This window comes from Equus quagga, unplaced genomic scaffold, assembly GCF_021613505.1.
Source record: "Equus quagga isolate Etosha38 unplaced genomic scaffold, UCLA_HA_Equagga_1.0 153_RagTag, whole genome shotgun sequence".
NCBI classification, from domain to species: domain Eukaryota; kingdom Metazoa; phylum Chordata; class Mammalia; order Perissodactyla; family Equidae; genus Equus; species Equus quagga.
In genome coordinates this window covers 5,648,084-5,792,262 of record NW_025796915.1, presented here as the reverse complement: position 1 = coordinate 5,792,262, position 144,179 = coordinate 5,648,084, and the positions used below count along the sequence as shown (strand labels likewise).

The 144,179-nt window shown below is 39.5% G+C and overlaps 1 protein-coding gene across 2 annotated transcripts; it reads right to left on the bottom strand.

The window, feature by feature from the left end:
* Positions 1-53,207: 53,207 nt before the first annotated feature.
* LOC124233085 (uveal autoantigen with coiled-coil domains and ankyrin repeats-like) lies at positions 53,208-136,593 on the bottom strand. 2 transcript variants are annotated; one of them, XM_046650182.1, is made up of 19 exons: positions 136,330-136,593; positions 92,886-93,019; positions 88,499-88,587; positions 85,302-85,366; positions 84,453-84,510; positions 78,377-78,447; positions 78,167-78,273; positions 77,305-77,486; positions 75,841-75,878; positions 72,718-72,786; positions 71,565-71,672; positions 70,988-71,020; positions 70,372-70,470; positions 66,475-66,511; positions 65,534-65,586; positions 61,645-64,383; positions 59,485-59,637; positions 57,321-57,386; positions 53,208-54,908 (listed from the first exon to the last, which is right to left on the bottom strand). In XM_046650182.1, exons 1-19 carry the CDS (start codon positions 136,405-136,407, stop codon positions 54,837-54,839), a joined length of 4,251 nt encoding a protein of 1,416 aa, XP_046506138.1. In that variant the 5' UTR covers positions 136,408-136,593; the 3' UTR covers positions 53,208-54,836. The 2 variants fall into 2 exon arrangements, with proteins under 2 accessions (XP_046506138.1, XP_046506140.1); XM_046650184.1 differs by lacking the exon at positions 136,330-136,593 and adding an exon at positions 95,163-95,592.
* Between the last annotated feature and the right edge of the window lie 7,586 nt (positions 136,594-144,179).

The following is a 144,179-nucleotide window of genomic DNA, read 5'->3' as shown; positions in this document are numbered from 1 at the left end:
TTCCAGGCCAGCCTGGACTACTTGAACCTGGGTCACCTGTAAGCGCCACTCTGTCCACAGATGGAGGACCCCCAACATCCCTAGCTGCTGTGAGGACCACATGCAATTGAGGTAACGTCTTTGGCAGTACCTCCCCATCTCCCCGCATCTCTCCACTCTTCCTCTGATGCCTAGATGGCCCCTCCCCTTCCCCTCCGGAGCCTCCTCTGCCCGCCTCCCAGCACCCTCCCCCGAACCGGGACCTTTGCAACCAAGTTTAATTGCTAAGCCTCCAAGCCTCTCTGAATGCATCTCCTCAGGACAAGGACCCTTCTTCCTAAGGTGACAGTCGGCCAACACGACACACAGAAAGGTACAATGAGCTGTATGATCACAGATCTGGGAGTCAGGAGAGTGGACTCCAGTCCGCTTAGCCAACAGTCTTGTGACTTTAGACAATTCCCTTGCCCGCTCAGGGAAATTTCCTCAAGTTTAAAAAAGAAGATCTGCTTAGATCTGACACTCCTTGATTAAAGTTCTCTTTCCAAAAGCAGTACATCCTGTGAGGAGCTCATCTCGATTCCCCCACCCCCAGGGATGGCTCCTCCTCCCTGCCCCTCCTCCTGAGTTGAATTAGTAAAGAGCACCACCACAAACTCATCATCCAGACTACAGACTTCGGGAAGAGGCAGCACAGACTCTGCCCCATACATCTGAGAGTCTTCAGAGACCGCCTCTTCTTCTCCATCCCTCCCCCACTGCAGCCTTCGCCTCCTCTGCATCCTCCCGCCCTGTCTCCTGCTTGAGCAAAGCCACTCCCCACGTGGCTGCCAGGATGGCCATCCAAAACACAGTTCTGATCAGCTCACACCCCTGCTTAACACTCTCCAGTGGCTCCCCAGAGCCTTTAAGATGAGGGCCAAGATCCATCCCCTAGGAGAGAGAGCCCTTGGCAATCTGTTCCTGCTGATGTCTCCAACATCACAGCCTGTCCCTTCCCACCTTTGACCTGAGTGTCCCCATATATGAACCTGCTGGTGCCACCACACCGATTCGCATCCCTGCACGTCACTTACAGGGTCCCCTTTGCCAAGGAGGCCCCCACCTCACCACACCCTCAGACACATGGGACTCACTTCTACTCTGGTGTCCCTTCCCCTCTCCAGCCAGGCTGTCTTCCCTCTGTGCTTCAGAGCCCCGTGCTTACTTCTCTTGCCCCCCCAACCACATTATATTAAAACATAATTCAGTGTTCTTCTTGTTCCAATTAGGTGTCTGTCTTCTCTAAATTGTGAACTCCTCGAGGGCTGTCTTATTCATCTCCACATAACTCAGATGGCTCCTGGGATCTCCCAGCCTACTTAGCTCTAGCTTAGATGAGCTTTGTAGCAGACACGGCTAATTGCCTACCCAATCACCATTCTCTGAGTCCTCCTTAATGATAGAACTGAGATTTTGTTCAGGGAGGCAATATGCTCAGCTAAAATTGTCTTCTTCCCTGACTCTCTTGCAGCTAAGTGTAACCATGTGATCCACACCTGGTAGAAGTCACTGGATGGAGCTTCTGGGAAAGCTTTTCAAAAGAGGACGGATTCATGCAGCTGGCCTTTTTTCTCCCCATTTTCCTTTCCTGGAACATGGGCAAGATGTCTGCAGGAGCAGCAGCTATCATGCAACCATGAGGACAGAAGCCACACACTGAGAGCAGCAAGATAGAAGGAAGCTGGGTCCCCATGACAGCCTTGAGACACGGCACTAGCTCCTAGCTTATTTATCCCCCTCTGGGGTTTGCTCTTCCTGGCAGCTGAATGCAATCCTAACTGATACAAACACAATTTCCTCACCTCAATAAGGAGAAGTTCAGGGTCCTCCCCTACAAGATAGTCTGCCAATTCCCAGTGGGCTCACGTTCCCACAGTCACCACGGACATTAAGTTCCTTTCCATTTTTCTTTCTTCCTGGAGCCAGAAGTCACAGACCACTGACCTTCCATTTTCTCAATTTCACAGTGGGAAGTGGTTAACTGAAAATATTTTACAGTGAAGACATGGACATGCTACATTGCAGCATCTCACATTTAGTCAGACTAAAGAGTAGTAAGCCTCATTCTTAGAAGTCCTTCAGCCACTCAACCAGCCAGGAGAATATATTCTGACCACATCAATCCATGTGGTCCTGGCCTCACACCCTCTTGCCTCCTCTCTCCTCTTACCCTCTCCTCTGATCTTCCCTCCCCAGCCCTTGAAGGAGAAAAAAACAAATTCTTTTCATGTTCTAACTCATTGCAACTTAACCATCACTTGTGGCTTGGACTCCCATGAGCACCCTCACCGTCTGTCCCAGTGGCTTACCAAGCTATTATTCCAAAGCTATGATTCCTCTCTAACAGGAATTCTGTAATTAGAGGTTAAGATCATTAATTTTTCACTCTCACTGCATTCATCTTTCCACCATGTCCACACAACATACAGGCTCCGTGAAGGTGGGTTGAATTTACTGGGCTAAAAGGGAACCCTGAGATACACACATCCTCAGTACTCACCCACCTATTTTAAGAGGTACCATGGCCTCTGATTCAAAGGAAGAATTCTCTTGCAAGAAGTGTCAGGCCAAGTGAAAGGAAAGATTGGTGCTAAGGTCAGATGAGTGCAAGATAGGTGGCAGATAGGCCCTCAACTCTCTGTCTCTGTGCAAGCCACATTCACTCTCCAGTCTCAGGTTTCCCATGAGGAACTCAGACTGAAGTTAGAAGGAATTTTAACTCTCATCTTAAAAAGCTAAGAATGACATGAGATCTCTTTGTAAATGGAAGATATTTTTGTATTTCTTACACTGTGCCTTTTTTTCTTCTCAAGCTGGCAAATGTTTATTTTATTAATCTTTTTAAAACACTGACTTTTGGGTGTTTTTATTACCTCTACTGTATGTTTCTTTTCTCTTTCTTCACTTATCTCTATTATCACTTTCCTTCATTTCTGCATTTATTCTAACTTCCTAAGTTTGATGCTTGGCTCATTAATTTTTAAGCTTTCTTCAAATATAAGTATTTAAGACTATACACTTGCCTATATATACTGCTTTGGCTGCATCATAATGTTTTGATGTATAATATTTTCATTAGGATTCAATTCTAAATATTTTCTAATTTCTGTTCTCATTTCTTTAACACAAGAGTTGTTGAGAAGTAGTTGTTTTTTAAATTTCCACAATAACTGGGGGTTTGTAGTTTCTTGCTGGTATGGTTGTTGATTTCTAACTTAAGTGCATTGAGATTACATCATGTAGTCTATGTGACAATAATGCTTTTGAAAATTTTGAGGCTTACTTCACAGCCTTTCTCATGATCAATTTTCATAAATGTTCTCTGTGTGCTTGAAAAGAATATGTGTTCTATTTGAGTGCAAAAGTCAGTAAATTTCCATTAGGTCAAACTTTGTGTTGTTCAAATATTCTATATCTTTGTTAATTTTTTATCTCTTAGAAAAATCAGTTGAAAGATGAAGGTTAAAAATCTACTTTGGGGGCTGGCCCTGTGGCCAAGTGGTTAAGTTCATGTGCTCTGCTGTGGTGGCCAGGTTTTTGCTGGTTTGGATCCTGGGTGCGGACATGGCACCACTCATCAGGCCACGCTGAGGTGGTGTCCCACATAGCACAACCAGAAGGACGTACAACTAGAATATACAGCTATGTACTGGGGGCATTTTGAGAGAAAAAGCAGAAAGCAAAAAAAAAGAAGAAGATTGGCAGCAGTTGTTAGCTCAGATGCCAATCTTTAAAAAAAGAAAATCTACTTTGATTGTGAATTTTTTGATTTCTCCTCATAGTTCTGTCAATTTTTGCTTTATATATTTTAAGGCTTTTTCTTTTCAGGGTCATGTCACTTAGAATTGTTACATCTTTCTGGTAAAGAATGTTCTATCATGTAGATACTCTGCCTCAGTAGTTATGCTTTTTTCCTTAAATACTATTTTGTCTAATATTAATATCACCACACCATTTCTTTTCTTCGGCTTAGTATTTGCCTGGCATATATTTTTCCATGGTTTTACATTCAGCTTTTGTGTCGTGTTTTAGGTATGTCTCTAGTAAACAGTGTATAAACTGAATTTTGCTTATTTAAAAAATAATCAACTCTGAAAATCTTAGTCTTTTACTGAGAGAGTTTAGCCACTTTATATTTATTATGATTATTGGCATATTTTGCCTTATTTTTTCTATCTTATTTTGTACCATACATTCATCCCACTTCTTTTCTTTCTCTTATTTAGTTTTTCTTTACTTGTCATTTTTAGGAGAGGGTTGATTTTTTTCTCATTCAGCTTTTTACCTTTATTATTTTAGTAGTTACTCCAGAAAGTTTAATGTACATATTTAACAATCTCTAAAGCTAATCAATATCCTTACTCTTCCTCTGAATAATCTGTGGACTTTAAAATATTTAACTTGATTACTCCTCATACTTGCAAATTATTGGGGTCTATTTTTTATCCTATTTTTCCTTTAATCAAAAAATAGGCATTATTCTTCTTTTATACAGTCAATATTTATTTATATATACACACATATTCACCACTTTCTTGGCTCCTAATTCCTTTTTGTGTGTCTTATCTGGAATCTGGGATCACAACTGAGATCACACTGCTTCTGTGGCAAGTATAGGATTTTAGAATTTCCCTTGATGAAGATTTGTTGGTTTCAACTCCCTCATTTTTTGTTTGTCTAAAAATGACTTTAATTTTCACTTTAATTTAAAAGATACTTTTGTTGTGTGTATAATTTTAGGCTAATGATATTTTCTCTCAGCACATTTTTCTGTCTTCTGGCTTCTATTCTGCTCATAAATGTAATTACTTTGTAGGTAATCTACTTTCTGGCTGCTTTTGTAATCTTTTCTTTGTCTTTGGTGTTTTGTATTTTCACCATGATATGTCTAGGAGTGAATTTCTTATACTGCTTGAAATTCAGAGCATCTTAGTTCTAAGGTTTGTATGTTTCAACAATTCTGGAATATTCTCAGGCACAATATCTCTGTCTTCTCATCCTGAACTCTGAATAGAGACCACTGTCTCCTCCATGTTGCTTAACTTTTCTTTCATACTTTCCATTGCTTTTTCTCTCTGGTGTACATTCTAGTTAATTCCCTCACACCTATCTTCTAGTTCATGATTCTCTCTTCAACTGCTTCTAATCTGCTGAATCCCCCTCTGCTGAGATTTTAAGTTTCCATTGCTATCTTTCTTGTTCCTAGTTGTTTTGTTTGGTTCTTTTATCATTCCTCTTGGTCTTTTTGTTTAAATCCTCTCCTTTTCCTTGCTATTTTCAAGTCTCTCTTTAATTTCTATAAATGTATTAAACATACATTAATATTCTGTATTCATTAATTCTAGTATTAAAGTCTTTTCAGGTCTGATTCTACTCTCTGTTGTTTTCTGCTGGTTCTTGTTCACCACATTTTTTCATGTCTATTTTGTGACTTCTAACTATGAGCACAAATAAAATTTTATCCATGGGAATTTTTTTAGTCTAAGGATGAAATTGTGCTTCTCCAAATAATTTATGTTTGTTTCTGTCATTGTCTGAGGTACTATAAACCTAAGACTACTTTAAACTAAATTCTCTATTTAAAAATTTTAGACTATATAAGCAGAATGATTTTGGGCTGGAGACCTACATTAGGGCAAGCCAGTAATTATGATTTCTCAAAGAATATTTTTTCTCTCCACTCAGTGACAAGTCTTGTCAGGCAAGGTCAAGTTTACTTATTGTCCCCTCCTGCCTGGTGGGTTTATTTCTCACTCACCTTTTCACTAGAGTCCCAGCTCTATATAAGAGTCTCTATTACACTTACCAGGCTAGGTGGGCACGAGATTTTATCTCCCACACCACATCTAGCTTTCAAAAACTGAAGCTCAAGACTGTCAGTTCTTGGCAAATACTTTTAGGGTGAACTGGCATCTGTGGTAGCTTAACTACCTGGCTTCCCTGTTATTGTTATCATCGTTGTTATTCCTCCTTTTTCTTTTTTCTTTCTTTTTTTTTTTTTTTTTTGGTTTCTTGATATTCCTTATTTTCTTTTCAGCTCAGGTCTTCATTTAAAAACTTTTTTTTTCAAAATTATTTATCCAGGTTTTTTTTTCATTGTTTTCTTCTAGAACCAAATTCAGGGTGTCCAGCCCACCAGACTCCCTGAAACAAAGTCTAAAAACATTTTTGGATTGTGATGGTTACCCCTAAATGAATCTGTGGTTCGTATTATCTTCACCATCTGGATCCCACGAATACTGCAGTGATTTCATTGTCTTGCATTCATGCGCCCTTCACCTTTACCAACACAAGACCTTGTGGATGACAACAAATGACTTTTGTTTTGTCTATGTGGATCCAAGAACAGGACTAAGCTTACAGAAATAAAGGATGTTCTTCAGGTCTTCTTCTAATAGTAAGAACAATGACAGCTAACTTCTACTGGGCACGTAGAACGTGCAGGCCATTATGCTAAATGCTTTTTGTGCATTCTCCCATTTAACCCCCACAACAGCCCTATGAAGTAACACAGTCATTATCATACCCATTTAAAACATAAAGAAGTCCAAGTGGTTAGGTGCATTACCCAAAGCTACCAGACAGGCGAGGCTGAAGTTTGACCCCAGATTGTATCTGACTCAGGACCAGAGCTCTTCACCACTGTGCTGCACTATACAAGTAATGGCTCTTTGGCCGTGATGACCAACAGCCACAGAGAGCATGACAATGGTACAGGCAGGGAGGGGTGGCTGAAGGGGCCCAAAGCCTGTCCATCACAGAGCACTTTCAGTCTTCAGAAGCCCTTAAAACTAGAGATTCATGCCTGTAGGTGAAGGCATTGTATCTTTAACCCTTTACTTCTAGGAATGGCTGTGCATAATGGCTGATAATGGAAGAAGGAAAGAAAACAGTCGTGTGTTTAGCATTTACTATGTGCCAAACACTAGCCAGGTACTTCCACATCAACCCTGTGAAATGGATATTCTCACCTCATTTGCAGATGGAGTAACTGAAGATCTAAGAGGTTAAGTGACTTACCCTGAGTGGGCCTGGGGTTCAGACCCAGAACTGTCTGATTTCAAGCTCATGATCTGTCTTCTACGTAGTACTGAAGATGGTCAGGCAGTGGAGTGAGGCATTAGCCCTGAAGTTGTGTGGCAGAAGAGAGAATCAGAGAGCAGGCAACTCAGTCAGAGAAGGCCAGCCGATGCCCCCAGTGCACAGATTAATGGGGAAAAGAAAGGTACTTTTGCAAAGACTGGCCTCACCTGGTCCAGTCTGCTCAACCCTGCTGTCCCTGGTGCTAAGACAGTTGGCACTCAGACCCCAGAATGGGGTTTTAGAGCTGGATCCCTTGCCAGTCCTACAGCAATAGGGACTCAGTGCTAGTGGTAAGCGGTGTGTCGATAACCCCTGGGAAGCAGCTATTTCACAGTTTCTAAGGCTTTCACTGAAGTGCACAGTAAAGTGCTGGGTTATGTAGTAGCTCTGGCGCTTGAACAGTATGGGAACAGTGGTAATTATAAAGATTGTGTTAGTTGCATGGCTTTTGTTAATTGCTTTGGAAGCTTTAAAGACAATGATCTACAAAACTCTAGTTAAAGATATCAAAGAACTAAATAAATGGAGAGATATTCCATATTCATGGATAGGAAGATTCAATATTCTCAAGATGTCAGTTCTTCCCAATTTGATCTATAGATTCAATGCATTCCTAACCAAAATCCCAGCAACTTATTTTGTGCATGTCAACAAACTGATTCCAAAGTTTATATGGAGAGGCAAAGACCCATAATAGCCAATTCAATATCAAAGGATAAAAACAAAATCAGAGGACTGACATTATCTGACTTTAAAACATAATATAAAGCTGCAATAATCAATAATGGATAAATAAACCAATGGAACAGAAAAGAGAGCCCAGAAATAGACCCACATGAAGATAGTCAAATGATCCTTGACAATGGAGCCAAGATAGTCTTTTCAACAAATGGTGCCGGAACAACTTGACATCCACATGTAAAAAACCGAATCTAGATACAGACCTTACACCTTTAACAAAAATTAATTCAAAATGAATCATAAGCCTAAATGTAAAATGTAAGACTCTCAAACTCCTAGAAGACAACATAGGAGAAAACCTAGATGACCTTGAGTACAGTGATGACCTTTTAGAAACAACACCAAAGATACAATCCTTGAAAGAATTGATAAGCTGCACTTCATTAAAATTAATTTCTATTCTGCAAAAGACACTGTCAAGAAAATGAGGAGACAAGCCATAGACTGGGAGAAAATATTTCCAAAAGACATATCTGATAAAAGACTGTTTTCCAAAATATGCAAACAACTTTTAAAACTCCACAATAAGAAAATGAACAACTCAATTAAAATATAGAACAAAGACCTTAACAGACACCTCACCAGAGAAGATATACAGATGGCAAATAAGCACATGAAAAGATGCTCCACATCAAATGCCATCAGGGAAATGCACCTTGAAACAATGAGGTCCGACTACACACCTAGTAGAATGGCCGAAATCCGGAACACTGACAACACAAAATGCTGGTGAGAATGTGGAGCGACAGGAGGTCTCATTCACTGCTGGTGGGGATGCAAAACGGGACAGCCACTGTGGAAGGCAGTTTGGTGGTTTCTTATAAAACTAAACATACTTTTACCATATGATCTATTAATCATACTTCTTGGTATTTACCCAAAGAAGTTGAAAACTTATGCCCACACAAAAACCTGCCCATGGATGTTTATAGCAGCTTTATTCATAATTGCCAAACTTGGACGCAGCCAAGATGTCCTTCGGTAGGTGAATGGATAAATAAACTGCGGTACATCCAGACAATGGGATATTATTCAGCACTAAAAAGAAATGAGCTACCAAGCCGTGAAAAGGCATGGAGGAACCTTAAATATATATTACTCAGGGGAAGAAGCCAACCTGAAAAGGCTATGTATTGTATGACTCCAACTAATATGACATTCTTGAAAGGGCAAAACTATGGAGACAGTAAAAAAGATTGTTGATTGCCAGGGGTTAGAGAAGAGGGAGGGTTGAACAGGCGGAGCACAGATGATTTGGGGGCAGGAAAACTACTCTGTATGATGTTAAAATGGTAGACACTTGGCATTATGCATTTGTCAAAACCCACAGAATGGACAACACTAAGAGTGAACACTAATGTAAACTGTGGACTTTGGGTGACAACAATGTGTCAACGTGGATTCATTGATTATACCAAATGTACCTCTCTGGTGCTGTATGTCGATGGTGACGGACACTGTGGGAGGGGCGGGGGAGATGTAGAGTGTCTCTGGGAACTCTCCATACTTTCTGCTCAATTTTGTTGTAACTCTAAAACTGCTCTAAAAATTTAAAGTCTATTTGAAAAAAAGGAAAGGAAAGGAAATGACAGGCCTAGATGAGGTAGTGATAACTCAAGGTTCACTGTGAAAGCCAGAAGGCCTCTGTGGAGACTCTCATCTCTTGTACCCACAGGCACTCCTGGGGTAAAACTCAGGCCCCAGACCTAATTGTAAAGGTGGCAATGCTAATAAGAGGACAAGTCTCCCATGTCAAAGTCAAAGTCTTCACAGGAAGAGTGGGGCCCTGAGATATGGAACAGGGACATTGAGTGAAAAAACCTGAGAATTTTGAATCCCTGGATGCCCTGAGTTCTCAGAGCTAGAAGAAGCTCCCTCCTCTTTGCTAGAGAAGAGTGGCCTCCCCAGCCCTGGAGATCATGCATAAACTTCACCTATGACAAGCACATCCCAAAATGATTCTTGACCTTCTCGAGATCTTCCCCCACCATTGCTTGTTGTCTTGGGCCAATAATCAGGGCCAGGATTCAACACCACCCAAGCAGAGAAACTTAGTTCCTCCTTGGGGGGGAAGCAGCTTACACATCAAAGGCACGGCAGCACTTGGCTGGTGAACACCTGCAAGAACCATGGGAACATGTATGGGAGTGGATCTTGAGAGTTTGGGCTCACTATAGTTCGTTAAAGATAAAGTTGAATATCTTTTATATTTATTGACATGGGAGCATGTCATAACTCAGGCTCCAGTGTCTCGTCAAGGACCTTTGGAACCAGCCCTGAGACACTGCTGATGCCTTCTTCAAGGCTGGACTCAGTGATGGCTTATGGCCCAGGAGGTGGAGATACTGGAATATTTGTCATGATATTGAGGAAGCGGTAGAATGTTCAAGAAGGTGGGAATGTTAGAATGGATGGATTATATGAAAGCACAGAACTCGCTGTTTCCTCAAAGCAACCAGAACCTACACATTATAAGGCAATAAGGATGGCACTGGAAAGGGGGCCGCGAGCATCTTTTCGAAGCTCAGTGGCGGCGGTAGCTGTTCTCTGCAGGACAGGGTTGAAAGTAGTAGACGCTGCCATGGAACTGGGGTCCCCAGAATCCTAGTGAGGATGGTGAGCTTCCAGAGAGCCTGATGCCAAGGAGAGCATTTAATCAGCAGCAGCAAGGTGGACATAATTCCTGTAAGAGGCAGCAAGACTGGAGTGGCAGTCAGGCTGCCCTGACCTGCAGGGACCTTGGTGATTGCTAACTGATCGTGCTGTTCTGAGCGGCTTGATAGATAGCTGACTAGAGTGTCATTCAACTTGTATAACAGAAAGAAAAAGCAAAGCCATTGAGAGCTACCAAGCAGAGGCTGCCATCAGCTGCCACACTAGAATGCGATGGTTCTGCATGCAGTTTCCAGATCCAAGTCCATTCACAGACCTGGGGCCCATGATTGAAGAGGAGGCCAGATCTCCTTGAGAAAGGACCTGTAAGGCCATCACAAGTACACATGATTAACCATTTCCTGGTCCCTTCCCAAAGAGTCATGCTGCCAGTTACTATGGCAACTGTGTGCTGGGAAAGGAGAATGCAGACTTTTCAGGCGATTCTGGACACGGGTATGAGCTGACACTGATACCAAGCGAGCTGAAATGCCACTGTGTCATCCAGGTAGAGTTGGGGCTTATGGAGGGCAGGAATGGGCGGAAGTAGGAGTGGACCCTCTCAGATCTCGCCCTTGGTCTCCTGCAAAGTGACGATCGTGATGGCACCAGCCTCAGGATTGTGAGAACTAAATGCCTGAGCATGAGAAAAGACCACATAACCACCTTGGCCAGCTTTATAAAATTTTATAAATTTATATAACTTATAAATTTATAAATGTATAATTTTATAAAAAGCTTTATAAAATTAAGCTTTATTTTATAGCTTAATAATAATAAAAGTGATCCCTAAACCAGTAATTGAAAAGCTAGAAAAATAAAACTAAAATATTTTATAAAAAATCTAGTCATCTCACCTGACTAGTCTTGGGCAACCACCCCCACATGCCAAGTTCCCCTGGGACCTTCTCCTCAGCCTTTCCCAGCATCTCCCTGCTTCTTCCCAGCCAGCTACGTGGCCTTGGGCAAGTTCTTCACCCTGTCCAGGTTCCTAGTGTAAAATAAGCAGGTGGATTGGATGCCCAGCATCATCTCCAGGACCCAGAGACTTACCAAGACCAAACCCCAGTGATTATATCTTTGGGGCCTCAGCAGTTCGGAGAAACTAAACCTAGTTAGAATTGTCTCCTCACAGAGACCTTCAGAGTGACTGTATCTAACACAAATGGTCAACTTGTTTCCGCTGGTAGGTACCCTTCCAGGTTCCCAGGTACACACAGCGCAGAGCTAAGGGCCCTACATGACTTCGCCTTGGGACTATCCATGGACAATCATTTTCCCCCAGGCAGACTACCTTTCTCGGTGGTGTCCCCAAACGTGCCCTCAGTGCCCTGTTTGTGATGTGGGCCGTCAGGAGGAGAGATGGGAGGGAAGCAGGAAGCAGGTGGAGGCTCCTCAAGTTAGGCTTTCAGTCCAGGCGGGGGCTCCATTTACTCAGACCAGGACCCCGTTAGCCCAAGAACACACGCCTTAGGTGGACGGCTGCTGCCTGGAAACTTCTGCAGCAGCCACTTCCTCCCCTCAGACTTTTGGCAGAGCCTTCACCATTTCTTCATATTAATAATGAAAAGAGAAAAACCCTCAATGAATGTGCAGTGAAATGAATCCGCAATTAATTTTAAATAAGCTTAAAATCCCATCGAAAGGCCCTCCCTTGGTATTTTTATGGGAAATGGTTTTCACTAGATATGCACACCATAAAGATCCTGAAACCTACCATAGAAGAAATCCTCTTAGGCATGCTAAAGGATAATTTGGTTTTTCTCAAAGCTACATTAAAAAAAATAATAAGGGATAGAAATAAGCCAGCTTTTAAGGAAATATTAACTGCTAACCTATAAACTATCCCAAAAAGCAATCTCCCTGCTCAGGAAATTCAGCATATGGTTCTCCGAGCTTAACCCTTTTGCTTTTTCACATCTGCATGCATCTCTCACTCAAGCCAAATCACTTAACATCCCTTATCACAAGGGGCCTAGGAAGGCCTCTTCTCATGGGTCTAAAATCAGCAACGACCCCAAGGCCAGAGGCTCCATCCTTCACCATAGGCCTGGCTGCATGTCAGCCCCGCGCCAGCCAGGAGGGGCAGCCATTCCAAGGCTCCGGGAAGCCTTTCTCTTCCCCGGCCTCTGGGACGGTTTCCAGCTCCAGTTCCCAGTCACTCCCCCTCCACCTCCTCCCCCCTCACAGCCCCCGCCTCCCCGACTGATCCCAGGCCAAACCTTGGCTCCAATAATAACAAAGAGGCCCAGAAGATGAAAAGCTGATGTCCTTTCCCTTCCAGCTGAAACCAGGTGTGATGTCAGCTGGGGAGAGGCTCCAAGCTCCAGCGAGCCAGATGAAGGCCCAAAAGCAATAACCCTCAGACGAGCCCCACGCGGGGCCAGATGCCCAGACCTTTCGCTTATTTTGCTATAAATGAATTTCCTGGGGCAAAATAATTTCTTCCTTCAAAGAAAATCACAAAGGCCAGAGAAGAGAAGGATGGGGAGAGGGAGGAAGAGCAAGGGGAGGGGAGAGAGGTACCGAGGAAGGGTCTCTTGGTGGATATTCCAGGGCTTCCCAGAGAGTTCAGCCTGGCCCAGAAGGAACTCGCTGCTTATAAACTGCCACTTTGATGTTCATGATGGGGAGCAGCCCCAGAGGCTTTGCCCAGCCTTTGGGCTGATGCTACATTCCTCAGCAGGGAGACAAGCCATTGGGGTGGTTTGCTGGCCTCCCAGAAGGCTGGACCTTCTGGTGCGCTGGCGACTGCAGACTCCCAAGGGAGGTGTCCAATCCCAGAGTAAGGCCTGGGGGGCCGGTGCAGGCTGCAGGCTGAATTAGAAGGGTGCTCCTACTTCCTTCTGCCTTAGTGGGCACACAGATGCAGGAGTGTAAGCAGGCAGCCTTCAGCCCTGCCTACCAGGAAACCCTTAATCCCATATATTCGGAGCTTCTGGACTCAACCTCAAAATGAAAGCCAGACATGCTGCCAAGCTGCTTCTGCCTGGTCATTTAGAGTGGACGGCGCTACAGATCAAGCCAGAGCTGGTGGCCTTCAGCCCGGAAAAGGGTGTTTTCTGCAGTAACCAGAAATGGAGAAACGGAAGATGGCAAAGGATTTTTCTTCCTTGCCTTTGGTAACAGCTCATTCAGGTAGGGAAAGGTGGTCTGGCTGGTGCCTGCCACGCTTCCCAAGGCCTCAGCAGTCTCCCGGATCTTGAGTCACCGTCGGGAACCCAGCACGTGCAGCACCAGGCCAACCACCCTGTCTCTCTGGTCAGTGTTTCCTTTAACTGCAACTTGGAGAAGCCTGAATTCTCAATCCATCACATCCACTATACCAAGATGAAGGTGGGGTTGAGGGATTCATTTGCTCAACCGGTATTTATTAGGCACCTACTGTGTGCCTAGAACTGTTGCAAGTACTGGGGAGACAGCCGAGAAAGAAGAGGTTCTTTTCTCCAAGGAGCTGCTGCTTGGAGTCCCAGGGTGTAAATCTGCAGATCTGCAGAAATCAGCCAACCTGACAGCCCCCTTGACCACGGGCCCCAGAGAGCGGCGGTGTCGGCTGAGAGCTGCCCGAGGCGTGAACTGGTCCCCGGCCCTCTGGACCAGTGTTCTTTCTGCCACGCCACCCTCTCACTCATCAGTCTCACGAGACTTTCTTGATCGTCTGCTGTGTACCCAACCTGGAGCACCCAGAAGATCCAAAGATAAGGCAGGAGACGGGCTTCAGAGCTCGAATCTCAGACCTGCCATTTAATGTGTGACCCTGGGTCAATCATTTCACTTCCTGAGCCACCTCTGTCAAGTGGGGTCTGAAATAAACTAGCAGGTACTAATGAAATTACTTTGAGAATTTTTGTAGGGAGAATGCTGTCTAGTTCCTGTTGCTCAACAGCAGGTCTGTAAACGCTGGCTGCTGTCCCTAAATTGCGGCAACTGCCCTCTGCTCAAGGAGTAGACTCTGGCTGAAAAGATTAGACGTGGGCAAAGTGGTTCGAATTCTGACACCCAAACATGTGGCATGTGTGAAATGATTGGTGCAGAGGAGGGAAAGAGCGTCCTGTCCTTGACTTCTGAAGGTGGTGGGGCCTTGGCCTGAGCACTGATAAACAGGTAGGATTTGGATAATTCTGAGCAGGCTGAGAATTTCAGACTGGAAGGGGCCTTAGTGACCATGTAGTCAATCATTTATTCTTTCATTTGTTCCTTCAACAAATACTTTTTGAGTATCAATTGTGTGCCAGGCCCTGCCCTAAGCTTTGGAGAGACAATGGGGAACAAGATAGATGATGTCCCTGCCTCCATGAAGTTTATATTCTAGAAAGGGAGACAGTCAACAAATTAGTGAACATAAGTTAACAAGAGAACTTAAGAAGCAGGTTGATATGACAGAGAAAAATGCGTAGGGACGGAACCTTCCTTAGATAGTGAGGCCAGGGGAAGTCTCTCTGATGCAGTGATTTTTTTGAAGGATGGAATGACAGCACTTGCTCAGGATCAGCCACAGAGAGGAACAGAAAACAAGGAATCAGGACGTCTCCTGGATTTTTGATTGAAGCAGTCGGACGATGATACTGCCTTTTACTGAGGTGGCGAAGATTTGTGGTGAAATGGTGGGTTCTGTTTGGGGCATGCTGCACGCTTCATAGACATTCAGATAAGCAGTTGAGCTTGCAGTCTAGAGCCCAAGAGAGAAACAGGGCTGGAGACACAAAATGGGACTCATCAAAATGGAGATTAAAAGCCCAGGGACTGGGAGAGAGCACTAGGGAGAGGAGAGAGAAGGAGCAGAGGACCCAGCATCAAGCTCTGGGCCCTTTGACATTCAGAGGTCAGTTGAGCAGAGAGACTGAGAAGAACTGGACTCTGAGGAAGGACAAAGATCAGAAGGTGGTATCAGAGAAGCTGTGGCTCACTCAGTTCCGTTCCCACCTCCCTGCAGTGAGCCGTGCTGCCCACTAGAGACTGGGAAACTGAAGAATATCTTACCCATGCTCCCCTCCAGCTGGGGTCTGCATGTGACCTAGCTTTCCCCAAGCAGGTGCGCTAACTCAGGATTTGGAAGATGGGGCATAGCATCATCTGGGGCACCTCCTGGCAAGCACAGCCATGGAGGCATTTGGTTGGGGGCAGCAGTTGTAACAGAGGGTCCCAGGACTTCCTAGCTTTGTGAGTGTTGAGAAGCAGGCATGGAACATTCCTTCAGTCAGTGTGGACTGCAGCAAGGGCAGCGCAAACAGGTGCAGCATCCCAGCCATGGCAGAGGCAGCCACTCCTGTGGCAGGCCAGTTCTTCTGTGTTGTCCTAGGAGGTGTTTCTGCTGGATCAGATGTGGGGGGTGACAGCCTCCCGCTGCCACTCTGACCTTTCCAATGCTTTTATAAGCACTGGACTCCCTCTGTTAAATCTCTTTCTGTCTAAGCTAGCTAGCGTGGATTCTGTCATTTGCAATTGATCCTCAGATGAATCAGAAATGAAGAGAAGAATTTAATAAGGAAGGGAGTAGTCCACTATGTCAAACACTGCAGAGAGTTTAAAATGAGAATAGGAAAGCATCTGGATTTGGCAGCATGAAAGTTACAGGTGACCTTGATGCGAGCAATTCCAGTAGGAGGCAGGAGAATGAATGGGAAGTGAGCGGGATGAGACAGCTATGGGAGAAAACTCTTTTGAGAAGTTTGGCTGATATGAGGAATAGAGACATGATGCAATGTCTGGAGGGAAATGCAGGCTCAAGGAGACGTCTTTTAAGTTGGGAGACTTTAGAGCATTTCATCTGCTGAAAGGATGCTGTAGAAAGAGAGGGAGAGTAATCATACAGAGAAAGAAGACGTTAAGTGAGGGAGAAAAGTCCTTGAATATAAGGAAATAGGATCCAGAGTGGGTGGAGGGCTGGCCTTCGAAAGGGTGAAAGAGACCTCCTCCATTATAACAATGTCCTTGCATTCAAAAGATAGAGGGCAGACCACTCGGGCCCCAGGGGAGCTGTGAGGGATAAAATAAGAGGAAGGCAAACTATGAAGAGCCTCGAATGCCAACCCAAAGAATTTAAACCTCCTCCTGCAGGCTCTGGTTTTTGGGGCCAAATGCCTCCAGCCAGAGGATTACACAAGAGTAAATATCTGAGAGAGACCCAAATTGGGTCCTCAGGAAGGAAAACCATTACCAGGATAACTAACCCCATGTGTCGCCAGTTGTTGGGCTGGTGTCAGGACTGTGGCGGAGTTTTGGACTAAGGAAAGAGCAGTATGATAGAGAGAGCACCAGCTCCGGATTCAGATGGATCTGGGTTAGAATCTTACAGCTTAATGGCTGTGAGTCTCGAGGGGATTATTCAACTTTTTTGAGCCTCCTCTGCAAAGTGGGAAGAATAATCGTCCCCTTGGAATGGATGGTGCAGAGATTAAATGATTTCCTAGTATACAGTAAATTCTTCATGAATAGTAGCTACTGATTCAGAATTCCTGGAAGAGGAGCCTGGGATCCACGTTTTCAATAAGTCCTGGGAGGTGATTCAAGGCTTGGTTCCTAAGTCCTGCAAAAAGGCTTGTCCTGGGCTTTTCCCATGAGCTGGCAGAGAGTAGGTGTTCAATAACTATTTGTTGAATGATAGATTGGCAGATAGATAGATAGATAGATAAAGTAGGAGGCAGAGGAGTGAGGGGAAAAAGGAAAAGAAGAAGATAGTGTCTGACAAATAAAAACGGCAAGCAGTAGGATATATTGGAGTATGAGGAAGCCATTTGGTATAAACCTAATTCCGCCTGACTTTGTTTTTCCAAAAGGGCCCGACTGTGGCCATTGAGCATGCATTGTATATCTGCTTAGACATTTTGAGATAAAGGTGCAACTTCCCTCCCCCTCCCAATGCTGGCATCTCCTTAAAGATTAAGCATCTTTCTTTAGGCTGGGAACTGATTGCAGTGCCTCATCTGTGACCGCCCAGCTCAAGGCAATGGACCTGCCACCCTGCAGGGTTCACTGAGACAGCAGGCCTATCTGCTGTTTCCATCAGTTGCTGTGCTGACAGAGCAGCCTCGTGACTATTGTAAAAGGGATATTTCAATCATATATGAAACATACTCTTTGAGGGTATATAACCATCCTGTATACCCCCACTTCTTTGGAGTGCTCTGTTCCTTTGTGGAAAGACTCTCCCGGGTTATAATCCTCAGATTTAAGCTCAGAATAAACTCACCCAAATTTTCATTTATGGATTGGTTATGGATTATTTTCATCGACATGTCCTAGTCGGCTTGGGCCACCATATCAAAATACCACAGACTGAGTAGCTTATAAACAACAGAAATTTAGTTCTCACAGTTCTGGAGGCTAGGAAGTCCAAGATCAAGGTGCCAGCGTGGTCAGGTGAGGGACCTCTTGGTTCAGAGCCCTTACCTTTCACTGTGTCCTCCCATGGTGAAAGGGGCTAGGGAGCTCTCTGGAGCCTCCTTTATAAGGCACTGATTCCTTTCATGAGAGCTCCACTCTCATGAGTTGAGCACCCCCCCAAAAGCCCCCCCTCCTAATACCTTTGGGGGCTCAGGATTTCAACAGAGGAATTTGGTGGGACACAAACATTTAGACCATGATAGATAGACAGACAGACAGACAGATAGATAGATAGATACACAGACAGATAGATAGATAGATAGATAAACAGAACTGGCTATAAAAATTTACAGTCAATTTGGAACATTAAAATTTAGAACTTCTTTATGAGCCCTCGCCACCCTCCTGTAAATAACAAGGCTGTAGCACATGAGTCATTTCCCTCTCTGGAGAAAAAACCCCGGGAAGGGCCCCTTAATCACACAGATTCTACCACCAGGCAAAGCCAAATGAGCCACAGTTTAACTGCATACAGACTTGTTATTTCCTAATAGAACAGTCGGGGTTTTCAGCAATGTCCTTGCAAAGCTGATCTGTCTGAAACAAACATTTCATCTGGAAGCAGAACAATTCTTTTGGCCCTAATTACCTTGAATTCACGTCAGGATCAAATTTCGCCTCCCTGACCTAAGATATGCCAGAACTCAGAGCACATCCCCCAAGAGATTTTCTACCCCCATCCCAAACCCCACCGAAGGCAGTGCATGCTGACGCAGACAGAAGAATCACTTTAAAATTGGCCCCTAGCAGGTTTTCACCAGTGCCTTATCATCCACTAATTTATTAGTGTCTGAAAACCAAGGCTGTGGAACTGTCCTAATTTCACTTCTTCCTGCCTGGTTGGCAACTCTTCTGAAGTTTAAATAAGCCAAAATTTAAGTGTGTGTGGGTGGATGGGGAGATGATGAGGGAAGAAAGTCCAAGAAAAAAAAAATAGCCTGCCTGACATTTTCTTTCAGGAGAATCGTTTGTTATGCTATTAAAGGTCCCTCCCTCCTCATTCTTGGTGAATGTCAGTTTGAATATTCAACTTTTCATCAACTGTGATCTCCAGTTGACGCCTCTTCCTCCCTGCAGAGCAGGAATTTTGAAAGGTTAGAAACAAACAGCCTTAAAATCCCAGCCTCTTAAGGGCTCGGCAGCCAGACTGCCTCTCATCTCGCTTCACCCCCTCTCTGGGTAGTCGGTAAGCGTCTGTCCCCTGGCAGCTGAGCCCGCTCGCTGAGGGCCCCAATGCCTACAGGGGACTTTTTTTTCCCCATTTTTCAGTGAACATGACATTTTGAACCCAAAGCTGGAGTATTAATAAAGTCTGCATATGGAATGGAGATCTTGAATGACCTGGAATCTACAGACTCAATTTGCAGCAGTAATTGTTCCTGTTGCTATTTTCTGCTGACATCAGGGTGCAAGGCATCTTAAGAAGGCTGGGGGCCGCCTTGAAGATGAGTTCAGACAGACTAGCTTGAGCCCTATGGAGGCCTGGTCTAAAGCTGCAAAATATTTTTCAGTTTTTGTTTGAGTGAGGCAGCCCCGTGTGGCAGCGATTCCACCTGGGGCTTCAGTCCCAGCATGCCCACGAACTAGCTGTGTGACCTTGAGCCAGCTGCCTTAACCCCTCAGGACCTCAGTGTTCTCGTCTGTGAGCTGGGTGGAGGATGCCTGCTTCATGAAGGGCAGCGCAGGAAATACAAACCAGACCATTTCGGCTGCCTAGCCCGGCCCCCTACACGCGGTAGCCCCTCCGTCCAGGTTCCTGCCTCCCGCTCTTCTAGGAGCCTAGAGGGGTCAGAACAGGTTCTTCTCAGAAGCCACTCACTGCTCACAATTCTCTTCCCAAGGTTTTGTCCCTGCATGAATTCTTCAAGCAGAGACGGCTCTGATGCTCAACAGAGAGAACTCTGCATCCCCACCTTTGGTTATAGCAAGTTCAATATCAGCCCCTTGCTTTCCATCAAGAGAGACAAAGGCTTTGGAATTTAAGTTCCTTTGAGAAATAAACGATAACAATCTACACCTGCAAAAAGAAGAACTGATACATTAATCTTTAAAAAACTTGAGGGATTATTTTCTATACAGTAAATGAACACAGATTTATTTTTTCTTCCCTGAAAAGACTTCCACATACACTGCTCAGACCTTGCTTGCATCTATCTAAACAGTGGGAATTTATTTTTAGGGCACGGTTAAACTTTTCTCTTAAGAAAAAGAAGTTCCAGGATTTCTGAAAATCTTTTTCAGGCCATGCATAAAATCTCATATATGCCACACCATGGCCTTCCCACCTGCCACCCTTCGCTAAAATTCCTTCATTATGGATCCAATCCTTTGGGCTAAGCATTATCTTTCATTTGCCTCCTGGGGAGTTAGGAAGCCTAACAGCTGCTAATGACAATACAGCAGGAGTAAATCTCTACTCATAAATTCAAACACACAATACATATAATTGGATTTATTTTCTTCAACTCAAACTAATTTCAGATCCCCGAGTCCTCAATCTGGAGGTTCTCCCCGCTCTGTGGGGCCTTGCAGGAGCCCTGGCTTCTTATTCTCATAAGGCTTTCGTAGGAGGTTGACCACACCTGGGAGGGCTCTACCTCATTTGCCTGATTCAATCCACTGGCAACAGGCCCAAGGTGGCCTCACGTCCTCCCTGAGACGACCATTTCAGTACGTGCCCCAGGGAGGCTTTCTGGCATTTAACTGTGGATGGCCAGGTCCTAGAGTACAAGTCTGTCCACTTTCACCCTGCCCAGCCAGATGGCTTCCTAAGACCTATGGACTAGCATAATCATGGGTCCCGGGTCCCCACGGACTCCCTAACACTTGGCATTATCCGGCTTTCCCATTCTTGTCAACCTGATGGGTGGAATATGTATCTCATTTGCCTTTAGTTTTTCCTTTCTACGATTCCCAGTGACGTGGAGCATTTCTTCATGGACTTATTACAATCAGGTTCCGCCTTCTGTGAATTGCCTGTTCCTGTCCTTTGCCCATTTTTCTAAATTGCTCTTGATCTCTTTGTTGTTAATTTTCAAGAGTTCCTTGTAAATTCTGAATGTTACTTTAGTGCTATTTTCTCCAACTTTTTGTTTTGAAAAATTTCAAACTGACAAGTTCCCTGAATATCATAATAGATTGACCAATTGTTAATATTATTCCACATCTGTTTTATTTATCTCTCTCTTCCTATCATATACGTATAGATATAAATACGTAATTATATTTTGATGAAACATTTGAAAGTAAGTTGCTGAAATTCAGACACTTCAACACTAAATATTTCAGTGTAGATCCCTTAAGAACAAGGACATTCTCCTACATAAACCATAATATAATTCCCCCACTCAATAAACTTAACATTTATACAACACTAATGTCTAATTTAGGGCTCATGTTCAATATTCCCCATTTGTCCCAATAATTTTTGATGTTATGAAAAACACCTCCCAATCTGTCATCTATTTATTAGCATCATCTGTGAAGATCATTTAACAAAATCTTTAATTTTGATATCACCAAATGCACTAATTTTTCTCCCTAAGGAAAGAGGTCATGAGGGTCCCATTTAAGAAGATTTTGGCTATCCCCAAATAGTAAATATATCTCCCAACAATTTATCTTGTTACCTTTATAGTTCCACCTTTCAAATTTAGGTCTTAAATCTAAGTGGGGTTCACCTTTGTACAGGGTAAAAAGTAGGGATTCACCATTTTTTCCTGGAGTGAGCGAGTTTCTCCAGTGCCGCCTAATGAACCATCTGCTCTTTCCCCAGCTGTTTGCAGCTCTGTTACAGCCCAGGTCCCCAGGCACAGGGGTCTGTTTGCAGCTCTGTTACAGCCCAGGTCCCCAGGCACAGGGGGCTGTTTGCAGGCTCCCTCCTCTTCCCGTGCACCGATTCGCCCATTCCTGCACAGGAACCACTAGTGGCTTTGCCACATGTTTCCATATCTTTTTGTCTGATAAATCAAGTTCTCTCTTTTTGCTCTTATTTTTAAAACTTGATAGCTATTTGGGGACTTTTATTCTTCTATATCAATTTTAGATTATATTTTTTAAGTTCCTCAAACATTGCGTCCGTAGCTAGCCACTGGCACAACAAGAGACTTTAATATAGGGAATTGGCTGGACAGGTGTCAAAGGACTGAAAAGGCAGAAAAGGACCCCAGATGCCATGTTAACATGTAACTGCAGGACCCAGCTCCCACTCCCAGGACAAGAGGGACAAGGGGAAGAAGCTGGGATCATCAGAACCCAGGACCTGGAGGAGGGGTCTCAAAGCGCAGGAATGCACATCTCTGAGGAGGGGCGTGGCTAAGTGCTCTGGTACCGCAGCAGCTGACGGGGAAGTTCTCTCTGTTACCTCTGACGGCGTGATGGGCCGATTGTGGGAATGCAGAGAAATGCCAGAAACTGGAGCCAAGGCTGCTGCCAGGGTGGTGCTGACAGCAACAGCAAGCACACAGGAGTGAGGATGACCCTTCTCCATCCTCCTGTCTACCGGTCTCCTTTCAGCACCCCCTGCTGGCAGGACCTAATGGGCAACCACTGGCAAAGAGGACGTTGAGTTGCAAAGTTACAGCCTCACCGTGGTGGAGCGGAGTAGGCAAGAGTTGTTAGGAGCTGAGAGATGATAGCCTTATAACACCACATCTCCCAGCTCTCTCTGCTTAAACCCAGCCCAGGGGGAACAATCCTTATCTGGAGGTTGGGAGACAGGGATGGCAGTAGTCTTGCTCTTACCCATGATGCTTTCTTCCAAATCATTTGTCTCTGTTGCAAGTACTTTTGTAATGTGTTCTCTGCCTGGTCCTAGGGTCTGTTAGCGTGATTCCCAGAGACCCCGGGCGTGGAGATGGGGCTGTTGTGGTGTAGGGAGGCACAGGATGGCTAAAGAGGATTTGTTTGTGCCTGAGTGGACTGAATTGTGCTGTATGCCCTTTGGTCCTCATTACATATAGTGCAAGCTTGAGACTGATGAGGGCCTCTGGCTCAGACGACATGGCCCCTGTCGCATCATCACACTCACATGCAGAACTGCCCAGTTTTAAACCTGGAAGTACCTTCCTCCATTAAGTAGATAAAGACAACAGCACCAGTCTCAGTAGACAGAACTGCGTTCATCTTCAGTACATAAAGCTGGCACAAATGGGGGCAGTCAAGCTTTAAAGGTCTGGTGTGACCCTCGCTCAGACATTATCACTCAGAAGTGTGAGCCAATTGCGTGGGCCCCTCTACTTGGCCCAGATAATGTTGCTCATCTCTCCGCCCTGTGTCCTGACAGCATGGCCTCCATCTGTTTAATTTAGATAAGTAAACAGTGTTTGATTTACCCAGGTAATGTCTGTGCCTGGGTTTTCCTTTAATCCGAGTCCACTATTGACATTTGTTTATACACTATAATGGTCGTACAATTTTCCATTACCTGAGGGCTTAAGTTTTGAAATGCAGAAAGCCGGGGGGGGAGATCCTTATTTTCTTTTCATTTTTGCTATCATCTCCTCCCCAGAAAGAATCAGCACAGAATGGCCTAGTGGCTTCAACATAGAAGGTGGAGTGGGGAAGAGAAAAGTCACAGTTGCCTGTTTTAAAAAACATTTTGATTTGTAATATTACATACATTCAGTTCACAAAGCAAAGATGTGCAGCTGCAAAGTGAGCATCCACGTAGCCACGACCCAGGGCAAGAATCAGAATGTCGCCAGCCCCCCAGAATCCCTGTGTGCCCCCTCGATGTCACTAATGTCACCCTGCTCTGCAGATGTCACTGCTCTGCTGACTGTGGGGTTTGGACTCTGCCAACTTGGCTAAGCGGGAATTAGCCTTCCCAGGATCCTCGAGTTAGCTATATGTAGAGTAACTGAGAGTTGTCCCTTCCAAATTTCTTTTTCTTGTGCAAGATTTGGAAGGTAGAAGCGAAGGAGCAGCCACTACTTTCTGAAGGTCGTCATGGTTAGATGTGGTGGCAGACAGATGCAGAGGTCCCTCTGGATCCCAGCTTGTCCTCATTTTCCCCTGCCTGCTGATCCACCAGCGACCCCAGCTCACAACCAGACCATCAGCTGCAGACTCTCAGATATGGCGGCTATGCAGAGGCACCAGGCTTCTAGAGACTTCTTCCCTCCACCAGTTCAAGTCCAGCAGCTGCTCGTGATGGGTTTCTGGATCCCCTGGAAAGCTCTGAGTGTCCACCCTGTGCCAAACAGTGCTTCAGGGGGTTGGTTAGTAGCTTTTCTCTTTCCTTCAACTCCGCTGTCCGAGCCTCTACTCTGCCAGCTTCTCCCACAACTTAGACTACATAGGATCTAGTTCCTCTAGTCGATCCTGCGTTCCCCAATATTCATAGAGTTCCACTTCCCTCACGGAGTTCTGACTGACACGCAGACTTCCGTGGTAATCACTTCCTTGCTTTTCTTTACTGTGTTAGTACCACTGAGCTGCATCCCTGAACACTGCTAATATATGAGTGGGATCATTCAGTGTTTTATTTTGTGTCCAGCTTTATTTACTCAGCATTATGTCTGCAAGACCCATCCACATTGTTGTGTCAAGCTGTACCTTATTCGTTTTCTTTAATGTGAGAATTTCTTTGTATGGATAGTTCACAATTTATTTGTTCTGTTTTTGATGAACATTCGGGTTGTCCGTTTGGACTATTATGAATAATGCTGCTGTAAACATTCTTACATATGTCTCGTGGTGCACATGTGTATGCGTTTTTGTTGTGTACATATCTAAGAGCAGAATTGCTGAATCATTGAGTATGTGTGTCTTCAAGTTTAGTAAATAAAATAAAATTATTTTTCAAAGTGGTTTACCAGTTTACATTCCCACGAACATCACACTTGGTATTATCAATCTTTTCATTTTAGCCATTCTAGTGGAAGTGTAAGGGAAGCTCATTTGGGTTTTAAACCTCATTTCCCTGATAATAAGGTTGAGCACATCTGCATATATTTTTTAGCCATTTTTTAAGTGTCTGTTCTAGTCTCCTGCTCATTTTTCCATTAGGTGCTATTTTTTTGTTTATTTTTTCTCATTGCTTTGTAAGAATTTTTTGACTATAAGAGCTCACTTTAAGTATATTGTTTGGTGAATGTATACAGCAGTTGTTGAAAAGACTACCCTTCCTCTATTCAATGATCTTCGTAGCTTTGTCGAAAAGCAATTACTCATAATGTGTGGGTCCATTTCTAGAGTCTCTTGTGTCCCTCTGATCTGCGTCTATAGACCACACTGTCTCATTTCTTGTAGCTTTATAGGAAGTCTTGAAGTCAGATAGTTTAAGTCCTCCAACTTTTTTCTTCTTTTTGAAAATTGTATTAGCTATTCACGGTTCTTTGCAATTTCAAATTTAAAAATCACTTTGTCAATTCCTGGTTTTAAAAAGTCTGCTTGGATTTAGATTGACCTATAGATGCAATATCCCAATTTGGAGCGAACTGACATCTTAACAATGTTGAGTCTTATTATCCACGAACATGGTATATATGTCTATTTATTCTATGTTAAATTTCTCTCAGCAATGTTCTTTAATTTTCATGTACAAGTTTTTTATTATATTTATTTCTAAGTGTTTCATGTCTTTGACATGGTATTAAATGGATCTTTGTATTTCATTTTCCAATTGCTTGCTGCTAGTATATAAAATTACAATCAATTGTTGTGTGTTATACTTGTATCCTGCAGCTTTGCTAAATTCACTTTTTAGTTCTAGTAGCTCATTTGTGTATTCCTTGGAATTTTCTATATAAACAATCAGGTTACCTGCAAATAGAAACAGCTTACTTCTTACTTTTCAAATTGCATACCTTTTATTTCTCTTCCTTACCTTATTGCAATGGCTAGGACCTCCAGTACAACGTTGAATAGTAGCAGTGGGAGTTGCATCCTTACCTTGTTCTCAGTCTTAGGGGTAAAGCATTCACTATTTCATCATTAAGGATGATGTTAGCTGTAGGTTTTTCATAGATGCCCTATAGCCGTTTGAGGTTCTTTTCTTTCCTAGTTGCTAAGAGATTTTACTATAAATGGATAGTAAAGTTTTTCAAATGCATTTTCTGCATCTGTTGAAATTATATTTTTTTTTCTCCTTTATTCTGTTTATGTGATGGATTACATTGATTCTCATATGTTAAACCAGCCTCGCATTTCTTGGTAAATCCTATGTGGTCGTAGTGTATTATCTTTTTAATACACTGTTGGATTCAATTTGCTAAAATTTTGTTAAGAACTCTTGTGTCTATGTTTATGAGGCATATTGATCTGTAATTTTATTTTATTTTGTTTTCGGAATATCTTGCACAGATTTTGGTATTAGTGTTATGCTGACTTCAGAAAATTAGCTTAATAGTGGTGCCACCTTTATTTTCTAACAGATTTTATATATAAGATTGGTATTATTTTATTTCATCCTTAAATTTTTTGTGGAATTTACAAATAAAGCTGTTAGAGCTTGGAGTTTTCTATGTGGGAAGTTTTGTGTATATGTTTGTGTTTTTCAAAGAACAAGGTAAATTTATGTAATAGATATCAGGCTGTTCTGAGTTTCTGTTCCATTTTGTGACAGTTTTTATAAATTATATTTTTTATGTGTCCATTTCATCTTTGGTGTTGAATTTGTTGGTATTAGGTTATTTATAATACTCTCTTACTAAACTTTTAATGTCTGTAGTATCTGTAGTAATAATCCTTCATTTATTCTTTTTTTTTCCTGCTTTTTTCTCCCCAAATCCCCGCAGTATATAGTTGCATGTTTTAGTTGTGGGTCCTTCTAGTTGTGGCATGTGGGACGCCGCCTCAGCATGGCCTGATGAGCAGTGCCATGTCCGCGCCCAGGATTTCAACCAGCGAAACCCTGGGCCGCAGAAGCAGAGCGTGTGAACTTAACCACTCGGCCATGGGGCCGGCCCTCATTTATTCTTGATATTGGTCATTTGTCTTCTCTCTGTATTTTCATGATCAGTCTAGCTGGGGATTGACCAATTTTGTTCATCTTTTTAAGGAAGCGATTTTTGACCTTGCTATTTTTTTGTATTATTTTATCTTTCTATATTGATTTGTGCTTTTTCTTTATTATTTTTTTCATTCTACTTACTTTGGGTTTACTTTGCTTTCTCTCTTTTTGTTTTCCTCTAGCTTTTTTTCTTTTCTCTTTAGTTCCCCTAGCTTTTTGAAGGTTAACCTTGGGCATTTATTTTGGATTTTTCATCTTTTCTAATATAAGCATTTAAAGCTATACATTCCCCTAGAAACACTGGTTTGGCTAAATCCACAAATTTAGATATTGTATTCTCATTATCATGCAGTCTGAAACATTTTCTAATTTCTTTTGGATTTCTTCTTTGACCCATGGATTATATAGAACTGTACTGTTTAATTTTGAATATATAGGTTTTATCTCAATGTCCTATTTTTGATTTCTCATTTAATTCAATTTTGGTCAGAGAACATACTCAGAAAGCCCCAAATTCTGAATTTACCTCTCTGGGTTTCTGTTCTTCTCCAATGCTCTTCACTATTATATCACCTGACTAGAATCTTCAAACAGATTTTTTAAAATAATATTTTATCTGTTTTTTCTTACAAGTGGGAGAGTAGCTCCAAACTACTTAGTCCTTCATTATCAGAAGTCACTATATTTGCTTTTATAAACCTGTAATATTCAGAGAAAATCAATCATTTAACATAAAAGCTATGCCATAAATGCTTTTGCTGGAATTTTTCTGTATGGAATGCACTGGCTCACTTCTTGAAACATGAGTCAAATGAAGTTTGGGCCAAAGGTGTTTTCTCCCTCTCCTAATACAACCTTCAGAATCAAGCCTAGGCATTCTTTTTACAAGGGCTTCCAAGAGGTGCTCAAAATTGGGATCCTCTGTCTCAACCATTTCTCATTGCCTATTCAGTTTGCAAGGATATCTTTGACGTTTATTAAATGGTAATTTCTGAGGAAGGAGAAATTTCATTTCTTCCTCTTCTCCTATTCCTTGATCTTTGATTTATCAACCTGAAAGACTCATTTTGGACTGTCTTCCTCTTCAACAATTAAATATAATATTTTCTAGAAAATTCTACAATGCTTTAGCTAGCTTACAGTTTTCCTCAAACCCCAACATCATTTTTCGGAGAGAAAGCTTATTCCCTACTCTTGTCTTACTCTATGTGGAGGGGCACATTCTTTGTAACACTTTGGCCTCACTCAGATTGGTGAGTTAGAAAAGAGAAACTGGGCATGTGCAGTCCAGCCTCTTCTGCACTTTCTCTTGTGAACAGGTTGTCCTGCAGCAGCACACCTTCTGTTATGCTCCTCCAAGAGCAAAAATTCCCATCAATTCTTCGGGGTGGGTACATCTATCAAAATCTGAAGTTCATGATAGAAAGCCCAAATATCAAGTTCACCATTAAGAAAGGAGATATTTTGGTGTTTATCTGTCTTATTCTTTTGTCTTATTTCTCAGTACGTTCAGAAACTAGGATAGGCTAGGAGGGTGCTACTTGCTAGGTTCCCCTGAATCCAGCAGATATGCCAACCAATTCTCTTCCTGAAGTGATCAATCCATTTGATACTGGCCCTGATATCAGTTTCCTTACATTAAACCCAGCATATATATGGAGTTAAAACCAAAACACTCATTCCCTGCTTACTCCCTGGCTTCCTGGCTCCAGAATCCACTATCCTCCATGGAGACAGACACGCCAAGGACAAGCACCTGGATTCATTGTCTCCTCCCAGCAAGGAGATACAGGCTGGTGGGAGAGCTGCTGACCAGCAAGGTCATGGGCTCTCTCCTCTCTGCAAGCAGTCTCAAGACCAAAGACAGGCTGGTGGGAAAGCTCCGACCAGCAAGGCCATATGCTCCCCCTCTCCTATCTAAAACCCCAAATAAAAAACCTTCCTTTTAGCTTTTTGGGAGTTTGAGATTTCAGTGTTAGCTGCCCTCTCTCCTTGTTCAGTACTGCGTAATAATAAAATTCCTACTTCCACTGTGCCTGGTGTCAGAGATTGGCTTGCTGTGTGATGGGTGAGCAAACTCACTTCAGGTTCAATATCTCATTCTTTGTTTAAAAAGAAAAATTCTCATGTTCTCAGACATTCCCTAGAAAGACTGTGTCTCTGCTGAAGTGATTCCTTAGTGTAGAGGCACATGGATATAATGCATTCATCAGAAAGTTTTTCCACCTCATTAATCAACTCATATTTTTTTTTGTCACCATTGATTGCTTGGACCATCAACAAGTTCATACGATACTTGACTCCATAAATGAATTTTAACTAAAGAAGTCTTAATTGTGATAGGAAAGGTCAAAAATGAGGAGAGGCAGTGAAAATGTGGGTAAGTTGAAGGCACCCATAATGAAAGATAAGCAGAGGTCTGGAGTCCGCCATGTGGTGTAATAGGACAGAACTGAGCTCACATCCAGCTCTGTGACTTTAAGCAGAGAGGCCATGTGTCTTGTGAAAACAGAAACAATTGACGTCCATCTTCAAGGGTTGTTCAATGAAGTAACATATTGGAAAGCCTGAAATGTAGTCAGGACTCAATAATGGTCATTTCTTTTTCCTTCCAAGAAAACTAACTGGCCCAAATTTTCTTGATTATCTTAGGAAGTCTTGGGAAAGACTCTCAATAGTGTTGAAAATCAGAGAAATAGGAAGATTGGCAAAAATGAATCAAAACAAAAATAACAGAGATTAGAGAAGGAATGAATTGGTGAAGCATCTCACATTTGTACAACTTAATGCTTTGCCAAAGGGTTCTCCAACTATTATTTGATTTGAGCCTCACAATAGCTCTATGAAATTGATGGGGCAAATACTACGGGGTCCATTTGAAACACAAGGAAACAGAAGTTAAGAAATCGTATGTGATTACCCATGGCACTTCAGTGTCCACTTTAGTCCCTCTCTCCCATGACACCCTCTACATGTTACGGTTACTCTGAAATAATGACCATGATGATGCCACCCACCTGCATATATGTCACTTTTCGGTGTGCAAATCTCATATCCATTTTCTCATTTAGTTCTCCCAACAAGGATTTCTGGACATTTCACAGAAGAGGAGCCCAAAGCTTCAGAGAGGCAAGCAGCCAGCCAGATATCACCCAGCTAATGCGGAGACTGAACTCAGGCCTTCTGACATGTCCAGGGCTCCTGTGCTCATGGATTTTATTTTATTTTATTTTTTAAGGTAGGCTTTTATTGCTAAGGAAGATTGGCCCTGAGCTAACATCTGTTGCCAATCTTCCTCTTTTTTTTTCCTCCCCAATCTCCAGTACATAGTTACCCATCCTAGTTGCAAGTCATTCTAGTTCTTCTATGTGGGATGCTGCCACAGCATGGCTTGATAAGCAGTGCATAGGTTCACGCCCAAGGTCTGAACCAGCGAACCCCGGGCCGCTGAAGTGGAACACAGGAACTTAACCACTCAGCTACGGGGCCGGCCCCCAGATCATGGATTTTAATCACACTAGGGATATCCAGGGCTATGGGGAGGTGGATCCATGTCTAAGGTGAGAGCAGGGCATGCATTCTTCAGCCCTGGAGGAGTGCAGTACATGAGTGGCCCTGGCCCTCGTGGTCACTGTGACTGGCACAGCCAGCACTCTGCCCAGGTCATTTAGTATACTCTGCAGCAACTCTGTGATTTATAGATGGCTTTTATTCCCCACTGGGATGGCATGAAAATAATCAGATGAATAATGAGCTTGTGGAGCTGGATGCACTCTGAGCCAGCTACCGCAGAAGGGAATTATACGCTGGGCTTCTGCCTGGAGCAGCCCAGGACGATGGATGTTTCTGCAGAAAGCTGGGCCTCATTTGCTCCTTTGGCAGCGAGTTGCTTCTCTCTACAGACACAGAGAAGCTTAAGAGGCAATAGTGCTGGCATCTCCCTGTTCCAGGAGCAGAGATGAGATGAGTACTGATGGGCTCAGGGATGACGGAACAGAACCTCATCCTGGGGGACAAGAGCTGCATTTAACCCTGGGATAACTGGCAGGAAGGCCACCCTTCCAAGCTTTCCCAAGCATGAGTAGCCACCCTCCTTGCTCACAAGCCATGACACTTTCCTGGTGGTGCAGCCACGCTGTTTTACGTATTTATTGCTGAATCACAAACTAACCTCAAACTTAGGGGCTTCAAACAAAAATTATTTTATTAGCCACAATTCTATGAGTCAGAATTTTGGTGGCTCAGTAGGGAAACTGTTTCTCTGCTCCACATTGTGTTGGCTGGGGTAGCCCAACTGAGGTTGGAAGATCTAAGGTGGCCTCCCTCATACGTCTGGTGTCATTGTGCTGGCTGTTGGCTGGGGGCCTCGTTTCTCCTCCACACAACCTTCCTCCAGCAGGACAGCTGGACTTGTTTACGTGGCAGCTGAGTTCCAAGAGCAAAAGTGACACTACAAGTCCACTGGGGCCTGGACTCAGAAGTGCCAGGAAGTTGTTCTACACATTCTCTTGGTGAAAGCAAGACAAGATGTGAGGCCAGCTCAGACTCAAGGGGTGGAGAAATAGACTGCACCTCTTTATGTCACTGCAAAGGCGTATGGACACAAGGGGTGTGTTTCATTGGGGACCTTTGGGGAACAAACTCTGAGATGGAGTTTAGTGAGCAGGACATTTATTAAGGAGGATCCAAACCAGTGGAAGGGAGGGGGAGGAAGCACGAGGGGGCAGAGGGAGATGTCAAGCTGTTATCAGGTCCAAAGGGAGCCTCAGCCCATGCCACAGGAGCACTAACGCCTGAATGGTCCTTTAGACTGTCCTGAGGCGGGCCAAGATGGCCGGGACCTCACACACCTGAATCAGGGGATGTGGGCACCACAGAAAGGGGCATGACCTTGGGCGAGGCAGTCCCTGAAGGGGCTCAACCCTGAAGGCTGCCTGCCCACAGCATTCCCTGCAGCTGGAAACAGGCCGTGCACTGAAGGGTGGCCCTCACGGTGGCCACTAACCTTCTATCACCTTTGCCTTCCCTGAGAATCTAGTTTCTCCAGAACTCCCCATCACCAAGAAGAAACAGCTAGATACCTCAGATTCCCTGGCCACCTCCCTCTCCGGGTCTACCTCCTCCACATTCCCTCCACACCTGTCCAGCCTCTCCCTCCCTGCCCCACCCTGGTGCAGCTCCTACCTGGATGACCAAGACAGCCCCCTTCCGTCCTTTCCCCTTCAAAACCAATCTTTCTGCAACAGCCCCAGCTGTCTTTCTAAAACAGAGATCCGGCCGGGCAGTGCCCTTCCTTGGCCCCCACCATCTAAAGACCAAACCCCAGCTTCTTGACATGGGTTCCCAGGCCAGGCACAGCTTTGTCCTAGCACATGGCCCAGCCACTTATTCCTTCACTTTCCTCCCTGAGCCTCGGGAGCTTTGTGCACTTTCTTGCCTCTGGGCTGCCACACAGTTGTTCCCTCTGCCTGCACACTCTGGCCTGTGTATTTCTCTTTCCTGCCTCTCTCACTCCCCTCTACTTACTCTTCAGCTAACCCAGGAATCTTCCAGAGCCCCCGAGCCCACTCCCAGTGGACAAATGTCCTCCCTCACGTTTCCCTGGCACCTCCGCTCCCCGTCCCAGCGCTCTGCACACTGTCCCATGACAGGGCCTCTGCAGAGGTGCCCACAAGGTCAGTCTGTCTCCCACTAAACAAGGCCCTCACTCGCTGCACCCCGGTGAGGCAGGCACAGCATCACACAGAGCCACTTGCTCAGCACATCACAGCGGCTCAGTGACATGTTCTCTGAGCTATGTCGCTGAACTGACAGCTGGAGGGGTGACAAGAGGAAGGAAAAAGAGGGCTGCAGCCTGAGGTCCTGAATGAGATAAGCCTCAGGAAATGAATGTTCTCAACAGGGAGCAACAGCTGCTCTGGAAAGTGGGCCTGGCCCACAGACTGTGCCCGGCCACAGCACAGCGTGGTGAGTGCCCCACTTCAGATGTGAGGTTGATCAAGGCAATGGGAGCCTGAAGGACACCCAGCAGGAGCGCTTGGGCTGTAGTGGGCACCCCTTCCCTTTGAGACAACATCCAGATCTCTACTCCTTACTGGGTTTTTCCACATTGGCAAAGTCCTCAAGATTTCCCGCCATGGGATAAAATGCACAGTCTGTCTTCCTCTCACCCCAGAAAAACACTGCCAACCCACAGCGCAAGAGAATTGCCCATCATTTCGTGAGCTCTTACTATGAGCCAAGCCCTGTCCAACACACTTTGCAAGGATTATTACCTTAATTTCTCAGGTCAGACGACATCACTTGGGCCCAGAGAACTTAAGTGGTTTGCCCAAGGTCCCTGCAATTACCAAACGGCAAATCTGGGATTTGAAACCAAGTCCTGTCTCCTGCGAACACCCGAGACTTGGCAAGGGGCCCAGGCAGGGCAACCTGGGAGAGCCAGTGCTAACGGCTCCAGAAACAGCCCACACCAAAGGAGGATGGGGGCTTGGCAAGCAGATCACCAAGTTCGTATTTCTAACCTCTGCGCTTCACACAGCCTTCTACAAAACCCAGGGCTGAAAAGGCACTGGGAGACTACCCTTCTGATCACCTCCGTTTATATGCAATTTTATTTTGTGGGCCCTGAGGGCTCTGGATTTAAGATGCATCCACGTCCTAAGTGAACATCTGGCATGTTGTTTTGAAATGCTTCTAATGCTGCATGGGCCCCAGTTTACTGCCCACTGCTGCAGGGCTGGGCATCCACTCCACAGACTACACTGAGGTCACCCACAGTCACGGCTCTGTTTTTAAAGGGGAGAAAACAAGGGCCAGGAGTGGGGAGAGGCTGGCGGCCACACTTGTCCATCATAGGCATCTCCAGTTAGCTCTTAACAACCCAGGGGAAAGACATTTCTCTCTCTCCTACCTTCTGCAAGTCCATTCAGAAAGCACTCTGAGAGGCCTTGCTTGGGTGTTCACAGCCATGACCAATCCCGGGGCTCGGCCATTCTGATAGGCTGGGCGTGGTCATGTGACCACCCCTGGTTTGGGGTGGGTGGAGCTCTTCTTTACCTCCATTCGGGGGACAGATGGAATGAGTAAGGGACACTGAGTTCTTCAAAGAAGAGTCTTGACAGAGAGAAACAGCAGGTGTCCACATAGGGCCTCGTAGTCACTCCCAGGCTTGGCCACCAGTGCTGGTCACAGGGCAGGGCCCTTCCTTGGGGTGCAGCAGCAGAACTCCTTTCGAGAAGCAAAGGAGTGAGCACATGTGGCCAAGGCCACCTGTCTGGAGGCCTGCGTTCCGGTGGTGCACTGCCACGCAGGACAGAGGAGCCTGGTCTGCCTCTCCAGTCCCTCTGAAGTGCTCAGCAGGGAGCAGCGGGACCTGCTTGTGCGCCACGCACCCCTCCCCCCACCTCAGCCCAGGCCTGAGGGCAGAGACGGTGAGAGTGCCGACGAACATCACCACGTTTGCACAGAAGCAGGCACAGGCCAAGGAGAAGGTCCAGACACGTAAGGGAGCTCCATTCTCTATTCTGCTAAGAGCAGAGTCCAATCCTTTGACAATTTAATCTCTCAGAAAATGGAGGAATGAGAACAACTGCTTCCATGGACTTAATGCTGGTCAACAAAGAACTGGCTGTTGAAATGGATGAGAAAGGAAACTGAGACCATAACGATGAACTCAGAATGTGGATGAAGACCAGGTATGTGCCCATACCTGCCGCACTCGCCTCCTGTCTCCTGTGAACACCTGAGACTTCACACAGGCCCAGGCAAGGCAACCTGGAGAGGCAGATCCAGTGCCTCCAGAAGCGGCCCACAACCACCGAGGGCAGGATTTGGGGAGTTAACACCCCCGCTTCCTTGCCCTTCTGAGCTGTGCTCTCCAGGTCTCCAGGGCTCTCCACTGGGTTAAGCTTTCGTTGCCCACAGTGGCAACCAGAATAACACACACTTGATGAGCTTCATTCCCTCTTGCCTCACTTCTCTGCTCTCTCACCCATGTTTACTGGGGTCACTTTCCAAAAACACGACTTAGACCTATATCCTTCTCTCAGGGTCTATGTCTGGAGGGACTCAAACTAAGACAATGCAATAACCAAGAAGGTAAATCTGGAAACCTGGAGACATGGTAGCAGAGTGGATGGATCCTGTGGGCTTTGCAGTCAGCCAGTCTGTGTTTGAATTTGCCTCTACTAGCATGTAAATATTTTATACGAAAATGAGTGTTTTTCATAGACTTTAGGAAGTAGATTTTCAGGGCAAGCAGAGCTGGAACCTCTAGAAACAGGAAGATGGCTCAAGAAGGAAGGGCGGCTTCTACAAATTCTGAGAATACACAAATAATTCCTTCCTCAGAGGCGACTACAGAAGCTGTGGTTTCAGGATGCTCTCCAGTGGGCGGTCAGGTGTTGAAAAGGACAGGGCCGAAGGAACAGCTGTGGCAAGGCGGAGAACAAAGGCTCCCACCCCCAGCCTCTAAGACAGCGCTGGCCTCTGCGGCGTGCAACTATCCCAAGGACAATAGAAAGGGCTTTGTTAAAGTATGTTCCAGAGGAATGAATGGAGAAGGAGGAAAGGACAAGCTGGTGCTTGTGCAGAGTGGGCTATTCATGGGTGACAGGGAGAAAGCAGAACTGCTAAACCCCTTTACTCCTGTCTTTCCCATCAAGGTGAAGGTTTTAAACCATAAAAGGCGAAGACAAACATAGTGAAGAGAAATCAACACTCAGTGAAACGGTGGCAGGTTTGGGGACACTGAGGTGGTAGACGCCAGTGAGCCAGAGAGGCTGGCCACCCAGCAGGCTCAGTCATGACGGCAGCTGGGCAAGTAGCAACTGGGAGTGGGCTGCAGGGCTCTGTCCTTAGTCCCAGCAAGTTTTCCAAGAAACATGAGGAAGACCCTAAGCACAGTACGTGTCACAGAGAAGGCTCCAAACAAGTGGGTCTCTCCCCAGGACATTTGGCAATGTCGGGAGACCACATTAGCTTATCACAACTGGCAGTGGGGAGGGAGGGTGCTATTGACATCTAGTGGGCAGAGGCCAGGGATGCTGCTTCACTTCCTACAGTGCACAGGACAGACTCCCAAGACAACGAATTATCTGTTTCAACATGTCAATAGTGCCGAGGTTGAGAAACCTGGCTCTAAATGGATGACTATTGAATGAATGAAGGAGTGAGCTACTGAGCACCCACCATGTGCCCTGAGAATGCACAGATTAATAAGACACAGTCTCTCCCTTTAAGAGTTCATACTCTAGTACGAGAGACCAAGGAAGTGGCTGTATTACAGTATGAAACGTGCTGTAATGGAGGGGATATGAGAACAGAGAGGAAAGAAACACAAATCCCACTAAGAAAAGATGCCATGTGAGCTGGGCTTTGAAAGGTGAATGGAAGTTTGGCCAGGACACTAGGTGGAGATAAAGGGTAGATGGAGGCATTAAACCTGCCTGTGTGCTGGGGACACTCCAAGCAATCCACTGAGACTGGAGTGTATGGTGGGAGGGCAGAATGCATGGTAAGGCCCCTTGACTCTGATATATTATCAAGGGATCAAGAACATTGTTAAGCAGATGGTAATATGGTCAGATTGATCTCTTTAAAATAAGAACATATTTATTATCTCTTTGGTTAAAAAATTCTTCCTTCATGTAAAGAATTAGTATAACATTAATCTCATTCATAGATCCACCATGATGACCTCACATTAACATACAGTGGAATATACTGGAATCTTCTACAGCAAACCAACATTGTGCCCCATCCAGCCTCATCAACCTCTCCCTTTGCCCTGTATATGTGGCAATTTTTTTAGGTGTACAATTCAATAATTTTTAGCAAATTTACAGAATTGCATAATCATGACAATAATCTGGCTTTAGAACATTTCTATCACTTCAAAGAATCCCATGCATGCATTTGTAGTTAATCCCCATTCCTACCTCCAGCCCCAGGCAACCACTAACCTGCTTTATGTCTCTATATATTCACCATTTCTAGACATTTCATATAAATGGAATCACACAATATGTGGTCTTTTGTCTCCAGCTTCTTTCACTCAGCGCCATGTTTTGAGGTTCATCATGTGGAAGCATGACTCAGTGGTCTGTTCCTTTTTATTGCTGAATGACATTCCAGTCGGGTGTCTATTTATAAACAGATGATGCTGGTCCTAGAATGAAAGATGGGTAGAAAGAGGAAGAAACTAGAAGCCAGGGGACCAGCCAGGAGACAATGGTGGTTGTTCAGGCAGAAGGAAAAGAAGGCCTGACCTGGTAGAGTGACAGTGGGCATGGAGAGAGCGAAGGGATCCGAAGGTTGCAGGGCCTGGAGGCAATTAGCTTACATGGTAAAATCAGCTAGGGGCTCTCTGGGAAGGTGAGAAGTCTGGAGGAGATCTGGGTTCCCACAAGGCTAAGGAAAGGCAAGGTGAGCTTTGCGGGCAGACTCACCCCTGGCTGATGGGGTGGAATGTTCTCAGATCCAGTCAGCCCTGAGGACCCTCCTGGTGGCCTGCTGAGAGGCTGCCTCCTTGGGCTGTTGGGGTGAAGACACCGAGAGCATGTCTGTTAATTGTGCGGTTGACACAAAGCTGTGAGGGACAATAAATTTGGAATGACAAAATTCAAAACAATCTTGGCAAGTTCAAATGCTGAGCCATGGCAGAATCCGGGCAGCTCTGTGGTGGTGAGACCGAAAAATGCAAGTGGACTGGTTTTTTGGATACTTATCTGTCTTCCTAGGATGCTGGGGGCTTTATGAGAACAAGGACAGTGTATACAGGGATGCAAGGAAATGTCAAATGACCCCAGCAGCTTGCTCTGGGTTGTTGGGGCCTCATCTTCTCAGATTCCTATGGGGCCAGAAGCTCCTTTGCTCCAGCAAGAGGGTCTGTGACTGTGTGAAACTCCCACAGTGCTCCAAGGACCCCACGTGTAAGGTGACCGCTTTCCTGGACCACTCCTCTAAAGAGTGTCCCTCTAGGGGACAATGAGCCCAGCATGCCTCTCCATAGGATGTTGAAGAGGCGGGGACCTCATGTCTCTTCTTGCTGACCTTTACTCTGTGGGTTTCTAGTCTGTTCCTTAACCCTTACTCTGTGATATGCAGGAATTTACCCCAAGCCCTGGTATACAACAGGTAGCCATCATAGTAGCAACTAACAGCACAATAGTGATTTCTTCCCTTTTGTATCCATCAGCGCCATCAGGGTGCCAGTCCACGCTGAGTGTCTGATAAACAGCTGGTGATACATGAGCGTACAGACTGCTTGGATGATGGATACCTGCCTTAAGAGGAGTCCGTTCAGATTTCCAAGAACTTAGCAGGGTTTCTATGACTGCACTCTGCTCACTGCACCCTAACTCCTGGAAACTGGGCATTCTGATAACATTTACTGTAATTTCTAATTATAGAATTAGCATATGCTCTCTGAGGCAGATTTGGAAACTAAGCAGTGTTAACTGTTTGATTAATTTCTCTCTCTCTCATACAGAATGTATGCTCAGAATATTCACTCATTCATTTATATATACATACACCACAGATTTTGCTACATAATTGGGATCAACAGCATGAATTTCAGTTTCAACTGAAAAACATTTTTCTCTCATTAAAACTCTTCATAAATGCCCTTTGTAACGAGGGCAGAATATTCCGTCACACATAGGTCACGTGATTTTCTTGCCCATCCCCTCTCGCTGCCCTTTTAGGTTGTTTCTGGGTCTGGGGACTGCCTTTGGTGATCCCTGGATCTGTATTTCCCACGTGGGAAATTCCCCAGCTACCTGATTCTGCTTCCCCCTTAGCCCACCTCCACTCAGTACCTGCAAACTCTCCTCTTCTGGTCACCTCCCTCTCGGCTTCTCACCCCAAGGGCCTGTTCTGCCCCAGTTCCGTTTTCTCCCCACCAGCTCATTTCTAGGACTCCACATTTCCACAGCCCTGCTGAGGCCACCAAGGTACTTCCTGGTTCTCTCCTGCCATCTCCTGCCCACTTGCAACATGTCTAGCACCCTGGCCTAACCCTTATAACGCTGGGACAAATTGGGAAAGGAGCACAGGCCTAAACCAACGTGACATTTAATAGGTTTAATTGTAAAGTCTCATCTTGCTTTGTTGAGTTATCAGAATATTAATACTATGAGAGGTCTGATTTAATTGTATCTGAAAATAGACCTAAAGGCTTTAATTGGTAGTAAGTTCCTTAAGAATCAGTAATGGAAGGTGGCTGTCAAAAAAAAGCTAATGCCATTTCCAGCCACTTTTATGTACTGTTTTCAGGCTCAGGACCAAAAGGGGAAAGTCACAGGAAGGCAGATTTCAGGTCAAAATAAAGACAAAGCTTTGCCACAGGAGCTGTCCTCCAATGAAATGGACTGGCACCACTGCCCACCACAGGCGATGTTCAAGGAAGATGGGATCCCTTACGTCTCCAAGTTTTATGCTACCCACACAAATTTGTTACCCACACTTCCTAAGAAGTGACTAGAGGGAGAATGCACAAACCGTCTATGGGAACATGAGCTCTGGGCTTACAAGTGAACCTCCGTTATGCAGCCTGCTCCTTAGAGTCACTCAGGCCCAGATGCCTTCGAAGGCCAAGTGAGGTCCTGAACAGGCCCCCCAGGCAGGCTTTTCATTAGCTGCTGGGTCTTGGCAAAGTGAGGCAGCATTCGGTCTCAGGAACTAGGACAATGTGGCACAGTGTCCTCTGCTATCCCTGACCCTGGCAGGCAGAGCCCACAGGCCCAACCCCTCCTCCCCATTAGCCCCATGATGCTTTGCTGCTGTCACTGCACTGAAATAAGCCACAGCAACTCCAGCAGACGCTTGCCTGTTATTCATGCGACACACATTTCCTCCCTCTAGGCCTGTTGTATAGAACGGTCTGCAAGGGTGGTACAGGAGTGCCTGAGACGAAGTTTCCACTTCCCTTGCAGAGACGATCAGAGGACAAAGTCTTAATGAGTAAAAGCCCAGGAGGCTGGGGGTGCGGGGCGGTGATGGCAGGGACAGGGGCTTGGGGAAGAAAGCGTTCAGTGTGGTGAGTAGCTTAGTCTACTTCTGAGGTGCTGCAAAAAAGGATGTGTGAGGTGTGAAGGTGGAGACACAGACGGGGCTCCGAATGAGAACAGCCACATTAAGGAACTTGGATTTCAGTCTGAAGGCCATGAGGAGCTGCTGTCAGAGAGTAGTATGAAAAGCCTGATGAATTCACGGACTATGGGGTGGGTGGTTCCTTTTAAGGGCGATGACCAGCTGAAAGAAAGAATGGCAAGTTCTGATCACTAAATTCTTGACCTCATAGGCTCAACTTGCCAGCCGTTACCAACCCGAGGCTTCACGCAGCACTGCATGGGTGGGTGGCGCTCTGTTCTCACTGAAGCACATTTGGGTTTGCTTTCCATGCCCATCACGCTTCTGTCAGCATAGCCAGCTGTGGACTCACCTTCCACACAGACTTGATATCAGAGACAACCTTGCTTCCAAGGATCCCATTTTTCTGCAGAATTAGAAAACTGATTGATGGTCTTTTTCTTTCATTTTACCATGTACCAAATCACCCAGAGGCAATTGGCCTTACAGAAGGGTGTAATCGTCTCTTGAAGGCTCAAGATACAGCACCAAAGGAAAGACAATACCTTTGAGGTCAGGGTGATCTACAGCATGCAATACATGCCTTGAACCAGCAACCTGTACATGGAGCCAGGAACCAAGGGGCGGACATGGAAGTGCTGCTTATCACTATCATATGTAACAACCCACTCACAAAGTTTTTGCTTCCCATCCCTATAACTCAGGGCTTTTTTGGTTTAAAGATTTTAGTCTTGAGAGAAGAATGCTTCTATCAGGAGATGCAATGGTTTCAAATACTTGGTCATTTTCGCTCCTTGTGCGATGTGGTGGTATAACATAGCTCTTATGTGATGCAGGAAGAGAAGAGCACAGGTGGACCTAGAAGAATCCCTGAGACTTCTCTTGACCCCACCATGGTCAGTGGTGAAAATGAATGGCAACTATAGCCAGTGGTACTGAATTGTAGTGTTAGTCAATTTCCTTAGAGTAGAAACTCCTACCATGGCCAATTTCGAGTGATCAATATGACATCACAGCATTGGGGATAAGATGAACAGAAGCACACCATTATATGGTATTTCTGCCATACATACAAAAAATACAAATAATCTCAAAAGGATAGATAACAGTAAAATAATCAGGCAGTGATGAGTTTAGGGTAGTTCTTAAATTGTTTTTAATATAATTATTTAATTATGAGTTTATATAATTTAATTTTTTAATAATGGCTGTTTTAATAAATGGCCCAAAACATTGCTGAAAATTTACTAATTTACTCTCACAAGCCAGGACAAGATAGATCCAGCACACCACTGATCAGAAATTCCATAGAAAAAGGGTTGTCAAGGGCTCAAATCCCTCAGAAATGAAGGTTTGGGTCACCTTCTCTTGTTAAATGATCCAGGTGAGGCTCTGGCTGAAGGCAAAGGGAATCTCAAATATTGTGGAGGAGAAAAGTCACAAACACCCAGTTCTGGCCTTGGTCCAGCTGAAAAACTAAGTCTAAAGCAGCTACTCATACTTTCTTCCATTCCATGTATATATGTGTGGGTTTTAACTAATTGTCCCTGTCTTTCCTGTCATTATCCCCCACTCGTGGGGTCATTAACTTTACAATTTAGTCTCTAGGTCAGATCACAGAACCCTGAGAAAGAACGTGACAAAACTAGAAGAGGAAGACATCCCCAGAGACCCTGGACGTGCACTTGGAACTGGTTACAGTTCTTACGAGACTTTGGGTTGTCTCTTCTTGAGAAACGGATGAGTGCATTTTTATTGCATGAGGGTTAAGATGGAAGCAGTTTTGTTTTGTCGTATTTTATTTTTGAAGCAAAAATGTGGAAAGAAGAAACACTGATACGGGAAACTCTCACAATAATGTACCACCTCATAATGCAAACCTGGATATAGTACAATCAGTAATTGCCTCTGTCCTCTGCCCTACCTGTGTTCTCAAAGGAGGGCGGGCTTAATATGTTATCTTCTGCTTCGGCAGCACGACTGAGGAATATAGAAGGAGTATAATGCCGAGCAGGGAAACAGCAGGCAACCCGCATGGTAAAGTAGAGGGATGGAAGGTATCTTCCTACATCACTGGTATTCATTCTCCCCAGATCAGGAAATGAAATGGGAACCAACCAAGTAGGAGAATTTTAGAACCACTGCAGCTGCTCTGAAATCCCTTCTTGCTGCAGAATCCAGAGTCATTCTCCTGATATTTAGGCTGGAGCTGACAGCTGCCCCCAAATGGCACCATACAGCAATGGGGACCTGGACTCAATTGAATCATGCAGTGGGACTCTCAGATCTGCCATCCAGCTAGCTGTGCTGTCTCACCCAGTTATTTACTTTGTTTCACAATAATACATTCCACATTTTACAAGACTTCAATTTTTTGGAACTTACTTATAGCATTAAAACAGGATTTTATGGCATTGGACACCAAAGGGAAGTTAGTGGATATTTGTATTTTGGTTTTTTTTTTTATTTTTGGCTTCCCAGAATTTGAGCCCATTTCTTTAATTCAGAAATTCTCACCCTGTAAGTCTTAGTATGAGGTAGTGCTGCTGATGCCCAATACTTACCTTCCCAGCCTTCCTAACGACTGGCACAATTAGGTGCAGCCAGGATGCAAAGCTGCCAGGGATCTGGCACTGGTGATAATAATGGTGGCATCTTCACTGAACCAATTCTGCAACATGGTTTGACTGCATAGTCTTCAAACTTTCTCTTTCTGTCTTTCCAGTGATTCCATGAGCTGCCCAATATTTTTTTCAATAAATTACTTTTCTTCTTAAATCAGACAACTATTCTTGTAATTCAAATCCTTGGTTGATACTATGTAAAAAATTTCTAAGGGGAAGTAGTGAAATCTCACTCTAACTTTTGGACTAGTAACCCAGGAAGTCGGGCCACCACCAACAGAGTTCTGGGCACACAGTGGTTTGAAGTGAACTGATGAACCACATTGAGCAACTATGGAGTCCTTTTTTAATGAGTCTGCTTCCAGCATCAATTTGCTACTTCCTTGGTGAGCTCTTTGAACTCTCTGCCTTTAATCTCTCCTTCTTTCATATGGCTCATCTTCCAGACACTACAGTAGAGGCAGGAGACGAGTGCTTATATCCATTAGTGGCTTGATTCTCCCCTGTATTTTCCCCTCTCTTTGTAAATGCACATAAGCAAGGTTTGACTGCATAACAATGGTGAAGGGTTTATCGGCACACATGCAAGCACACGTACATCTCAACCAAACTTAGTTTCAGAAAAAGCAACAGTGAAATTCATAATTCAGAGAAAAAGTAAGAACATGATTGGCCCAAATGCTAAGACAAACCAACAAGCACGCCACGAAGAGACGCTCACAAAACTTTTGTGCTAAGAAGTAATGTTGTAAGAATCAAGGCATCTCTTTCCATTCAGGTCTAGATACTGGAGTTAAGCTATTTATCCAAGGGCACACCAGTAATCAGGAGCATACCCAGGAGCCAGAACCAAATCTTGCTTACATCCATACATTTCACAAAACTTTATAAATTCTCATCCTTAAATATGTCCTGGGAGGGTCCATAGATATCATGTAATATGATTACACATATACATACACACACACACAAATACACAGCGTCCAGTAAGACAAAGAGACTTGCCACAGAAAGGCAAGTCCAGACTTCCACCTGAGCCCACTAATCTCTAGAAGACAGCCCTCAGCTGACTTAAAGTTAATTTCTCCCCCCATGACATTAACATCTTCTTCTCCACAGGGCCTTTTTAGAAGGATCTCAGCAAGCTTTGCACTTTGGAAATTCCACTGTGCTAGTTTTCCCATCATGGACCCTTGGCTTTTCCTGCTGACCATCATAGCCAAGGCAAGAATTGGGCAGACCAAGCTCTCAAATACACCCGGATACAAATGCAGAAAAGAGAGGACTGATATGGGCCGCTGCTCAACGTTTCCACTGTAATAATACAGAATAACAGAAAAAGGTCCTTGATTCACTCAGGTCCTAAAGGTGCTGTCCTCTGTCTTAGAGGAGTAGCACAGGCGGGGAACAGGAAACCCTATCAGACTTGAGCCTTTCTTGGGCCTTCAGGAAGCTCAGAGCTGACTTTGCAGTCCAAGTTTAGTTAGGGTATGGGGACTTCATCCCTATCTTTATCTTAACCCTCAACTGCCTAATGTAATTACTTTTACCTTGTCATAGATATTTCTGTAAGTCATTGCTTATTTTTCTGAAGAACGAGGTGAATTTATTTTTACCATCTTTAAATTTTGAAATAGAGTCACTGAAAGTTTTAAAGATATTACAGAGAGGTCCTACATACCATTTACCTAGTTTCCTCCAATGGTTACACTTTAGATAAATATAGTAAAGTATCAAACCAGGAACCTGATATTGTACAATGTGTGTGTATAGTTTAGGTCACATTATCACTTGCGTAGATTCATGTAACTATGTAACCTCCACTGCAATCAAGATACAGATGACAGATTGCAAGATCAAGATCTCCTTCCTGCTATCCTTTTACAGTCACATCCACTCCCCTCCCCCTACTATGCCTAACCCCAGGTAGCCACTAATCTGTTCTCCATCGCTATAATTTTGCCGTTTTGAGAATGTTATATAAAGGAGTTCACATTGTATGTGAAGGTGAATATATTTTTGAAGTACATTTATTCGTTCGCTCGTCTCTTTTTCTCTAGATGATTTTCATTTGCTATTTTCCTCATACATTCACTTACTCAGGTGGAAGACTCCGGGCTGGCAGCCACTGCTGGAGAGATTCAAAATTTTCTAGGCACCTCTGTTGCCCAGTAGTTTATAATTTGCTTTAGGAGACAAACACCAGCAAAACTGATTTTGGACTTCTGGCTTCCACACTGTGAGACGGTAAATCTGCTGTTTTCAGCCAACAAGTTTGTGATGGTTTGTTACAGCAGCCATAGGAATCTAGTATCAACTGGGACACTGCCTTTCTGATACATGGCAAGTACTCAAGAAATGTTTTATGAACTTCTTTGAGTTCAGAATAAGAGGAAAACTCTTCCAAAAGGGAATTCCTGGACGGCTTCAGGGAAGTCAGATTTTAGTTCTTCCTTCAAGAACTATGTGAAGTATAATAGGAAAAAATGGATGAGAGATCATTTCAAGTGATGGGCATAAGGTGGGCAAAGCAAGGCGGCAGGAAAGCCTAGGACTACGAATGCAATGACGTTGGCCCGGTTTGGCTGGGATAGCAGAGGGTCCTCCTCAGGGCAGTGGGGAAGCGCTGCAGACAAATGCCCCAGCTCCCTTATTTTTCAGTCCATGCATGAGTTTTCATTGGTTTTCCTCCAAAACAACCAATCCTACCAATGTGGGAAACTTTTACGGATTCTTCTTCTAAGACCTGAGCATAAGCAGTGGTCTTGTGTGGTGTGCTGTAGAAATCCAAGTGAGTCCTCTTGGCCCCCCTGGAAGAAAGCTATGTGGAGCCCAGTAGGATAGAAAGAACCTTTTCCTTCCTCTGGGGAATGGCTCCATGAACTACTGACTAGCTGTTTATCAGTCTTAGTTACCATTCTGTAATAGTTCTAACTCACAAAGTCCATTCATCAGCTTAGTGAGCATGTGGTGACTCACATAGCAAACTGGTGGACTTACCATCTGTCTCCAAGGACCTCACTTCACTCCCAGCATCCAAAAAGAAAACATAGTCATCCAGTATTCTGCGCAGGCCCTGTTACTGAGCACATCAGCACATCTACAGCATAATGACAGTTTGTGTTTGTGATCTTGCTGCTGATCCTGAGATACTGTAAGGTCTTGACAGGACTTGTGAATTCTCAAAATTAATTTCTTCAAAATTGAAGTAAATTACTTCAATGTGGTTTCTTATTATACCAGAAACCGGTGTTAACAAGAACATTCCATTCCTAGCCCACATGAAAGAAGAATTTTCCATAATGGTAAACCCTAACTGACAGGTTCCCCAAAATCCCTGCCTATTTATCCAAGATTGTCTTTTATTTTTTCAAGAGCAATTGTGGAAAGATTTGGAACTTGAAAGCATATATAGATTTTGAAGTGGAGGTAAGAGATAGACCAAGAGAACAGAATGCAGAGTCAAAAAGTAGCCCCAGATACATACAGAGATTTAATATGTTCTCAAGGTGGCATTACAAATCAATGGAGAAAATAAAGATTACTGAATGGAAGATAAAAGATAATGGAATTAATCAGACAGACTGGACGGCAATATGGACAAAAATTAAACAGAATCTGTACCTCACGTGATACCATAAAACAAATTCCAAATGGATTTGTTTAATATAAATAATAATACCATAAAATTACTAGATAAAATATAGATACATATGTTGGGAAAGGACGTTTAAGATATGACACCAATGCCAGAAACCATAAAAGATGGTCAAATTTGACTGTATACAAATTTTAAACTTCTAAATAAGAGAAAAAACAGTTAAAAGACAAATACAAAGTCAGAGGAAAAGATTGCAACCTATATGGCAAAGAGTTAACACCCTTTTACAGGGGATTCTTAAACTAGCTACAGGAGTTAGAAGTAATTCTTGCCCAATTCGGTTAAGCACTCTTAACCCCAGGCTCTTAAAACAAGGGTAGGTAGCCTGTTGACTGGGTACCCTGGACGGAGAAGGAAGTGGCTCAAAATCCTGTACCATTATTCTTCCACAGGATCGTCTTCCTTGGAATGGATGCATACAACAGTATTGGAAAAGATACCCCAAAGCATTAACAATGGTTATCTATAGGTTTGGGGTGAATTATTTTTTCCTTTTTCCTGTCTATATTTTCCAAAATTTTCTAGATTGAACATACTTTGCTTTGGGAATAAGGGCAAAAAATTTATATCAGCCTAGGTTCTTAATTGGAAGCAATAGAAACCAATTCTGGCTGTTTTAAGCAAATAGGGGATTTATTAAGAATGTATTGGGTAGCTCACTGAATTACAGAGAAGGCAGAAAACCAGGCTTGGGCCCAAGCAGACAGAAAAAGCTTCCAAAGTCTGTCCAGGCAGAATAACAGCAGTCGTCTCATCAAGTATTAGATGCTAATCTTTGGGCCACCTACATCTCTGCACCAGCTCCTTGATCTTGCAGCAAACCCAACTGTCCCTGCTATCAGAAAGAGAGACCAGAACCACCTCTCTCTCTCACTGTCACTTAGTCCCCTAATCAAAGTCAAAGTCAAGGGCACAACTGGCAAAATGACCTGCCCTGGGTCATATGCCTGCATCCCAGGATGTCAGGGAAAAGCAAACATTTGGCATTTTCAGCCTCTATAGTGGGCAGATGTCTTAATCTCATTAAGACTCACAAGGCAGAGAATTCTCTATACACAGAAAGGTGGTTCAGACGCTGGTGGTCAAGAGAACAGTAAATGTCCTCCACATAAAACACTTTAAAAAAGGGATTTTCATCAAAAATACAGAGGGAAGAGGAATCTGAAAAGCAGCAATAGTTTCGAGGGAACTGTGAAGATGGGTGAGCATAATTCGGGCAGGGATGATGCCTCTGCTTGTGGCAAATTATCTTCCTCTCCCCTTAAAATATGATTTTTCCCCTTAGTTTTATTATTCTCCCTAAGGTTCTCTGCTAATTAATACATTACCAGGGGTTAAATATGCTTTTTAAAAATAAAAATTCATTTATAATAGTTAACATTATCTATAATTTACAACCGGTGTGAATTAATTTGGTCACACTGCTTTTTACCTCCTGCCTCAGCCAGCTGCACCGTTTCCTATCTCAGAATGGAGGTGAGGGGGATGAAGAACAGGAGCACATGGCAGGCCTGGATAAGCGGGTGCAAAATGGAGGATTTCGGCTATGGCGAGAGCATAGGAGGCCTGAAGGGAAAAGGTAATGAACACAAAAAGATAGCCGAAAGCAAGGCTAATATACCACAGACAGACATCTGTGGATCAAGAAAAAGATGAGAGAGAAAAATTATAAACTTTTCCTCATGGACCCAAATGGATCCAAAATGTGGACTATTATTACTCTGATTCAACCATCTCATAGGCTACAAATTATTCCAAAATAAAAAGGTTATTAAAAAATAGCTTTTGGGGCAGGCCTAGTGGCGTAGTGGTTGAGTTCACATGCTCCACTTCAGTGGCCTGGGGTTCGCACGTTCGGATCTCCGGTGTGGACCTACACACCTCTCATCAAGCCATGCTGCGGTGGCATTGCACATATAAAACAAAGGAAGTTGGCCCAGATGTTAGCTCAGGAACAATCTTCCTCACACACACAAAAAGCCTAAGTTTCTTACCATGAAGTCAGATAGAAGCACTTAGGAAGATGGACCCTGTTTAAACCACAGCATGTGCCCTGGAAGGACTGCATACTCTTTTGTGAAGTATACCAATTGATGTATTTGACCCACGGGGGAAACCCTGGCAGGCTTCAGAACCCAGAATAGCTGTGTTCTTCCTAAAGGATGCTGTGCCTCACGTACATGATATTCTCTTCCTTGCTTTGGCTGCTAGGAAGTTGAGTCAAATTGAGGTCAGCTGCAGAAAAGCGGGCTATTATGGTGTTTATGGCATGTTTTCTGGATCTCAAGCTGCTGCTTGTTTTTCCTATCCTTTTAATATTTACCATCCCCCTTCTCCTCTCCCATATTAAGGAAAAATTTGTAAGCCGTCTTAAAATCCTTTTGGTAATGAGGTAGGGCAAAAATAATAAATATGCGTATTGACATTTGCTTGGAAACCTAGAATGTAAATTCAAGGCACTAGCTCTTTATTCTGGTTAGACTTCAGATCACAATTAAATCATCCTCATATTCTTGTTGTCCTGGTAACTGCTCTCTACTTAGAGAACGTGGAGGGCGAGATTGCCCAAAAGGGTCTGGAAGGAGAGCAAGAGCTTATTAAGGAATTCTTTCTGATGTTCAAAAGCACACAAGCTGTGCCAGAATGGTAGCACGGAGTTGGAGAAAAGCCCTCCTTCAGGTTATCCCAATGGCTGCGATGTATTCGAGCTCTGCTGCCGTTAAGTGGCTGTGTACATTCTAAGAAGATTGGCTATGGCACACCAAAAATATTGACAATGAATAGTATTTCGGATATTCACAGATTGCAAATCCTCTTAAACGCATTCAATTCTAACAGATAAATTTAGACTTAGATGAACAGTAGCTAGAGGAATTTCTTAAAGTGTCAATTGGTGTGAATGAATAAAGATGGTTTTAAAGGAGCTATATTGCTTAGGGATTAAGGCCAACTGGAACAATTCGCTCAAAAAAAAGCAAGCCTGCAAGCTCAAGAGAGCAGCTCCCCTTTATTTGATTGAGGCACATACACTTCAATCCTTAGGACTCGTGTTGGCAGTCCTGATAGTTCGTCTCTCTCCATTTGTACAAAGAAGGTTTTTTAATTGTGCATAAATGGGAACTTGCAATTCCTGTAAGTGAGACAATGTTTGTAGCAATAACAAAGAGGAAAAAAATTTAAGTAGCAGTCATTTTTATTTTGGCTTAACAGATTTTAGCAGGAAGACTCTGAATATGAATAGGCTTCATTTTTAAATCCTAAAGAGAATTTCTGCAGCAGCCCATAAGGTGCCACTTTAGTCAGAGGCAATTAAAAAGAGCCTAGAATAGCAAGAAAGAAAATCACAAAATTTGTTTGGACATTGTAGGAAAAAAAGTTACATTCCCACATCCTCCATGAGTCCATTTGCTTTTATACTCCTACATAAACCTCTTCCCAGTTCTCGGAGGTGAGAATGGGACAGGAGGTATGGTGTAAACAGGAAGAAAAGTCTATATTAAGATATTGCTTGTCATGTTTTAATTGGGACAATGTAAAGTGTGTTACAAGCACTTAACAGAAAGGATGGTGCCGACTTTCTTCCCTTAGGTGATTCTTCTCAAGAGTCGAATTCCAGTCCTTCCCTGATAATTTGGGCATCACTAGAAAAAAGTAGACACTTATTAGAAGTAACTTCTCGTTTTCTTTTTTTTTTATAGTCCTTAAGGATCACTGGAGAAGGCATTTTCAAACTTAAATTCTTTACAATACAGAGCGACCTGGAAACTACTAGAAATATGGTTTCTTTTTTTGGAGGAAGATTAGCCCTCAGCTAACTACTGCCAGTCCTCCTCTTTTTGCTGAGGAAGCCTGGCTCTGAGCTAACATCCGTGCCCATCTTCCTCTAGTTTATACGTGGGACGCCTACCACAGCATGGCTGCCAAGCAGTGCCATGTCCGCACCCGGGATCTGAACCAGCGAACCCTGGGCCGCCGAGAAGCGGAACGTGCGAACTTAACCGCTGCGCCACCAGGCCAGCCCCTAGAAATATGGTTTCTTGAAGAGAGATATCAACAACAGAGGGTACTCAGCTACTTGGATTTCCTGCAGGTACCACTTTTAAAGTGGCCTTCACCATGTTCTTCTAGCCTGTAACAAAGCTACTTAATGATGCATAAAACTAATTATTATAAAATAAGACTGAATCTGTATGGTAGCTGTTCACAATGTGGAAAATCACACTTTTTTATGGCCTATTTTCATTGAAAATGTATGCCCTTTCCCCATCCTTAAAGCGTTCTGTATATGTAAAATAAATACTCTTCGCAGCAGGACACAGGATCGGAGGCCTTAAAACCCAATAAAAGATTCCTGTAGTTTAATGGTCCTTAAATGCTCGACATCTTTTTCACTTAATGTAAAATCCATCTGATCTAATAGCCGTGACTGAATTATAGATACATAATTTTTTTCTATTAAATGTTAATCTTCTGACTTGGCAGAGCAATAGAAGCTCTAAATTATTAAGAAGGCAATAACCTCTCTAAACTCTTTCCTGAATTCAGAATATTCCCAGGACCACTATCTTGAAAAAAAAATTGCAAACCTGTTTAAAATGTAAAATAAAAATCAGGCCCATTAAGTACAATTTGATGCCAAATATCAATTATAAGGAGCATTATTTTTATTGATATCTCCTGTATTATTTCACTGAATAGAATGTATATGTATGTATGTGTATACACACACACATATAAAACTGGGGAAGCAACCCTCACAAGTCTTGGCTCTTTTTCATTTACATATGACATTTTTGTAACCTTCCCTTTTTGGTTGAATTCATTCATCATCAATGTTTGTTCATGCAGGCATAAATAATGAAAATGGCCTCTAATGCATAAATGATGCCACATGCCCAATTATGCTAAACACAAGCACTCTCACTGCCCAGGGAGTCTTAACAGATTACCATCTCTGCTGCAGCTTTATCTTTTTTTTTTCTAAATCTCTGCATTCATGACTCTTGTGAGCCAAAGGCCCATATACACAGTAAGAAACAGAAGCCAGGCTAAGAAGCAGGTTAATATTTACCTGGAGAGGCTGGTCTAGACAATCTTGTTTCAAACAGCCAAGGCCAAAACATGGGAAAGAACTTCCAACAACAAAGTCTCAGACCCAGTTTAGTGGGGATCATCACCGAATGCAACAAGGGCTGGAATGCCTATTTTCCATTTTGCATTTTGTGCATGATGTATTTTATGGTGCCATTTTTTTCTTTCTGAAAATTATTCATAATAATTGTTTTTTCCTCTCTCTGAAAATTATTCACAACATTTAGCAGCCTGGAGTAAGGTCCAGGTTCTTTTTCCCCTGCCAGTTGTATGCAGCCATATTTTTTGCACGCTCATCACAGACAATCCTCTTTCGATCCTTATTTTGGTGCCAGAGGTACTGCCATTACTTTGATGCATAGGACTTGCAAGAAGGAAGCAGCTCACCAAGAGGCTGCAGAATCCAGTGACGAGGAAAACAGAGAGGCGGTGAGAAGCAGTTTTCTTCCATCACGGTGGAGCAGATATCAAGAGAAGCTTGTAACCACTGTTACCTAATGGTTGGCATTAGTGTAAGCAGACACTAATATATCTAGTCATCATGGACACCAAAAACTAATTTAAAACTCTCTCCTTTTCTACTTTGAAACAAGTGAACTAAGAACATGAACCATTAGGCAGGTAAGAAGCATGTGTATGAAAACTGTTTTTAGGTCCTTGTTAGAAGAAAGGTGGTAACACTGGAGGAAAAGAAGTACTCATGTTCTAAAGTGCACGACTCTTAAAGATTTTAGTTTTTCCTTTTTCTCCCCAAATACATAGTTGTGTGTTTTTAGTTGTGGGGCCTTCTAGTTGTGGCATGTGGGATGCTGCCTCGACATGGCCTGATGAGCGGTGCCATGTCTGTGCCCAGGTTTCCAACCTGTGAAACCCTGGGCCATTGGAGTGGAGTGCATGAACTTAACCACATGGCCACGGGGCCAGACCCCCAAAGTGCAAGACTTTTAAAGCAGCAATGATCCAATGCATTTAGAAAAACAGAAAAATTTAAACAGTATAACATTTGGTTAGGGTCAAGAGAAAAGGTTTAAATAAAAAACAAGCCATAAGAGGGGCCAGCCCGGTGGCGTAGTGATCAAGCTGGCACAATCTGCTTTGGTGGCCCAGAGTTTGCAGGTTCTGATCTCAGGTGTGGACCTGCACACCGCTCATCAAGCCATGCTGTGGTAGCATCCCACACACAAAACAGAGGAAGACTGGCACAGATGTTAGCTCAGGGCCAGTCCTCCTTGCAAAAAAAAAAAAAAAAAAATCCATAAGAAAGTTTAAGCTAAATTCATCTGGAATTTTATAACAGCACAGGTATAGCTAGTGATTAGAATCACTGTAATATTAAAATTTCAGATGTTCACTGCATGAATATTTGATTTTATTTTAATAGTTCTCTATAATACTGACCCTCTGTCAAAAGGAATGAGCTTTTCTGATGAAGCAGGAGTGATAAGAAAAAAACTAAACAATAGAATAGTAATAAAGCTTTCAGCAAAGGACTGTACTCCAAGAGGAATTCAGTGATTCTTTCAGAGAGCATTCAAATCTTAGACAACAACTGATCTTCCTTTCTCTTAGCCGTAAGTTCAGCCCTCCTATCTTTCTGAATATAGAACAGCAGAGAGACCAGCATCGCCCGTTATATGTGTTCCACTTGCTTACCATCTAAAAAGCTTTAGCCTTCACTGTTGTAAATGCAATCTTGCCTTTGACATCAAAAGGTGAGTGAAGGAGACAATGGGATTAACACAAGGAAGTTACTTGGTATTTCCCTCTACACAGCAAACTGAAAATGGCTATCATCATCTGTACTTTGGACCCCATCGATCTCTCTACCAAACTCTCCAAAGACAGCACATGGACTAGTTTACCTTGTAAATTTTTTACAAGGATGTTCAAAACAGTATTCCACTGAAAACATTTTATTGATGGTTGAAGACAAAATAAAATACACATAAGGTTCCCTTCCCACCCCTAATAAGGAAAATACCACACTGAGATGTGAGTATTCAGTTAAGAACTTTCTCTACTCTAGAGCTTCTACAGGTGACCTAATACTCATGAAACAGAACTCATGCTGAAGAAAAACATTAAATATAAAAATTAAAGAATCCAAATACTGCTTATGTAAACTGTGTCTATCTACCTAAAGAATTAAAAATAAATCCGATTCTGACTTTTCCCTGTTACACTGAAGAAATACAATGGCGTATTCTTTGCTGGGAAAAGCTACTTTGATGGTTCTCTGTCCTTGTTATCATACCAAAATGGGATCAAAAATTTGGTTCAGGATGCTCAAAGATTATCGTTAAGGCACATTTCGGAATTTAAAAAAACTTGGCTCAAATGACTCATTTGTTCAGTTTATTTTGCTAACAGTCAAATTAGTAATTTTAATCTGAATGGTAACACAAAATGTTAATAAAAATAAAAAAACATATAAACCTTCCTTAATGAGATATAATTAATAAAAATAGTTGGTTACGATAGAGTATTTACTATAAACATGTCCAATTTTATTATTTTCTTGCTAACTATATTCTTACAGTTTACTATATTATTGCACGTTCGTCTAAAACCTTATAGAGGTTTTCTAAAATCAATTCTCTAATGCTAATTTTGCAAGAAAACTGCTTTTCACATTATTAATCTCATTAGTGCAATTTTCCTATAAATAAGTACAAAACATTTGGAGGACGCAAGTCTAACGAGTGCTTGGTTACTATAGTAGCAAATGTCAACATAATTGCTTTAAAAAGTCTAAAATTTTTGAGACTTTGAAAAACTTAGTATACCATTTATCACAGTTCTCTAAATACTGTGGCAACAAAAGTCACCACAAGTGAAAATTAAGATACTGTTGTGGAGATTATGAAGCAATTTTATTATAAACTCCTGGTATATACCACCCTTACCTTTCCTTAATTTAAGTTAGCACTGCAAACCCTTTATGAAAAGAAATATATTTAAATAGGCATAAAAGTTACTAGTGTAAGAAGAAAAAAGTCTGTACCTCCAAAAGAAGTCAAAGGCACTCATTAATTTACTTCAATAAAAATGCACCTTGGCCAGCCAAGTCACAATGCACTCCTTGAACTGCAGCAGGTCTCACGGCTCAGCTGAAGATCTGAAAGATCTTTTGATCCACTTAAAAGTGGCTGCCAACCAAATTAATTTCTCTAAAAGAAATGTTTAAACAATTATTTCAGCTTAACCCCTCTTCATATGGACCCACGCAGATGGCTCATGTTTAATCAAGGACTCAATGGTTTAAAAATATGCAGCCAATCCAAGGCAAAGTGTTTGGTAGGCCTCACTGTAAAATTAACTAACATATGTATATAGAATACAAGATTTGAATTGATACTGAAAAACTCAGTAACAGGCTCATCTAATTAAAAAAACCTACTGATGGAACAAAATATATTTTATTTTAATTATACTAGCACAGTAAGACCCAGAAAGGCCATGGAGGTGCACACAGAATGCTCAGCCCCAGTAGGGAAAGCAGACGCTGGCTGGTCAGCGCTGACCGCTAGCACACAAGCCCCTGCCGCATCTGTATGATCTGGAGTAAGGCCGCCTGCACGTCTTCATCCATGTGACCCTAGAGAGAAAGAAGAAAAGAGGAGAAATATTTTATGTAGTCTTCATCTACACGAGAATCCAAAAGACAAAGGCTTTTTAACAGGGCCTAACTGGTTGTGACTCACCAAATGCCAAATCCTCACCACCCTGGCCATATTCTAAAGGATTTACTAGAAAAGGGAGTTGAGCTCTCTCATGGAAATAAAGAAGATCAATTTAAAAGGAGTGCACACTAGTTGCTCCTAACATCTACTATCAGAAAACAGATGAACAAACTTCTCTCTTTTTAAATAACGGCTCAGAAGACAGGGGCAGCATAAGTTACAGATAACAAAGTAAACTACAAGGAAAATTTGTTTTGGCTCCTGCTTTTTTTTTTAATTAGAAAAGTTATTAATGGAAAAAAATCCCCATATTTATTAACTAGGATCATATATATTATTTTGCAACTTGCCTTTTCACCTGTCATAAAAATTTTTTCCAAATTATTTCCTTAATTATTTAAAATTACTGTATAATATTCCACTGTACAGATGTATCATAATTTCTTTACTCATCACCCCAGTGATGGGCATTTAAGGTGTTTCAGTCTTTCTGGGCAGATTCCTAGGGCTAAGTCAAAAAGCAGGCTCGATTTTTCATCTTGCTAAGGACTACGAAATTTCCCTCTACAGAGATTATAACAATTTCACTCCCACCAACAGGGTATAAATGCCCATTTCCCACAACACCCTGGTCAGTGCTGTAGGCTAGCATCTTGTTTAATATCTACCAATCCCAGAAGTCAGAATGGTGCCTCCTTGTTTACTTGCATGTCCCCCTTTACTGGTGAGGTTGAGATCTTGTTACACGAATGTTAGCCATTTATATTCAGAAAGAAACACTTTGAACTTAAAAAGATGGCAAGAGGTTGATTAAATGCAAGTCAATATGAGGGGCTTACAACACCCTCTTCCCTTTTGTCTTTGCTTGAGCACTTCCCCTCTGTCTTTGCATGAGCATAACACTTCCTATTAATACAAGAAGTTTTGCTTCCAAAATCTGTTTCTATAACAGCAGGATGTTTAAATTCCAAACATTAGCCATAAGTGACTAAACTGAATTTCTTAGTCAACTTCATGATGCCAGAAGGCAAGACCATTTCACATGTCAATTGCTTTTGTTATGTTTCATTGGAGTCAGCAGAAAATAATTTCAAATTTTGGAAGCATACCTTATACGAAGTTGACAGCCTTGTTAGTCTGCAGCATCTTTCAGCAGGGGTACGCTCTTCCTCCCACGGCCAATATCAGACCCCAGTGAATCCCCCACCCTCTCTAACGCAGGTCTGCACTTTTCTACTATTTCTCCACCTAAACCTCCTGTCCTGCTGTCCATCAATAAGCTTCTCTAACAATTGCAATATACTTTCAATCCCAACTTATCTTCTATCTACTCAAAAGAAAGTATCCTTGGCTACTTTCTTTTATCACACCATTCATTCTTTTCCATTGGTTTCCCCTTCACCTCCTATAGAAAAGGCAGGCTTTTCAATTTTAAGAATTCAAGGTCATAAAGTTCCTTCCTTTTTATTATTTTACCTAGTTTTTTTTTTTTTTTAAATGATCTTCTCTCCTTCTCTGAAGCTTTCTCTTAACACCTGTCTTTTTTTTTTTTTTTTTTTTTTTACAGTGTGGTCTGACACTTCAAATCCTAAATAATTCTCATTATATCTCACCTGCCATTCTAACATTTCTCTTTTAGTATGTCTTCCTGAAAAATCTATTCTGAGAATTTTGGAGATGCTGATCATAGGGTTTCTACAGAGCATTAAGTATAGCATCCTTCGTATGTTAAACATTTCCTTAATATGATTTATTTTTTTAAAGCTTTCTCATTACAACCCCACAGATGGAAATTCTTAATCTTATGCTTCATTGAGTTTAAGGTTCAATAAATAAATATTACTGATAATCCAAGAGAACCATTTTTTTTCTTAAAGTATTACAATTCTGTGCACACCTTACTTGTCATTTTTGCACTTTTATAGTATTCTCTACATTTCAAAGAAATACTCCTGAGCTACCAAGAAACAATGAAGTCCTTTGCACTCTCCTCTTTTAGCTGACAGCCACATGTGGGTGTCAAGGCATTATCTCCAGCTAATGATACCATTAATGTGTGCTGCCATCATATGTCGCCAAACTGTCTATAAAATGAGTGACAAGCAGATGGAGATAACACTAAATTTAAGATACTGTGTTGTCATATAGCTTTGTAAATTTCTCTGGGAGATATGCAAGCCATGATGAAAAGAAACATAATCATTTTTAAATAAGCATATGGGGTATAACTACTTGAAACATCAATTACTTTCATATATATTTACTTAAAAATGAAGAATTATTTTCTCTGAAACAATATCCTTTCCAAAGGAGAAACAGTTCTTTACCTGTGCAGCACTAAGAAGGTGTGTCCGATAAATTGCAATTACTTCTTGGTGCTGTCTGTCGGCATCCTAGAAACGTGGAAAGATGGACAGATGAGGATATCAGCACTCACATTTTCAAACACCCAGAGGCTTGTGACAATGTTGCTTGATACTACAAAACAGGAGTATAATTAAACTGCTCCTGCTACTCCTTGGACTCACCAGATCCAAAATTCTATAGCATAACAATAGTATAAACTTTTCTAATAAATGTGTGGGAACATTCACAGTGAGAGCAATGCCACTTAATCCTAGGTAACATGAAATCATCGCCTTAGTTCACATCTAATGCCACAAAATTATCCAGACACATATCAACTTGTGCTTTGGATTATTGCAAACTTCCCATCTTGTCTCCCTGTCTCTAGACTTTATTTCCTCCCATGCTTCCGAGATTAAGGTAGCTCTTTCCTCATATCACCTTGACTCAATAACCTCGGGTGACACGTTGTTACATATAAGAGAGAATCTAAATTCATCCGCTTCATTCCCAACAGCCTTCACAATTTGGCCTCAAATATAGCTCCCAGACTAGCCAGGCTGACTGGCCTTTTACGGCCCCTGGGGCATGCCACTTGCAGTCCACCTCCAAGCCTTCCTCACACGATTTCCGTTGCCTGAGAGTCTCTGTTTTCCTTCCACCTACCAAAACACCATCTATCCAAAAAGTTCACGCTAGGTGCTCCCTTCTTCCTTGAAACTAGCTACCACCACACCAGTAATCTTTCCTCACATCACTATGAATTCATATCATATTCAACTTTGACTCTGGGACTATATTCTCAATTCTGTATTTGATATTTTTTGTCTTGTTATTTTACTTTTCATGGATCTATATGTTTTCCCTGTCTAACTACTCAGAACTCCTCGGGGACAGGAACTGTATACTCTCTATAACCCTGACAGTGCTTAGCATAGCATCACAAACATGACAAACAATAAAGAAATATTTCCAATTTTTGAAGAGACTACCATATCCTTTTGATAAGATCCAGATCAGCAATTTGTCATCATTAATCTGTAGGTCAACAGTGTTACAAGATCAACACTTTAAAAAATAACTTTCCAGGGCTGGCCTGGTGACATAGTGGTTAAGTTCATACACTCTGCTTTGGCAGGTCCAGGGTTCACAGGTTCAGATCTAGGGCCTGGACTTAGCATCGCTCACCAAGCCACGCTGTGGAGGCATCCCACATAAAAAATAGAGGAAGACTGGCAGAGATGTTAGCTCAGGGCCAATCCTCCTCATAACAAAACAAAAATAACTTTCTTCTATTCAAAAACAATTCATAACCAATTCCTACAGAATAGGAAAATTTTAGCAACAATTTACATTTGATTGGGCTATGTTTTACTTAGCATTTCCATGTATATTACCTCATTCAATTACAAAAGCAAACAAACAAACAAGAAATCAATTCTTATCCTCTTTTGTGGATGAGGAAGCTAAAAGTTAAGGGGAATGTTCCATGTCACTGGCTTTTAAGTGGCGGGGCTTAGAATTGAGCTCTCATCTCAGCTTCCAAATCCAGATGCTTTCTTTTAATATATAAAGGAGACATATATCCATATAGGTAACTATGGATATGGATATGGGGTAACTATACAGATATATACATCCAAATGTTTTCTTTTAATATATAAGGATATAAGGTATAAAACCACAGAAATGCCTATCTTTATTCATAAGGATAAGAGATTATTAAAAACCTCCTTTAGTTTAGTGGACCAATATTTTAGAGAGTGTGCTGCAGTTGAAAAGACACCAGATGCGGAGTCAGCCAATCCCAGGATTAAATCCTAACTGTACAACCCCAGGCATCAAGTATTTTCATCTTTGTTTCCTTAAGAATTAAATGGGGGGGGGGGGGATTAAAATCTTGTAGGATTGTGATGAAGATAAAATTTAAAGATGAAGTATGTAAAATGTTCACAGTAGTGCCTGCCATATAATAAGCACCAAATAAATGATATTATATGACTAGTATAAGTAACTTTTAGCAAAAATGATTACATTCTTGGATCTGCACAGTCACAAATCAACTTGGCTTCTAAATAAGCCTCTACAACAGCCAAACTCGAGCCCGCGCTTATCGGCATGGAGCCCTACAGGCCTGGTACTCACAGCCAGCTGCTGCTGCAGGGTCTGCACCTGGTGCTGCAGAGCATCAATGAGCTGGCTCTGTCTCTTGCTGGGACTCCCACTCGTGTAGGTGAGTTGTGAAAGGCCATTGAGAGCCTGTTTTAGTCTTTCCACATCATTAAGCAGTTCGGTTATCTTATAAAAAAAGAAAACAGTTGTGGGAGAAAAATATATATTATTCACTTATAATAAACATCTTTACACAGAAATCATTCCTTGAGACATAAAATTTATATTTATATACCAGGAAATTGAGGAATGAATATTGTCAAGATTGTTATCAATAGTATGTACATTACAGTCATGTGCTACATAGTGACATTTGGGTGGACAACAGACCACGTATATGATGGTGCTCCCATAAGACTAGTACTATAGAGCCTAGCTGTGTAGTAGGCTTTACCATCTAGGTTTGTGTAAGTGCACTCTATGATGTTCACACAACGACGAAATCACCTAATGATGCATTTCTCAGAATGTATCCACGTCATTAAGCAACACATGACTATATAATTTAACTAAATTTCTCTCCGTAAATTCCTTACAAAAGCATTACCAAATTAATAATAAATACGATATATATCCTAAAATATGAGTGTGACTTCATTCTTCTTATTTTTAGATAATATATAAGTACGTATGAAGGTATATAGACTACCTTCCAGGAAGTTTGAAACATAGGAAGGTAGAAGGGATTCCTTCCAACAAAGTTTGAAAAGTAAAAAAGCATGGCTCATGTAAGCCTAGAATTAACTTACGTGCCTTGTTCTTTTCAAGAATGTATAACTATAGACTATTTTGTAATAAAGAGAAAAATATACGGAGGCTGGTTAGAGTAGTGGAAAAAGCACAGGCTTTAAAGCCAGACAGGTTTGATTCTTATTAGCTGTGTAAGCTTGGCTAATTTCCTTTATTTTTCTGAGCCTTAGTTTCCTTATCAGTGAAAGGGGAAATTCTTTCATAGTGAAGAAAATCAAATGCACTCATAAATATATGCTTGGAATGTAGTAGATGCTCAATAAATGGCAACAATTATAAGTAGATATTAATAAATTGCTACTATAAGTATATATTATTATATTCATAATCACTTTCCAAACAAGGTGAGAGCATTTAAATTCTGGGTCATATGAGTAGACGTGTCAGAAGGTTAGTTTTGCACCTTTCCACTGAGGAGGGCTGGGGCTGTGTCTGCTTTTATTCACCTCTATATCCTCAGCCCTAAGCATAGCACCTGGCACGTAGAAGGTATTTTATATTTGTTGAGTGGATAAAACCGCACTCAATCTCCCTGACGGGTCATCTTCATAGTATGCACTTTATGCAACCACTAGTTTCAAAAATATTGTTGAGCACCTATTGTGTAAATTGTACCATGAGAATGAATAAGAAGGAAAGATAAGTTATGAGCCCGCTCTTAAAGACTGGTTGGGAAGATTAACCACATAATTCTGGCACGGTGATATACATATTTAAACGGATGGCAAAGCCAAAACAAAACATGCATTTTAGAAGAGGGACAGTTTACTGTAGGCTAGACTGGACAATGAAGGCTCTAGGAAGGAGGATAAGTGATGAAGTGGGCATTATGGACCGTATAGGACTTTACTCAGTAGAGACCAGGGGCAGGACATTCTGGGTGAGAGGACCAGTCTGTAGGAAGATATGGGGACAGAACGTACTGTGAATTGGAGGGCTCAGTTTACTGGTATGGGTGAGTGCCATGACCAAGTATGGGGTGCTCGCCCGTGCCCTTAGTTTTTTGTAGCCCAAACACTTGGCTTTTTTCCTCCTCTCCCTCACCATTCTTTAGGTACCCTAAATCCCACTGCATTTTGACCATTCATTTATGAGGCAAATGAACCTTGAGTCTCCCATCTTTCCTCAATTCTTGGCTGGATCAGCTAAGGAAAGAAAAGGAAAAATCCTTTTGATTTTTGCTTGTGTGACTTTACTTTTTTTAAAACTCCGAAATTATTTTACACACCAGTAGCCCACCTGGAAAGGTGGCATTTAAGGGTCACTTTGTTAATGCCTTGTGAACCTGTCTTGAAGGATGCTATGGTAAGGAGCCCTAGTCTACTCCAGCAGCTGTGCTCTGGGGTTTCTAGAGCACAGTCAGACAGACTCCTCGGCGCTCACCTTATTATCTTTATCTTCAATTTGTCTAGCAGATTCCTGTATCCTTCTCTGTAACTCTGTGATTGTTGTTAGGGACTTATCACATCGTTCCTGCTGATCCTTGATTTCTTGCTCAATGCTAAAATGTAGTAATTCCTTCTCATCTTTTGCAGATAGTTCCTTCTTTTTGGCATGCAAAACCTCCTCACATACTTCTTCGTACTTTCTATTCAGATTGGCCAGTTTTTCGTTTAAGTTGGAAATCTGGGTCTCCAAGTCACTTTTTGTTGCTTTATATTTAGACAAATCAACTACCTCCCTAGTCTCTAATTTTCTTAATGCCTGCTTAGTATTTTGGACCTCAGACTGCAGTTTGGAGACTTCTTCAGTTTTGTTTTGGCTTTCTTCCTCCTTTTCTCGCAAGCTAGCTTTTATGACTCCAACTTCTTTCTCAAATGCTTCCTTAATCTGCAAATGCTCTGACAGCGGCACAGAAGAGTTCTTCTGATTCTCCAACATCTGCTGCAGTTTGGTCACAGTCTGCTGCTCCTTCTCATAACACCTTTGCTTATTCTTCAGTTCTTCCTTTAGAGTCTCAATTGTGCCATTAAGAGATTTTTCCAGGGCCTCAACCTGTTCCAGTGGAACATGCTGTTTTTGCAAAAGAGTTTGTGCTGCAAGGATCTCAGAAGTCTGTTTGGCATTTTCTTCTACTAGCTTCTCTCTCTCGTTCTTTACCTCTGTGTATTTCCGTAACAGGTCTTTTAACTGTTTGTTTAGCTCTTCTGTTTTTCTGCTTAATGCTCTTTCCATTTCATGAGAATTCTCAATGAGAGCACTCTTATCCTTTAAATCCTTCTGAAGAGTGGAAATCTCCTTCTTTAACTTGTCATTCTCCTGCTTGCACTTCCTGGCCTCTTCTTCCCTGACATTACACTTCTGTGTCTGCTCTGATAATTGCTCTTTTAGTTCTTTCTCTGTTGCTTTAAATTTTCTCTCACATTCTTCAAAGCTGACAATTGGAGCATATTTTAGCTTAATGCATTCGTGTATTGTGTCAAGCTCCTTTTTCTGGGCTTCGATTTCAGCATGCAGCGTCACAATCTCTTCCTGGCCTTTTTGGTAGTTAGCCAACATTTCAGCACTATTCGCCTGCACTTTTTTCAGGCTCTCACCCACAGTGCTCATCTTTTCCTCATGCTCTTTTAGGCTGATGTACTCAGCTTTTATTTGGTTCTGAGTGTTTTCCAGGTTTCTTTTTAATATTTCATTCTCATCTTTTATTTTTACAAATTCTCGATTTATATCTTCAAATTTTTTTTTCACATCTAATAATTCTCTGTTAGTTTTATCTAATGTGCTACTCAATGTAGTTTTCATCTCTTCATGAGTCTTAACTGGCACATGCTGATGACTCATAGTCTTTTTCAAGTTGGTGTTCTCAGACATGAGCGAATCTATCTTCTCCTGGTCTTCCCCACATTTTTTATTAAGTTCAGAGAGCTGTTTTTTAAGTTCAACGATATTGGATTTCAGAGCCATTATCTCTTTTTCATGCTTCTCAGGAGGTACGAACACAGTTTCCAGGTGGCTCACATTCTTACTTAAGCTGTCATTTTCCACTAGCAATTTCTCCATTCCCAACTTCTTTTCTGTATATTTTTGTGTGACATCTAAAAGCTTTTTGTTCAAATCATCAACAATTGCATCATGTGACTTTTTCATTTCTTCACTGACTTTTAAAGGAACATAATGATTTTTCATTTCCATTGTTAAGTTATGTACTTGCTGGGTAAGGAGCTTATTATCCAGATACACCTTTTCAATTTCCTTTTGTAACTCCTGATTTTTTGATGTTAAGTCAGTGATCTTCTTCCCAAGTTCTCCAGATTTTTGCTCTAATCTACTCTTGGGTTGTTCGTGTTCTTCTGGTTTGACATGCTGAGCAAACTTGGCCTTAGAATTCTCAAGTTCTCTCTTTAACTGTCTAATTTCACCATGTGATTTTTCATATTCTCTTTCCATCTCTACTAATTTTTTTGCCTTCTCATTCACTTCATTCGATAATAAGCTCTTCATGTTTTCAAATTTTTCTGTCGGAATGGAAAGGGCCAACTTTGCTAACAATTCTTTTAACTGGCCTTCCATTTCTGCGACCTTTCTTCCTTTCTTCTCTCGCTCCATTTCACACATACTAAATTCCTTCTGCAATCGCTTATTTTCCTCTATCAGCTTGCCTTCATCCCTCTTAAACTCTTCTACCAGCATCTCGTTTTGTTTGATCTGGTTTCTTAATTTTCCTACTTCCGCTGAAGCACCTTCATACTTCGCTTTCATGTCTTTCAGCTGATCCTTCAGTTCCTCCGTTAACCTGTGGCTCCCTGTTGCTGCTTCACTTGTGAGATGCTCTTTAAGGGCAAGAAAATGCGTCTGCATTTGCTTCACTTTACCTTCTGACTCGTACATTCTCTTCTGCACATCTTTTAATGCATCTTCTAATTGCTTTATCTGTTCATCTGAATCCTCCTTGACCCTTTCACATTCTAAGGCTAAAGCTTTGCACTCTGCCACCTTGTGAGCCAGTTCATTTTGGAGCTTGAGTCGGTCTTGTTTTGCTGAATCGCAGAAAGTTCTCATTGCTTCTAACTCTTTCTTTAAAATTTCATTTTCGGAATATGAGGTTTGATTGGGGAAGGACAGCTCCAGCGGTCTTAACATGGATCTGCTTTGCATATGGGCTGGCATACCAGGGGAAGTACACTGAAAAGCAAAAAAATATATAAACAAATCAATCACAAGAGCCTCAAGAAAACACTTACTTACCTGCCAAATTTACAGAAAGTTTCTATATCATCAGTAGTCGAACAGTTTTCAGACTAGTTATGCTGGAAACATATAGTCCTGATTTTTGAAGTAAGAAAACCAGTTCTGAGTATGATTTCCTTAATATGCCCTTAAGCACTGCCATTTTGAAAGTCTGTTCATTTAAGTGTATTTCTGGCAGAACAAAGAAGGAAAATAGTTGTGGCCCCTGGGTACTATTTTCTCTTTCTTTCCCCATTCATAATACCTACGTGCACATGAATATCAACTTTATCAAAACACATCTACTATTTCTATTTGATGGCACATAATGTGCTCAGAACATCAAATTCTAAAGAAAGCCTTAAATAAAAGAAAGCCAGAACCCTTAAATAAAAACAAGGATTGCAATTTTAAATCTGTAAATAATTTCATAGAAACTATTATTAATATTTCATAGAAATTATTTTTGCAAGTATTAATTCATTGATAAAAGCTATATGCTACGAGTACATCCCACTATCTTAATAGGCAGGTTTTACTGTTGTAAAAAGAAAAGAAAACCCAAATATTTATCGGGTCTGCAGTTGCGAGGAGGTGCTAGAAATGCAAACGTTGTACCTACTGGAAAACAAAGTGAGGAGCAGATAAACAAGTAACCAAATTAGACAACACTCCCTCTCGGAAGCTTTCTTTATTTTGAGGTGAATTTCCAAAACATAGAATATATATTTCAATGCAAGGAAAAATACATTTCAAAGCCCAAACAAATGACCCTTGACTTGAATTACTCACACCTGTCTTCCTCTTTATAAGGGCAAATATGAAGAGTTGATGTTGTTAATGAATAGAGGCTTACTATCAAACACAATGAAATTTTATTTCAAATCTCTTATTTAAGCCACTGTGATCAAAAACACTCTGGAGGGCACTAGAAACAGCAGTATCACTGCTTTTATTAAACTCAACAACGCAACACCAACTTTTGTTTGATAATGAAAACCTTATTCAATGTAAATACACTTGATATACAATGCTATTTTCCTCTTTTTATAAAGGCACAAATATTTTTTCTAAATATTTTTTAAAATTAAAAAAACAGTATTACCTGTGTGTCTGTCACATACATTTGACCTTGTTTAAGAAGCATATCTTCTTTTCCTAAGTAAATCCAAATAAATGATAACTTAAATATCCATATCAAAGTAGGCTACATATTAATCTGGTGTTATTCTCTTTCCTTTATTATTCAAACAAAAGAGAAGCATGAGTTACAACATAAAATTATCCTTGTTCTAAAATATTCATGTTTTTCCTTAGTATTTCTACATACATAAGGAAAGTATTCTTCTGAATACAGACTAAGTTGGTTTTAAAAAATACACAAGATTGTTAGACTAAATAAGTTACAAGATTATTATAAAATACATATCTTACTATCAGTTAAAACAAAAATGGTATTCTTTTGCAACTTGTAGGATAAATATTACTATTGTGATGAGCTAGAGGGTAATTTAATATTCACTGGGAAGCAAAAAATAGGTTTTTCTAGAGAAACTGTTTAAAATTAGTGAACAATAAACAGAAGTGAAGCTTAATTACGTACAGTCTTAAAATAACTAATAAATATGCATTTATGGAACTTCGAACTAACTTTAAAATGCCTACTTGCATTGAGACTATATCCAAAGATTTCTTCAAATCAGAAAACTGTATTTAAGTTTCTTTCTATAAAAACCAAGCCCCAAATATCACAAGATAAATGTCCACTAATCGACAAGGCAAATTTGGTAATTCATACAATATACAATTTAAAAATATAAGTGGCTAAGGAAAATCGGAGCCTCGGTGATTACCAGATTTTGTTTGAGGCTACAGTAGTCATCTTAACCTCTTCCTGGTTCCACAAGGTGAGTAGAACACACAAGTAGTTGGATGAAGTTTAGCAGCAGGAGTATCATATACAGTTAGACAAAATAAATACACATAAATATTCTTCTTTGCTTGAACTGGATAAACTGTAATGATAATCTATACTTTTATACTTACGGTTACTGAAATGACTTCCTGATCCTAAATGATCACTCTGAAATTAGAAGTATAATTAAAACATTTTAGGTGAATACTGCTTCATTTGGTTAAATTCTGTATCTATTTTAGCTCTAAATAATCCAGTCATTAAAACCACATTTTCAACATTCCTTGTTTCTCCCGAGTATTATTCTACTGGAACCTGCAAAAAGACATAGCACTAGCAACAATTAGAGAGGTGAGTTGCGAATAAACTACTTCACGAAGCATTTTAATAAAACCATCCAAGTGTATCAAGGAAAAACTTTATTGCTCAAAAGAAAAAAAGTGAGCTCCAAATGAACTGAAACAACTTTCAATCCATACTCTTTTCTGCTTCTTTACCTCAAAAGGAAGGAAAAGCCACATTCCCATCAAGTACTCATTTTACTTTGCCACTGTTGGGAAACCCTACTTCATTAACTGTGAAATAGCCACGTGATGCCTTCTTTCAGAATTTATAGAATACTGACTACTTCTTTTTTTTTTTCGGTTTTTGGCCCTGAGCTAATATCTGTTGCCTATCCTCCTCTTTTTTGCTTGAGGAAGATAGTCCCTGAGCTAACATCGTGGCAATTGTCCTCTATTTTATATGTGGGATGCCACAACAGCATGGCTTGATGAGTGGTATGTAGGTCCATGTCTGGGATCCAAACCCATGAACCCCAGGCCACAGAAGCGGAGCACGTGAACTTAACCACTACACCACTGGGCCATCCCTGAATACCGATTACTTTTGAAGGCAAAAGGAGACAGAGAGGAGGAAACGAAACCGAGACAAAGACCTACACACAGCAATAAATAAATCGATGCATCAGTTACGAAAAAGAGAATACTGAAGAAAATCTAGATACTCTGAATCGAAATATACTTGGATTGCTCATTTTTCCAAGTTAGTCAAATACAAAGAATCTAACATATCAACTAAAATATTATAACTTCAAGAGTAAAGATATGCAGATGTAGCTCATGTCTGTGTATCTGTGTGTACTGGTACTAACAGCCATGTGTCAAACTCTGATATAGATGACCACGGTGAAAATAGTCCACAGTCCTATAAATAAATTGTTGCCTCCTACACTAATTCTTAGTGCCCCAAGGATGTCGGTAAACATAGTTAAGCTCTTTGTTCTGTGTAATATTTAATACTAGAGTTTACCATAGCTACTCAATGGACTTATACATGTATGGTTGGCGTGGCCTACGCACATAAGGAGTTCAAAAAACTTAGTTTGGGTTTATTACCTTTCCTTGATTACTCACATGAAAATAAATGCATAAGTTACAACATAAAATTAGCCTCGTTCTAAAATATCCACATTTTCCCATATTTTTTCTATTATCAGAAGGGAAATGCCTACATATTAAGTATTACACACACCAACAAACCTGTTGGCAGTTTATGAAGATTTTTAGGCATGTGAGATGATACAGTGGATATGCAATATTTTTAAATGACGAATTCTTAGTTTTGTTTTTTTGCTTGTTTTCTGCATTTTTCTCCCCAAATCCCCCTGCATAGTTGTATATATTTTTTCAGTTGTGGGTCCTTCCAGTTGTGGCATGTGGGACGCTGCCCCAGCATGGCCTGATGAACGGTGCCATGTCCGTGCCCAGGATCCGAACCAGCAAAACCCTGGGCCACCAAAGCGGAGCACGCAAACTTAACCACTCAGACACAAGGCCAGCCCCTGAATGCTTAGTTTTTAATGGCTGCTTTCATAAATACTGGGTCACATATAAAATGGGCCCTGTAATTTCTTTTTGAAAGTAAAAAACCATTTCTAGTAGAAAAATTTATCACAATGAATATGCACTCACTGGGGAAAATGTCACTATGTTGAGCGAAAGAAGTTACAAAATAGGATGTACCCATTCCCATCTGTAGAACACGTACGTAACAAGTTACGCACAAAGAAAGGTCGGGAAGACGTGAGTCAGGTGCTAGGAGAGCTGGGAATATAGTTGTACTTATTTTCTGCTTTTAGTTTAATTATATTCTCTAATCTTTCTGAAATAAATATATATTACTTTAAATAAAAAGAATTATGTAGAATAACAATAAAGTTACTTTCCTATAGTTTATTATAACCTCATTGAAAGTTACAGACTTGACTCTAACTCTGTCTAAAGCTACTGAAAAATATCTTATTCTTGACATGAGAGTCTACTCTTAGACTCTTAATACCCAATTATAGGTGTCAAACTTTGATGAGTGCTTCAAAGGGCCCACATACGCCTCTAGATTTTCTCATTCAAGTCATTCTGAGTGTAAAACTAGTATTGTAGTACAGAGCACAAAGGAGCCAGACAGCCTGGGTTCAAGTTCCGGCTCTTTCACTTAATATTTATAAAAACCCTCACAGGTAAAAATGCTCTGTGCCTCAGTCTCTTCACTTATAAATGCAGATAATAATAAAACCTGCCATATGGAGTTGATATGTTTATTAAATGCACGTAAAGTGTACAGAGCAGTTTCTGGTACATGGCTGGTACTATGAAAATGTTAGCTATTACTAGTTTCATTATCAACCTTAAAAAAGAGTCAAATGTGAAAAAGATAGAAGGCACTATACCAGATTATTCTTTAGCTTATAAAGCTGTTTCTGAATAATCTTCAGAATTCAGTCACACAAATTCAAACACACTTTTTTCTTTTTTAAAAATGTATCAAGGCATAACTCACCTGCAATAAAGCACCTTGTTAAGTGTACAGTACAATGAATTTTTGCAGACGTACACCTTGTATTATCACAACCAAGATCAAGATATAGAACATTTCCAGCACCCTCAGAAGCTTCTTCATGCCCCATCCTAGTCAGTAATCCCTCCCCAAAGGTGGCCTCTATTCTCTCCTCTATCACCATAGATTAGTTTTGTCTGACTCTAAACTTTATAAAAATGGAATCATGCATTAGCTACTCTTTGTGTCTGATTTCTTTCACACAACATTGTCTGTGAGATTCATCCATGTCTTGACATTCTTTTTCATAGCTGACTACAAATTTTTTTATTTATAAAAGAAAAAAATTACTTTCATTAGGTACTTTGGAGTTATATTCCCTAATAAAGATAAAAGATTCATATTGAAACAGCACCCTCTTCAGTGACCCCTCAGTGATGAACAACATTTATAAATATGTATTATGGCCTTTCAAACAAATCTACACAGTTAGAAGTCAGGAAAATGGTCACCCTTGATGCAGGGAGTGTGGGTAGTGACAGGAAGCAAACATGAGGAGGCTTCCGGGTACTAGTAATGTTCTGATTCTTGATCTGGGTGTGTTCGATTTGTGAAAATTCTTCAACTTATATGCTTTAACGTGTACTTTTTAACATATATTGTATTTCAATAAAAAGTTAAAAAAATCCACTGTCTTGGAAAGACTAAGAGCTAACTGACCCAACCAAAGAAGAGCATATGATCTGGGCCTTATTGACACACTACTCTCACTAAACGAAGTGTTCTAACTAATCCAGATAGGCACAAAATCCTTTCTGAGATAATCCTGGAAATACCACTATTCATTTCTATATCACCATCATAATCATTGAAAATTTACAGATAAAAGCATCAAGTTTTGAAAAGGTAAAGATGAACAAAGATGAAAGCTGGGGAAGAGAAAGCAGAATTGAACTAAATGTCAATCATATGCTAGTCAATTTCAATTATCTCGTTTAACCTTTACAACAACTCCGTGGAGAAAGGGACAACCACCCCAATTCTGTCAAAGCAGCAACACACTCAGAGACTTTAAATAAACTGCCCGAGGTCACACTATAAAGAAGAGAGTGATAATTCAAATTCAACTCTGCGTCCAAGCCCCTAACTATTGCCTATTATGAGTTACAGGAGATAATTTAAGCTTTGTATACCTCAAAATATTTAAATCTATTTTTCAGAGCCTCAATAGTTCTTAGGCTTTCTTCATGTTGCTTTTCTTTAGCTGCCAAAAGGGACTTCAGCTTTTCTTTCTGAAATGGAAAGAAAGAAAGAAAGAGCAAAGTCACTCCGTGCTTGAAATTGGGTTAGAAATGTGTTTTAGAAAATGTGATTAGAATTACTTTGAGGACTGCAGTTAATGAATTATCTAAGCTGGTGGATTTTTATCTATTAGTAGAGTTGAAAATTCTACAAATACACTAATAAAATATACAATATATACAAAAAAATTACAAAAAATTCAAATTTTTATTGTTTGTTTTAAATCATCTTCAGATATTTACTTTATAATGTTTTGAATTTTACATCTTTTTATGAAAAGTTTCACAGAAAATGAGACATTCAGAGGCAATAACAAAATGCCTACAATAACCCATGCCACTATACTCAAAACATACTTTTACATTCACATGTAGGTTTTGTTTTTCCCTTTGAGCAATAACCAGAAATAGAATCCTGGTCTCCATCTCAATTCAGGACTTACACACCTTCTGCAATATCATTTTCAATTTACATTTTACAGCTTTAAAGAAAAATTTATCATCCTACCTCACTTTCCAGATCATCAGCAACCATTACTTCCTAAATTTAAAAAGAAGAAATGTATTTTCAGTCTTGAAAGTTTGTTTTAAAAGGCAGGAGCTTGGCAAATATCTTTTGAAAAGACAGGCACATGTCTTTAAGAATGGGGACAAGGATAGGAGAAGAAAATGTCTATGTACTCCCAGTTCTCTTGTCTGAATTGTCATCCCTTCTTCTCACCAACCAGGTTCAGAAGCACTTTTGATTCTTCTGAGAAGCCCTCAGTTGTCAACTCCTACTTGCTCTTCCTCCTCACATCTTCTGTCTCCTCCTTCCTCTCCAATCCCATAGCACCAGCTCCAGTTCAGTTCTTTGTTGTTACCACACATCTACAGTATTCTCTGTTCTTGGATTCGACATTAAAGATTTCATGTAAAGGTCCTAGTAAGATACAACTTTCCCCAAGGGCCATGACCTGATTTTACCTCTGTTAGCACCCAGCACCATGACTTCACGTGATAGGCGAGCATTAACAATTTGTTATCGATGATGATGACTGGGAGTAAAACAGTTTGGATTTTTTTGTATTATGTAGATTATTTACCTCATTCAGCTGCAGTTGTAAACCATTGACTTTATCCAATAATATTCTCTGTTCTTGCTGAATTTTTCTCAACCTCTCTTTCAAATCTTCATTTTCAATCTCCAGATCCTTAAATAGTAAAGATAACAGGGACTACACCAACCTTAAAAGAGCAATTCTTACAGAAGAGATTTTTAAAAGCAGTTCGCTCTCATCTACAGATATATACCTATATAAAACAGCTTTAAGTACAAAGATGCAATAATTTCAATGACATTCAAATGATTTAAAAATCTATAGACCAGAAATAATATAGAAAATTATGGTCCTGTGGTATCTAATGAATACAAATATATACAAGACAGCAAACCATCATGATTCTAATAAAAAATAAAACCATCATCTGGAAATAGAAAATAGAAGAAGAATATGCCATTTTAACTTTTGCTTAACACCTCTCAAGTTTATGAGTCTATTCGCACGCTTTTCTTAAACTAATAATCATTTCAGTGCTCTGATAAAGTACTTAAGGCTCCGATCTAAGGCTAGCATCACTTTCTTAACAGTACATAGTAAACTATGAAGACCCAAAGAAAATGCTCCTGTTTTATCACATGGAAAACATATTCAATTTATATTCTAATGGTATTTGAGTCATAAAATAAACCATTTAATTACGGGATCTTCCTCCAACATAATCCATATAATAATTATTTTTCGAACATTTTGACAAACATAAAAGGTAAAAAGTGCTGTGTGGTTAACAAAATTATTTTTCTTAATCAAAATAAAAAATAATTTAAGAAAAAGTTGGGCTTTTATTTTATTTACATTAATAATCATTTTTATCACTATAATAATTTTCCAACATGAATAGAGATTTATGACCCAAAACACATATATTTAAATCAACAAAAAGTTACATAAAGTTGTTAAATTATTTGCTTCCTAATATATAGTAAAACAATACTTTCTGTAAGATAATACTGACCCAAACATTCATATCAAGAGTCACTTCTTTTGGAAAGGATTGGGCAAGAAAATTGAATTACAAAACAGAACCAGCTGCCCCACCTTCCCCCACATTTTCGCTCCCTGTCTTCTCCCCTACCCCACTACAAACAACACTGGAATTCTCTGCAAAGGAAGATACCAAATTTTGTTTTCTTTTTACCTGAATGTTTTGATGCTCCCTCTGATTTGGCTTCATATTTACTTCATCTAGCATGTGTGTCAAATTTCGCTTTGGTAAAACATAAGAAAACACAGGTTAGCAAGAATGAGAATATAGACCACATTTTCCTCAATAAGCAATATATCCAAGTGGTGATTTTCAGCTTACCCAACATTAAATTTTGCTGTCATAACACAAGGTGGCAGTGTTTCCACTGAGAACTCCAAATGGAAAGCATCTTTAAGGATATAGGTTTCAAATAAATCAAGTATAATTTATTTTAAAATACTAAAAAATAAAATTTAAAATCCTTATTGTTAAGGATTTATTTTAGCTAGAGTCACAAAATTTTAAAAAGGAGAATTTGTACTAGACACAAAACTAAACTTGTGCCATAAGCATTATCAACCATTCCCAAAGGAAGAATTTAGTCTTTAAAAAAAGGAGGAGGGCAAGTTACATTAATGTTGAAAGAAAATATGAAAATTATTTATTTCTTTGAGTACTGATGAAATAAAATATCAAGGGGTGTGGTAAGACAGAGACAGAAAATCCTCTGACCAGAGCTTTATAAAAGATCTCTAAATGACCTAGTTGGGTACATCTTGTTTTTGTACACTCACTGCTTTGAACCCTTATTCAAGCTTAGAGATTTGCTTTAATAAAAACACAAAACAATTATTAAACAAGAGAGAAAATAACCTTTTTTTGCCCAAGTTGACCTTTAAATCTACAAAATAATTTAGAAAGCTATTTCTTTCCTCCTTTCTAAGAACTTAAGAAAAAAAAAAAGCTAATGCTTTAATTCTCCAAGATAATTTTTTTATGTTCTGTATTATTTGTGGAGTTTGTTTAATCAAGTGTTTAAACTATCATTCTAGTGAGTTTGGATTTAGAATTAGGGGGAGAAAGTCCCATTAAGAAGATATCCTGTACCCACAATTTGCCCAAACTACATTTCTAGCCTCATTCTTTCTACCAAAGGACTGTTCACGTGGAATCTGACCAGCCTCATTGTACCAATTTTTTTTTTTGAGGACGATTAGCCCTGAGCTAACATCTGATGCCAATCCTCTTCTTTTTTTTTGCTGAGGAAGACTGGTCCTGAGCTAATATCCGTGCCCATCTTCTTCTGCTGTATATGTGGGATGCCTACCACAGCATGGCTTCCCAAGCAGTGCTATGTCCACACCTGGGATCCGAACCAGAGAACCTCCGGCTGCCAAAGCAGAACGTGCGCACTTAACCGCTGCACCACGGGGCCAGCCCCTTATTGTACCACTTTTATCTCCTGGCTTCCCTTCAGAGGGTCCTTCATAATCTGGCACCTAGTTACCTTGCTCATCTCTTCCCTTCAGCTAGGTCATGTGCATGTCACTCCTGCCACTCTGGCCTTCTACTACCCCATAGATGTGCTGAACATGCTCCCTCGTCAGGGACTTGGTACTTGCCCGACCCTCCGCCCGTGGGGCTTCTCCCACAGAGCCACACAGCTCCCTCCTCACTTCCTTCAGACCTCTGCTCAAATGTCACTTCCTGAGAGAGCCCCTTCCTGACCACACAATCTAAAACAGCTTCCTGTGCTCTCCTTCTTCATCCGCTAATCCTGTTCCACTTTTCTTCGAAGTATCTGCTATGATACTACTTTGCTTACTGCTCATCTCTCTCACTAGGCTGGAGCTCCCTGAGGACAGGGACTTTGAATACCGTGATATCCCAGCACTAAGAACAGTAACTGGCAGACAGTACGTGCTCTACAGACATCTGTTAAGCAAACAACTCAGTCTTATTTTTTCATCTATACAGTAATCTTCTTGATAACAGGGATTATATGTTCCTTAGTACAAGAACAAATCCTATTTACAGCACAGTTTTAAATGTATTCAATAATTAATGGAAACAAATGAGTTTTGCTGTTCCTAGCAGAATATTAACTCCCCAAATTCATTTAGATAACTCCTAGAGCACTAAGCAGAATACCATTCCCATATCAATATTCAGTAATTCCTTATTCTCAATATCTGTATATTCCAGGAATCATTTTCTCGGATTCTGGGTGAGACAGCTGGTACAGTCATAACAGTGCACATTTCACTATACCCCTACTTAGGTTACCTGAGGAATGGGAGAGAGGGTTGAAACAGTTGCTCCAGATGGAAAAGAAAAGTGACAGTAGACAAGACCCATGCATGAACCTACTACTTAATTGTGATGGATTAAAAACGAAAACATGCTTTAATAAAGCTTTCAGATTCAGGTGAGAGGTAGAGGAATGATGCAGAATGATGATCAGAATTGCTCCAAGGTACCTGATTACTTTCTCTTCAGGGTTTGGAAGTGCCCAGGTTCCTCTCATTAGAGAAAAGCTGAAAGCCTGGAAGGGAACTGCCAGCAGAAGAGGAGAGCTGCCCATACTAGCTTTTGAGCAGACAGTGAGAGTGCAGTAAACCAACCCCTCTTACTTCACTCGAAGAGATTAGGGGAAATGACAAGACATTTACTGAGACAGGGACACAAAACCAGGGTTAAACAGTGATTTGATAATAAAATTAGTGCAAGGTAGGAATTATTTCATGTATTGCAGGTTTTTTTTAAGTGAAGTCTTCATTAATTAAATACACAGCAAAAAAAGATGAAAAGAAATCAAAATGTTAACAGTGGTATTGAAATGACAATATATAATCAGTTTTGAATTCTGTTTTCTTCATTTCTTATTGCACTGTAATTTTCCAATAACAGTAAATATTTGGCTCTGTTATTAAGGGAGGACAGGTGAAAACTATCTACAATCTGCCAGGCTGAAACTCATCTTCTAAGAGTCTCAGCGAGGTGTGCTATCTCATACTTCGCAGGGCTGGATGTTTAAGGCCAGCAATCAGCAGGCTATTTATTTCCCATTGGATACATTCATTGTAATAAGATCCACTGTCTCAAGCTGAGAGACAGCACCCAGAGCAAGCCTCAGGATCTCAATACCCAGCTTCTCCAAGGGCATGATGAACTGAGGCGAGAGAACAGCATGCATTTAAACCCAAAACAGTTATGTACAATCATTAACCAGTCTGAGTAAGCACTTATATTGCACAATACATATAATTTTTTAAAATTAAAATTAAGATCTACCTGTTGTAAAGATGGTCCTTTCTTCCAAAGTTCTTTCCCTGAATATTGAAAGAGAGAAAGAGAGGAGAAAGAAGGACAGTGAAACAGCAGGTTAACTTGGGTAGATACGCATTCCCTAACTATACAACCGAGTTAATATTAAAGAAATACATTTTAAAGTTTCCTTTAAAGGAACTTCACAGTTAAAACAAAAGTGAAATATCATTTTTGCCTATCAAGTTGGCAAGGTGTTTTTTTGCTATAACAACATCCAGGTAGGTAATAGTCAATACTAGGGAAGAGAGACAGGTAAAAAATGTAAAATTTGAAACACTCCTAAATTGGAAGGCAATATGTCAATATAGATCATGAGCTTAAAGAAGTGTACATATCCTGGAACCCCATGATTCAATGTCTAGGAAATAATCCTAAGGTTATAATAAAAACATGCTAAAATATTTATGCATAAGGACAGTCACTAAATTGTTATTAATATTAGTAAAAACTGTAAACAACTTCAATGACACCTATAGAAAATTGCTTAAATTAAATAGATGCAATTTTATGCATCAATAAAAATCATACTGTAGAAAAACATATTTACTTATGAGGGAAAAGACTTCAAAATATATTACACAAAAAGTAACCTACAGCTCACTAAAGTGACCTCAATTTTACACAAATGGAAAAGACTGGAAGGATAGTCCTCAAAATGTGAACAGAAGTTCCTCAAGTGGTAGGATGAGTGACTAATTTTATTTGTTGTGCTTTTCTGTATTTCCCAATTTTTCTTTAACAGAGAAAAATACTTGGCACAGGTAGTCAATAAATATTGGTTGAATATTTTATATACACATTTAAATAATGACTCTTTAAAACTTTGTAAGTATAAAAGAGCTTAAGACCTTTACACCTCCTCACAAAAAAAAAATATATATATATATATTAGTAAAACACTTGATTTGACTCTTTCTCCTCAGTTCTTTTTTTTTTTTTTGAGGAAGATTAGACCTGAGCTAACTACTACGAATCCTCCTCTTTTTGCTGAGGAAGACTGGCCCTGAGCTAACATCCATGCCCATCTTCCTCTACTTTATACGTGGGACACCTACCACAGCATGGTGTGCCAAGCGGTGCCATGTCCGCACCAGGGATCCGAATCAGCAAACCCCGGGCCACCAAGAAGCCAAACGTGCAAATTTAACTGCTGCACCACCAGGCTGGCCCCTCTCCTCAGTTCTTAAATGACTCCACAGTATAGCAGAGTTTACTGGATAAACTAGACAATATATGCAACAGACACTGCCTCAAAACAAGTGACTTACAATGTGAATACGCAAAGCCATGGTATAGAGGGAGGCAAACCAATACTGTTAATTAGTAAGAAATGTTTTGATTCTTGTAAATTTTAGCTCTACCACCTAACTCTTTAAAAGCTGCTCTTTGTTAACCTGGACTTTTCTAGTTACAGAAAAATGCTGGTACCTTTGTTGGTATTTTCCGATGCAGTCTTCAACAAGGTAAGAATGTCCAGATTGTCACCAATTCTTGCATAGTAAGAACTATCATGACCAAGGGCATCCAGCAAGCTTACATCAGCACCATTTTTAATTAAGATTTCTACTGCATCTTTGCAACCATACTCGCAGCCTAGCATGAGAGCAGTTCTAAAAGAAAAGATGGAAGAATAAGAGACCTTGAGAAACACCCAAGAAAATATTTCAGAAATCTTCTTTCAGAGACCCCCTTCTTAGAATAGATCTCGAGAAGGGGAAAGGGAGAATTACAGATAGAAATCATTGGTGTATTCCAAGTAAAATAACATCAAATACAGAAGTAAAATAAACTAAGGGAATCTTGGGGTACAGAGATGTCCTCAGTTTCTCAGAAGGAAGTGGTGGTGTGCCCAGGCGCAGTATGAGAGAAAACACCTTCAGAACATCTCTGCTGAAACATGCCAACCTCCAGGACACCAAGAAGCGCCTTCTTCTAAAAGAATCACTAATGAGGAAGCAGACTGCAGATGTCATTTTTTATTCTTCTCTCTTACATCTTATTTGAGCCCACTTCACTAAAGACTTTTTTAAAGCTTAAAATAACTGGGATATAATTCCTCTTTCTTCAGGTTTTTGACCCAAACACAGGCCTTAATCACTGCTTGTATTCCACTTACCCTGTCATCTTCCCCCTCCTTCCTTCTGCAGTAGACTCCGAAGGAAAATAAGAAGTGGGTATAATTCCAAGGAAGAGGAGGACCAAAGGGGTTGGAAAGGCCAAGTCACAAAGGCAGAGTTTCAGAATCACTGTGCATCCAGCTGGGTCTGGGGAGCCGTGATAAAAGAATTACCTGTTTTGTTTGTCTCTGGAGTTAATATCCGCCCCTCTATCTATCAGCAGTTGACAGATTGTTGGCCTACACATCTGAGTAGCCAGAACAAGTGGTGTCCGCCCATCCTAAGCGACAAGAAAAATGAAACAGCATTAAGACAACAAATGTCCCAAAATATCAAAGTTAGAATACATGAATTGAAATGAGAATAAACATAAACTGACTTACTACATCTTTGGCATTCACCAAGGCCCCATGGTCACAAAGCAGCTGTATGCTAGAAGGACAGTCTGCCATAGCTTAAGGAACAAAGGAAAGTGATAAATGGTGAACATCTGTCGGTAAGACACGTGGTGTTTTGCTAGGTCCATATAAGGCATGCATTCTTCAATTTCTAAACTACCAAGCATCACATCCTTTACTCTCAGTTTAGCATTATAAGCATCAATTTTCTATCTGAAAATGGATTAGACAAGATCATTTTATAAGTTTTGTACAATTAGGACCAAGGAATATTGTCATCCTTACAGAAGAATATACTGCTATTCTAAAGGTAAACACAGATAATAAAATCATGAATCTTCTATTTGCAGTATATTTCTAAACATGGCTATAAGTGACTTGATCCTTGAAGCGTTTTTTTTTTTTTTTCAAGAATCAGACCCTTGGGGCTGGCCCCGTGGCGGAGTGGTTAAGTTTGCGTGCTCTACTTCAGCAGCCTAGGGTTTCGCTGGTTCGGATCCTGGGCACAGACATGGCACCACTCGTCAGGCCACACTGAGGTGGCATCCCACATGCCACAACTAGAAGGACCCACAACTAAAATATACAACTATGTACTGGGGGGATTTGGGGAGAAAAAGTAGAAAAAAAAAGAAGATTCACAACAGGTGTTAGCTCAGGTGCCAATCTTTAAAAAAAAAAAAAAGAATCAGAGTCTCTTTTTTTTTTTGGTGAGGAAGATTGGCCCTGAGCTAACAACTGTTGCCAATCTTACTCTTTTTGCTTGAGGAAGATTGTCACTGAGCGAACATCTGTGTCAATCTTCCTCTATTTTATATGTGGGACGCCACCACAGCATGACTTGACAAGTGGTGTGTAGGTCTGTGCCCGGGATACAAACCTGTGAACCCCGGGCAACCAAAAGGGAGTGTGCAAACTTACCCACTAGGCTGCCGGGCCGGCCCCAATAATCATTTTTTAATAGAAGAGCCACAGTAAATAAAATATGACTCATACAATTCATATTTCCTTTTAAAAGCAGAGATTTTAATGTCTGCCTTTAATGATCCAAAGCAGGGTCATTTTGCTAAAAATTATATTATAAACTCACACAATTCTTCTTCTCTAACACTAGAGTTCATATTTGTATTAGGAAAAAAATTATTGTGAAATTCATAAAATAGGATTGTGTTTACACCCCCCATGAGTTTTTTTTAAAGCCCTATGAGTTGACACTAGTTTACTAGCACAAAAAGTACTGACAAAGTCAGCTTTTTTCTTTTTTGTTAAAATTCTTTTGTTAAAATTCAATAGAATAAAACCAAACATACATAAGAAAATTAATTTTCATTTCTTACGTCTTTAATTCAGCCAATCCTTTATATAAAATACATAATCAATCCTAAAAAGATGATAAACAAACTGAATACATTAATTCAGGAATTGCAAAATTAACAACCATTGAGTCCCGATAAAAATAAGAATGAAAAAATGTAAAGCATAATAAATTCCAGAGTTGTAATATATTGAAAAGTAACGTAAGTATTAAAGGTGCTATGATGGAGAGTACTAGCTGCTCACCCAACTCCGATCGCCCTTTCTTCCATGGTAATAAAGTTGTGCTGGGCACATGGTGGCTCACCTAGAGACCACAGTTCCCAGTCTCCCTTGCATGTAGGCATGACCCATGCGGGTTAGATCATGCCAATGGAACCTGACAGGAGTGATGCGCACTACCTTCTGAGTCTAGGGCTTAATAGAGTGGTTATACACTCCTCCATAATCTTCCCCTTCCTATTAGCAGAAAAACAGGTGTCTGCTATCAGCTTCAGCCTTAAAGACGAAGACAGCACCCTAGGCGCTGGTAGAACTGCAAAATGGAAGAAATCTGGATCCCTGAACGACCATATGGAGCAGAGACACAAGCCAATCTGAACATTAGGACTGTGATATGAAAGAAATAAATTCTGTGGGTTTTTTAAAGCCAACATTATTTTATAGTGTTTGTCACGGCAGCCTAGCCTATCCCTAAGACAAAAATTGCTATCAGGAGTCAGGTACTGCTATAACAAATACCTACATTATATGGTACTGGTTTAGTGGTTGGGTTCTAAGTGGTGAATAAACATATTTCAGGCTAGAAACTTTATGATTTTTCTAATGCGGTGGCAAACCATTGGATAGAGCTATCACCTGTGATGATTTAGGAGGTATACCACGTGACTTTGGAGCAATAGGGAAGAGCCAAAGTTTTAGTGCATACTGGCAGCTACTTACTGCTTTTGTAAGGTATTATAAGAAAGAGATGAGGTCAAGCAAGAATTAGCCAATTTATGAACAGAGATGGAAGGGAAAAGAGAGTGTCTAGACATTTGGGACCTCGCAGGTGTGGAGAAGCCAATTGTTTCTCTATATTAAACAGCAAGATACAAACCTTTTCTCAAAGACCTCCCAATAAGGAAAAAAGAAAGAAAAAGATTCAGTCCTGGAATAAAGATCAGATTGAGGATATTATATTCCCATCCAAGACTATTATTTCAGATGGCTTTGAGGTAGCAGCATTAAAATGAGGTAGAGAATCATGAGTCTAGAAATAAAGGAAGGTTAAGAACTTTATGTCCAGAAAATAACCTTGGAGATGGTTCCTGACATATGGCAGTGGCTGGCAACAAACAGACCAGAAATCTACCAAGGTTCGGAGGGAACTGCACTAGCCAAGACCCCAAAAGCGCAGTCAGCTAAAACTCCTAATTGTTCCTGCCCTTAAGCTGCCTCTACAGAGGGCATACCCTCAAACATCCAATTTATCTGTGACCTTGGAGGATAACGGACAAGGAAGAATCTCCCAAAAGGCAGAGCTTGGGCCCACAGAGGACAATGGACAAGGGATTTTTCCCAGAAAACAGAACCAGGGCAGCATCCAGAGGAGCTAATCGTGAAATTTACTCCAAGACCTCAGCAGGAAGCCTTTGCAAGTTTTGCTCAGCAGCATTTGATACCTGCTACTGACCAGTGACTCCTGGGTTTCCTGATTCTCCCTTTTCTGAAAGTAAGTCTTTATTTCACTTATCCCATTCTTGTTCCATCTCTATATATTGTGAGGAGCAGATCTCTTCTCTTTGAGTTTACAGATTGCTGGACCATGAAGGGCCACATCAGAGCCAAAAAGAGAAAACTGCACATCACCCAGAAATCCCAGACTTTAAGGTAGCTTCAGGAACTGAATTGGCTGTGTATCCTCCCCTTTGGGGAGGGAATAAAGGATTCATGTGTGGGAAGTAGGGTCTGTGGGAATATCTGGAAGGCCAGAGGATTGGACTGTGGCAGAAAATGCAATTTGTTACCAAAATCTGTTTTCCCCTTCCTCTACAGTGGAGCAGCTGGGCCATGACTAGTCACCTAGAGATAATATTTCTGGGCCCCCCTTGTAGATAAACAGAACCAGTTGACTTTGCTCTTGTCAATGCAATAAGACCAGAGAGCTATCTATCACTTCCAAACCTGGGCCTTAGAGTTTGGGCATGTGTTCCTCCATGCTCTCTTTCCCCTTCCTGCCAACTGGAACATGAATATGATTGCCACCCTGCTTCAACCATACAGCTGAGGAAGGTAAGAGAGGAAAGTAGAACAAGATGGAAAGAATTCAGTTCTCGAATGACCTCAAGTCACATGCCAACCTATACCACTCAACAATTTTTTTATAAGCAGCTGTTATTGGAGTTCTTTTATTACATCAACTTGGTTTTCATTCTAACTTCATCTGTACATCTACTGAATAAATTTTAAGATTTCAATTGACTAAGTTGTACCAGTTTTAAATACAGGGATAATAAAACCTATAGTATACAAAAACTTACACATATTTAATGTATACATTTTCATGAGTTTGGACATATGCATACATCATGATATCATCATCACAATCAAAGTGCTAAACATATGTGTCACCTCCAAAAGTTTTCTTGTGTTCTTTTGTGTGTACGTGTGTGTGTTGCTTTTGGTCGGTTTTTCTTTTTGGTAAGAATACTTAACATGAGATCTATCCTCAATATTTTTTAAAATTGCACAATACCATATTGTAAACAATGTGCAATTTTTTGTATAACAATTATACTTCAGTAAAGCATAAAAAATAAAAGTAAAACCAACCGGGGAAAACTGAACATTGACTAGATGATACTGAAAACATTTTCAGATGCATTAGGTGTGATAATGGTAGTACACTTCGGTTACAAAATAGAATCCTTATCTTTTAGAGATATAAATTGAATTGTTTATGGATAAAATTATACGATGTCTTGTATTTGATTTAAAATATCAGTGGAGTGGGAAAATAATGAGTGGTGGTATGAGTAAAGATTGGTTAGATGTTGACAACTGTCTAAGCTGGGTAAAGGGTATAAGGTGTTTTAATATAATATTCTCTCTAACTTTATGTATGTTTGAAATTTTCCATAATAAAAAACTAAAAAATAATATTTTTAAAGTGATTACTAAGAAGATTTGACTAATTAAAAAAAGCAACTAGGAAAACATGGTAGGAGAACAGAAATATCATGTGACATATATTCATACTTCGGCAAGCAGCAAAATCATTTTTAAAATTCCATCAAGAACAATAAATTAGCAGTACAAAAATGAACTGTATTTCAATTGTAAATTTGTTTTGATAATTCCATAACTATACAAGCTTGATAGGTATATGAATCTATTATGTTTTTATTTAACTATGTTTTTACTTATTTTAGGTAACAATACAAAATTATCATAAAATAGAAAATAGAGGGGCCGGCCTTGTGGCACAGCAGTTAAGTGAGCATGTTCTGCTTCGGAGGCCCAGGGTTCACCAGTCGGATCCTGGGTGCAGATTTGGCACCGCTTGGCAAAAGCCATGCTGTGGTAGGCGTCCCACATATACAGTAGAGGAAGATGAGCGTGGATGTTAGCTCAGGGCCTGTCTTCCTCGGCAAAAAAGAGGAGGATTGGCAGCAGTTAGCTCAGGGCTAATCTTCCTCAAAAAATAAATAAATAAGTAAATAAATAAAATAGAAAATAAGACTATAGAAACTCACAGGGGTCATCGTGAGACTCAAATGATAATGTATGTAAAAATGCTTTGTAAATTATACCACTCTTCATAAAAAGAAAAGAAAAAATCCATTGTGTGAGAGATTAAACCATAGTAAAACACATAAGATGTAAAAACAAAAAAACTGAAAGAAAATCAAGATATAAAATTTTGAAGGAAATTTGAAGTATAATACATTTTTAACACAGATCACTATAATCTACTGCAGATAGTCCACATACATGAAAAGAGAGGCTAGGTTCTTTTTCTTTCCTTTGGACTTCTAGTAGACTGTAGAAATTTCAGACTTAGAAGAGGCAGGCCAGAGGTCAGACTATGTTACATTCCAAAAATACTTAAATATCTAACTTTTTTGTAAGTATTTTCTTTATGATATCTAAAGAATAATGTAGATAAATTTCCAAACACAAGTATGATTAATAAAATCTGTGAAATTACTAGTATAAATCTTTTTAAAAATAGAGCGCATTATAATGATATGAAATTCGGCACTGACACCTCCAAATCAAGGCAACCACCACCACCATTAATTAAGAAATGATTAAATGCCAGGCACTATTTATGAGTCAGTTATAACCACTCACTGCAGTAGTATTATTAATTTCATTCTGCAAATGAGGAAAATGAGGTTCAGACATGTTAACAAGGTAAATGTAGCCTTTAAGGAAGAGAAATGTCGTCTTCCTTCCTATTTCTCCTACCAGTTCCCAAACACACACATACACACACAGTGCTCAGAGCTCCTTGAGAACAGAACTGTGGTTTATTTATCTTTGGACTTTCAGTATCTAGTAAACTGGCCTGTAAATAATGGCCGAATGAATCTTTAAGCTGTACAGTCTAATAAATTTCAAATTCAAGTAAACAAAAACTTCATAATATTGTTTCTCCATGAATTATACAAATACATGCATGTTAAAACTCTGAAACTCATTTAAATGCCTAGTCATTTTAACAAAGACTTGTTGATGGCCCAGTGAAACCTTGGCTCACCTGCATCGTGAAGTGCGGTCCTTCCCTGCAGGTCTACATGTTCAGTGGGACAATTGTACTGTTAAAACATAAAAACTTAGTAGTCTAGGAGAGTTTTATTTTAAAATTAAATATCAAAACTCAAATAACAGCTGTTATCTAATCTTAAAATATTCCATTTATCAGAAACTCTAAAGACTACTAGACAAGCCACTAAATATTTTGACATGAAACAAATATCATAACATTATACCGTAACTTTAACAGTACTTCACTAAACAGGAAAACATATGGTACATTACAATAGAATGAGATATAGAAACTATGCTATTGTTTGGGGTTTTTTTTCCAGCAAGAGTTAAAACTTGAACAATTGAATCAGAAAAAACAAAAGAGTTCCGCTGTGAAACTTCATGGCAAAAAATACATCCTCTATCTGAAAACTTAATTCAGCCCACTAGTTCATAGAATTTTGTGGTTGCCTGATTACAAGTTTAACTAATAGTGTTACTATTATGTAGGCTAAGTTATTGACGTTTATATAGAAATATATGGATCCTATGCTGTTACCACTTTATCTTAAGTCATATATTGGACAACAGAAAATTCCAATCTCCAGCTAATGCCAACAGGAAGGTCAAGTCTTTGTTATTTATTTTTAATACACTGAGTTATGCAATTCACTTCCCTCAGAGTTTCTGCTCTTTATTGTTCACATTCTTTCACAAACGATGGAAAAAATATTATGCAAGCTAAGAGGCAAAGTTAGCCTACTATTTTCTTTGATCTCAAATTCCAAAAACACATTAAAAACACATCTACTGTTTGCAGTCAAAATAATAAAGCCCAAGTATTAACCACTTTTACTACCTGTAGAAGTTTTTGTAGACACAATGCATGTCCATACTTTGCAGCCAGGTGAAGAGCATTTCTCCCTATAAAAAAAATATTTAAAAATATATGATAAGGGTTATTTTCTTCACATGTGAATTTTCCATAGAAATATGACTCATTTTTCCAAAATAAGTTGACAGAATACTTAATTTGTAAGCATGCCTTCAGTTTCTAAAATGTTTCACCCAGTTTCAAATTTTAATAAGAGATATACACACCAAAACAATGAAGGTGGGAAGAAAAATTAAACATGAAAACCCATACAGAGCAAGAACTTTGCCTTATTCACCAGTGTATCGCCAATACCTAGAACAGTGCTTGAGACAGAATAAATAATTAAATATTGGCCTAGGAAAGAAAGGAGGAAGGGAGAGAGAGAAAGAGAAAGACAAAAAGAGAACAAGGAAAGGAAGGAGAGAAAAATACCTAGATTTCACATAACATTTCCAAAAAGGCAGTGTGGATACAAAAAGGGAGGAAGTTAAGAGATGTATGTCAAAGAAAGGGTATTTCCTTACTAATTTTTATGCTTCAACTAAAATTCAAAGTTCATTAAGAGATCTTGTCTCTGAAAATCAGACAACTTGTTCAAATAAAATGTGTATTAAAATCTGCAAATTTAAAGGAAATTACAGGCAAGAGGAGCAGGGAAGAAGTTACCAGATAATCTGAAAGGTGAACGCTGAATATTGAAAAAAGGTAAATTTGAAGAGAACATTCTACCTCCAAACACTATTCCTCCTAATTGTATTTCTTTACACATACATCGCTCTTGGATGGTGAAAATATAAGGGCTTCATCAGGCTATTCTAGTTTCTAATCTTAAATGTTCTTAATTTCCCTCTAAATTCACAAACTTCTTACAACATAACTTGACTTCACAAGTAGATCTTTCTGCTAGAAAAGAAGTAATTTACGTTCTGTTCATCCTGGATGAATGAATAAATTGACTTTCAATTATCATTCAATTTTATATGAGTTTAGATAAGTGAATAATTTTTCCTGTGTCTGATTGCTTCTCTGTAGCTGACTAACCAGGTTCTAGAATAAAAAGCAGTGAATTCAGATTTTTAAACATGTACAGATACAACATATTCAACCACTCCTAATCATCGATCATCCGATTACAAATAAGTCAGATGTGATGATTTCAAATTTCAATTTGCTACTATTAATGGACAAGTTTCCTAGAGACATTTCACACTGTGAAAAGTGACTATATTAACTGGCATTCACATGAGAAGTAGGAGAGTATGGCGTGGGATGGTGGGGATAGGCACAGTGGTGACAGTCCCTGGTGTTCAATAAAATGCCACAGAAACTTGGTCACATAAAAATGTCAGGGCTAAGGAAATACCAACTCCAGCCACTTGAGATAGGACAGCAAAAAATTAACAGAACATCACACCTAACACATACCTTGATCAATTACACCAAAGGTGCATTGTGACCTGGGTCACAAATACCTCAAAACTGCAATAACTAGAAATCTGGTTATTTTCAACATACTTTCGTATTGCTAGCAAATAAAGGAGTTAAGATAAAACACAAAGTTTTTCTAAACAAATTTTTATCAACTATTTACATCTGGATTATAACAAACAATACAACAGTAAATGAGACAAGGTCCTTGTCCTTAGGAAAGGACAACTCTAAGGACAAACATAATAAAACAAATCAAATAAAAATATGACTAAACAACAGCAAAAACCAAAACCAAAAAGAGTTAAGCAGGGTATGTCAGAACGCAGCGTATGAAACGATGTCTGCTGAGCTTCGGAAAGCATTTGAGTTTGGTCTGCACTGGAGGAGGGCGGGCAAAAGTCACTAGATTGGCCACTAGGCAAAAATGTCCATAGCAGAATGAACACAGACAAAAACAAGAAAGACACTAGTTTGAATTGGAATTAGCATAATAAATAAAGTCTTCAGAGTTCTGAAGAGGTATGGTTAGCCCAAAATTTCCAAAAATAAATATTCCTCTGCATCAATGGAAAGCATATTTATAAGTAATAAACAGTTTCTTGTTGGTTCAAAGGTGGCAGATACAGTGAGTTTAGTCTTCAATTAAGAATCTGAGGTATCTTTAGGCAAAGATTTTCCTTACTAACTCAGTTGTGATCTCTCTCTCTCTCCCTCTCCTTCTCTCTTCCATTTCTAAACACAATGCTGGTTAACAGTAACGTATTTATTTGTCCACACTTGGAGTCATAGAACGAAACATTAAAGTTGTTAAGAAAATTCTCTGCTTGACATCAACTCCCATATTTAATTGAATAACAAAGTAGAACTGCAGAGAAATAGTTGTCAAGAGTCTCAGAGAACTGAGAATGATTAACTGAAGAATGGAAAACTAACATGTTCCTTGAAGAAAAGCAATAGCTTCATTCAGATACTTAAAAGTCTATCTGGCGCTGTGCAAACTTACGCTGGAAGATTTTAAAAGATAGACAGATACGATAAGTTTAAGCAGGAGACCCAGTAAGAGACAGACTTAAACTGTCTACAAGAAAGCATTTTTTACAAATATAGCTAACTAAACACAGAACAGGTTTCCTCATGAGGCATAATGGTTAAGAACACAGACTCTGACCGCGATCCATCCACCGAAGGACCCTGCACGACGAGCTGCTTGATGCTCAGTGCCTCAAGCCTCATTGGGTTGATGTGAGGATAAAATGAGTTGGTACATGTCAAGTGCTTAGCAGAGTAGCTACATAGACTTTATATAAGTGTCAGCTATTCTTGTTATCATCATTATTGGTGACAATGTTATTGTTCTGAGGCAGTTGGTTCTCCATCAGAAGAAAAGTCCAACCAAATTCCAAATGCTCACAACAGTGAGGAGTCATATACTGAATGTATGAGTATAAACTAAACGGCCCCTAACGGTTCCTCAAAATCTGAGATTTAGGATCCTGTAACACTACCAAGACTGGCACTAGACTTCGGGTCTCCCACTGTTCATCAGTTTAGTAATCCTTTCTCCTAAATTCCCTGTACTTGCCCTCTCCCCGACAAAGATGCCTCAGAAGTAAACCTTTTCTTGACTAATTAAAAACAGAAAATTAAGGACTTCTCTTTGTCAATCACATTTAGGTCTGATTAAGAACATTCGCAATGGACAATGCTTGTCTTCCCTGTTTTGTAATTGACTATGGAGGCACACATACCTGCAGTGTCACTGGTTGTAATATCAACTCCATGCACAAGGATGGCATTCAAACACTCCAGATTCCCCTTTGAGGCCACAACATGAAGGCTAAAACAAAAAGAAGATATTTGCTATGTCATGGAAACTATCAAAGGTCAACTTAAAAGTTACATTAACGTCACCTTTTATTCAACACACACACACACACGCATGCACACACATTTTAAAGACTGCATTAGAACATCCATACATTTCGTAGAAGATAAAAAAAAACCTATCCCATATTACTGAAAAATTCATCTTAACCCGAATTTATAAGGGAGTTATAAATTTCTAGAAATACTTTCTACTTTCTAGAAATACCTCCTTAGAATCAACGGACTACTCCAATGTTCAATAGCTTTAACAACAAAAATGTATACTATAATACCATTAACTTCTATAGTTTATTACTTATAACAAAGGCACTGGTGTTTGGAGCTTAATAAACGCACTAAAAAATGCCTATCAGATTATTTTGCTTAGTTTCAAATATACCGAAACTGCCAAAACAAATAAAGTTACAGGAGAATGTTAAGGCCAAAGACAGATCAAAACACTTATCTCTTCTCTTTAAAATGATCAAATTAAACTTGAAATAGAAAAGCCTTCAAAACAACAAGCTAAGCTACACTTAAAAGCCATAAAAGAACTGGCATAGTCTTCTTCCCCAAAAGTACCAAGGACTACCATCTAATTCTTCCTTTTGCTCAAAGACCTGTGTGACTGGTTGAAGTTTCACACAGACAAGCACAATTGAACAAGTTTCCTCATAAGGCAAGTAAAGCCTGCTTACAAATCTAACTTTAGGCCATCACGTATTCAAGATACAACATAAAATGTCCCATTGTTTCTTTGATCACCTAACACTTCATTAGTCAACAAATATTTTGTGTGCAGTAAGAACTGACATTGACTATACTCTACCAAATCCAAACTGATAAGTAAATACAGTAGGACTTGTTGGCAAAAGATGTAGAACTCAGGCTGAAATAGAACTGAGGCCCTAAACAAGTACTACAATAACCACGGTGAAGATGCCAGAAGATAAAGGATACGCAAGTGCTCGGCAAGGTGCCCAGATACAGGCACACACTGTATTACACCCTCAGCAGGGTCTTCCCTGCCTTCAACATTTAAAAATTTTACATTTTCCCATTCCCTGAAACCTTAGTACTCCTAGTTCTCCCATCTCTGCTGTTATTATTCTATACAGAACTATACATATTCTAATATATAAATTCAAGAGTTATTTTCTTTATAGTCTATTAATCTCTTCCTACTCAACTATAAACTCAATGAAAACAGGGATTTTTGTCCGTTGTGTTTCCTGTTACATCCCCAGAAACAATTACAGTACCAGACAGATGATGGGCCCTCAAATATTTAAATAACGGAATGCTTAGAGGCAAATCTGGAGACAGCTTGCAAATTCACTTCCAGATATTATAACACTCAGTCATGTGTCTCTATTAGTATTATGACAAATATAAATGCAAACTAGAGACCAAGCACTACTAAGTAAAGCAGGCTCGTGTATGATTTGAATTAGAGAGAAAGAAATGTTTCTGATAAAAGGAATATAGTGTTCTTAAGAGTCACACACATTCTTCTTGTAGTAGAATTAAATTGCTATAAGACTGAGGGTATCAATTAATCTCTCTGCAACAACGAAGTAGGGAGTTATACCATGCAATGCATAGTTAGAACCTTTTGAGGAATGGCAATTTTCTTCAAGCAAAGGTTTTTAGCTTCCCAAGAATCTTGAAGATATTTTTTCATTTGCTTATTTTCATCTCCTAGGTCACAAAATTTGCAAGACTTCTTTCTTCAAAATCAATCAACATTATACTGATAATGTACCAAAGGGCAGAAATCACAACAAATCTATGATGCATTATTAATGCTGGGGGTGCTATAAACAGTAGACGTGCTTCAGAAAGAAGATATATCAATCACTAAAATGTATGCAAAGAGTTGTAAAGGAAATTGGAAAAGCTGTTTTATAGAAATAGTCTTTTGTAAAAAGTCAACTTTTAAGTTTTCTTTTTTTAAACAAGACATACTTCTGCTTTCATAACAGGAGATCCAGATAGTTTGGACAATCCCCACCTCTGAGGATGACTAGAAAAGTTGCATAAAAATAAGACATGCGGGGGCCGGCCCAGTGGGGTAGTGGTTAAGTTTGTGCACTCTGCTTCAGGGGCCCTGGGTTCACAGGTCCAGATCCCAGATGCAGACCTACACACCAGTCATTAAGCCATGCTGTGGTGGCATCCCACATACGAAATAGAGGAAGATTGGCACAGATGTTAGCTCAGGGCCAACCTTCCTCGCCAAAAAAAATAAAAAATAAGATGTGCTTAAAGGCATCTGGGAGCTAAAAGACAGTGAAAAATTACTAGGGTAGTATACAGGGAAGGACAGGCCCAGAAAGGTAAGCTTAGTATTTGAGGCCATTTTTGCCTAGGAGGCTTTGCTGACTCCAGAGAAAACAGCTGGGAGGCTGGAAGAGCACTTTTGACAGCCTGAGCGGATGGGGAGACAGGAATTGGAATCCCCGCCTCTCCAGGTGGCAGTGGAGATCTTTGGTGAATCTGCCTTATTTTGTGTTGGCAAGGGGCTGCATCCTAGGGGAGAGGTGAATGGGAAGAAAACAGACCCTTGCAGTGACTACGGCTGGGCTTCAAATATTTCATTTTCAAAACTGAGTTGAGGTCAAGAAGCATATGTTACTTTGGTCTTACTTTTCAAAACTAAAAACAAAATCATTCAAAATAAAATTGTTTTTACAATAACATGCAATACAGAAAATATATTTACAACATGGCCTATACCTGACTAAATATAAAATGCTTTAATTAAGGAATAATACAGTTTATGTGTGAGTAACAAAAGGAAAATATTTTATCCTATGAATACCAGAAAGAATTCTACCTTCTACAGTGAAAACCTAAAAAACTAATACCATTCAAATATTTCACAAACTAAAGTTCATAGTTCATCAAATTACACATGATTTTTATAACTCTGACCATTAATACAAATAATTTCACTCAACACTAAACCTTAGATGAAAAAAATCAGAACAAAAACTCAAGCAACCATTCATTCAAAGCATGCGTGGGCAAAACTGAAGAAATAGGTTTCACTGAAGAGTTTCATCCCATAGATTCCCTTCATCTTTTAACATTTTGGCATTTGGAAAAAAAGAAAAATGAAAAACAAAGTCACTTTTAGATATTACATTTTTACTATTTACACTGTGAACTCTATAAATAGCTTAAAATTTACCAAAAATAGGAACAGGACTCAAAATCACCAAGATTTCTATAGCCATCAAATTGGCTACTTGATAAAATTGAAACAGTATAAAAAAAGTGGAACTTTTCATACTGTATTGCTCTTAAAAATTACTTAATTTTTAAGTCACGCTTTGCTATTTTTACTATACTTAAATATCTAAGCATTCTAAGGCAGTGACCCACATCAAACATTAACCATTCACTTCTTAATATTCATTGCTAGATTCAGTATCTGGTTTCCAGTTACTGTATAATATTCTAAATAAACTCATGCAAGTATCAGACTGAGAGGAATTTGAAGAAATGAGACTTCACCTGTACCTCTAGAAGGTTTCCCAGATAAGGTTTTACTGCTATATTCATAGAGGGCAGTGACAGAACCTAGATCTACCCTTTAGCTCCCATTGCTTCCCACCCCAACAGGACAGGAAGTGATGAAGACTGGGGAGGGGAGGGAAAAAAGATAAGCATATAAACAAAGCCAGGAGTCCTCCTCAGTGACAAAAACAAAAGGGCAGGATTGCTACCTGTGTCTCCCTAAGCCATACTACTTATTCTGCCTCCCTTTCTGTTCTAGAGGTTCTCATTTAAATTAATAACTCAAATATAAAAATGGATTGGGAAGCTGAGAGGAAAAGACAGTGTAACTTACAGAATTCTTCCAAGACAGAAAACAGGTTCACGTCCCAGCTTTGTGACTTTTCATGAGATTAGGCCAAGTTTACTCTATAAACTTTCTCCTATTACTTTTAGAGGACCTCTGAGAGGATCAAATATGATAAGGAATGTGAAAAAGCTTATAAATGAAAATGCACCAAATAACCCAGATTGTGGTTTGCCATAGGGCCTAAAAGACTGGGCAGTATTTTTTAGCATTCTCTCTCTAGCTTGAAAATCTTTCAAACTGAGATTTATTAGTCTATAGTGTTTGAAAGTTAAGTGTGAGAGATTTTATAATGTGGGTTTTGAAGAAGACTTCTTAAATTAAAAAGTTGATAACCATTTCATTTGTATCCCAAGCGTCTACCCAATCCCTCGTAGGCTAGTATCAGTAATACTTACGCAGATCTGCCTTCCACATCTAGTTTGCCTGGACTGACTCCCTTTTTAGCAAGAATTGAGGACACTTTTTCTACATCTCCCCTTTCTGCTGCTTTCATCAATCGGTCATCATATTTGTTCCAATCTGCTGCATGCTACAAAAAGGAAAAAAAAGTAAACATGGCATACTATATCTACTATATCAGTAAGACTTTCTAAAGAAGGAAGGCAAGGCGAAGGGAAAGCAGCACTGCATGATGCATCACTTGATTTCCAACCGCATCCCAAATTTCCTCTCCCTGCTGCGCTAACTTCACGAAAAGAACCTTTCCAAAACACATGATATACAAGAAAGATTTTAAAGTATACTTTTGAGAAAGACCATATCTCTCATGTTCTCTGCTCTGTTTTCTTTGCCTCAGAGCAAAGAAAGGAAATTAATAATTGCTGAACACCTACCCTGTGCCAGGCATGAATTACTAAAAGAACCCTAGTAAACTAAAATTATCATCCTCATTTAACAGACGAGAAAAGTTATGGCTCCAGGGTCATTAAATGACTTAAGTGGCAAGCCCAACCATGACTTCTCATGACATCCAAAATCAGTGTGCTTTTCCTATTCTCTAACTCATACTTTCAGATTTGGTTCTGGTTACATATCTCACAAGACCCCTAGATGCAGTGGAATTCTGTACACGTTTTAAGACCTGCCCCCAACTTGTTTAAAAGGTACAGTTGGAAATGTATTTATGGAGGCAAATTACACACACTCAATAGAGAAAGCAATTCATTATGCTTAAATACTAGAATAAAGAGAAACTTCTACATAGAAAAAAACTAAAAAAAGACGAGTATTAACTATTTAAAAATTCTGAGATAGGATTACAGGTGACTTTCAGAATGTGTTTTTTTTACAGTCAACATTTTTGGTTTTGGTAAAAAGATTTTCTATTTTAACAAAAACTCAGTGCATATGTATTTAAAAGGAAGATCAAAGACAATGTTTCAAATAAAAGGATGTATTACGTGATATACATTTTAATTATATCAAAGTTATCTTCAGTTTTGATTGGAGAAAATATATTCACAACATTCTGAAGCCAATAACTTGGATCTTTTCTTAGAAAGCAGAAATGTAGAACCCAGAACGAAAATATACATTATTTAAACAAGTAAGGTTTTAGCCTTTTAGAACACTATAAACTTATTGCTAAATTCTATGCTAAGTCAGTATTATTTCTAGAATAAAAAAAGATATGTACACGTTTTTCACTTAATTTACAAAGCAATTCCTATGCCCACAAATACAATAACAATCCTCTGGGGGAAAAAATGAATCACTTATATGAAGTATATCCTCTAAATGTTTGATCAGTATAATTATTTTATATCTACTATCCCTTCCCAACCAAAAAAATCACCAATTTTAAAGCTAAATCAGCAATGTATTCATTAAATACTTGAAGTGAAAAAATATGAAAACTGAAATTAAAAAAAAGATAAAGACATTAAAATTTTAACTCACTCCTGAAACATAACATTTCAATGGGATCTGGTTCAAGTACCTACACAGACTTCAGAACTGCTGTCTCTAAATTAGTCACATGTGGAGTGAACCCACTTCCTTCTAACTTCTAAAGTTCAAAATATCAACTATAAATAGAGACTAGCCCTCCTTATTGGCTCAAAGTCTAAACTACATTTTAGGCATCCCCTTTCTTCAGCTTTAAAACAAAACAGTTCACTGACTCTAAAGTGGGGAGTGGTAGCAGACGTAGGCTTACGAGACTTTGTGTTTTCAAATACCTAAGAGATTAAGTCACGTTTAGCACACAAATACTTGCTCTAAATTGATTAGTTTATCCTTGCAGTTAAAACCACCTCAACTTTATTTCCAAGTAAATTCACTGGTGGGGAAAGGAGCTATTTAAAACACTAAAAAATTATAAAATCCAAAAGTAAGACTTTTTAAAAGATAACTAAACATGATTAAAGTCTCATTATCATGTGATTTTCAGTTCTACTCCATCAAGCACTGTTTTCCATTTTGCTCTACTGTCAGTTAACAGAAATACTGCTCAATTATTAAGATTCTATTATGTGCTTTTTAAACCCAGAAAAAGAAACAAGAACATTTATTTTCCATCACTAACCCCAATCTGCTAATCAAATAAATCAGAAGGAATACAATAAGACATAGAAACCAAAATTAATAAAACAGTAACACATTTTAAAAGAATACAGTTCAGAAAGCCCAATCCAGAATCTTTTGTTACACTGGACTACAGGGATACCTACTCTGTTCTTCGGAGCACAAGAAAACCAACAGTTCATCATAGACAGGATTTAGTCTCTTGTTGCTAACAGCAAACCACTTCGCATTAAGTTACAAATCTCTGTAGCTCACAAAGCAAGCTCTCAGACCAACTCCTGACAAGTGAGTCCGTCCCTCTCTTTACAGCTCTTCCTGTTCTACAGTCTTCATGCTGTGCTACACTTAGCTTGGATCTCTAGCGATATTTTCTTCGTCTTCAGGATCCTTCTCCGCCTTCATACCGCTTGAAAATTATCTTCCTTGTTGTGCAGCACTTGATGAAGAGCAGCCCCAAATCAGGTACTGTAACTCCTCCTATTTCTTATTCTTTAGAAGCTATCTTTCAAAGCTGTCCCTTTCAGGGACTCCACTGGAAAACTTGAACAGCACTCTGCATCCTGCCGCCTCAACACTGCAACACAGACGCTGCAGCGCATGATAAAACTGTCCACATCCGAATCATCCCGTAAACAGTGTGGAGACTGTCTCCCATTGGTCAGGTTCTATTTTAGATTCCATAGGACTTGACAGCTGAGTGACAGAAAGGAGTAGCTAAGAATATACTGTAAATGCATGCTTCTCCTCTGAGTAATAAATTTCAGGTCTACTAGAGACAAATGACTCAAACATATTGTAAAAGATGCTTTTTATACCAAAACAACTTGTGTGACATTATGACAATTTTGTTAAGAGATAAATCTGGTTATTCCACAAAACAATATTTAATACCAGTTTCAGTTTTAGGATCATCTACCATGAAGTTATAATAGCCTTGATAAACAGAATATAAAATTCTATTTTAAGCAAACGTGTCACACTTTAATTTAAGGAAACACAAACACACAGAGCAACACTTCCAAATTTTCTCCATTTCCCTTCATACCCCATCAGCGTCATCCTGAATACAACTAGGTTTCAGTTTACAACTGCTGCCAGTCTGTCTCCTTACATGTTAAATGAGAAGAGCCAGAGGCACTGCCAAGACATTAAATAGACAGCATTATGATGAATACTTTTCAACAAATTTTAAATTTAACTCAGCATTCTTAATTTCCAAGTTTAGCACCCTGCCTGATATGACAAGCAAATATTTTACCATGGAAAATCAAATTACCTGGATTCAGGGATTAAAAAAACAAATAAACTAATTAAATACTAAACAAATAAATGCATATTAAACACTAAGTTAGACTGTAAATAAAACTCCATTTGGGGACAAAGCAGACAACTTCTCCACATTCTATGATGTTTAACATACTTGTATCAACATACTTTATATATTAAGGATGGTAACAAACATCCACAAGCTCCAGGGTGTTTTTACTTTCTAGTTACCACAATAGTATGAGAGCAATTTGCACTTCCCCCAAAAAGCAAGATTTGGGAAAACTGTTTCACGGGAATGCAAAACATCCCAACATAAGTGCTTACAGGAAGGTGGTAACTACTATACTACAGATCATGCTGCCAGTGAAAAATTCTGTTATGAATTTCATCAAGAAATCTGTTTCCTGCTATTTAAATTTAAAATATTAGGCACACAGTCTAATTATAAAATATATAAGGTCACACACCATAATGTATTATTTTTGAAACAATATTTTTCCCCAAATCACATTAGACATCACAATGGATTTTGGCTAGACCCAGAGACTCCACCCACTCTATCTCATCCTTCTTCAGAGGAAATCTGGGATAGAACTCAGGCCCCGTCCTTTGGTTAACAAAGCAAGCGCATTCTTTCTAGAAATAGGACAGCAAAAGCAAAGGAAATAAAAAGAAAGGGTGAAACCTGTAACAAGCAATAAAAGCCATATAAGGAGCTGTCTGTGCTAAGACTCAGAAGACAGGACTTATGTGCCCTCCTATAGTGCAGATATCCTGAGCCTCCCCAGCATCTGTAACTTAGTCTCCTGTTCCTGTTCACACACCTCCCTTCCCAGGTATTTTCCAAGAGCTCCCAGCAAATTCTCACTTTTGCTCTCCCCTGTGCCTGTAAAGTTCTTCCGTTATCTGCATTCAGGTTCTTCTCAAACGTCACTTCCTCAGAGGCCTTTTAAAACCTTTGTATCTAAACAACTCCAGTCCCACTCTACCCCCACCACTCTATCTTCCTGCCCTATTTTACTTTTTTCATAATACTTATCAGTATCTGCCATTATATCACATTTACCTGTTTATTAGCTTACTACCTATGTCTGGTATTTGCTTCAAAAATAATGAAAATAATCAGGAGAGCAGACTGAATTCAATAGCACATTAAAAGGATTATACACCATGACCAAGTGGAATTTATTCCTGGAATGCAAGGATGGTTCAACATAAGAAAATTATCAATGTAATACATCACATTAACAGAATTAAGAATGAAAATCACATGATCATCTCAATTGATGTATAAAAAGCATTAGACAAGATTCAACATCTTTCATGATAAAAACACTCAACAAACTAGAAATGGAAGGAAACCATGTCAACATAATAAAGGTCATATATGAAAAGCACACAGCTAATATTATATTCAATGGTGAAAGACTGAAAACTTTTCCTCTAAGATCAGAACAAGATAATGATACCTGCTCTCACCATTTTTATTCAACAGAATATTGGAAGTCCTAGCCAGAGCAATTTGGCAAGAAAAGCAAATAAAAGGCAACCAAATTGGAAAGAAAGAAGTAAAATTATCTCTGTTTGCAGATGACATGATCTTATATTTAGAAAACCCTAAAAAATCGACAAGAAACAAAAAACAGAACTAATAAATGAATTCAGCAAAGTTGCAGGATACAAAATCAACACACAAAAATCAATTGTGTTTCTATACACAAACAATGAACAATCCAAAAAACAAAATTAAGAAAACAATTCCACTTACAATTGCATCAAAATAATACAATAATTAGAAATAAACCTAACCAAGGAGGTGAAAGACTTATACACTGAAAACTAAAAAACATTGATGAAAGAAATTAGAGAAGACACAAATAAATGGAAAGATATCCTATGTTCATAGACTAGAAGACCTAATATTGTTAAGATGTCAATACTACCCAAAGCAATCTTCAAATTCAATACAATCCCTTTAAAAGTTCCAATGGCATTTTTTGCAGAAATAGAAAAATCCATCCTAAATTTCACACTGAATCTCAAGGGAACCCAAATAACCAAATAATCTTGAAAAAGAAAAACAAAATTGGAGGCCTCACACTTCCTGATTTCAAAACATATTACAAAGCTACAATAATCAAAAGAGTGTGACACTACCATAAAGACAAATATAGAGACCAATGGAGAACCCAGAAATAAACCCTCAAATGTATGATCAAATTTTCTTTGACAAAGGTGCCAGGATCACTCAATAGGGAAAGTACAGTCTCTTCAACAAATGGTGCTGGGGAAACTGGATATCCACATGCAAAAGAATGAAGTTGGACCCTTCTTTATCTTAGACTACATACAAAAGTTAATTCAGAGTGATTAAAGATCTAAATTTAAGATCCAACTACAAAACTTCTAAAAGAAAATATAGGGGGAAAGCTTCATGCCATTGGATTTGACAATAATTTATTAGGTATGACACCAAAAGCACTAGCGACAAAAGCAAATATAGACAAATGGGACTACAACAAACTTAAAAACTTCTGTACATCAAAGGGCACAATCAACAGACTGAAAAGGCAACCTATGGAATGGGAAGAAATACTTGCAAAGCATATATCTGATAAAGGGCTAATATGCAGAATATATAAAGAACTCCTACAACTCAATAACAAAGAAACAACCCAATTAAAAAATGGGCAAAGGACTTGAATAAACATTTCTCAAAGATGATATACAAATGAGCAAGAAGTAGATGTTCAACATCATTAATCACTAGAAAAATGCAAATCAAAATCATAATGAGATATCACTTCACACCCATTAGGATAGCTACTATTAAAAAACAGAAAAGAAAAGTGTCGGAAAGGGTATGGAGAAATCAGAACCCTTGTGCATTGTTGGTGGGAATGAAAAATGGTGCAATCACTATGGAAAATAGGATGGCAGTTCCCTAAAAAATTAGAAATAGAACTACCATGTATGCCAGCAATCCCTCTTCCGGGTATACATCTGAAAGAATTGAGAGCAAGGCCTCAACAAGATATTTGCACACCCATATTCATAGCAGCATTATTCACAATAGCTAAGAGATGGAAGCAACTTAAATGTCCACTGATGGATGGATAGTTAAACAAAATGTGGTAGAGACATACAATGGAATATTATTCAGACATAAAAAGGAAGAAAATTCTGTCACATGCTACAACATGGATGAATCTTGAGGGCATTATGCTAAGTGAAATAAATCAGTCCCAAAAAGACAATACTGTATGATTCCACTTATATGATGTATCTAAAGTAGTCAAATTTATAGCAACAGAAAGTAGAATAGTGGTTACCAGGGGCTGGGGGAAGAGAGAAATGGGGAGTTGTTTTTTAAGGGGTAAAGCGTTACAAAGATCTGCAAGATGAAAAAACTCCAGTGATAAGTTGCACAACAATGTGAATATACTTAACACTAATGAACTGTACACTTAAAATGGTTAAGATGCTAAATTGTGTTTTTTTACCACAATTAAAAATAATAAAACAAAAGAAATGCAATCTCTCACAGTATCCTTAGCAATAATTAATATTAATTTTTTTAAACACAAGCAAGGGGGTGAGGGTATAGATGAACCAAGATTGGGCACAGGTTAATAATTGTTAAAGCTGAATTATAGGTTCATCAGGGTTCATTACACTAAACTATTCTCTCAACTTCTGTATATTTCATGCACTTCTGATACAGAGACCAATAAATCTGGTTGACGTATAAATTTTTAACTATATTATATGCTTATAACCAAGGCCTTTCACTAACTCATTAATACGGCAGGAAACACAGCACATCCTTTCCACTCAATCCTCTCTGAACTCAAATGAAACTATTAACATTTCAACATATCTTGGTGAGTCCACAGTTATATACCTACAAGACAAGCCTTGTGATATCAAATGAAAGCATTCTAAAAAGAAGCAGTAAGTTTTTTGAGGAGCGTTAACGTTTACCATATGTTATAGCAAATAAATTTCTATACTCGAGTACTGCATTGGTTTGAAAAGGAAATACTCATTAAACTCAGAATGCAGTAAGCCAAAGCAGTTACAGTAAAAGTCAAAATATAGCTGTTTCTAAAGAATAAATATAACATTCTAACACAAAGCAGTTATTTCACTAGGTAGACCTAACTGGATGATAACTTTCAACTCTAAATCAATACAAAGGAAATCACTTAAAAGTTTGACAGTGACTCCCTCATTTTAATATCAATTGCAAATTCATAACTTCTTTAGAAACTATATGACATTATAAAAAATTTTAAAAGCAATACATGTCCAGTGTAGAAAATCTGTAATACACTTATGTTTATATATGAAAATAGAGATGACATATAATTCCACCATATGGAAAAGACCACTATTAAAAATTTTTTATATTAACCTCTAATCTCTTTTCTGTTAAAAAGTCTAATCAAGATTTTTTTTTAAAACCTGAATGAGTCCAACAGCTGCATCATTTATTCAATATTTAGGATAGAAAGTCAGCTGAGAAGAAATTTATAGATGCAAATTAAACAAGTAGACTTTAAAATATATGCAAATCCATATAAAATATTTATATTTAAGGGAGAGACTTAACAGATCACAGATAAAATGATCTGCCGACCAGTTTTAGCCTAAAGGAAATTTATGATACATTATCCAAAAGAAAAATATACAAGACGACAGCAAAACTTTCATAGAAAACCGCTTAAAACCAAGAGGAGTCATGCTGAACAAAAGTACCTATTTCACAGACCTTAACAATTTTGGTGTCATAGACCCCTTTAAGAATCTGATGAAAGCAATGGACCCTCTTTCAAAAATTATATGTAAGCACATATTCAGAAAAATTTACATTTATTTTCAGGGAGCTCACTGATCTCTTCTTTACAAATACGGAGTCCATGAACCCCAAGATTAAAAAAACCCTAAAATAAAGAGAAGCAGAAAGAGAGTTTTGCCTTGTACATAATGTTTATAAAATAAGTATTGAAGAACTGTCAGAAGATTGGATAATTTATTTAATAAAATTTACTGAGCAATGTCTAAAGGGATATAAATACTTCATTCAACATTCAGATACATACGATCATTTGATATGCGCCATGTCACATGTTGGGTACTGGATAGGGACCACAGGAAACAAAACAGACGTGAGACCTGGCCTCAGGCAGTTCATAAGAATAAAACTCAGTTACTTTCCTCAGTTGATCTTATAGTATAAAAAGACAGATATGTATGTAAACAAGCACATAATCATAATATGGGGCAATAATACCTCAATAATTACATATACGGGATAGAAGTGGTTCAAAAGAGGAAAATACAGAAAAGTTTCATAGAAAAAAATGACTAAACCATGTACTAAAAGAGGAATAAAAAATCACCAGGTTAGAAATAGCACTACAAATTAGGAAACTACAAACACAACCTGTAGCCCTTTATGGTTTCCTAAGCCCTTCGTATTCATGATATGTCAATTAAAATCTATACACAAATGACTCACATACATATCTGCAACCCATGCTTCTCTAAGCTCCAGGCCCATATATTTAAATATCTTCTGGACAATTCTTCTTCAATGTCTTAAAAGTATCTCTATGTCCCAAATTAAAAACATGTATTTCCTCCTAAAATCTGACCCTCTTCCAACTTTCACTAACACAGGAAATGATACCATTGGCCCATCTAGTTATACAAGACAGAAACCTAGAAATCAGTCTTGACACCTTACTCTCCTTGGTCCTCCATCACCATATCCTGGTGATTTCACTTCCCTATTATTACTCAAATCCATCTGCTAATCTCCATGACCATCAACCTTAACCTACTACAAGTTAGCACCATCCCTCACCAGGATGACTGACTGCATTCATCCCCTAAACGGTCTGTCTATATTCATTCTGATCCCTTCCCCTGTGTTCTCCACACTGTAGTCAGAGATTTTCCCAAAAGGGAAACCTAATCATACCACCACCACTACTACTCCCTTCCATATACCCTGTCCTACCATCACTTAAAATCCTTCAGTAGTTTTCTATTCTTCTAGGATAAAGACAAAATTCCTTAACAGAGTCTACATATGCCTAAACCTACTACCTCCTCAGCCTCATCACATGAAACATTAACAGTTTCTAATGTTACACATGCAGAAATTGAGTCACTAGGAGAATATGGGATTTTGTTCCCTGTAAAGCAACTGCAGTTAGTTACAGAATGATTAGAGAATCCTGCTCTTAGGACTTCTTGTCCAGTGCTTTCCAATATTTCCACTTCTCTAATCATCTGAAAGTAAATCTTTGATGTAACAATGCAAGTATCTTTAAAAAATTTAAACATGATAAACTTAGATGTCCTTTATAGCAAAAAAAGGATGAAAACGTCCACATTTTTGTATGTAAACTTTTTTTTTTTTTAAAGATTTTATTATTTCCTTTTTCTCCCCAAAGCCCCCCCGGTACATAGTTGTATATTCTTCGTTGTGGATTCTTCTAGTTGTGGCATGTGGGACGCTGCCTCAGCGTGGTTTGATGAGCAGCGCCATGTCCGCGCCCAGGATTCGTACCAACGAAACACTGGGCCGCCTGCAGCGGAGCGCGCGAACTTAACCACTCGGCCACGGGGCCAGCCCCTCTGTATGTAAACTTTTATAAAGCACCTACTACCTGTCATGCACGGCAGCACTAGGGATATGGCAGTGGATAAGACAGCCAAAGTCTCTTTTTTTTAAAGCACTTTATTGAGGCATGATTGACATGTAAAAAGCTGTACATATTTAGTGTAAACAACTCATTGAGTCTGGGGATAAGCATACACCCATGAAACTATCATCATCATCAAGGCCATAAACATATCAAAGTCTCTCATCCAATAGAATTCAATGTTCTAACAGGAAAAGACAATTAAGGAAAACAAGAAACTCAAGTGAGAATAGGAAAGGTGATGTGACAGGAATGCTGGGGATAGACTGTTAGGTTGGGCAACCTGGAAAGTTCTGAGCAGGTGATGTTTGATGACAGGATCTGAATAAAAAAGAAGAGGCAGGCTGTGAGAATTTACATTTCAGGCAGAGGGAACAACTAGTGAAAGGAGCTTGGCATGTCTGAAAGAAGGCCTGTATACTGACACATAATGAGCAAGAAGGATCGCAGAACGAGATGAGGTAGAGGGGAAGACAGTCACCACCAGATCTAAAATGTGGGATTCCCCAGTTTTGTCGTAAACATTTTTCAAAAGGGACTTCTTCGGGGCCTAAGGCAACTGTTTTTCATAAGGTTCTTTTGATTACTTTAGAATCAAGTCTAAAAAAAATTCATCTTAACATACTATTTTTTTTCACTTCCAAGAATTTATATTGAACAATAACCAGAGGAATCTCAATTTGCCTTGAAATGTTTATAAGATCAACCAGCTATCTTAACATAATAGATATTATAATCTACCTCACCCACCTCAGACCTAGAAACCTAAACAAACTGTGCAATGAACTACATAAAAAAATCCACCATAAAAGAAAAATAGCACCCAAAAAACAGAATTTCACCATCACATCCTCAACATAAGGCTCCTTAAGAAAAAGAACATACACAACTAGAAGGACCCTCCACTAAAATATGCAACTATGTACTGGGGGGATTTGGGGAGAAAAAGCAGAAAAGAAAAAAAAAGAAGACTGGCAACCGTTGTCAGCTCAGGTGCCAATCTTAAAAAAATAAGAAAAGAAAAGAAAAAGAACATGGAGACAACTAAAGTCTTCTCTGAGGGGGAGAAAAACCCCTAAATAAAAACTAAACAACATGTACGTTTAGGCAAATTCCCCTAAATATCTAATTGAAATAAAATACAACAGGCTTCTGTAGCACCCCACAATCATTAACATTCCCCATTACCCAAGACAAGCTCTACCACAACTGAAAACTGAGCAAACAGCAGAAAGCAGAGCTCACAAGGCATAAACATTCCGTGAAGATTAGGCTGCACAATTAAGAACTGTTCTACAGTTCATTAGATTGATTATAGTCAGAAATATTTCCCCCATTCCATCTAGTTCAAAGGTTATGTATTCCTCCCTCTTATATAAGAGCATATTAGAGCTTACATAATAGAAAAGGAAAGAAGAATGCTAAAATAACCTGGGAAAACAAAAGCGTCCATCCAGCTCCTTTTCCCTGACTCTTGACTCTCTTTCCTTTCTGATTTTTTTATCCTTATTTAATTATGCCCCATCCACTTCTTTTATCCTCTCAAATCCTCCACTGTATGATTTGAAATTATACAGTTAGGATTCAATGGAAAAACAGAGGAAAGGGAAAATTATACCCTATCAATCCTTTTTCTGACCAAGACAATAAAAGGCTAATCCTGCTTTATTGGATTTCTCCACATAAAAATGTCAAAGACAAAAGATAATAATAGTAATAATAATGATAATTTAAATAATAAATCTTCAGGACTAAAGGTGGCTATGAAATCTGAAAAAAACTTTAAAGAACTAGAGTGGCAAAGACTAAGAAAGCACTGCTTTGATAAGATTTCCTAACCACCCGGTTTGATTCTATTCTAGTCTGTTGTATAAATACCAGACTGTCTACCCGTCCCTATTGCAGGTATTTGTTCCTTTATTAGAACTGTCTAGGCACCCAAAAGAGTTTATTAAAAAGACAGACAGGAACTTGCCTCTCCAACTTTAATTAGTACTATTTGTTTTGTAATATTACTCATTTCACTCTTCCTCACTAGAAGCAGCATTAAATTTCAAAGTAAAAATATAGATCTTAAACACAACAGATTGTAATGTATATCGTACAAGAATAGAGCTCTCAGGATGGATAAGATTTTATTTAATAACCCCTTTAAAATGTTAAGCAATTGGTTATGCAGGAAAAATAAATATAAACTTTGTTCCTAGAAAATTTTATAGAAAAAAAAAAATTCAAATTAGAGTTCTTTAAATGCCTAAGTGTCATGAGTGAAATTTTTAAAATATAAAGGTAAAAACCGAGGTGGGTCTATTATGCTTCCCAGACCCCCCTAAGCACACCAATGAACAGAGTACTATCTCTGGTGAGTTTTAACATTTTTTCACTGTCTGACCTGTATATATATATATCTGACTCACTAATATATCTGATATATGTATGTGTCAAAACAGAACAGATTTAGGAAGCATTCTGTGTTTATTTTTGACAAAGTAAAAAGGAAAATAGATACACTTATAAAAGAGCCTCTGAGTGGTTTAACCACAATGAAAAATAAGAGATATTTTTGTTCCTTTGGCTTTCTATCTTTTCTCAGCTTTGCAAAGAAACAATAGCTAAACAAAAATATGTTTGCTAGAACTCAAAAGACTCTTCAATATAACAAACCTTATACTACTAGCCAATACTTTTAAAATTTAAAATGGGAAATATAAAAATTATGTATATAAAAACAGAGAGTTATAGGGAAAATGTATGTTTTTGTAAGCACATCAAATTTAATTACTTTTCTTTTTATTTATTAAATGAATAATAGTTCTACACAAATGCACAACTCTTCCCACTCAGCTACTTTACACAAGGTCTCCTTCTAGCGAATCTTACTATATGTCCCCTATATCAAAAATACATGGCCTGGGGCTAGCCCAGTGGCGTCATGGTTAAGTTGGCACACTCCGCTTTGGTGGCCCAGGGTTTGCAGGTTTGGATCCTGGGTGCTCACCTAGCACCGCTCATCAAACCACACTGTGCTGGCATCCCACACAAAATAGAGGAAGAGTGGCATAGATGTTAGCTCAGGGCCAATCTTCCTCACACACAAAAAAAATACATGTCCAAATTAACAATAAGAAAGAACGTATACTCTCATGATATTTAGGTCTATAATAAAAAAAATAGCATTTAAAATTAGGAATCAATTTCAAAATTGTTTAAGAAATACTTCTAAGTGTTTTTTATAGATAATTGTTAAATTTCATGACTTGAAGATTTCTTCTTATTGTTATTTCTACTTTCCAAACAGGGTATAAAGAAACTAAGCAATTTACAGTGATGGATTGTGTGAACACTATTAACTCCTTTCACCCCTGTAAGCCCATCCCTTTGCAATGTGACTTTGCCATGCTTCCCATCAAGAGATGGCATTTGTTTCCTCATCCGTTAAATCTGGGCTGGACTTGTGACTTATTTTGACAAACAGAATGAGGCAGAAGTGACCTTCTAGAACTTCTGAATCTAGGTCTCAAAAGAGCTTGCAGCTTCCCCTCTTGGGATGCAGCTGCCATAGAGTGAACAACCTAGCCTCCTAGAACATGAGACCTTGAGAGAGAAAAGAGCCCAGCCACCAGCCGTGCCAGCCAGCATGAAGTGCCAGACATATCAGTGTGGCCATCTTAGACCATCCAACCCTAGAAGAGCTACCAGATGACAGCAGCCACGTGAGTAACCCCAGACAAGACCAGCGGAACAACCATGCAGCAAAGCCCAGCCCAAATTGCTGAGCCATGGGAGTCAGCAGCAAATAAAATAGCTGTTGTTTTAAGGCACTAAATTTAAACCTAAGACTCTGAATCCAGGGCCTAGACTCTCTCCACTAACTCAAGCTGCAATTTAGTCTTTCGTTTGGAAACAAATACATCTTGTAGTCTAATTCAATTTTATAGACATCATACAAGAGCAATCAAAGTAAGAAATAATACTTTCTTTAATCCATTATCTTAAAAAAAAAAAAAGAAGAGCTGGGTATGTACCTTTTTACCTTCTTAAAAGAGGAAAATAGATACATACGTTGAAATCTGTAATTGTAATAATATAAAGTTGATAAAATTTTTACAGAAAAAGTACTTTCTCTTCATTACTAAAGATACACAAGTATTCATTGAAAAACTAACAGCATTCATATGTATTTTATCCACAAAAGCTGAACTCAGCATGAGATCTAAAAGAAAATCTGAATGGCTATGCAGTAAAAAACTAAGGAATTATTAATTTTTATGAATCTAATAAAATTTGTGGCTTTAAACAATAAAACATTGCTACTGTAATGTTTAATCAGTATACATTCACACCTGAATGGAAACACTGAACCAGGAGGAGACCACGGCAGAGCAAGAACTACAAGTGCCTTTTCCATGTATTCTTTAAGACTTGGCAAACATTTTCTGTAAAGGGCTAGATAGTAAATATTTTAGGATTTGCATGCCATATGGTCTCTTTTATAACTACTCAACTCTGCCATTGCAGAATGAAAGAAGTCATAGACAATATATAAAGATTAAGCACGGCTGTGTTCCAACAAAGCTTTATTTATAAAAACAGGCAGTGGGCCATAGTTTGCCGCCCGCTATTTTAGGTGCTCAATTATCTTCTGCCAAAATACACCTGGTTCATTAGCTGTGATCAATCTAATCTGTGTGCTGCCTTACCATGAAACCTATTAGAAAGTATTCTATCTATTCATATTCTACTATTTGCAAAATAGCACTATATATATACGATAGTAAATTTTTGTGTCAACTTGGCTCAGCTATGGTGTCCAGTTGTTTGAGTCTAGATGTTGCTATGAAGGTATTTTGTAGATGTGATTAACGTTTAAAATCTGTTGACTTGAAGTAAAGGAGATTATCCTCAACAATGTGGGTAGGCTTCATCCAATCACTTGAATACCTTATGAGCAAAAAATGAAGATTCCCGGAGAAGAAGCAATTCTGCTTCCTAACTGTTTCAGTGAAATACTGCCCAGTGCCCAGTCTGTCAGCTGGCTGGCCTGCCTCGACCCCCACAGTCATGCAAGCCAATTCCTTAAGATAAATAAATATCTCTATAGATAGGTAAATAGACAGACCTAATAGGAGATATCTTCAGTTCTCTGGAGAACCCTGACTGGTGCAGTATATTAAGGTAATACATCCTTTATCCTTTTAGATTTTAAAAAGGATATATCTTATTTTTTGTGCATCATCCAAAACTAAGTGAGAAAGTTACAGTAGACTCTATTATTATTTGAGATTATTCACTGCCCTGCTTCCTTGCAAAATGATTATATATATCCAGACATGTGACTTGTGCCTGTCTCATACAGAAAGAACAGACATCCCTAGATTATTGATTCTGGGATCAGCCATGTGATATGTTTTGGCCAAGAGAATGTGAACAGATGTGATGTACATCACAGCTAAGCAAAAACTTTAAGCAGCAATCTGAGTTTGGGCCAGCCTTCTTGCTTTAGTACTTTGGGAAGAGACTGGCATATCTCATATAAGAGCTGTCTCTTCAGCCTTGGTTCTGGAGGGGAGCCACAAATTGGAGCAGAAAGAGTGATCCACAGTCTATAACATAAAGTTAATAGGAAATCAAAGTTTCTTACTGTGAGAAGCCACTGAAATTCAGAGGTAATTACTATAACAAAGCTGAACAATGCAGAAAGTGGTACCAGAAGTGGGGTGCTACCTTAACCACTACCAGCAAAAATAATGAAAACATGTGATGTAGGCTTTGGAACTGGGTGGCAGACAGCAAGAAAACTGTTTTTGGAGATTGGAAAAATGGCAAACCACATAACATAGTGGTAAATAAGACCATTGCATATAAAAAATTAGATAACTTGGTGAAAAGACTGGACTTCTGATGGGTGTCCAAAGTGGGAGAGGGGCAGCCTCGTGGGACTGAGCCCTTAACCTGTGGGGTCTGAGCTAACTTTGGGTAGTTAGCGTTAGAATTATTGTGGGACACCCACAGAGTGCCCACAGAGAACTAGAGAATTGGTTAGTGTGGAAAAACCCACGCACACTTGGAGTGTAGAAGTATTCAGTGAGTCATGAGTAAAGGAAACAAATGTTTTCCTTTCACCCAGTAACCCTTTCAGTGGGACAAAATTAGCTCGGAGGGGCACTCTCCACAGGAAGAGACTAAGGATGTAGTCCCAGAGAAGCCCAATAAGCTCAAGGTAACTGTACTGAACTCTAGAGAAAAACGTGTATCTCGAAGAATTGAGGATATAGTTATTAGCACACAGATTTGACTCAAAACAAAGAGATAATAAGACAAAAGACAGGGGCTGGGCCAGTGGCACAGTGGTTGGGTGTGCACGTTCTGCTTCTCGGTGGCCCAGGGTTCGCCGGTTCGGATCCCGGGTGCAGACATGGCACCACTTGGCAAAAGCCATGCTGTGATAGGCGTCCCACGTGTAAAGTGGAGGAAGGTGGGCACGGATGTTAGCTGAGGGCCAGGCTTCCTCGGCAAGAAGAGGAGGACTAGCAGTAAATAGCTCATGGTTAATCTTCCTCCAAAAAAAAAAAAGAAAAGAAAAGACAACTTCCAAAACAACCCCAGCATGAGTTAAGGGTCTTTACTCTCCCTCATCTGTGGGCCCCCAAATTTCTACAGGCAACATGTAGGCCAGGAAAGCTGCTCAACTCTTACCTTATTCCCCAGCCAAGAAGGGCATACCCTCCAATAATCTGTTCCAATATGGACAGGAGTGATATATTAAAGGAAACACCTCATGGAGGGCACAGCCAAGAGCCATGGAAAACAATGGACTGGAGAGCTACACCCAGAGCAAAACCAGGGCCTAATCAAGAAACATCCCCTAGTGCCAAGAAAAGGAGCCCTCATTACATTTACCCAACAAGATTTTCACAACTGTTAGGGACCAGCGATTGATGTGTGCCTCAATTCTTCCCCTTCCTCAACAGCAATGTTTACTGTGGATATCCTATCCATGTTCCACCACTGCACGTTGGGGAGATGGAGGGTAGAAGATAACTGGTCTCTGGATTAAGAAAATCTACATACATAAACGATGTAGAAATTTTAAGGAGGTTCTAGACTTTAAGACTAATGTGACTGAAAAAATTCCTGAGGTATTTTCCTTGAGGAAGGGTAAATATATTTTGTATGTAAAAGGAAAGAAAGTTAACATTTGTGACCAAGAGGACAGATTGTGGTAGATTATATTACCATTTACCACTCCCACCTTTGGAAGAGGCTCATACATTCCTGCCCATTGATTTATACCTTGTCTGTGCTTCCTGTGGGAAGAATATTTGTCCCTGTGTCTCACTGACTTTGAGCCTAGTCATGTGACATGCTTTGGCAGTCATGAAGCACTCCACACCTGAGCAGAAGCTTTACAAGGTATCACAAGTTTCAGCCAGCCCTCTGAGTTCTCACTATCTTGCAAATGGCAGTCCAGATAGAGCCTGCACCTTCAGTCTAGGTCTTAGAATGAAAACACATGGAGTACAGCCATTCTGCATGGGCAGCCTAAAGTCTACATGTAATGTTATTATAAGCCACCAAGATTTGGAGGTTGTTTCTGACATAAAGTTGATTAATACAGAAATCAAATTAAAAGGTAAAAAGAGAAGGAATTATGAGATGCACTGCTATTATTTTGATAGCTGAATATAGTGTGAGATGCCTATGGTTGTAGATGAGTATAGTTAGTGAAGGATCTATGTTTCTACAGCAGCTATGGATATGGGTAAATATAGATTCTATAAAGGATAAATCAGTTCAGTTTACTTGCTGGAAGTAAGGTGGTGGCAAAAATAAAACTAAAGTTGCAAACCTGATAAATTAATATTTATTATTAATAATAAACACTTCACGCATACTTCACATAGTCCTTGACTATAATCAAAACAGACTTTTGGGGGCCAGCCCCGTGGCTAAGGGGTTAAGTTTTTGCACTCCACTTGGGCGGCCCAGGGTTTTGCCAGTTCGGATCCTGGGCGCTGACATGGCACCACTCATCTAAGCCATGCTGAGGCAGCATCCCATGTGCCACAACTAGAAGGACCCACGACTAAAATATACAACTAAGTACCAGGGGCATTTTGGGGAGAAAGAGGAAAAATAAAATCTTAAAAAAAAAAAGTGCTTAATATTAAAAAAAAAACAGACTTTTATTACCATCTTCATTTTCCATATGAAGAGAAAGTTCAGTAACTTGCCAAAATTAAAGTTACCAAGTGACAGAGTTAAAATTCAAATTCAAGACTAATTCTTTTCTTTTTTTTCTGCTGAGGAAGATTCATCCTGAGCTAGCATCCACTGCCATTGCCAATCTTCCTCTTTTTGGTATGTGAGCCACTGCCACAGCATAGCCACTGACAGACGAGTGGTGTAGGTCCGCACCTGGGAACCGAACCCGGGCCCCCAAAGCAGAGCATGCCAAACTTAACCACTAGGCCACCAGGGCTTGCCCAAGACTATCTAAATCTAAACTTCAATTTTTTTCTATACCATGCTGTCAAAAAAAACCTAGAGATTACTTAGTAATCATTCCATAAAAGTGATAACTTGATTTTATATTATTTACCAACTCTATAAGATAGATGCAAGAGAAAGCTGATACCATGAATTCAGTTCTAAGTCTGAATCCTGTTAAATATATTATTCATAGTGAATTTTTTCTTTTATACTCTAAAACATTATTAACGGGGCAACCAAGAATCTAAAACAATACATCTTTTATTTCTACTCAATAAATTTTCTGAAATTTAGACTATAGTAATTCAGAATTTTAAAGATTCAGATAAATGATGGCCCAAATTTACCTTGTCAATACGAAAAAGACTTCCCAAGCAAATTAACAATGCATTAAAATGATGCGTGATGCATTTTAAACTAAAAGAACAAACATTTTTAATACTTTATAAACCATTTAATAGCCCTTACATGGCTCATATAAACCAGAAATGAGTTATTTTTTATTATATAATATATATTCATAGTAGAAAAATTAGACAAGACTAATAAGTATTCAAAAAAAAGGAGGAAAAGACAATCTAGCAAAACCACCATTAAGAGATAACAATAATTTTCTATTTTATTATATGTCTTTCCAGATTTCTTTGCAATACCTGATGAAACACCATTTCAGACAAATTTACTTTTAAATCAAAATGAGAACATACTATATATATATTTCATTTAAACTATTATTCTTAATATGAGTTCATGAGAATTGCTTATGAATGAATATTCCTAACTCAGAGAATTCCAAAGCTTATTAAAATATCCATCTTTCTGGCTCCCTCTGCTGGCAATTAAGAGAAGCTTTTTTATTATTATTCAATTTGGTTTGAAAAATCAAACTCATAGAAGCACTAATTTATCATTACTGAAAACATCTTTAAGAATCTGTCTGAAGGTACAATTTGGCCAAAAGTTGTACAACGGACAATTTTTGAGTGAACTCCTATTAGCCAACAGGGATTTGGCACCAGAAAAACCTGGACCAAGTTCCCATCTTGATCATTTATTTGCTAATGACTTTGGTAGAATTACTTACTCCTTCTGGGCTTCAGTTTCCTCATCTGTAAAATGAGGCTATTATCAACTATCTTGATAATTATAAGAATTAAGAGTTAATATATTTATACTTTGGGTATGCTCCAAAGTGCTGACACAGAATAAATACAAATAAATGTCAGTTAAGTATTACTGCTACTACCACCACCACCCCCACCACCACCAAGATTCTGAGTTGTGGCTGGACAGCACAACTACTGAAGAATTACTATATAGCTATCAAAGTCAAATACAGTAACTTCTAAAATGTAAATTTACTGTACTTACACTCTTTTAATAACTTCCTATTGCTCTCAAGATCAAAATCCTTAACCTGACCTCTAAGACTCACAGGGTACCTGGGAAGAACATTCCCTTCCTCTGTATTACTTAATAATGACTCATTTTTTCAGATCTCAGCTCAACTTTTTCAGAGAAATTCTCTGACTTTCCAGACCATGTCAGGCCTTTCCTATTGTATATTCTGGTACAGCTCTCCTTCATAGAGTTTATTCCATAGAGCAGTCGCTTTATATTTAAATGTGTTGGCAGTGTCACATTGTCTCCCCCATGTGTCTGTCTACAGGTTCCTCAAGAGCAGGGAGTATACTGTATCCTCACAACCTAGCCACTTGTCTGCATGGAGCAGGCACTTAAATATCTGTTGAGTGACTGAATAATCTGAAATTAACAACTACTGAAATTAAAGAATTCTTTCTAAACCTGACTATTTCAGACAAAAGGTGGCCATATAAATTTAAAATAACTACAAACATTTTGCTTTGTATTGCTTTTCAGGCTAGCTAGTGTTCATAAAGTCTGATACAAAATAATACACAGAAATATCATTAACACACACACTCACAGGAAAATTTGTGCCCTTCAAAGAGAAGAATCTTTAAGAGCACAGAAACCCAAATACATGATAGTCCTTTAACATCTGATTTAAAATTTAAAAAATTTTAATGTGTGTGTGGTTTGCTTTCTGTAACAAATATTCAACTGAAAATTTCTCTGAAACTGAGTGTTTGGTACTGTACTAGAGAGTTTTACTTTTCAAGCAAATCTGTGGTAAATGAATTAGAGCTAACAATAACCAGCTAAAAGGTGTGCTTCACAGTTTCTTTGGGAAGTAGCTATACCACACTGTTTCAAACCAAGGCATACCTACAACTGCCTTAAAGAGTGTGAACTTGTTATAAACTTATGCTTTACATAGTAAGCATTCCCAAACATATAGAAAATTTTGACCCCAAATGGCCTTTCCTCTATTCATTTACACCAAGCCAAAACAAAAGGAGATCTGGAAAGCCCCAACCAAAGAAAGCAATAAGATTTGCAATGCATCTCTTAGTTTCCAATTTTTATTTGATAGAGTTACCTTTATTTAATAGATTTTTTTTAGCAAATCTTATGACTCCAAAATAGAAATTGTTATTTTTTCCCCATAAGCGGCATTATGATGTATAGAAAATCTAAAAATTAATTTCTTCCCTTGTTATGTTAAAGGAAATTTTAAAATATATCTCATATATATAATAGAATCAAGCTCTTGGGGTCATCCAGCCCAAGAATGATAAATACTTAGCATTATAATGTGGCCACTCCCATGGCAAATAGGAATAAATCAATCTTAGTGCTCTTTCCTTTTGACCAAGAATGTCCACAGACCTCCCTGGTTCCTGAGGATAAAGCAGTAGTCAAAAATGGAAGAAAAGTGTAGTCATTTTAATTGCCACAGGGAACATTTGCTGTTAATGGTTATGAAAGGAGGTAGCCAACAATTTCTGGTAAACCTGTCTCCTCCCTGTTTGAAAAGGAAATCTTTCAACTTTCACAACTTCCTTCCAACTTTAGGAAGGACCTCTGGTGATAAATCTCTTAATTTGCCACATTCTCCATGGAGGTGGATGGACTGCGATCTGACTCAGCAATATATTTCCTACATTATCATTCAACCAAGCAATAGAAACCAAGACTAGGGGCACAACTGAAGTACCTACGAATGTGCCCGATGAGAGCAGAGGTGCAGTAAGAGGGAAAGTTTTCAGGAATTCTGGCACTGACCATACAGGAACAATCCAAGGAAGATGACAGGTACACCAAGTCATCAAAACATCATGGCTTTAAACAGCTGAACTGTATCATTCCCTCCCACTGTTCCAATGCTACCGTCACCAAGCAAGCTTCTGATAAACTTGCTTCCTTATGGGGAAAGACTGGACTGAAGTATCCAGCCCAATAGTCAGCTACTTACTTCTCCTTATACATTATCAAGATGACACTTAATACCTCAGTGAACTTTCAGTGTAACTCAGCATCTTCAAATCTAATCAAGATTGAGTTTCTGCTTAAACAAGCCTGAGGTGCAATTATCAAGGTGACAAAGGCCTTCCCCCCACAACAAGGAATTGGGTCTCCCCTAACAAAACTTTTAATTCAAACAGTTACAAGATATATAATAGATGAGCGGCACAGAGGAAACTGGAAAAACTGTACACAGCATTGATTTTCTCATTAGCTTAGAAGCATACTCTTTGCTACTCTTTTTCTATTCTTTGCTACTCTGTCCTGCGCGCTGTAGGATGTTTAGCAGCACGCTGGCATCTACCCACTAGCAGGACCCCCTCAAGTTGTGACAATCAAAAAATGTCTCTAGACATTGCCAAATGTCCCCTAGGGAACCAAATCACCCATAGTAGAGAGCCACTGCTATAAAAGTATGAATTAAGGTAAAAACAACTTGGTCTTATTCCAGCCAATATAAACTTTTACTTTAAAAAGGCTATTCAACTAATTCTAGAATGCAAACTTTACTTATAGATATGTAAGATGTATACCAAATTCTTAAGAGTTTACATACTTAAAATTCAAAATTCCATTGATAATACCTAGATTCCTGCTAACATATAATTTAATCAAAAATATTACCAGATTTTTGAAGTCAACATGAAAGAAGATAATTGCGTCTGAAGTTAAACTAAATTAATACTATTGGTTCAAGAATTTGATATGTGGTGCATATATAAGTCCCAGATTGATTTTTATTTATTTAAAATAGACCAATCAATCATTGTGTTATTTCTCTCCCAATCTCCACATATAAAATTCTGTCTCAAAGCTACAGTTCATGTCCAATCCTCCTCTCTTCCCATTTCATGACAACAGCAATGTACCTCCCAATTCCACCTCTCACTCTAATACCAATTGCAAATGTGAAACACACCAAAGAAAGCCTCTGTAACCAATTACAGGAATAGAAAGTATTAATAAAAAAGGAGGGAAAAAATAAATCAGAATATTCCCTGGACAATTAAAAAAAAACCTAGCAGTCACAGTCATGAAATATTTATTGATCTAAACTGTTTTCACAATACGTATGTTACTAACATGGATATATAATTCAAACCTTGTGATCTTTGTAAACAAAATATTCTCTAACTCACTTCATATACAAATCTGTGATAGCACTGGCCAAGTGAAGTCATAGATACAAGAACCAATTTAAAGACCCTCATTCTGGATTCTCTGGGCAAAAATAAAGTTTCCCCTTCAGAGAAAAGAAAAGAAAATGGGGTAACTCGCTAACCCAGTGATGTACCAATGAGCAGGGCAGGGACCAGGGCAAGGGGAGCGAAGTGCTTAGGGTACCAAATTTAAGGAGAGACTGACTTCACTCTGAGGGCTGGGAAATGAGCCAAACACCTGCTGTTTTAATATCATCTCCAATCCAGCAGGAATTGCACTCAACAACAAAAAGCACCCTAATTTCCACATCCCCAAGGTCTGCCCTGTACTAAGCCTCGGGACTTACACCCTTCTCATCTTCATCTCTGTGTCTGCTCAAAAAACCACTGGACCTGCCTAGTCTGCTAGAGTGATGGTACCAAACAGGGAACAAGGGAGGCCCAGCAGAAAGAGAGTCACCTACAAGCATACCATTGGAACTCTCGAAAGTTTTGAGACTGTTGAAGGTGGAAAAGAGGGGCATTCCAGGAAACTTCCAAAACTCTGTCCTTTACAAAATTGGTCTTGTGTTTAAAAGTGGTTTACAATTTTTAAGCATGTATATTCACATTTCAATGGAAATGTTATCATTTTAGTCATTTTTTCCAATTATTGCTAAATAACCAAATGAATGTTGCCACCCAGGAGCATTAAAAAGCAACAGTATACTATGTGGTTAGGAATGTTAGTTTTAATAAATCTGTTTCATACAAAAGTAACTACAGGAGAGATTTCATCTTCACAACTCGATAGTATTCCTTCTCTAGTTATTGTCCTCTTTAAGGGGTATCTTCAGGAGCAGACACAGGAAAGTTTATCTTTTTTTTTTTTTTTTTTTTTTTAAAGATTTTTTATTTTTTCCTTTTTCTCCCCAAAGCCCCCCGTACATAGTTGTATATTCTTCGTTGTGGGTCCTTCTAGTTGTGGCATGTGGGACGCTGCCTCAGCGTGGTCTGATGAGCAGTGCCATGTCCGCGCCCAGGATTTGAACCAACGAAACACTGGGCCACCTGCAGCGGAGCGCGCGAACTTAACCACTCGGCCACGGGGCCAGCCCCAGGAAAGTTTATCTTATAGGTTAGAACCAACAAAAAAAACCCCGACATGATAGCCTCATTGCATTAAATGAGACACTTCATTTGTCTTACGAGTACACCCAAACACACCGCCACACCCAAAAGTCTTTATAATGGGTCCTAAGCGCAGTTCCTTCCTTCTTTGTGACTCACCCTTTCCCACGCCATCAAAACAGTTTAACAGCAGGAATGCGATTAGATCTCAGCAATTAGGAGACCTGCTGTCCTATTTCCTCACCGTGTGTATAGAAAAAGCTCTGATTAATAAAGCTTAACTTACAGGACCCCTTGCAAGAAAGTTCTTTAATAAGGCTAAATTACTTAAAGTGTCTTGAAGACAAGTAGTAACAGGCACAAGTTCTTTCACATTTTTATTTTTAAGGTCATAATAAGCAACTTTAAATCTACTTTTCCAACGGCCACTCCTAGACCTCTACACAGAATCTCTTTTCAAAAAATGTGCAGGCCTCTGCTTCTCCTCGTCAACACAGGACAGCAAAAGCTATTTCCTCAGCAAATTAGTGACATGGTGAATGTTAAGGAATATAGGGTTTTCAGTTTATTATCTACAGGTTGTTACTACCAGTTATCATAATGATAATATTGAGTATTTAAGAAAAATTAGGGAAAACATTCAGAAGTTTTTCACATGTAACACTTGCCAGCAAAAGTCTTTCAGGCCTATGAATTTGCATGTTCCCAGTAATAAATTCCCTAATAAAATTAAGTTCTTAGTTTACATAAATAAGTTTATTATCAATTATACTAATATAAATCTATTTTAATTATGAAAAGTAATACCATAACAAAGAAATGGAAAATAAAAATTTCATAATTCATAATTACTATCATCTTTGTATATCCCCTGCTGGTCTTTTCCCATGTTAATGTTTTCTATGACTATTATCAGGTTGTACCTATATTTTTTTTCAGATTTTTTCACTTATAAGATTTCCATTTCTGGGGCCACCTCCATGGTTAAGTTCATGCACTCCACTTCAGCAACCCAGGGTTTCGCTGGTTCAGATCCTGGGCGTGAACCTAGTACCGCTCATCAGGCCATGCTGAGGTGGGGTCCCACACAGCAGAACCAGAAGGACCTACAACTAGAATATACAACTATGTACTGGGGGCTTTGGGGAGAAGAAGAAGGAAAAAAAAAGGATCAGCAACAGATGTTAGCTCACGCGCCAATCTTTAAAAAAAAAAACAAACTCGGAATTCTGGTTGACCTTAAAACTCAGTTCAAATATCCCTTTGTGAAGCCCAGGCTGCCTGCCCTGCCCCTCCCCTTTAAAAAAAGAAAAAAAAAAAGATTTCCATTTCTTCCACAGAATTTCTCGATACGGTTGCAAAATAGTCTTGTATATTAGTTTTCTGTTGCTGTGTAAAAAATTACTACAAACTTAGAGGCTTAGTTCTTTAAGTCGGAAGTCCAGGTGGGGCCAACTGGGTTCTTTGCTTAGGGTCTCTCAAGGCCAAAATCAAGGTGCCAGCCAGGCTGTGCTCTTATGTGGGGAAGAATTTGCTCCCATGATCATTCAGGTTGTTGGCAGAATTCAGTTTCTTGCAGCTGTAGGACTGAGGTCCCTGTTTCCTTGGTGGCTGTCAGCCCAGAGCCTCTCTCTCAGTTCCTTAAGGGTACTCATATACCTTTGCACATGGCCCCATCCATCCTCAAGCCAGAAAAACATGACAAGTCCTTTTTGTCCTTCAAATCTCTCTGGCTTCCAATTCTGCTATGAGCCAGAGAAAAATCTGTTCTTAAAGGGCTCATGTAATCAGAATAGGTCCACCTGGATAATCCCCCTTTTGGCTAACTCAAAATCAAGTGATTAGTAACCTTAAGTTACATGTGTAAAATCTCATTTGCATATAACATAACATAATAATGGGCATATTATCTCATCACATTTACAGTCCAGGGGACTAGGGGAGGAAATCATGGGGGCCTATTTCTAGAATTCTGCCTACCACACCTCTGCATCACAATAGAAAAATGTATTTCTATCTGTGGGTTGTAGTTGAAAAGCTTAAAGGCCATCTAGCCACGGACTAGGTAAGGCCCTTTCTGATCCTAAAATGTTAAAAATCTAACATTTAACCACATTAAGGAAACAAAATGTAAGGTTATTTTAAAACTCAGAAAGAAAATTACATGAATGTCAAAATTAGTTAATCAAAAAGGGAGCTGAAATTTCTCCTAGTTTAAAAAAAGACATGTTTTTGCAAAATTGTCACCTCTTTTGGGGTTGACTTTTTCTAGTCACAAAAAGAGGCTGGACATTTAGGGAAGAATGAAGCATGAAAGTGGTCATAAAGGTTACTGCCATTTCAGTACCTAATCATAATGCTTGGGAAAACCAGAAGCAAAGAACTCTTAAATCAGTGACAATTTCCACAGCACAAAACTCCAGTTTGATTCTACATATAAAGATTAAAGGAGGAACATGGGTCAAATGAAAAACTAGCTTAAATACATATTATTCCACCCAAAGTTCATTGAGGAAAACTAGGACTAAGGATATAACCCCGGGATCAGGTTGGCAGGGCTTCCTAGAGAAATTCAGTAAGTGAATTTGGTATAAGATAGTCTCCATTTCCACCACACAAATCTAGCCAAAAAAAAAAAAAAAACGAAGAAGAAAGAAAAGAAAAGAAAAGAACCTGGCACATGGTAAACACATAATATTTAAATAAATATTTGTTGAAAGTACAGTGAATAGACCATAAATATGTTTGTTATCCTATAGGAACCTCACTCTCCTAGACAGACAAGAGAACTCTTTCTAAATCTCAGCTACTTATGGGCTAAAAACTACCAATAGCCTGCCAATAGGTGATACTGGATCCAAGGTGGAGCAATCCACAAGGGGGCTGGATAACAGTTCCTAGGAGTTCCTAGGACAGGAGAAAATGAAGGAAGACAATAAAAGTGTTCAGACAAAAAAAAAAAGTCTGCCAAATATTAGTGGAACTGAATTTTGCTGACGTGTTTACTCTCAACGTATACTCTCTTATACGATGGAATATATACAAATAGATGGAGTCTCTGACAACAGAATTCCAAAGACGTGTTTCCAGCAAAAGAAGCCACGATTCTTCCTATTGGTATTAACCAGTAGAAAGAGTACATTAATAGCTATGAGCGATACCATGGAATGAGAAGCTCCTAACAGTCATAATATAAAATACTCACCATAGCTTCAACTCTTTATCAAATGCACAAGCGTAATGATTTCCACAGCTTGCAAAACACTAAATCTCAGATTCTCATTCACTGTGCTACGCCTTGATAACAAATTTAATGGGGAAAAAACATGTATTTTGTCACCTTACATAGGATTTTTCCATCTCAACTGCACTTTAATTAGGTAACCAACTCAAAACTCCTTTGTGCAAAAACAAAAGTTGTACTCTGCTTATTCTCCACTCATGCAATCAATACGAAAAGCAACTCAAATCAGAATTTCAGAAGACCTTGTTATTCTACGTATAAAAAATAAACTTTACTCTTCACCTCATAAAGATGAAAGCAACATTTTCTGTATTTTCAGAACCTGACCAGTACAATTTTAGGTACACCTAACAAAAACTAATGTAATGGTTTAACTGATAAATAACAACAATTGCATAAATTTCTATTTATATTGTTCTATAGCTTCCAAAATGTTTTCATTCTTTTTAGTACCTAAAATCTCCGGTAGGGTAGAAAGGCAAGTGGTATTATCCCCATTTTACAAGAGGAAGAACTGAAACTTATTGAGACGAAGTGATTTGCCCGAGATCACAGAGCTTTCAATAGCAGTGCCTGGACTCAAACCAAGATTTTCTGACATCTTGTCATTCCTGATCTTTTGTCTATAGAATATCTCTGCTTAAATGGTATTAACACTAAATGAAAGAAAATGCTTTTAAAATTGCATCACATTTTTCCTTCTACTTACACAGGAAAAAGTAAAATAATAGAACAATTAATGTTAAAGAAAAACATTGATTTTTATAAAAATCCTGATGAAATAAACCAATATAAGAAACAAAAACCCTAATACAGGAACATAAATGGCCATGTATCTAAATTCTAAACTAGAATACTTATTTAGTAGCCAAATAAAATACTGAACACAAATAATTTAATTTACACACTCATATAAGCTATTCTGAATATTTCAATAACCTATATACTATTTAAAAATGGTATTGTTATGTTCCTAAATATAATTTCAGGTGATTTTTAAATTTAGAGAAAAGAAACAGAAGAAAAATAAACTCAAAGAATCTTGAATATACATTGAATTTTTTTATGTTCTCTCGGCAACACAGTGCCTGGCATACAGTGAATACTTAAAGAATATTTGCTGACTTTTAAAAATGTGCATTCTCTAATTTAAATGACCAAATAATAATTAAGAACTTCAATAAATTATCATTCTTAACTATAAAGGAAAGTTAAAAAAAAAATCAATCCATACACAGGAAAGTATTCACTTAGTGGCAGAATACTGAAATTGAGCATCTCTCAAAGTGAGGTCTGTTAACCATTACGCAAGTGTTAGACCCCACTGGCACAAGGACAAATGTGGGTGACAGTTCCTTCTAAGGTTCCAGATCAGTCAATATCAGCCTGCAGCAGGTACAGGTGTAGCAGTGGGGCCTGGAACATGGAGTAAGAAAATAAAAGAAGCAAAAGGCTTCACAGGAGACAATACCAAAGCCCTGGTCCCTGGCCCAACCTAGTGTCAGGACCAGCAGAGTGCAAGTACTCATTGCCTGCAGCCACCTGCTTGCACACCAACGTTCTCTTCCCACCTGCCCCACCCCTTTACTACTGCTCCTTTCCTAGAGATGCTCATCACAAAGAGATCATTTCTGCACCTCAGAGGACCACGAGAACCTCCTTTTCTTCCTGTCCTTCATACAGTTTCCCTTCTAAATAAATATACTGATATTTAAGTTTTTTAAGTGAGTCATTTTAAAAGAATATTAACAATTAGCAGGAGGGTTTCATGGATGTGACAAAAATCATCAAGATAATGAGTTAATATTACTTAAGTTTGAGACATAGTGTTATCATGTACAATGTAAATAAAGGAGTCTGATGAACTAGAAAACAGTATTTCTTGCAACTCTGCTTCATCCTTATAAGTCATATAATGCCTAAGTTTCCTCGTCTACAAATAAAAGTTAGAGTTTAAAATATCTCTATTATATTAAAGATAAGATGTCTTATTCTTAAGTGATGGATGCTACAGCATTTAAACATAAGATATAATGTCTGAAACTTACTTTCGAAAGTTCAGTGAAAAATGTGTATAATAAATACATATCTTTATATAAGCATACATATATAGATAAAGCAAATACAGCAGAATGTTAACTTTTGAATCTAAGTAGGAGCAGCTGGATCCCGCTTCATTGTGCTATTCTAATTTTACGTATGTTTCAATTTTTTTATAAAAAGTTGGAGAAAACATATTAGGTATCTGCTAAAAATCTATGCTTACAATGATTATTACTATAGTAAGTTAAACTTCCAAAAGTATTTTTGAAACAATATGATCAAAACATTGAGCTATCCATCCAAATTGATTACAGGCATACCTCGGAGATAGCACAGGTCCAGCTCCAGAACACCACAATAAAGCAAATATCGCAATAAAGTGAGTCACACGAATTTTTCGTTTTCGCTGCGCATATAAAAGTTACATTTACACTATACTGCAGTCTATTCAGTGTGCAATAGCATTATGTCTAAAAACTCAATGTTCATAACTTAATTTAAAAATACTTTATTGCTAAAAAATGCTAACCATCATGTGAACTTTCAGCGAGTTATAATTTTTTTGCTGGTAGAGGGTCTTGCCTCAGTGTTGATGGCTGCTGACTGATCAGGGTGGTGGTTGCTAAAGGTGGCTGTGGCAATTTCTTAAAATAAGACAACAATGAAGTTTGCCACATTGAGTTACTCCTTTTCACAAACGATTTCCCTACAGCACGTGATGCTGTTTGATAACATTTTACCCGTAGATCTTTTTTCAAAATTGAGGTCGTCTCAAACCCTAACACTGTTATCAATGAAGTTTACATAATTTTCTAAATCCTTTGTTGTCATTTCAACAGTCTTCACAGCATCTTCACCAGGAACAGATTCCAACCCAAGAAACCACTTTCTTTGCTCATTCATAAGCAACTCTTCATCCATTAAAGTTTTATCATGAAATTGCAGGAATTCAGTCACATCTTCAGGCTCCACTTCTAATTCTAGTTCTCTTCCTAATTCCACCACATCTGCAGTTACTTCCTCCACTGAAGTCTTGAACCCCTCAAAGCCATCCACAAGAGTTGGAATCAATTTCTTCCAATCTCCTGTTAATGTTAATATTTTGTTTTCTTCCCGTGAATCACAAATGTTCTTCTTGGCAACTAGAATGGTGAGTCCTTTCCAGAAGGTTTTTGATTGACTTTGCCCAGATCCATCAGAGGAATTACTATCTACGGCAGCCATAGCCTTACAAATGTATTTCTTAAATAACAGGACTCAAAAGTCGAAATTACTCTTGATCTGTGAGCTGCAGAACGGATGCTGTGTTAGCAGGCATGAAAACAATATTAATCTCATTCTACATCTCTATCAGAGCTCTCGGGTGACCAGGTGCATTGTCAATGGGCAGTAATATTATGAAAGGAATCTTTTTTTCTGAGCTGTGGGTCTCAAAAGTAGCTTTAAAATATTCAGTAAACCATGCTGTAAACAGATATGTTGTCTTCCAGGCTTTGTTGTTCCATTTATAGAGCACAGAGGAGATTTAGCATAATTCTTAAGGGCCCTACGATTTTTGGTATGGTAAACAAGCAATGGCTTCACCTTAAAGTAGCCAGCTGCATTAGCCTCCAACAAGAGTGTCAGCCTGTCCTTTGAAGCCAGGCATTGACTTCTCCTCTCTTGCTATGAAAGTCCTAGATGGCATCTTCTTCCAACAGAAAGCTATTTCGTCTACACTGAAAATCTGTTATTTAGTGTAGCCCCCTTCATTAATGATCTCAGCTGGATCTTCTGGAGAACTTGCTGCAGCTTCTGCATCAGCACTTGCTGCTTCACCTGCACTTTCATGTTATGGAGATGGCTTCTTCCCTTAAACCTCATGAACCAACCTCTGCTAGATTCAGACTTTTCTTCTGCAGCTTCCTCACCTCTCTCAGCCTTCATAGGATTGGAGAGAGTTAGGGCCTTGCTCTGGATTAGCCTTTGGCTTAAGAGAATGTTGTGGCTGGTTTGATCTTCTATCCAGACCACTAAAACTTTCTATCAGCAATAAGGCTATTTCACTTTCTTATCATTCATGTGTTCACTGGAGCAGTACTTTTAATTTCCTTCAAAAACTTTTCCTTTGCATTCACAACTTGGCTAATTGATGCAAGAGGCCTAGCTTTCAGCCTATCTCAGCTTTCAACAAGCTTTCCTCACTACGTTTAATCATTTCCAGCTTCTGATATAAAGTGAGAGATGTGCAACTCTTCCTTTCACTTGAACACTTGGAGGCCATTGTAGGGTTATTAATTTTCCTAATTTCAACATTGTGTTGTCTCAGGGAATTGGGAGGCCCCAGGAAAGAGACAGACCTGGGAATAGCTAGTCGATGGAGCAGTGAGAACACACAAAACCTTTATCTATTAGGTTCACTATCTTATTTGGGCGTGGTTTGTGGCATCCCAAAACAATTATAGTAGTGACATCAAAGATCACTGATAACAGACCACCATAACAAATACAATAATAATGAAAGAGTTTGAAATATTGCAAGAATTACAAAAATGTGACAGAGAGACACAAAGTGAGCAAATGCTGTCAGAAAAACTGCACGGACAGACTTGCTCAAAGCAGTGTTGCCACAAACCTTCAATTTGTAAAAAACACAGTATCTGTGAAGTGCAATAAAGCAACGTGCAATAAAACAAGGTATGCCTGTATAAATAAGTGCACTATAAAACAAAGTTAAGTTGCTAGCCTACAGGAAGATGTAAACAGTGTTCTCTCATGCCCTTAGAATGTAATTACCTCCAATGAGGGCCTGCACATTCTGCACTGTGCAACAAGCCCAGGGTCTTAATGGGACTAGGTCAGGGCTATCAGGCAGGGGCTCTGACCATTTGTCTGTTGACTGTGTGTGACTTCGACAAGTCACAACTTCTCTCCGTCTCAGGTGCCCTCCTCTCCATCCCGTCCAGCATTGTAATGATTCAGGCCTTCACTAATTCTTGCCCATATCATTGCAGCAGCCTCATAATCAATCTGCCTGCCTTGAGGCTAGACCCCCTCAAATCCACTGTGAACAGAGCTACCACAGTAACCCAGCTAAAACACATTTAATCATGTGATTCCCCACTTCTGAACACACAGAGCAAAGTCCACCACCCTTAAAACACAGCATATTTTAAGCCATTCCAAGATTTAGCCCCAATCCCCTCCTGCCTACCTCCCATTCAATCCCCTTGCCTATTATTCTAGGATCCACCAAAGCTGAGCTGACAATCCAACTGCCCCCTCCCCCAACTCTACGGCATTTCTCCTCTCCAGGTCTTTGCTCTTGCTGTTCCCTCTGAAAGGAATTTCATCCTTTCCTGGATCACTTCTACACACTTCTATTAAGCTTCAGATTAAGAAGCTCACTCTGTGGACCAGTTGTCAGGAGCAGGGGAAGGGGAGGTGGGAAGCAACTAGCTAATGGATAGAGGGTTTCCCTCCGGGGTGATGGAAATGTTTTGGAACTAGACAGAGATGGTGGTTACACAACATTGTGAAAATACTAAATGCCACTGATTTGTTCACATTAAGATGATTAATTTTATGTTATGTGAATCTCACCTCAATTGAGAAAAAAAAAAAAGGTGGCAGCAGCAGCTCATCCTGCAAAAAACCTACACTGACTCAGCCTCAGACTGGATCAGCACCTTGTATATTCCTCTATCCCAGGAGTTATTACTTTATATTACTATCTCTTTATAGAACTCCCACACACACTTTGAGCCTCATCTTCCTCTTTTCCGCTTTTTCTCATCCCCTACTACCAAGGCCAGGCCCTCAACAAATATTTTTTTAATAAATGAAAAATAGAGACACCACTTATCTCCCTTGGGCAAGGCTAGAGCACATGATCTTTTGAAGATCTAAGTTATATAAAAGCCTGCGAGGGCATGTAATTAATTGGAAAGGAAAAGATCAGGGAAGACTGCTGTTCATCTGGTTATAAAGGACAAAAATGAAATGACCTCTGGTAGGATTTTTCAGTTAGTAATAACAAGAACTAACATTTACTGAGTTCTTAACTACAATTATTACCCCCATTTTCCAAATGAGGAAACAAATATATTTAAGTAACTTGCCTAAGGTCACAAAGCCGGTTACTGGGAGCAACACGATTCCAGCCCAAGTGGCCCAGGCCATGGAGCTTGACCCTGAGACATTAACACGTTACCCACCCTTCACACTGCACATGCTCCAGGCACGCTTTCAGGAGCTATCAATGGAAATTGTTTGGCCCACATTTGCCTTTTCTAAGGCTGAGAAAACACTCCTTTTTCCACATTTATCTACTTATCCATTGCTATGAATGCTGTTTATATTTCATAAAGTACTTATTTAAAATATAAAATGTTAATTTTCAAAGAGTCTAATAGCCAAAAAAAATAGAGGTGCATCTCTATAAAAAAGATCTCCCATTAAAAAGACCTCTCACATGTCAATCAGCAAGTGTTTGTGGGCTATTCCTCACATCCACAGCTGAAAGGATCAGAGTGCGCTGGCCTCACTAGACCCACTGAGACGCATTTTCCAAGTATCCCAGCCTCTGCACAGGGTAAGTACCCTCAGATGAGAAAACCATGGAATAGCAAAACAAGCTAGAAGAAAAATTTTACACTCAATTTTTTAGTTTAGAAAGCATGATACATATGTCCTTCCCCCTTTTCCTCTCTTTAATAATGTCACAATCTGGTAAGAAAAAAATTAACCAAAAGTCATTGAGATTTTTAAAAAATATCTGTGCATCTGAAAGGGAAAACTTTACTACTGAGGTAATGTCAAACCTTTATAACATATCAATAAGGTCAATATTAAAAACATATCATCCCCCCAAAAAGCGTATACCAACAATTTTTAGCTCTGCTGGATTCTCAGGACTTACTCCACCCAAACGTCTTCCTAAATATCTAGAATCAAAGATGATAGGATAATATATTGGTGAACATAAACACACACACAAAAGCAAAAAGGCAAAAGGGATAATATGACAAACAATGTAGAATTCAAGACAAAAGTTATAATGGGACAAATTAGTTACACTCTACAATGAATATAAAAGAGCCAAGAACCTTATATCAATGATCACAAAAGTACATAAAATAAAAACTGTCTGAACTATAAGGAAAGGTGACAGAAACACAACTACAGTGAGAGACACATTACTCGCAAAGCTACAATCAACCAAGGAGCAAAAGTAAAGATATAAAGCTCTTAAAGATCAACACAACAAGGAGGCATTCACAGAAAAAATGGTCAAAAAGCAGGAAGAGACAGTTCCTAAAACAAGAATTAAAAGTGGCAATAAACACAGAAATATTTTCACACTCCCTAGAAATCAAGAATACAGATTAAAGCAATAATTTTTTTCTATTGGGTTGACAAATATGGTTTAAATAATAGTATCCATTATTGGAAAAGTGTAGGGAATGCAACAATTTTATATACTGCTGGAAGGGCTACAAATGGGTTTTGAGACTTACCATAAAAGGCTTTCCTTCCTCCTATATACCTCCCCCTCCAATTTTTTTGGTGTATGGCTTAAGATACAAATCCTATAGCTTCAAATTTGAAATTACATCAGTTCACAGTGGTTAAGGACATGGCTTCCACCACAGTCAGGCTACCTGGCTCTCTACTTACTAGGTAGGGCACCCTGGGCAGGTAAATTATTTAAGTTCATCTGTAAAATGACGGCAATACTGGTACCCACTTCTTAGGGTTGCTGTGAGGATTAAGTGAATTAAGTCCCAGAACAATGCCTATGACACATATGCTCAATAAATACCGGCTATTGGCATTTGGAGTCCTTATAAGTAATTTCTTTTTAAGTAAATCAGTAGCATTTACTGAGTATTCCTAATGGGACATTTATATCTGCTCAAATCATCTCAAACTACTTATCATTTTAAATACAAAGTTTATTAGAATCAAATATGATTCAAAAAATTATACATATATCATTACTGTGGCATCAAGGTAATTCAATGCTAACTGAATAACAAAGGAGCAGTACGGAATGTTTAAAAGAGCATAACCAGTTGTTTAAGGCATGGTACATAGCATTACGGGTGACTTGTTTTATTCTTTATCTTCAACTACATTTTGTTTTCTACAGTGAACATGTATGACTTTTATGGGGGGGAAAAGATTTTTAAAACAATAGACTGGCATTTATCCTACCTAGTTCAGTCATACACCTACTCTCTCTCTCAAGGGCAAGTGCCAGGTCTGATGCGATTATACAATTACTGCTCATCACATCCCATCCTTTGCCAGAGCTTTAGTCACTCAACTATATCAGCTTACCTTTTTGCACATCATTTTGGAGACTATACCATTTGGAAATAAATTAGTCAATGTCAATAAGGATTCCCAAAAATGAAAAAAATCCAACCCAGAAAACTGTTTTTGTGACTACAAACAAGTGAATTTACTCTGTGTTTTTATGCTCTATTTTTAAGCCTAGAAGAGAAAAACTATATAAAGTTCTCAATTGTTTTATGATTTAGGAAAATGAGGCAATATGCATATATTATCCTATCATTCTATGTGTAATTTCAGGAAGTGCATTTCAATTATCCATTTTTAGGCAAATTCCCTACAGAAATCAATTTGACTTCCCTTGCATGAATAAGCTCATGGAGGTGGAAATTTTCAACAATTTCTTACATCTCTTAGGTGTCAGGACAGACAAACGTTTGCCTAATCTATAACAGGACAGTAAAGGCTTCCATATGACAGAGACGAAACAGAGAATACATGGTATAATGCTTAAATCTAATATTCTAGGATCTAGATTTCTTCACCTGCAATACAACTATAAGTTAAACAGGGCTGATGAGAACGAAATTTTGCTGGCTATTAGCTAACTCTAGCGGAAAAGGGAAAAGAAGAAGGATAAACTTAATAACTCACTAATAGAATAATTCCTGAAGATGAAACTTTACCGCCTCCAGTCAGAGTTCTCTCCAAACAATGGTTTAAACTTGAATTGAATTTTGAATTTCTTGACAAGTTAAAAAACAAAAGAAAACCTTTCCTTTGACTATATCTCCCTAACTGCCACTGTCTGACTCCGTCCTTTCAGTGAAATTCTTGTCTATACCTCATCTGCGCCATCCCCTACCGTAACACAAACTTGTCTCCAGACCTGATGCTCCCTCAGTGCAGTATGAATATATATGTACATAATTTCACAGCTCAACACCATTGCACTCGCTGTTCTTTTCCTTGGAAAACCCTGCAAACTGTCGTTCTGACCCAGGCTCAAGCTTCATCTTTCTACCTTTTTCCCTGACCCTACCCCACACATTTGTGTTCCCAAAGTATTTTATTATATACTTCTATTATGGCTCTTAACATACTATATTAGCATTATTTTAGGTCTAGCTCTCTTAAAATTGTTTTTTAATTAAAACCTAATTTTACTTTTTTTTCAATTAAAACCTGATTGCGTGAGGTGATGAATATCAACTAATCTTAAAATTCTTGAAGGCTATGACTTGATCTTTCTTTATTAAAGAAATTTTCGAACATATACAAAATACAATAGTATCACAAAAGTAAATAAAATAGCATCATGACCTACCCAGCTACAACAATTATTAATTCATGACCAATCCTATTTCAACTATACTCCCCACTTACTTCTCCCACCCACCTAACAACAGATAATTTAAGCAAATCCCAGACTTTTCATATCACTTCATCTGTAAATAGTATACTTCTAAACATTTCTCTGAAAGATAAAAACTCTTTTTAAACATAACCACATTGCTACTATTGTCACATTTAAATCTTTTTAAATAATAATTGTATACTATCATCACATATTCAGTTGGTGTTTACTTTTCCTCAAATGTCTTATAAACTTTTACTTTTTTACAATTATTTAATCAGGGTCTAAATGAAGTCTATCTTTGTGACTGGTTAATGCATCTCCTAAATCTCCTTTAATCTCTAGATTTCTCCTCCATTTTTTCCTTCTTATAACTTATTTTTGAAGAACCAGGCCATTTGTTCTGGTTTCCCACGACAAGAATTTTGCTCATTGCATCCCCACGTTCCTCTTTCCTCTGTATTTTCTGTAAAACGGTGGTTAGATCTAGAAGCCTATCATATTCAGGTTTGCTTCCTCTGGCAAGACTATTAGTATGCAATAATGAATATATCCATCAAGAGACAAATTATGTCTGGCTGTCTTTCTTTCTGAGACATTAGTAGCCCCTGATCATCACTGTCTAGACTCTAGATCCATTAATTCATTAGGAACTGTAAAATTCTAATATACTAATTCTATCGTCCCTTCTTTATCTATTAGCTGGGATAAAATACCTTCTATGAAAGAAACTTCCCTTTATCGAATATTTGATTACTCTGAGGAAAAGCATGTTTCATTCTTTCTCTTTATTTTCTGGATCTTAAAACAATACATCAGTTCCCCAGCATCCTCCAAAAGTGACAAGTTTCTTTTTGTTGTTGTTGCAATCATTATTATGAACTCATGGATTTAAAGATTTCAGTCCACTGGCAAATTATTATTGATGATCAAACTGTCCCATCACAGATCAAGTGCGAGCCTCTTAAAGTTGGCTCCCGAGTCTTAATCTTTGACATCCTCCTTGCTTTCTAGCATGATAAAGGATTCCAGGCTCACCTTGCACATTTTCTACTCCCAACTTGGAATTATCCATTTCTTCCAAAGGGACCTAATTATTTATTCATTCTTGAGCCTAACTATGAGTTCCATAAATATTTTCCAACCTAAATAAGGCAACTGTTGAGCAAGGTCCAATTCTTGAATAATTTTAAATTTGAAAAATGTGTATGATGCACAATAAAGATACACAATCATTACTTCACTCTTATTAAAAGAAGTAATTAAAATCCTTAACTACTCATCATTTAGGTTCTCGGACTCATTATGTACCAAAAGACATACCAAAGCAACTCAACCTTGCTGCTTTGGTAGCACAATAAAACTCACCAATTCAAATCAGCATGATGACCAGGGTTGAAATCCAAAAGTACAAAAAGAAGGCTTCTTTACTGTGATCTTTCTTCAAGAACCACAGGAAATACAACACAGGGATAACCCTAGAAAACTATCTGAATAAAGCTTTAATGAAGGTAAGCATTTTCAATTAAAGGTTGGCATCTTTAATGAAAATGAGTAAACAGTGCTCAATTAAGTATTCGGAGTTTAAACTAAACGTAACAATTTGTGATCTTAATTATTCACATTACCCCAAAATCACTGTAATAATAATAATAATAACATTAACATCTTTTCAAACACACCCAAATCCCTGAGTGGAAAACACAAAACCCTCATTCTCAAAATCACAAATAAAACAAAATCATATTTAATCCTTTATGCTCTCTAAACATCTCAAATTTCTATTTTCATTGGGAACCAAAAGAAGTTTTTTGAAGATTTTTTTCAGTTGCTATATTTGTAACTCTAAATTCTTTTAGAAATACCAGTATTTTTTCAGGGTACTGAGACATTAACAAGATGCTTTAGGACATATTTGGTTACTGATTTACAAAATTCATTTCCCCATTTTAAGAGTAGCCAAGAGAAAGGGCAGCAAAAATAATCCCTGCAGAACCTCCCAGATTAGAGATTACTTTAACAATCAAGAATTTACTCCACGACAAACGTTGAGCATAGGTGCAATTTAAAGTGGAAACCCCTTCCAAAATGTCTGTTTACAATATTGGATTGCAGTACTACTACTAGTTCTGGAATTATGGTCCCTTAATATTACTTTATTTTATTTTATATTTTGCTGAGGAAGATTTGCCCTTAGCTAACATCTGTTGCAAATCTTCCTCTATTTTTTGTACATGAGCCACCATCACAGCACGGCTGCTGATGGACTAGTGGTAGGTCCACACCTGGGAACCTAACCAGCCACCGAAGCAGAGTGGGCCAAATGTAACCACTAGGCCACCAGGGCTGGCCCCAGTCCCCTAATTTTAATTACTCAAATTGTAGGCAATCTGAACTAGGTGAAAATGGAACAAGCCTATTCTTTCCGTACTTATAAATGTACGTATAATTAGGTGACTATACACATAATTGGCTAGATCTGAAATAGCATTTATAGTCACTTAGTTACTCCTTTCAGAAATCGGAAGCTTCAACTTAGTAATTAAAAATAAACGTAACAACAAAAATTATCTTATTTTATGATTAAAAGATGCAGCTATCTCCAGATTTAGCTAGTAAAGGACTCTTAAGTGTATTTTACCCCCAATTTATAAATGTGAACTACATTTATATGTGCATAAACACACCTCTGTTTAGTGAACTCTAAACTCAATGGCATATTTATAACTATGGTACTATTCAGAAAATTTTAAGTGACTTTTTTTCTGTACATAATCTGCATGTAATTATAATTTGCACGTTAAGCTAACATGTTATAGTTCACATGTTATAAGACATTTACATACCTAAGTCTATTTCTAATGTGTCTCCAGATAAATAAGCTTAAGAGATACACTTCATGTATTTACATGAAGAAAAATATATATGAAATACACATTTGAAAAATTTTTTAGGAGGTCAGCCCGTGACCAAGTGCTTAAGTTCTCGCACTTCGCTTTGGCGGCCCAGGGTTCAGATCCTGGGTGCAGACATGGCACCGCTCATCAGGTCATGTTGAGGCAGCGTCCCACATGCCACAACTAGAAGGACCCACAACTGAAATATACCACTACGTACTGGGGGGATTTAGAGGGTGAAAAAAGCAGGGGAAAAAAAGAAGATTGGCAACAGTTGTTAGCTCAGGTGCCAATCTTTAAAAAAAAATTTTTTTTAATCAAAGTTGTGCAGAGCAAATTGTGATTACTTCCATGATAATTAAACGAATGCTTTAAGATTCAAATTAGGTAGTGATGGGGGGGGCAGAAAAAAATATTATTATTACACCATAATAAATTCTATACAGATCAAAGACTTAAATGTAAAATAATGAAACAAATAAAAAAGCTAGAAGAAACTAGGGGGATTTTTTTTTTGCTTAATATTGCAGAGTGGAAAGGCCAGGATGTAACGTAAACCTAAAAGCCACAAAAGAAAAAGTGGATAAACTCAATTGTATGAAAATAACCACTTTCTGCATAGCAAAAGCCACCATAAACAAAGTCATAAGACAAATAATCAGTTAAGAAAAAATACTATTCAAATTAAAAGGGCTAATATCCCTGACATAAAGTATATAAAGATGACTAGGAAAAAAATCAACAACTCAGAAAAATGGAAAGGATAAACTGTTCACAGAAAAGAAGATGCAAGGGACTCTTAAAAATATGAAAAGAGGGGCCAGCTGGGTGGCAAAGTGGTTGAGTTCACATGCTCCACTTCAGGGCCCAGTTGGCAGGTTTGAACCCCAGGCTCTGGACCCAGGCACCGCTCCTCAAGCCATGCTGTGGCAGCCTCCCACATACAAAACAGAGGAAGATGGGCACAGATGTTAGCTTAGGGCCAATCTTCCTCAGCAAAAAGAGGAAGATTGGCAACAGATGTTAGCTCAGGGCTAATCTTCCTCACCAAATGTGTGTGTATATATATATACACATACACACACATGATGCACGGAAGGAAATTTAACAACATTCTTCAAAATGACAAACCCATGTATTCTTTAACCCAGCAATTCCACTGTTAGGAATTGATCCTACAAGTGTACACACATACACACACTTGAAATATATACAGACTTATTCATCACAGCACTGTATATTATAGCAAAAGATTTGAATGGGGATGCTCTGAATGGGTTATTTACAGTTAAAAAAAGATATGGAACAGCAAGTACAGTGTGCTATCATAACTATAAAGGGTGAATTTATATTCACATTTGCCTGTATAAGCTAAACTCTCTCTGGAGGGGCATGAAAGAAACTGACCCCACCAGTGACCTCTAAGGAGCGGGGGCAGAGTAGCTGAAGGACACAGGTGGGAGAGGGACTTCTGCTGTAAATATTTCTCTTCTTTTCAAATATTAAGCCATGTGCTATATTATCTAATCAAAAGCAAATAAATAAAAATTTAAATATTTTTGAAGAAAAAAAAAGATGCCCAATCATAACAATCCGTACACATGTGACCAACCATGACATGAGGGATTATGGTTTCTAGACTGAAAAGCAGAAGGAATCTCTTTCTCCTGTACATTGATTTTATTCTATTAATGCTTACTTTGGTTTTATTAGTCATCACACTCATTTATTTTCATTTAAATATTTTACAAAACTTATTCCAATATTTAACTTAAACTGAGAGATGTTTACTTTTTCTAAGCAAATAGGTTCTACGTATTTTTCTCCATTTTTATGCCTTTATTTTAAGAAAAATAGACTGCTCAGTTTAGTGAGCGCTAAAGATTTAAGCTCAGAGACACACTTCATGTTCCAAATGCATAAAATGCAAACTGTCATCTGATAATACCATTAATAACTAAATGCTTTGATTTTCTAGAAAACAGGATAAACTTAACATGTATAAACCTCCAAGAGCGATGTGAGTCCTTAGACTAAACACAACGGGGGAAAACATAGCAAATAAACCTAGAAAAGTCTATCTTTAAAGCTGAAAAGCCAATCTGCACTAGAAAGAAGCTGATTCTTTAACTCAACGATAGCGACCTCTAACATCGCTAAATGACATTTCTGCCAATTATTATTTTTAAAAATGTGAAACAAAGCAATCTCTCCTTCTATGAGCATATAAAAAAGTCATGCTTTATTAAACATCAAATCATTAAACATCATGCCACCTGAAGCTATCCCCCGCTCTTTTTTTTAATTGGGTATTAAAGAGCCTAGTTTTGTCACAATTTCCTTTAAGTCCAAGTAAAATCCGCCTAGAAATAGTCAGGTGGAGAGAAAGGCACAATTCTGAATTAACTCAAAAGCAAAAGGAGATTAATTAGTATTCTCATAAAAAGCATATAATCATTTGGTAAAATTATAAAGGTCCGTCTTAAGTACTCCAAATGGGCAACTGAGCGGTTTGAGCACTACATCTTCTTGACGTTTCTGACTCTTCAAGACTTTTTAAATAACGTTTATTTAATAATATAGAATCTTGATGATTGGTCATTCTTCTAACTTCCAAATTATCTAAATCCCAACCTTCGCAGTCAGGCTGCGTCTCCAGATTTCGGTCCTCCTGCCAACCAGAGCGCGGCCCGAGAGCTCCTCGGCGCGCACCCCGCGGCCGGGCTGCAGCTGAGCGCCGACGGCTCGCTGCCACAGGGGAGCCCTACACGGCCCAACAGGACGACCACCTCCCCAGTTCCGCCAGGACTTCCAGGGTCACCACTCATCTGGGGCTTTGTCTTTACAGCTACACCCCATCTCAGAAATCAAACTTCCCCGGGGACACGGCGACATCCGCCGGCCCACGACGTGCACCCAGCCCGGCCGCGCTCAACGCTGCGAGGCTCGGACCCACAGAAGGTCGAGAGCCGGGCGGGGGCGCCGCGTCCGCTGCCCTGCGCACCGGGACGACGAGGCTCGGGCCGCGCGGGACGGGGGCGCGTGGGGGGCGGCGGCTGGCCCCAGGCGGGGGGCATACCCCCAGAAAGCCCGAAAGGAGAAGGCGGGCGAGTCAGCCCCGCAGCGCCAGGAGCCCGGAGACCTGCGGGTGAGCGGCGGGGAAGGGGCCCGTCGAGGCCCTGGGGCGGCGCGGAGAGGGTCCCCAGGGTCTCGGGGCCGCCGCGGAGCCCCGGCCTGAGGGAGGAGAAGTCGCCGCGGCCGGCGGAGCCGGACGGGCTGAGGGAAAGCCGAGGAGGACTCCGCGGCGCGCGGGAGGGGAGCGCCGGGGGCCCGGGACGCGCACAGGACTCACCGCGCTGGCGGCTGCGGCGCTGGACGACGCGGGCCCGGGCGCGTCCTGCCTCCTCAGGCGCGACTTGAGGCTCTTCATGGCCAAGCGTTGGCAGTCCCGCTCCCAGCCCCGCTCCCAGCGGGCGCGGCGCAGCGCGGCGCCACGGACCCGCGCGCGAACCTTAAAGTCTGCGGGCTGCGAGCGCGCGGAGGAAGGGGCGGCGGAGCAGGCGGTGCCGGCCCCACCTGCCACCTCGGGGCGCCGGGCCGCCGACGGCTGCGAGCCTGCGGCGGGGCTCCCCTCCCGCAGCCAATCCGCCCGCGGCCCTGGCGGGGGTGGGGCAGGCCCCGGCCAATCGGAATCCTGGAAGGGGGAGGGACTTCCCTTTCAAACTTAATAACACCCTTCCTCTCCCTGCTGGAGGAAAACTTTGGAACTTTTGCTGGGGAGCGGCGAAGGTGGGCGCGAGCGGCGTGAAAAGACGCGAGAGCCAGGCTCTAGGTCACCGGCGCCCGCCTACCTGGGTGATGGAGCCCCAGGTCTACAGAGAGCACGGGGTCCAGCCTACGCCAGCTCTAGCTTCTCCGACTCCCCTCCTCTTCCCACCCACGTGCCTTTTCCCCAAGTAAAGTCCCCTTCCTTCCGTCTGGTTCCTGAAAGAATTTGTGGTTACCTGGACACACGCTGGCTTTCAAGAGCAACTTCCCTTCCATCTGCTGACGTTTTACTATACAAATCCCAATACCTGGAAACTACTGTTCGCCTCAGAAACTCCGGAAACAAACAACAGCAGCCTCTGTAAGGAATAAGGTGCTGGTTGTACAGAACATACAGTTAAGAACAGACTTTGAAAGACGTTATAGTAAATCAAAGCTCATGTTAGGTGCTCAATAATTATTTGTTGAGTGAAGAACCCACTGCTTTGGGAGGAAGGAGATGGAATGGGGGACGCGGAGGGGACTTTTGCCATCAATAAAAAATGACCCACATAGCCAAAATGATTCAAGAAGTTGTAAAAGAAAAAAAATATCATGGAGCCAGCCCTGATGGCCTAGGTGTTAAAGTTCTGGGCACTCCGCTTCAGTGGCCGGGTTTGGGTTTCCCAGCGCAGAACTACACCATTTGTCTGTCAGTATCCATGCTGTGGCCTGGTCTCACAGTGAAGAACCAGAAAAACTTACAATTATACACAACTATGTACTGGGGCTTTGGAGGGGGGAGGGAACACAACGTTTCAGGTAAAAATATGGGATGAGTTAATTAATTAACTCATGCTACCCAGAAATCTGGATTAATTAGAATCATTTAAAGGAAGCATGAAGAAACAGGCAGGTGAGCAGCACCCAATAATTTGTCATTAACAGACATCTTCAAAAGTCTTCCCTGGAGTCAATTTTTCCCAGCAAAATGTTTATTCTAGCATGCACCCATTTGAAAAGACAAACAGTCCACGTCTCTTGGCTAACAAAGGATTCTTTTTGTCTGAAAGGTCAGTTGCTTTCTTTGGAATTTTCTTAGAGTAATTTAAGGTTTTCTTTAAATACTGTAAGAAAGTTTTCAGAACTCTCTTGGAGAAACAGCATTCAAAGACTGTGTTAACCCTTAATAGCAAAGTAAATAACAATGAACTACCTGAGAAAATTATTAATTTTTCTCTTGATTAGTTCTAAGGGTAGAAATTTTCTTTGACTCTTCCTCCTTCCTCAAGATCCACATCCATTCAGTTGTAGTTGGCTCTTTAGAGTGTCTGTGAATTGTTACTCTCCATCCTCACCTGACACTGCAGAGCCAAAATTACCTCATACGTGGATATTATGTAAGCTTCCCCACCAGCCACCGACCTCCAGTCTCACCTCTCCCATCACCAGTAAATTACCAACCATCAATAAAAAGTCATGCAAAATATTTCTCCCGTGCTCAAAAACCTTCAGAAGCTAATGAATAAAATCTAACTTCTTTACTTGGCATGTAAGGCCCCACAACATGGACCCAACCCTGGTCTCTAGCTAACACTAAGCAAGTTACTCTTCAGCCCATTCCTCAAACATGGGTCATGCCTTTCAATTTCCACATCTTTGTACTTGCTGATCCTCTCTCTAGTAATTTTCTCTCTGTCTACATTCAGCTAACAAAATCCTAGCCCACCCAAGAAAGATTGGAAGGGGGCACAGAGGGGCTTCTGGAGTACTGTACTACTCTACCTGGGTGCAGGTTACGTAACTAGAGTGTCCACTTTGTGCAAATTCAGTGAGGCTGTACTCTTTATGATATGTACTCTTTTATGTGTGTGTTATACTTTAATAAAATGTTTTTTAACTCATACATCTGTTCCAAATGCCCTCCTCTCTCACAGAGCCTTCCCTGATCACTCAGCTGAAGGTGATCTCTCATCCTCTGAATAATTGTACCTCTCATATGATACTGCCACATATGTTCTGAACAAGAGTTATTTTACCACTTGACTTCAAACTCCTTAAAACCAGGGAATAACTGATGTATTTTTGAATTTCCTAGAATGCTTGCATGTATTAGCTACTCGGTAAATCTTTCTGAATGGATTGATACAGTCTTTTTGGTTATTAGACTAAATTATTGTTGTTTGTTCTGTGCATTCACGTAGCACAGGACTGGTACGCCCCCTGTTGTGAACACAGCAGAGTGGTCTGAGGCTACGGTGCTGCTCAGATCCTTGTACCTCAGTCAACTCCTTTGATCTGGACTGAAGAGAAGCACCCCTTTACCAGCTAGTCCCCTAGTTAAATCTTAAATGTTAAGTGGCTTCCTCTAGCACTGTCTCCGCCCAGTAATTGTCTGTTGAGTTATTAATTGCAGCCTTATATTGTGCTGAGTGTTTCCTGTTAACATCCAAGTTCTCATAGCTCTGGTAACTGGCCTCTTTTCAGTTGTTACTGGATAAAGCAAAGGAAATAGACAGAGCCACAAGTACAACTTGCATCAAGCTCCAAAAATGTTGGGCAAGTTATTTTTATGAACTGTCTGCATGATGTCCCCATGGTGTCTGTATCCAGTGGCCTCTATGGATTTTTCCAGACTAGAAATTTAATAGCTGATGTCTGCTTATTCCCATTTGAGATGAGCTAAGTAAATAGCACTGGTTTGAATATGCAAGTAAGGCTTTTTTATATTGATCTGGAAGTTCCCTACATGAAGTAAAGTCACTATTATTAGCATTCAGCCAGACAGGTTTTGTTTTGTTAACTATTATCACTATTATTTATTTTTATCTTCTCTTCAAAGTGAAAGGCACTTATCAAACCTAGATGGATTTTTACTTATTACTGTACTGAATCTACATGAGGTTTTTTTTTTTTTTGCTTCTTATGTTTTACAATATGTGAAACCAGGAAGAGAAATGCATTTTTAAAAATTATTTTACTAGGTTATATGTACACATGGTAAAGAAATCTCAGATAACCCAAAGGGGAAGTTAGTCTCCTTACCACTTCTGTCCCTTGGCTCCTGCTGTCAAGGAGCTTGTGTTCTACACTAGGGTGGAAAAGCTAACATATATAGCTCCACTGGAGAGCAACTACTTCCCACACTGTAGGATAGCATCACAGATGTGGGTGGTATTCAGGGAAAGAAAAGATTAGTAAACAAGTGTGCATGAAGGGAGGGCACCCAAGGTTGGGTGGGGCTTCCATGAGTGCACACAGGTGAGAAGGAACCCCAGGGAGGCAGAGGATACCCAGGGCAACCAGACAGAGCAGGTAAGAGAGCACCGTTGGGAGATGCTCACTGATAACAATGTGATGATAATGGCAACAGGAAGACAAATGCAATTCCTTAGAAGGAGGAGAATAGTGAGTTGACACACAAAATTGAAAATTTACACACAAAATGTTCCTTTTTCAAACAGGAAGATCTCCTTCCAGACAAGCTTCAGTTATGAATTCCATGTCCAATGACTTCTCTCTTCATTTCAGAGCTTCCTACCACTCCTGGGAGCCCCAGGGAATCTGGCCAACAAAGCTAGTCAATAATTCCATTCTCTCCCAGTTCAAATGCCAAGGCAGATAGCTGGCAGAGCCACATGTGGCCACAGGATCACGAGGAAGGGCACCCCCACTCACAACCCATCCAGCAGCCCCAGGAATGAGAGACCTGAGGCAGTTCTCACACCCTCTTCTCCTGCCACATTCAAAATTAAAACACATTACGAAAGAGAGCTCTACAAAAAATAAATAGGTCATCCCTGGCACTAATTTTAAAACCATCTGCATTTCTAGTAAGCTCTCCAATGACTCCATCCAAAACTACAGTAGGAAGAAGAAAAGTAGGAAGAGGAGATAGCTTCTGTTCCATATAACCAGACACTTATGTGAGTTTTCTTAGTTATTCAGCCCGGAAACTTCTCTGGATGCCAATTCCCTGTTACAGAAGCTTATTTAATCTCTCCTGCTGAGGGTTGTTTTGGGTTCTGCTAGTTATCTCCCAAAGAGGGCTGCTTTCCACCTATCTCTCTGTCCTCCTTAGCATTTACAGACTGTCATTCACCTGTGATACATCAAGAGTGCCATTAGTTTCAATACTGAAAGAGGGAGCAAAAAAGCAGGGAGAGGCATGAAGAGGAACAAAACTAGACTTCCTTGGCATAATTGAGTTTCTGCCTAAAAGCAGTGGAGATACCCACAGTTATTTCTTTGAATGCAGGTTTACTGTCAAGAAAACCTATCCCGTTTCATTTGGTGAAAATTAACCTTTGTTATCAAGTCTTGATTACACAAAGCTCCAGAAATACTGTTGGCTTCACTTTAATGAGATTGATGGCCCTGAGTGCATATGGTTCAAAGTCAGAAGCTCTTTATTGCCTCTTTTAAAACAGGCTACTCATCCTGGAGCCAGATGAACGCGAGGAATTTGGTTCAGGGATCAGTAACCATCTGACTCCATAGTAAACTTCCCTGGACCTTGGAGTTTTCTTATCTCAGTCAGGATACCAGGATAAGCACAAACAATGACCCAACAGACTTTCGAGACTTCAGTACTGTCGAATAAGTTGAAATGATTCTTGCTTTTGAATTGAAAATATGGCAAATAAAGACTATCTATGTAGATTTTAAATGATAGTTTTACTTGTCCTCCTTATAATTTTTCCCTTCCGGATTGCCAGGGGCCTTTAAAAATTCTGGCAAGATATTAGTAAATACTCTTAATTGAATAATTAAATTACCAGCAAATTATGTGATCACGAGTTACTCCGTGCCAATCTTTGCTACTTATCCTAATGAAAGAACATTGCAGACAGAATAAGTCAAGGTAAATTTCATGTTCAAATGCTCTTGGTAAATGACTCAAGCTTTGGGATGCACATTTAACAATGAACTTATAGTCACTTAGATTAAAATTATTGTTGACTAAAGTGGTTTAAGTTATGCCAAAAGGAAGGTCATAGGCAATATATTGGATATATAGAAGTTCTAATAAAGATATATGTAAATATGCTTTTTTATGTATATTATATATTATATCACATAGCATTATATATTATATGCTTTTTTAAATGTACTATTTGGAATTCTTTTTTAAAATAACTTAACAAATGAATACATCGTTGTATACATCCTGACTTTTATACAAAAAATTGAACCCATATGAGTGTGGGTAAAATATGTATTTTAAAAGGTTAATCTTAAAAATTAGTTCCTTGCATGATGTCATATGGGATTTATGTATGTATGTGTGTATGTTTAGACTTGATTATCAAAAGACTCAGACTTTTGATCTGAGCCAAACCCCATGGCGTAGTGGTTGTTTGGCGTGCTCCACTTTGGTGGCTGAGGTTCGCAGGTTGAGATTCCAGGTGTGGACTTACACCATTTGTCAGTCATGCTATGGCAGCAAGCCACATATAAAGTGGAACTAGATTGGCACAGGTGTTAGGTCAGGGCTGATCTTCCTCAGCAAAAAAAAGACTCAGACTTTTGTTTCCTGGAAGAGAATAGATTGTGAAAAATTTTTCCTGCATGTCCTTTCTTCAAAACTACTTGCACCAATGTTTAAATTATCCTTAAAAATTTAAGTATAATTTTGTATCAAATTGCTAAGTAATACTTAATTACAATGCTTATTTGAGAGAACATTTTAAAGGTACAATGTTTGCATATAGTGGCATTATTCCACATTGCATATAAGCCATAAGGGCTGTTTTAAAAGCACACTTTATTCAAAGAGACTTGTCCACTGTTATGCCCTCATAGATTAGCCATTTGTATATTCTTTACATCATCTATATCGATTTAGTACAAGTATCAAAAGACATTCTATAGCAGTGAATCAATGTATGCTTTTCCTAATGCTGTTTCATGAATGCTGTTGCCACAAGCAAAATATATAAAATAACTAATAAATTAAAATACCGACATATTCTGGACTTCAAAAAAGTTACGTTTTAGTTTTGCTGTGCTAGGGAGAAGCATGTATGCATTATGCTCCATAAACTTCAAAACCATCCCTCAACCTAAACAACAATTAAGAGCAGTTCCTTTGAACCTTAGAAGGGTGTAGTCCATGAATTGCCTAAGATCTAGGCATAGCATTTTCAGGCTAAACTAAAAGGTATGTTTCTTCCACTACTGAGACATGGAGCTCTCAAAATAATCAGCTCTCAAGATCCATCAACTTTTTGGCCTACAACTCTAAAGTGACACTCATCAAGTCAGCAAGTGCAAATAAGCCTAAAAATCCTAATACTCAGAGGATAGGGCTCTTATTAGACAAATAAACCCTAATTAAAGTAACTTTGGGGAATTTCCCAATATGAATCACAGCAAATCACCTAACAACAATAAAGGTTGCTCACACTACCACAGAAACACTTAGAGCCGGAAAACTCCCAGCCAAGATCACATTGCTCCCGCCAAGCCAACACTATCCAGCCTATGCCAGAATGTTAACACTTTAAATGCTTTTGTTTAAATCACACTTCGTCCCAAAAAGAAATTGGGGTGACTTATAACAAATTTCACTACCATATTTCCAATAACAAAAGTAGGAAATAAACCTGAGCAAGGGAGAATTTTTTTTTCACTGGTAGTACAAGTAGTATTGCTGCCCTTGAGTTTGAAATTTGACTTTCAGCTTCCTAATGGCCAGAGCCAAACAAAAATGGAAACAATGAGTGACAGCTTTAATACTAAAAAAAGAGAAGGCACAGCAAATTCTCAACAGAGGTAAAATTTTCCTGATGCTGCATTCTAAAATAAATTTCTCATATGGGTGTGGCTTTACATATAGGACAGTGAGCAATGTAGTAGACAATGTCCTCAACTACATTTATGAGTGTAGTGTTTAGAAATATGTCTGTTGGGTGTCCACGATGTGCATTTATTCATACAGCGATTGTTGGTTAGTCACAGATGATGTGTGAGTGCTGGGAAAACAGAAGGGAACAAGGTAGACAAAGGGTCTTAGGGAGCTTAATTCTAGCAAGAGTGGGGGGTGAAGAGACAAAGCCAACAGACAAACCAGTGACCAAGATCACTTCAGAGAGTAGTACATGGGAAAGCAAAGCTAGTCATGTGCTAGGGAACAAGGGGCGGGGGGCGCTACTGTAGACTGGGTGGTCAAAGAAGTTCTTTCTGGAGAAGTGACTTTGAACTAAGGTCAGAATGACAGAAAGGAGCCTGCCAAGCATAGATGTGGAGGAAGAATACTCTAGGCAGAGGAAACAGCAAATGTAAAGGCCTTAAGGGGAGGTCCAGCTTAGCATGTGGCAGGAGCATATTGAAGGCCAGTGTGGCTGGAGCATAGTGAGAGAAGAATATGAGCAAGATGAATTTGGAGAGGCAGGCTGGGGCCAACACAAGTAGGGTATTATGCGCCAAAGTAAGGATTTTGGGTTGCTTTCT

Excerpts from the sequence above, each read along its gene's own strand:
- LOC124233085 (XM_046650182.1), bottom strand. The coding sequence starts at position 136,407 with ATGAAGAGCCTCAAGTCGCGCCTGAGGAGGCAGGACGCGCCCGGGCCC. Across the intron at positions 72,787-75,840 it reads AAGGACCATCTTTACAACAG|CGAAATTTGACACACATGCT; the intron begins GTAGATCTTAAT and ends GTTTTACCAAAG. Across the intron at positions 66,512-70,371 it reads ATAGATTTAAATATTTTGAG|AGTGATCATTTAGGATCAGG; the intron begins GTATACAAAGCT and ends TTCTAATTTCAG.